The 126,407-nt window shown below is 59.3% G+C and overlaps 2 protein-coding genes across 19 annotated transcripts; one reads left to right on the top strand and one right to left on the bottom strand.

Moving 5' to 3' along the window:
* Window positions 1–11,091: 11,091 nt before the first annotated feature.
* KIF1A (kinesin family member 1A) lies at window positions 11,092–80,352 on the top strand (the record flags this gene model as incomplete). 18 transcript variants are annotated; one of them, XM_079709726.1, is made up of 48 exons in its annotated part: window positions 11,092–11,197; window positions 18,537–18,613; window positions 19,683–19,862; window positions 20,543–20,608; window positions 21,007–21,185; window positions 22,260–22,371; window positions 23,648–23,725; window positions 24,022–24,087; window positions 24,541–24,558; window positions 29,484–29,559; window positions 30,843–30,921; window positions 31,573–31,715; window positions 32,088–32,114; window positions 33,271–33,482; window positions 34,375–34,454; window positions 34,698–34,773; window positions 37,089–37,168; window positions 37,448–37,554; window positions 38,455–38,538; window positions 40,249–40,429; window positions 40,511–40,583; window positions 40,762–40,855; window positions 41,602–41,750; window positions 42,100–42,278; window positions 43,673–43,810; window positions 44,509–44,748; window positions 51,279–51,397; window positions 53,625–53,710; window positions 54,421–54,559; window positions 54,749–54,917; window positions 55,052–55,142; window positions 56,505–56,623; window positions 57,601–57,656; window positions 59,097–59,205; window positions 59,456–59,522; window positions 59,624–59,708; window positions 62,791–62,896; window positions 72,151–72,265; window positions 73,221–73,354; window positions 74,363–74,424; window positions 74,746–74,891; window positions 75,445–75,639; window positions 76,132–76,209; window positions 77,072–77,196; window positions 78,073–78,225; window positions 78,684–78,876; window positions 79,817–79,935; window positions 80,310–80,352. In XM_079709726.1, 48 exons carry the CDS (start codon window positions 11,092–11,094, stop codon window positions 80,350–80,352), a joined length of 5,409 nt encoding a protein of 1,802 aa, XP_079565852.1. The 18 variants fall into 18 exon arrangements, with proteins under 18 accessions (XP_079565852.1, XP_079565867.1, XP_079565868.1 ...); XM_079709741.1 differs by lacking the exon at window positions 44,509–44,748 and adding an exon at window positions 65,321–65,347; XM_079709742.1 differs by lacking the exon at window positions 44,509–44,748 and adding an exon at window positions 70,771–70,794.
* A 20,159-nt stretch (window positions 80,353–100,511) lies between these two features.
* Window positions 100,512–101,772, bottom strand: GPR35 (G protein-coupled receptor 35; the record flags this gene model as incomplete). The annotated part of the gene is made up of 1 exon (XM_079709792.1): window positions 100,512–101,772. The coding sequence occupies one exon, from the start codon at window positions 101,770–101,772 to the stop codon at window positions 100,807–100,809; it is 966 nt and encodes a 321-aa protein (XP_079565918.1). The 3' UTR covers window positions 100,512–100,806.
* Between the last annotated feature and the right edge of the window lie 24,635 nt (window positions 101,773–126,407).

The raw sequence follows: 126,407 nt of genomic DNA on the forward strand, positions 1-126,407 counted from the left end.
GTTGAGGATATAATCTTTCTCCCTCTGTTTCCCTCTCTTTTTCCTGTTCTCTTAAATCGTTTGTATAAGATTGGAAATATCTGGTTTTTTTGTATGTATGGTAGAACTCATAAAAAGTATCTGAGTCTTCTACTTTTTTGGTGGTTAATATTTTAAACTATTGAATCAATTTATTTAATGATTGTAGGAAAATTCAAGTTCCTACTGACAAATTTTTCTCCTGGTTATAGGTCATCTTTTCTGGCTTCTTGGCATGTGTAGTAATTTTTTAAATTGAATTCTAGGCATTTCTACATTGTGGAGCATCTGAATTATGCTTTCTTCCTGTAAAGAATGTTGGGCTTTGTTTTGGCAGGCAGTTAAATTACTTGAGGACTTATTTGATCCTTCAAGGCCTGATTTTAAGCTTTTTTAGAGTTGCTCTAGGGTAGATTTCACTTTGGGAATAGTTAAGCCCACACTAAAGTATGATTTCTTTGGGGTCTCTACTGAATGTCTGGGGGCCTGGGGTGGAGGGATCAAGAGAACTGTATTCTGTCTGGTGGAAGCACAGATGTCTTCTGACTTTGTGTGAGCTTTGGGAATTCTTCAGTCTTCAGTCTTCTTTGTCCAGTCCATGGGCATGGACTAGTAGTCTACAAAGATGCAAGGGTATCCCTATGCAGATTTCTGGAGCTCTATTACTGAGCAACTGTTCCCTTTCCAGAACTCTGACCCACAGATTCCAGCAGCTGCAACCTACCCAAACTCTGACTTCCATCTCCCCAACTCATCAGAGTTGCTGAGCTGTTTGGGTCCCACCTCCCAGTGCCTGAGGTCTGTAAATTGCCTCTGGGAAGATTTGGAGTGATTGGAGGGAAGGGAGACTCATATGTTTCCCTTCTCTCAGTGCCTTTTGTGCCATGTCTGAAAACAGTCATTTTCATCTATTTTGTCCAATTTGCTAGTTGTTGTTTACAGTGGGAGGTTAAGTATGGTCCTTGTAACTCCTTCATGGCTGGATGTGGAAGTGCTGTAAATTTTGCTGGTAGTATTTGCATGTTCATTTACTACTAAGTTTATTTATAGCTCTGTAGTGAGTTTTTGTTTTTTGTGTTGGTTATTTAGAAGTTTATCTTTTTAAATTTCTAAACATATGGGTTTTAATGATATTTTATTGATTTTTAATTTAATTGTGTTCAAATTACATGATCATTTGATACAGAGTCTTTGAAATTTATTAGGAGTTGCTTTATGGCCTACCACAAGGTAAAATATTGAAAATGTTCCCTATGTATTAGAAAAGTATGTCTAATTTTTGAGGGCAAGGGAGCACATATGTTCATTAGTTCATGATTATTACGTTGTTCAAATCTTCTACATCCTTATTAATTATATGTCTGCTTGATCTGTCAGTTAGTGAGAGGTGTGTTAAAACTGCCATGGTAAATTAAGGAATTATTCCATGTTGCATGACTCCTAACCTTTGTTTTATGGTTTCATCGTTTTGTCTCTCTGGGGCCATTCTGGGTAATTTTTTCTGACATATTTTTCAGTTCATTAATTCTCTGTTCAGCTCCATTTAATTTGCTGATTAACGTGTCTGCTAAGTTTTAAAATTTAAAGGATTACATTTTTATATCTAAAAGTTCTGCATGGTTTTTCCCTCATATTTTACTGCATTATTTCCCATTCCTGCTTATTTCTGTAAACATTTTAAGTGCACTTATTTTATAATCTGTATCTGACAATTGTAACATCTGAGGTCCTTGAGGATCTAATTCTGATTTTCTTTTCCTTTTTTTTTTCCTGATTCTCATGGTGAATTTCATCTCTTGTGTTGGGTAATATTTCACCATCAGCTCCTATTTGACTGATCTTCATCTCTGGGAATAATGGGACCCCAAGGGTAGGAAGCTATTTCCAAGGAGGATTTGTATCTGCCTTTGTGAGGTGCTTTGGGTGCAAACACCTGAGACCTACTCTGAGCTAATTTCTCAACCTTGGGCTTCCCTGATCCTTCAGGTGAATTTTAGACCCAAACCTGCATGAGGTCAGGTCTGTGGCCTCAAATTCTCAGAAGCGCTGGCTTGTTCACCACAGGGAGCTGAGAGTCATTCAGAACAATGCCCACATCCCTTTGACGGCAGATGGCTTTCCCCAGCCTTCCACTCCACGGGGGCTGTAACTTTGCAGGATCCAACTTTTTGTGACATTTGATTCCAGTCCCGACTGCCTGTGTTTGAAGCTATGTCTCCCATCCCCCCACTCAGCAGGTGAAACCCAATTCTCTGCATTTCTGGCATCAGCAAACGCCTGCAGCTTCCTTCTGGATGGGCTTGTGGGATGGGCTCCCCACGTTCATTTCAGCTCCTTCTTCCTCTTTCCCCCCCTTTTCCAGAATTCTTTTATTCTGATGCTTGTTATTTATCCCAAATTTCTAGGTGATTTCTAATGGGAGGGTATCTCATCCATCATATTTCCAGAAATAGGAGTGTCTCAATCACCTTTCTCCCCCCATCAGTTTTGAAATATTAATTTTAATGAGCAAAACTGATTTTTGTTTTCATGCACACCAGCGCTTGTCAACCGAAAGTGAGCTAGCTTTCTCTCTCCCTCTTTCCCTGAACCGTTTGGTAATTATTTTTAAAATAATTCTTTTTAGGTAAAATATGAACATTATTTAGAAGAGTCGAATGTATCTCCCTCTTTCCCTGAACCGTTTGGTAATTATTTTAAAAATAATTCTTTTTAGGTAAAATATGAACATTATTTAGAAGAGTCGAATGTATCTACAAAACTCATTTAGAAAATCAGCAGTTTTTGCTCTCTATCTGCAACCTCTTTCAACTCCCTTTAGCTGTTTGTTGTTACTTTTTCGTTGTTGTTACTGTTGTTATTTAGCTCTAGATTGCTAAATAATGTGCTATTCTGCTCATTTTTGGCCAGTTTAAGAAGTTACATAGATAGAATTATATAGAATTTAGTGTTTGGTTCATCATTTCTAATTTATCTTCTCTCCCTCCTTAAATACCTTTGAATTAACAGTAGAGGTAAACTAAAGAAAGACCTAAATGCTTCCATAAGGATAAAAAAACAGAAGATAAGGCTCAGCAACCACATTTTGGAAAATGAAAAGCAGAACCCATGTGGTAACTGACAGCAGGTCCAGGAAAGCCAAAGGCACGGTGGGAAATTGGGAAGCAGCCCGCGGACGTCCTCACAAGGCTCAGGAACTGGGCCCCCAGCTGCCCTGGGCAGACAGGTCCAAAGTCTGCTGGAGAAGCAGCTAGACTCCTGAGAATTCTCCCCACCTGCTCCTCCCCCATTTCTTTCTTCCTTTCTGACTCTTCTCCCTCCTTGATCTCATCCATCTCCATGACTTAGAGAGTCAGTGCTCACAAGCAATTGATGCATTTTTCCTGCCCTGCCCCCTCCTCAAATGCTCACATCCAGCCTCCTCCCTGACATCTCCAGGCATCTCCTGCTGGCGCCAGGGTTAAGGGGTGAACAAGATGACAATCCTCCTCTGGCAGAGCCTCAGCTGCTGGTTCACGTGCACCGGGTCCTTCTCGAGGCAAACCTTCAAGTCCCGAAGGTCTGCCTGGCAAACCCACAGCTCCCTTGGGGACGGTGGGTTCTGGATTGACCTGGGACTGCTGTGAAGGACTCCTCACCTCGACCCCCATGACTTAAAGCTATACATTTCCTCGTGAGTTCTGTGTGAACTGCACTCCACAGCTTTGATATGTTGTATCCTCATTATTCAGTTCAAAATATTTTCTAATAGTCAATGAGTTTTTTTTCCTTTGACCCATAGGTTATTTAGAATTGTATTGCTTTATGTCCAAACAGTCGAGAGGTTGTAGGGTTTTTTGGGTTTTTAAAATTAATTTATTTATTTTTGGCTGTGTTGGGTCTTTGTTGCTGTGCGAGGGCTTTCTCTAGTTGTGGTGAGCAGGGGTACTCTTTGTTGCGGTGAGCGGGCTTCTCTTCTCTAGTTGCGGTGGCTTCTCTTGTTGCGGAGCATGTGCTCTAGGGTGTGCAGGCTTTGGTAGTTGTGGCACGCGGGCTCAGTAGTTGTGGCGCACAGGCTTAGTTGCTCCGTGGCATGTGGGATATTCCCAGACCAGGGCTCGAACCTGTGTCCCCTGTGTTGGCAGGTGGATTCTTAACCACTGCGCCACCAGGGAAGTCCTGGTTGTAGGTTTTTTATTGCTTTTTTGTTTGGTATTGATGTATAGCCTAATTCTACTGTGGTCAGAGAACATATGAATTTAATTTTATGAATTTAATGAATTTAATTATAAATTGAAATTCGTTAGCATTTACTTTATGACCAGCATATGGCTAATTTTAGTAAATGTTCCATGGACGCTTTAAAAGAATGTGCATGATAGATATTTTTCCTTTTCAGTAGCTGATAGAATAGGCAAAGCAGGGACTTCCCTAACAGTCCAGTAGTTAAGACTTCGCCTTCCAATGCAAGGGGTGAAGGTTTGATCCCTGGTCGGGGAGCTAAGATCCCACATGCCTCGCCAAAAAAGACAATAAAACAAAAAACATAAAACAGAAGCAATATTGTAACAAATTCAATAAAGACTTTGAAAATGGTCCACTTCAAAAAAAAAAAAAAAAAAGGATAGGAAAACGAAAAATTTTTATCTTTTTATTTTCAGCCTCTCTGTGTCTTTTTATTTAAAGATGTCTCTTGTCAACAGACTCTAACTTAAAAAAAAAAATCTGTTCTGACAGCTGTAACATTTGACTTGGAGTAATAGTCCATACTAATTGACTTGAGCTTTTATCTAGAGTCTTAAATCTTCATTTTCCATTTGACATTTTTTTGTTCTGTTTTTCCTCCTGTATTGCCTTCTATTGGATTAATAAAAATATTAAAATTTTTTCCTATTTATCTTTCTATTAACCTGTTAGTTGTACATTCTTTCTCTGCTCTTTCGATGGTTACCCTAGCAATTGAAACAAGTATCCTTGACAGTCTAATATAAATGATTACTTTTCTACTTAATGTTGAAACCTTAGAACCTGTCTTTTGGCTTCCATCATTTCTGTTGAGAAGTCAATTGTCAATCTTTTTTTAAAATATAAATTTATGGGCCTCCCTGGTGGCGCAGTGGTTGAGAGTCCGCCTGCCGATGCAGGGGATACGGGTTCGTGCCCCGGTCTGGGAGGATCCCATATGCCGCGGAGCGGCCGGGCCCGTGAGCCATGGCTGCTGAGCCTGCGCATCCGGAGCCTGTGCTCCGCAACGGGAGAGGCCACAACAGTGAGAGGCCCGCATACCACAAAAAAAAAAAAAATATATATATATATATATATATAAATTTATTTATTTTATTTTTGGCTGCATTGGGTCTTCAGTTGCTCCATGTGGGCTTTCTCTAGTTGTGGTGAGCAGGGGCTGCTCTTCCTTGTGGTGTGCAGGCTTCTCATTGCAGTGGCTTCTCTTCTTGTGGAGCACAGGCTCTAGGCACGCAGGCTTCAGTAGTTGTGGTGCGTGGGCTCGGTAGTTGTGGCTTGAGGGCTCTAGAGCACAGGCTCAGTAGTTGCGGTGCATGGGCTTAATTGCTCTGTGGCATGTGGGATCTTCCCAGACCAGGGCTCGAACCCTTGTCCCCTGCATTTGCAGGGGGATTCTTAACCACTGTGCCACCAGGGAAGTCCTCAATTGTCAATCTTATTCTCGTTCCTTTAAAGGTCTTTTTTTTCCTGCCAGCTTTTAATATTTTTCTTTTCATCTTTGGTACTCAACAGTCTTATTATGATGTGCGTTGGTGTAGTTTTCTTGGTGTTTGCAGAGCTTCTTGAATCTGGATGGATATACTTCAGTAGTTTTAGACAATAAATGGTCATTATCTTTTAAAGTATTGCTTCTCTCCTATTCCATTATTCTCCTTTTAGATTTCAGTTGCATGCATGTTCGACCATTTCACTGTGTCCTGTATTTCTCTGACTCTCACTTTTATATTTTCCATTCTTTGTTTTCTCTGTTCTTTAACTTTCTGTTGACCTGTTCTCCACTTCCTGAACACTGTCTTCAGATGTGTCTAATCTCTTCAGTTCTTAATTTCAGTTATTGTATTTTCAGTTCTAAAATTTCCATTTGATTCTTTTTTATAGTTTCAAATCCTCTTGCAAAATTCTCCATTTTCCATTTATTTTCTCCATCCTTTTCTCTCTTATTTTGAACATATAAGTCATGATTATTTTAAAGTCCTCACTTGATAAGTCCTAGATCTGGATCATATGTAGGTTTGTTTCTTTTTTTCTTTTTACCTTTCTTTCCCAATTTGTTTTGAGTCATATAGCCCTGTCTCTTTTCATGACGTGTGAGTTTTGATTAGTCTCAGATGTTGCCTGTGAATGCATATTCGAGGCTCCAGATGGCTCAGATTTTCTCTTCCAGGCAGGTGGAGTGAGGGTCATCCCTCATTCAGTCAGAGACCAAGCTGAGTCAGCGCTGGCTGCAGTTTGATAAGGTGTGGCCTGCCTGTGGTTCTGCCCTGCTTTTAGATTCTGTGCCTTTCAGGGCTTTCAAATCAGGCCCTGGCGTGATTGCTGTGGCCCCTCCTCCCAGTGGACCCAGAACTCTAACCTCTGACTCCTTGGCACCTGAGACCGTGGAAGACTTCTCTTTGATTTCCAGACGCTTTCTACTTGAGTTTTAAACTTCTGCCCCTCATGCCTTCGGAGTTTGGCAGATGTCTTAAGGGGAGAACTGACCATTTGTTCGGCTTAAGTCTCTGCTTCTTTCTCCGGGGATCTTGACCTCTCAGGTTTTGTTTTTCTCCACCAAAAAGTTCTGCAGGTTCTCCATCCCTCAGCAATGGCTTTCTGCCTGGAAAAACTCTAGATTCCCAGCCTCAAGTCCGTGACCAGAATGCAAAACTCTCAGGGAGAAAGTGCTGGGGAAAGTCCTCCCCTGCCCCGGTAGCCCCATCTCTGGAATCTTGGCCTGCCTGTCTGCATGGCTTCTGTAACTCTTAGACCTTCAAACAGATTTAAAAATTGTATGCAGCTCCTCTAGTTGTGCACGGAGGGGAGGGAGCAACCCTCTGCCGCCAGCCGCTCTGCCACCTGGACGCACAAGTCCTCCTTTGTTTTTCATGCTTGGTGTCAATGCATAGTTTCTATCCAGAGCCATAAGCAGAGTCTCCTATATGTTCTTGTAACCCTTTCCAAGATAAAGTTCTAGCTCTATTTTTCAACATGGGATAGCCAATTGTCCAATACCAATCTTACCCAATCCCTGCAATGCTGCTTTATCATATGTTGGATTTGTCTGTGTGTGTGTGTCTGTCTGTGGCCAAGCTTCATCTTTTCCATTGATCTCTCTGTTCTTGTGTCACTACTAGACTTCGTAAATTATTGTAGCTTTATAGTAAATATGATAGCTGGTAGGGGATGCTCCCCCTCTTTGTTCTTATTTTTCAAAACTCTCTTCCAAATACTTGCCAAATTCCACTGAAAATCCTGTTGGAATATTTTGCTTATTGGAATTGCGCTGAATTAATATAGCTAAATCTGAGGAGAACTGAAAATTTTGCAACGTCAAATTGAACATCTTTCATAAATATTTTCTTCATTTCTAATTATTACCTATTTTGGCACTTGGGAATCACTTATTCAAAGGATATGGCCTTTATTTTTAAGGCATAAGGCCTGTTACTAAAGGCTTGCTAGAAATCTCACCCCAGTTTGCATTCCCACCAAGAATTCATGACCTTGTTCCTACTCTTCCCACTCCAGCCAGAATGTCCTAAGGCTTTTCTCAATTTCGAAAGGGTAAAGATTTTCCAGCATAAGGAAACATGGATTCTCAGAGAGGTACGTCCTCCAGTCCACCCTGGATGGTCATATATGGATGTAAGAAGGTGAAACAGTGTTGGAAAAAACATTCATGGTGTGTAGATGAGGGCGCACTTGGGCTGTGAGGGGCTGTGGGGCGGAGCTGGGCATGATTCCAGCCCCTGAATTCTTCCCCCCACCCACCTGGGCTTTTGCTCGTGTCCTGAACTGGTTGGCCCTCAGTTGTTGGCTGGTCTGGCACTTCCCTCTCTCCCTGTAGCCTCTGGAAGAGCTGTGTGCCTGAGGGGACGGTCCTGCTCTGTGCCCAGCCTACTCTGGGGAGCCTAGGAGCTGGCCCTGGGCTTTACAGCATTGACTTCAGCCCTGGCCATGCCCTCCCCCAACTGTAGAGAGAGGGTCCCCAGGGTCTCTGCAGACCCCTCCTGCTCTTGGTCCTGGGGTCCATGCACAGAGGTCCCTGCCCCATTCTAGAAGGGGGTCTTTTGGCCAGACTCTCCTGAGGGTGTCAATTACAGGCAGGGAGACTGAGGCAGAAGATTCCCTTTTCAGAAGGGGAGATGGCATGGAACCTCAGTGTTCCATGGAATCACCCTCCCGGCTCACCCGAGTCTCATGGGCACTGCTCTGTCCACTCATCTTGGGTCCGTGGGCTTCCAGCCCAGGGCGGGACAGCCCTCTCGAGCCGGCACAGACCTGGCATGGAGCCTGCCCGGGGCCTGCATCCTCGGGAGGTGGGAGGGGTGCCTCCTCCATGTGAGTGTGACCTTCAAGTGGACGTGAGGGTCAGCTTCACATTCACACCTGGGTGGTGGCCAAGCAGGCCCAGGGAGTGGCAGCTGCGTGCAGAGGCTCACTCCGTGGTGGCCAACAGTGGCCACGCCCTTGCCCTCCTTCCTCAGGCATTTGCCCCGAGCCTGGCCACACCGTGGGTTCCCTCTTGGCTTTCCCCTTTTGTTTGTTCTTAAAATTTTTCCAAAGTAACATATGGAGACGTGGCATCCAGGTCCGTCAGGGCTGCGAGTCTCCACGGGAGAAGCAGCCCCGCCCGGGTCCTCACCCTCCACATTCCGTTTTTGGTTTTGTCTGATCCGTTTAGATCCCACTGGGACAGAGTCAGCTTTTCTGCCCCGTCGCACTGCCAACGACCCCGCCACATGCAACACCTCTCCCCGTCTTCCTGCTGTGTTTCCTGTGTGTTGGTTAGTATCTTGTGTTTACACCAGCAGAACTAGTGAACATTCTTTCCTGCTGCTCTCAGGAGTGGACTCTGCTTATATTTTCTTTCTTGGAGAACATTGTATCAGGAATGAGTGATAACATAACGCCTGGGGTCATCACTGATCTCTCATCAAACCCTCTGACGGATGCTTCTCCACGTGGGGAGACCACCTCCCGCCTCGCAGCCCCGTCTTCTCCCCGGCTGGGTCCCCTCCATTGTCCTCCGATGAGGGATGTCCCCGCCTCGAGGCAGCCCCAAGGTCCTGCTGGGACCCCTTCACCATCCTCCGGGCTGGGCCCGCACCCACGTCTGCCCCACCAGCCACCTGCTGGAGCACAGGTTCTAGCCTCCTGCTGAGTCTTCCTGGGTCTTCCTCTCACCCTCCCTCCCGGTTGTGGTGTGGCTGAGCTCAGAGTTCTAGGCTGAAAGTTGCCATTCCTCAGCAATTTGAAAGTGTTTCTTCATCTGGTATCTATGAGATGCTGATGCCATTCTGAATCTCCATCCTTTCTCTCTGGAAGCTTCTGGAATCTTCCCTTTAGCCCTGAGGTTCTGAAATTTCACAGTTTGCTGTGGTTTCTGACTTTTTATAGCAGGTGGGGTAGGTAGACCCTTTGAATTTGGAAACTCATGGCTGGCTGTACTGGGAAGTTTTCTTGAATTATTTCTTTAGTAGTTTCTTTTCATTGATCCCCAAATTTTATTTCTCTCCTCACACAGAAAATTACTTAATTGTATTCCCAACCTTTTAATTTACTTTTGAAGGTTCTGTTTTCATAGTCTTAATTTCCAAGGACTCTTTCTTATTCATTAAATGGTCATTTTAAAAAAAGCATACTTCACTTGCTCATGGGTGAGTAAATTTTCTTTCTGAGGATATTAATTACAAGGTATTTAAACATTTTTTTCCTTCTCTTCCTGCTTTGTCTCTTTCTGTTGTGTTCCTTTTCTATTTGTTTTAGTCTCTGTATTGCTTGCTAGAGGCTGTGGTCCTGCTCAGTTTCCCCAGCAGAGAACCCTGCCCTCTTCCCTGGCAGCCAGCAGGTGGGGGCCCTGCAGCAGGAGGAGGAGGCTGGGGTCCCCCACTACTGGGCATCTTCACTGGGCTTTTCACACCCACCTTCAGCTGGTCCTCAGAACTCCAGGCTGGACCAAGCCTCACTCTCCCAGAGGGTAGCCTCTGGCCTCCTGCCTGATGGTGGCATGGAGGGGGCAGGTCCTGGATGTTCACCGGGTGGGGATGGTGGTCTCGGAATCTTCATTACTCTGCTGGGGCTGCCGTAACAAAGTACCATAGACTGAGGGCTTAGACAACAGAAATGTATTGTTTCACAGTCTGGAGGCTGGAAGTCCCGGATCTGCAGGGTGGTTCCCTCCAAGGCCGTGGGGGAGAACCATTGCCTGCCTCTCTCCTGCCTTTTGGCGGTTTACCCCCAGTCCTTGGCTTGTAGACCTCTGTCTTTGTCTTCACGTGGTACTCTCCCTGTGTGCATCTCCTTTTATAAGGACACTGGTCACCCTGGGCAGGGCCCACCTCACTCCAGTGGGACCTCATCTTAACCAGTTACAGTGCCAGGACCCTGTCCCCAAATAAGGTCACGTTCTGAGGTCCCGGGGTTTAGGACTCAGCATGTGAATTTTCAAGGGATACGATTTAACCCATGACATGGCCTGATGATCCCTCTGCTACCTTTCCACAAACACCTGTTTTCGGTCCCACACAGCCTCTGACCTTCAGAGGCACCTGGAGTCTTTCCGGGTCCCAGAGAGCGAATCGGCTGTTTCTTGTTAGGTTCCAGCTTTCCTAGGCTCCTCTCATCCCGTTGGCTTTCTTCCCTAAAACTCGTGGCATTTCTCACCTGCAGCTACCCTGCTCCGTTCCTCTTCCTTGTGGACTGGTTATCCGAGCAGGTGTCATTTAGCCCCTGTCATTGCCAGCCAGAAACATCTGTTCTGCCTTTTTGGATATTGTTTCTAACTCACGTCTCCCTTTTTCCCAAGGTGTCCCCCGTGCCTGCTGGGGCTCCCGCCGCCACTAGGAGTGACCCACGAAGGCCGCAGAGATGGCTGGGGCCTCGGTGAAGGTGGCGGTGCGCGTCCGCCCCTTCAATTCCCGAGAAATGAGCCGCGACTCCAAGTGCATCATCCAGATGTCCGGAAGCACCACCAGTGAGTATTGCGATGGGATTGCCGTTGCTGCTGGTCCCTCGGGGCCATGGCTCCTGGGCCTCCCGGCCCTGGCTCCCTCCTTGTCCACCCCGGGTGTTGGTTTCCTGGGACTGCAGTAACAAATGACCACAAACTGGGTGGCTTAAAACAACAGAAATTTATCCTCTCACAGTTGTGGAGGCGAGAGTTCAAAACCAAGGTGTTGACAGGGCCACACTCCTCTAGAGGAAGATCCTTCCTGCCTCTTGTGGCTTCCAGTTGTGGCTGCCAGGTTGGCCTGCGGCTGCATCACCCCAATCTCTGCTCTGTCATCACGTGGCTTCTTCCCTGCATGTCTGTGTCTTTGTGTGACCTGATAAGGACACTGACCACTGGACATACCCTAATCCAGCATGACCTCATTTCAACAACTGATTACAGCTTCAAAGACCCTGTTTCTTACATTCTGAGGTTCGGGGTAGACAGGGGCCACTTTTCAACCCAGGGCACAAGGTTCCTGGTTTCTTGTCTTGTTTCAGCTGCTTTTTACTTTGTCTGCTCTTTTGTTTTGTTTCTAATTGTAAGTCACCTCAAGCCTTTCTGAGAAGTAGGAGGCCCGGGGTCAACAGGATGAACAGGGAGTATTAAGAGACAGAATGGCAATTTCGAGAAGGTCAGGAGGACAGGCATGGCCTCCAGGGTCCCTCTACTGCACAGGACCTGGCTGCCGGAGCAGCAGAGAGGGCTTAGCCCCGAGCCTCCCCTTGCTCTTTCTGGCGCCACAGACTTTGTCCTGAGTTGCGGCACGTTTGCAGCAGACTGGACAGAGCCCAGTGTGCAGCTCGAGGAGTTCTCGGCAGCACCCCGCTGCTGAGATCAGAGCGATGCCGGCACCCGGAAGCCCCCCTCCCTGGCCCCACCCACCCTTACCCACAGAGGGAGCCGGCATCCTTGCTTCTAACACTGTAGGTTAGAGGGCTTGTTTGGGGTCTCCTGGAAGTCAAACCAGTGTTTGGGTCATCCCCTGCTGGTCAAGAACCCACCTCCACGCTTGGTGACTTAGAGCAAGAATTTGCCGTCCTCTCTCCCAGCTGTGGGGTTGGCGGGGCTCAGCTGGGACGTTTGCACTTGGAGCGGCTGCCGTCACCGCAGGCTCCGGTGGTGTGAGCCGCACCGAGCGGACCTCGGGGTGTAGGAGGAGGATAGGCCTGGCCCGCACCTGAGTAACCCCACCCCTTCTGTCATCTACCAGGTTGGAGGGAGGGGCTGCCCCAGGGGAGGGCGCTCAGGGCTGATGGCGGCTGCATCCCTAGGCCTGTTGAGGGGCTGAGGCTTTGGGCGTGGCTGGGGGTCTGTGCAGGAGGCCCTGGAGCAGGCTGTGGAGGCCCCGCTCAGAGCCTATGGGGGGTGGTCTGTGGGGCATATCTGGGGGCTCCTAGTGACTCTTGTGAGTAGTGTTGCCTCTGCTTGGTCCCTGGAAGCAGAACTGAGATGAGGATTTGGGTGCCAAGAGCTTATGTGGGAGGTGGTCCCTGGATGCACTGCGGGGGTGCAGAAGCCGCGAAGCAGCAGGTGGCCGCCACGGGCAGCGGGGGTTCAGCTCGCTGGGACCCTCTGAATACAGAGTGCACCTCTGGGGTGTCCTCCCCAGGAAGCGGCTGCCCAGCGCGGGTGGAGGGTCCGTCCAGGTCCTGGCTTTCTTGTGTCTCCAGCCTGGCCCCCTCGAGGCTGGAGAAAGTGCTCAGGAGGTGTGACTCAAGCCTTAAGGTGGGAAGCCAGGGACTGTGACCCCGGGTGGGAGCGTGACCCTGGGTGGGCAGGGGGCATCTGCACGAGGAGCTGATTGGGTTGCGGCCACGTCACTGTTGGGTGACCCAGGACATCAGGAGTGGCTGTGAATCCCCGTCCATGCTGGGTCAGGCCCCAGCGGCATAGTCGCCACCTTAGACAGTAGCTGGGGGTCTCGGCTTGAGGGGCTCACAGGTGACCAAACCCTACGGGAGCCTGTAGAATGGACAGAAAGAACAAAGGGATCAGAGGCAGACCCCGTGTCTCCCCTGGAACTTGGGGGCGGCCCCGGACAGGGTGGGGCAGGTGTCACGGAAGCAAACAGCTGGAGGTGATGGTGGGCGTCACTCAGGGGAACTTCTGATCCTGGGGCCTGAGAGACAGAGAGAGAGAGAGACAGAGAGAGACAGAGACAGACAGACAGAGACAGAGAGAGAGATAGAGACAGACAGACAGAGACAGAGACAGAGAGACAGAGAGAGAGACAGAGAGAGAGATAGAGAGAGAGACAGAGACAGAGAGAGACAGAGAGAGAGAGATAGAGGGAGACAGAGAGACAGAGAGAGAGACAGAGAGAGAGATAGAGACAGACAGACAGAGACAGAGAGAGACATAGAGAGATAGACAGAGAGAGACAGAGAGACAGAGAGAGAGACAGAGAGAGACAGAGAGAGAGACAGAGACAGAGAGAGACAGAGACAGAGAGAGACAGAGAGATAGAGACAGACAGAGACAGAGACAGAGAGAGAGATAGAGACAGAAAGAGAGACAGAGAGAGATAGAGAGATAGAGACAGAGAGAGAGAGAGTTAGAGGGAGACAGAGATAGAGACAGAGACAGAGAGAAAGACAGAGGGAGAGATAGAGACAGACAGAGAGAGACATAGAGACAGAGACAGAGAGAGAGATAGAGACAGAGACAGAGAGAGAGAGAGAGAGAGAGACAGAGAGAGAGAGATAGAGACAGAGATAGAGACAGAGAAACAGAGATAGAGAGAGAGAGAGAGAAAGAAATAGAGAGACAGAAAGACAGAGAGAGAGACAGAGAAAGAGAGACAGACAGACACAGAGAGAGAGGCCGCCCTCAGCACAGGGAAGCCTGCCTGAGGAGTGGCGTCGGAGGGCAGGGTGACCTTTATTCCTGGAGGTCCTCGACAGGGGCTAGAGCAGGGCAGGCGGCTCCAGAGCTGACCTGAGGCAGATGCTCATAGGAGCTGGATTTGGGCAGCAGCTCATGACCGTTTTGTCAGGGTAGGAGCTGATCTGGCCAGCCCTGCCAGCGGGGGTGGTGACATACTCCTTGAATCTCAAAACGAGGGGCACAGCAGGAGACCCCAGTTCTCTGAACGTGCCACCTGGAATCTCCACTGTGACACAGAAATTAGAAACACTTAAAAGTCAGTTTAAATTCTTACCCTGTAATCATGGCCTCGATAACAGCACTCTTCATCTGAAACACAGCGAATCTAGCAATTCTGTGAGCTGACCAGATTGTACGTGACGTGTGCTCCTGTCCCACCGTGGGGACCCTACTTCCAAATAAGGTCACAGTCTGAGGTTCCGGGAGGACACTGTTCAACCCAGGACAGTGCCTGGAGGGGAGGGACCCGCCCCAAACCACAGGGCGATGCCTTCAGGGCCAGGCCCCCAGCCTTCCTCCTGGACCCTGGCAAGCTGGGCCCAGTGTGTGTTTTCAGGGAATGGACCACCGTTCTGGAAGGTCCACTGGGACCCTCCTGACCAGCAGCCCCCGTGTGGTCTCAAAACCTAACCCATCTGAGAAGTCGGCCCCATTTGCCATCACTATTCTAGAATGTTCTGGGCTCCAAATACAGTGAGACTGGGCCTGGGAGTCCACAGAAGGGAGCTCGGTTTTGCCAGGAGGTGGTGACGCCGTGCAGGCCTCTCTATTAGAGGAATGGCTCCACACACGTGGTGTCAAAGGAGGGGCCCTGGGGGCCAGCGGAGTCCTGGTCAGCAGCCTCGGCCGAGGGTGCTGGGGGCCTGCCGTCACTGGCTGGCCCCAGGCCAAGGTGCCCCTGGTGCTCCCTGCCTTGAGCTGCCTCTCCCCGGGGGTCACCCGTGAGAGTCGCAACGGGCTCTCCACTTGCAGGGTTAGGGTTAGGGCTGCCTGAGCCCCTCAGGGCTGAGGATGCTCCCACGGCCCAGGTGGGGAAACGAGGCTTGGTGGGATCAGGTCAGCACACGTCACCACACGGGAGGGGAAGGTGGGGGTCCCTCCACGTCCACGTCTCGAACATCACTGAGCTCCAGCCTGCGCCAGGCTCCACTCCTGGCATCGGGCCCCGGGGAGCAGAACAGAGGCTCTCACCGCCCTGGGGGTGACGTTCCAGTGGGGCCACGGAGATGGAACTAGACGGGCCGGTGACAAGGGCCACAGATCGCAGTCAGGCAGGCAGTGATGGGCGTGAGGGGCCTTGCCGGGGGTGTGGAGCGTGGGGGCCAATCAGGTCAGTGGGAGGAGCCGTCCCACCGTCCGGAGAGCCCTCACTGAGGGTTCATGAGGACCGGCACAGGCCCCATGTTGAGAGAACGTCCCTGAGGCTCCTGACACTGACGTCTCGGTCTCAGTTTTAGCGAGGCCCCTCGCTCGCGCGCGCGCTCTCTCTCTCTCTCTCTCTCTCTCTCACACACACACACACACACACACACACACACACCGCTGTTTGCCGATTTCCGTGGTGTCAGTGCTCTCCCCACGGACAGTTGTAAGCTACCCAGGGTTTAACCACAGACCTGTGGAATTCCTCAGAGTTGGGCCACGGCTCCCGGAAGGGCGGGTGCAGCACACAGCTGTGGGGCTTCAGGCTCCGAGAACACGGCTTCCCTTGCTTAGCTCCTTCCCTGCTGCTCCCGCCCCCCATTCAAGCTGGGCCCTCACAGCTGTCGCCTTTGTCCCTCTGCGCTCCTGCAGCAGGGGCGGAGGGCACGGAGCCCCCCGCTCAACAGCCCGCGGTCCCGTCCCCCTCCTCAAACCCATGGAGGAAGTGACCCGAGAGCTGCCTGGGGAGCCCCTCCCCACCAGATCGCCTCAGTGCTGACAGGGGGCTGCCCGTCCAGCCCTAGTCCAGGCAGGTCGCCCTGGTGAAGGCTCAGAGGTGCCGGTGGAGAGCAGGCCTGGGGTGGACCCTGGGGAGCGCCATCCCCTCTGGAGCTCAGAACCCCATCTGTGATGACGGAGACACCACAGGACCCCCGCAGGACAGCTGGGGGTCAGGACCAGGGCGGGGGTCAGAGCCGCACCAGGGGACCCCACCCGAGGGGGAGGGGGCAGGTGACAGCAGTTCCCACGGGCCAGAGCAGCTCTGCCGGGTGGTCCCCACGGTGGGCTCTCCTCGTGGCCCACTCCGCATTCACTGACCCTCGCAGCCGGCTGTCCCCTGCCCACCCAGCGTTCCTTGAGCACATCCATGCCCCGTCCCTGGTGGGGGGGTCCTCAGGGAGCTCCCGGTCCACACAGGGTATACAGCAGACGCCCCGGCACAGTCAGAGCAAGGTCAGCGCTGGGGGCAGGTGTCGCAGCCCGCAAGCAGCAGCGGCTGGGTGGGGTGGGCGGAGGAGGTGCACGGAGGTGGGGCACGGGTGGACGCCGTCGGGTGCCCTGCCCAGGCTGCCTGCGCTCGGAGACGCCGTGATTGTCGTTTCCATGGCGCCGGCATTACCGCGCTCAGGCTCTGGCGGCTGCATCCCCAGGTCCAGCGGGAGTTGAAACCGGGACGGCGAGGTCTCCTCTCAGCCTCACTCCTGGAGCCAGCATGGACGTGACCCCCTCTCGGCTCCAAAGAAAGGGCTGTGATGGTCAGTCACCTACTCCCTCCTGCCGGCCTCGCAAGGGTGCCGGGTCATCTCCCAGAGCCCATCAAGCCTGGGGTCTGGGACCCAGAGCCGGTCAGCTCCTGCCCGCCAAGCCGTGGCCCAGGGCAGCTGCCGAGTGGGGCGAGGCCGGTGGGAGTCCCCGCGTCCCAGGGCTCCGGAGCAGAGTGCCATGGACGGGACGGCTTAGACGGCAGCTCCCGAGGCTGTTAAGTCCCCGATCAGGGTGTCACCGGGTTGGTGCCTTCTGAGGTCCAGAAGGAGAATCCGTTCCCTGCCTCTCTCCAGCCCCTAGTGGTTTTCTGGCCGTGCCGGCATCCCCTGGCTTGTAGAAGCACCATCCCAGCCTCCCCCTCCCCCTCCCCATGGCCTTCACCCTACGTGTGTGTCTGCGTCAAATCTCCCCTTTTATGAGACACCAGTCATGTTGGATTAGGGCCCACCTGACCCCAGTATAACCTCATCCTTACCAGTTACTCTGCAAGTATGTAAATAAGGTCACATTCTGAGGTCCTGGGGGTTAGGACTCAACATGTGAATTTTGAGGGGATATAATTCAACCTGCAACAGGGCCAGGGCTTGTTCTCTTGGTGTGAGTTACAGGTCACCCTGGACACGCGCTGGTGGGGAAGGGTGGGGGGGGGTCCTGGATTCCAGAGAGGCGAGGCCCCCAGCCCGCTGCGGCTGAGGAAAGCCAGTCCAAGGGGTTGGCAGACATGTCTTTCATCTCCAAGTAGGCGGGGGGAACGTGGTCCTCAGATGGGATGAGGTAGGGCGGTGGCCTGGAGCCCTCTTCCACCAGGATGGCCCAAGTCCCTGGTGGAGGTGAAAACCCCCGGCCAGGTGGGCCCTCGGGGGTCCTCGGGGTCCTCTATCAACACAGACATCGGGGGTTCAGACAGTGTCCCAGAGGGCAGCCTGGCGGGCGCGGGGGCCGCAGCCCCTTCTGCCCAGCCACCAAAGACCCACTGCCTGCTGGGTCCGGGCCTCGGGGAGCCGAGACCAGTCCAGGGCCTGGGGAACATGGGATGCCTCAGCCCTGCCTGGGGGGCTCCCGGGGCGCTCGGCAGGCCCGGCGGTGTGTGCCGGCGGCATTGCTCCCCCTTTGATGAACCGACGTTTCGTGAGCACTGCCTCCCGCCAGCCCAGGTGCAGCTGCTGGAGGAGGGGGACGGGGTGGGGGAGGACCTGAGCAGAGGACAGTCCCACAGCCCCTGAGAGCACCTGGATGGGACCTGCAGGTGCCCCGGCAGGAGGAGGAACACGTGTGGTGTCCCTGCGGGGGGACAGCCAGCACGCCCCGGACACGGAGGAGCACACGGGCGTGATGGGGCCCCAAAGCAGCAGGGACGTGGCTGTGACTGTGCTGTGCCTCCCAGCACTTGTATGCACAGCAGACAAGATAGACCTGGGCTGGGGGGGGCGAGCGGAGTGTGGACCCGAGAGGTGGGATGGGCCAGGGGCTCGAGGTCTGACCCAATGCCTGCACCAAGGGACCGCTCTGCGCTGCCTTGGCGGGGGGCGGGGGGAGGTCAGACAGAGTAGGGGGCAGAGGTGGCTCATCTGCCTGGAAACAGGGCCCTTGTCCCTGCCCATTGGTAGGGGGGCTGGCTTTGTTGGGGCCAAGGCCTCTGAGGACCCCACCTCCCTGCCCTGGGGTCCCTCTCGGGCGGGCACATCCAGGGTCAGCCTGTCCCTGCAGCACAGCACTGAGCACCATGCCTGTCCCCTCCCTGCAGCCATCGTTAACCCCAAACAGCCCAAGGAGATGCCCAAGAGCTTCAGCTTCGACTATTCCTACTGGTCACACACCTCGGTAAGCCCAGGGCTGGGGGTCCAGATGGGTGGGCTGCTGCCGTGTGGGTGCCAGCTCAGCCCTGCTCACTGTGCGGCCCTCAGCCAATCCCTTGACCTCTCTGCGCCAATGGGGCGAGGGACCACCCTGCTCCTCTGCAGGGCCGATTGGGAGGTGGGGGCACAGGTGTGAGACCTGTGGGGAGGGGCCTGCTTTCCTAAGTCGCCTTGTGTGTGGAAGGTCACCTTGAGCTGTGACACACACTGTGCCCAGCGGCAGCAGGGACCAAGGGGCCATCAGCCCACTGTGGGCAGTTTCCCAGGGTCCTAGCCGTACAACCATTTGCCTGCCAGCCTCTCCTGTTCCCCAGACACCCCAAGCTCGGTCTCCGAAGCCCACCTGGCACCAGCCCCTGCGTGCCCTCCCCCACCCCCTGGAGCCTGGGAGACCCCCAGACTTTGCGCCTCCACATCCCCCATCTGGTCTACACCAGTCCTCCCATCCCCCAGCCTCCTGAATCCTAGAAGGTGTCCAGGCCCCCTGCCCCAGGGCCAGGGCCCACCTTGGGTCACGCCTCTGATTGCCTGGTCCCGGCATGGCCCCAGGGCTCCCCATTTCACTGTCCCCATCCAGCCCCTCCTCTCACGTCGTCAGGGTAACCCTGGGCCTGCCTAAAGTGACCGCTGTCTTCAGGACAGCGTCCAGGGGTGATAGCCTGGACCATGGACTCCTTGGGCCCCTGCCCTGCTGCCTCTCCAGCCCCAGCTCGTCACCCCCACGGCTGCTACATTGAGCACCATGTCATGTACTCCCACCTCTGAGCCTTTGCACATGCTCTTCCCGCTACTAAAATGCCCTTCCACTCCGTCTGGCCCTAGACTGGCTGGCTCCTCCCATCCTTCCCTCTGGAAGCTGCCGCCCAGGCAGGATTATTTCCCCTCTCCGGGTCTCCTGTGAGTGGGTGGGCCAGGGAGTGTCCCTCCCCGCGGTGTTGGCCCTGGTGCCCGGAGGCCCTCCATGAACATCGTGGGCCGAGAGCCCAGCACGGCAGGCCCAGCCTCCTGCAGCTGCTGCCCTCCTTGTCCTGCAGCCCGAAGACATGAACTACGCCTCGCAGAAGCAGGTGTACCGCGACATTGGCGAGGAAATGCTACAGCACGCCTTCGAGGGCTACAATGTCTGCATCTTTGCCTACGGGCAGACCGGGGCCGGCAAGTCCTACACCATGATGGGCAAGCAGGAGAAGGACCAGCAGGGCATCATCCCTCAGGCATGCGGGGTGGGGGCGGGGTGGGGGACCCGGTGAGGGCAGGACAGGCAGGGGAGCGCAAGCTGAGAACCGGGAGAGCAGAGGGCCGGGAGGGAAGGTAAAGCGTGGGGGTGGCGGGGGAGGTCAGGGCAGGAGGGGCAGCGTGGGACAGATGGGCCGTGAAGAGGCTGGAGACCCAGATCCGCGGATGGGGAGCTGCGGGAGGGCCCCCGCCCTGGGCAGTGCCCACCATGGTCACACACATAAGACAGGGAGGCTGGGACAGCCGCTGGTAGGGGCAGACCTTCCCTGGGAGGGCTGTGAGGGCTAGTGGTCCCGGCAGGGAGAGGCCGGGGACAAGGGGACGCCCACGGGGTGGGTCTCTGAACCTGAGTTGGTCAGCACTTGACCTGGTCAGGGCAGGGGAGAATGCTGGGTGGTCTGTAGCATGGCAGACCCTCCACCTCATGCAGGCAAGGATGGGGTGAGGAGCGGGAGAGGGTCAGACGTCGGCTGGGGGCCCCCGAGTTAGCAGAAGACAGTGGCTCCTTGGCTACAGGCCGTCTCGGTGCCTTTAAGGTGGATTGGGGGGGTGCAGGAAAGCAGAGTCCGGCCTGGGTTGCAGGAGCCACAGCACCTCGAGGGCTGAGGCTCTGGGCGCAACCCAGCCTCACGTCTGGTGGTGTGCTGTGTCCCTGCAGCTCTGTGAGGACCTCTTCTCCCGAATCAACGACACCACCAACGACAACATGTCCTACTCTGTGGAGGTAGGGCTCTCTGTCATCTGTCCCTCGGAACGTGGCTTTACTGATTTAAAGCCAGTGCCCACCACTGGTCTGTGCCCTTGGCTTGTCATTCATGGGTGCATGTTGCAGACATGCCAGCCCACGCCGGGCACAGGAACGAGGGGCAGTGTCCGCCCTGCGGTGTCTATTGAGCAGCTGCTCCGAGCTGCGTGGCCCGGGCTGAGCCATGGCCCGGGTGACCCCAGTGGGACCGCGTTGGGTGAGCCCCCGGCATGGCTGTGCGTGGGGAGGGCCAGGCAGGGGGTGGGCTGACCCCCCCACTGACGTTCGTGGGGGGGGCCTGGCCGCACCAGGTGGCTTGGAGCGCACCGTGTGCTCCCCCCACCTCAGAGGTCCCTGATGTCATTGCTGCCCCGCAGGTCAGCTACATGGAGATTTACTGCGAGCGTGTCCGTGACCTCCTGAACCCCAAGAACAAGGGCAACCTGCGCGTGAGGGAGCACCCGCTGCTGGGGCCCTACGTGGAGGACCTGTCCAAGCTGGCTGTCACCTCCTACAATGACATCCAGGACCTCATGGACTCAGGGAACAAGGCCCGGTGTGTGCGGGGTGACGCGCCCACCCTCCCTGCCCTCCCCCTACCACCCGCGCAACTCCGAGTCTCTCCGAGGGACACCTGTCCTTGGGGCACCTGTTGGTATCCCCATGGGGTCTGTCCAGCGGCCCCCATGGAGGTGTGGGCCTCGTGGGCCTAAGGACATCCAGGGCACATGCCAGCCCATGGTGGCCTCCAGCTCCCCCGGGAAGGGGACGCTGTCGCCTACACAGGGTCTGCTCCTCGTGGGGGGTCAGGCTGTGCGCCCTGGGGGGCGGTGGCTGCCCTGGGTGGGGCCAGGCTGTGAGGACCAGCCCTGCCTGCTTGGAGGGCAGATGCCCCTCTGGACAGGGGCATGTGGGGAGGGTCGGCCACAAGGTGCCACCGGCCACGAGCTATTGGTCTGTGTGACCACGCTGCCCCGGGCCTCCCAGCCTAGGAGGGTCTGCCCTGGTTGTCATGGCAACAGCCCCCCTGCCTTCTGCCACACAGGGACTCTCGGGAGGGTGAGGATCCCTGGCCAGTGGCCTACCCTGCACTCACTAGAGGTCCCCGGGGGCTCTTCCACCTCTGTGGAGGCAACTGTCGGGCAGCGAGCCCAGCCTGGGGGCGTCCCTGGGGGCTCTGCACGGCAGCGACATCGGGACCAACCACTGGCCTCCGCTCGGCAGCCTCGGGCCTTCTCCCCAAAGGCCGTGCTGGCCCTCCCCGGATCGGCCGGTGTGGGTGGACAGTAGAGCTCCCTTTCCCTTCTGGGGGCCTTTCCATGTCACAGCCTGCAGGCCACCGCCCAGGGAGCTCTGCTCAGCCCCTGGAAGCAGGGCACCCCCAGTCATGGGGCCCCGAGTGCCAGGCTCGAGTTGGGGGCCGAAGGAGCCACACTGAACACAGTGGGCAGGCAGTGTGGGCCCCACCCAAGCTCTACAGGAGGCACGGTCGCCACCAGGCCGGGCAGGGTGGCCCCGGGAGCCCAGGGACCTGACGTCTAGTGACCTGGTTAAGCGGGCTGGCAGCATCAGCGGCCCTCACGCCCGACCACGGGACACTGGGTGACCGCGTGTGGCTTCTGTTCCCCAGGACCGTGGCGGCCACGAACATGAACGAGACCAGCAGCCGCTCCCACGCTGTCTTCAACATCATCTTCACGCAGAAGCGCCACGATGCAGAGACCAACATCACCACAGAGAAAGTGAGTTCAGCCTCGGTGGGCGGGGCCCCGGGTCGGGGACTGGGTTGGGCCGGTCAGGCGGGCGAGGAGGCCAAGCCGGATGCTGGCCCATGAGGCATGGGTGCGGACCATTTCCTGCCCAGCCCGGGCCTCGGTGAGGGGCTGGCCAGGCCTGCGAGGCCACCCCTTCTCGGTTTTTGGCGCCATGTGGGTGGGGAAGGGACTGAGTGGAGGGGCCGTGGACCCTGGAACAGCCTCCTGCCGGGCAGTTATGGTGGAGACTGTAGGCCCAAGGAGGGACGTCTCCAGGGCAGCCCCCCTGGCTGGAGACGCCTCGGGGGCCCTTGGAGGGCGGTGTCGAAGGCCGCAGGTTGTGATGCCCGTCACAGGCTGACCGTGGGCCCTGGTGCAGGCTGCGGGTGCCCCTCACCCCGTGGGCGCCGGCATCTGTGAGCACAAAGGAGAGGTTGTGCTGAGCGGCCCCGCCCACTGCCCCCGCCCCAGATGCCTTTCCCATGAGCCTTGGCCTTGTCAGTGGACCCAGGCAGGGGCCTCGTCTCCTGGGGCCTTTATCCAGACACGCTGACTGTGGGCGCTGCAGGGGCAGTAGGGCGGGCGCCCTCCGTGGCTCTGAGCCTAAGCATCTCGATTTCTCTGACTGGGCACCCCCCATCGCCACCCTGCCAGCCAGGCCCTGCTCCCGGGGGCAGCACCCTGGGGTCCGCAGAGTGGCTGGGGGGAGGTCGGGGTGCTCAGTCCCTGATGATGCCGGGTCACCCCGGCCTGGCGCCGTCCTCCCGGGGGCCTGGCTGCCCTCGGGCTCAGGGCAGCTGGCGGGCCCACCAGGCGACTCCTGCCCGCAGCCCTGGGCTTCCCCGGGTGCATGGGGCTGCCCAGCCTGGGCGGGGCGAGTGCTGGGGAGGGGGCCCCTGCCCGGTGCCCGGGCGGCTCCGGGGTCAGTGGGCAATGGGGGAAGGGGCTTCCGGAGCCAGGTTCACATCCCACCACACGACGAGCCTGGTCTGTGGGACGGGTGGTAGTGACAGTGACGTGCGGGTGAAGAGCGGCCAGCAGGCAGGGAGCAGCTGGTGCCAGGTGCTGGGGCAGGCCGTGCAGCCTCCCAGGGAAGGTGGCCTCCTCCTCAGAGGAGAACAGGAAGAGCTGGGAGCAGAGTTGCTGTGCTCCACAGGGCGGGGCACTCCGGCCCCGGGGAGGGGGGCCCTGCAGGCTGCACCCAGGGGAGGCGGGGGCCCACGCAGCGTCACAGCTCCTGCACGTGACACACGTGTCCCCGCAGGTGAGCAAAATCAGCCTGGTGGACCTGGCCGGGAGCGAGCGGGCCGACTCCACAGGGGCCAAGGGCACGCGCCTCAAGGTAGGGACACCCCCCACCAGGGTCCCCACCGACTTGCCGGCGGGGCCTGACGCCCAGCGGCTCCAGGACCAGGGGGCGGCGGGGAGCAAGGACCGAGACCCTGGTGGCGGGGGAGGCGGGCCGGCCTCGGGTGGGCACCCCCTTTGCTCCTGCTCTCGTGGGACGGGGAAGCGGGGAGGGTCAACGGTGGAGGGCTGGGCGCTGGGTCTCCATCAGGGCCGAGTGGCTCAGGCCCGGTCCTGCCGGAGCGAGGGGCCTGAGGCCTCCTGACGCCCGGCCTCATCTTCCCTACGCAGGAGGGAGCCAACATCAACAAGTCCCTGACCACCCTGGGCAAGGTCATCTCCGCGCTGGCCGAGATGGTGAGCGGGCTCCATGTGCTGCAATCAGGTGGACTCGGGGGTGGGGGGACAGCGGGCACCTCCATCCTGCCCTGCTGGGGGGATGCCGGGAGCGGCCACCTGTCCCTGCTGTGGGGCCAGGTTCACAGAAAAGCCTGGAGGCTTGGAGGTGAGGGGTGTCCCTGGGTTGGAGATGGAGCCACGACCGTGTCACTCTACTGAGCCTCAGTTGTCCCACCTGTGAAATGGGGATGTGCCACCTCCCCACAGGGCCCTGGGGGTGGCCTTGGGCTGTGGGCGGGGCAGTGACCTTGGGTGGCCCCCCGGGCTGTCAGGAGGAGCAGGGACCCTCGGGGTGAGGGGCTGGGCCTGGTGGGCGGTGAAGGGGGGCTCGGGCTGTGCTTGGGCTCCTCCCACCCCTTTGCCCCTGGGCCCAGCGTGCTCTGTCCTCAGACTCTGTCTTTGCCTCTGCAGGACTCTGGGCCCAACAAGGTAAGCGTCTTCTTTCCTCGCTTCTCAGGGAGTGGGGGGGGGGTCTCAGCCCTCTTGGTCGGGTGCGGGGGGAGCCTGAGAAGCAGAGCCGCCCGTGGGCCACACCAGCCCCGATCAGAGCTGGGCCGGCGCCGGCGCCGGTGCGGGGAGAGCAGCGCCGCGGGGGTGGTGAGAGATGGCGGGAAATGAGATCGTGGTGAACGAACGGGATGAGCCTCGTAAAGGACGGTGACCCTGAGCAGGAGGGCGGCCTCTCGTCAGCCTGCCTGGGGGGCGGGGGCGTCGTGGGCGTCGTGGGCGAGGCCGCTCCGGGGCTGGGGCCTGGGGGCTGAGGAGCACCCGGTGGGCGCGCACCCTGCAGCTGGGGAGCCCGCCGAGCGGTGTGAGGCACTGAGGTGGGAAGAGCTTGGTTTGCGTGAGGAGCGGGGAGGGGAGTCGGGCGCTGGGAGCTGTGAGAAGGCGCGAGCGGAGCCGCGTGCAGGTCTGAGAGGAGCTAACCGCGTGGACGTGTGTGCGGAGCTGTGAGAGGAAGCCGTGCAGGGGCGGGGCGGGGCGGGGCGGGGCTCCCGGGAGGGCTGGGCGGGGCTCTGTGAGGAGCGGAGAGGGCGCGGGGCACCGCGGCCCCGGGGGAGCTGTGAGAGAAACCGTGAGCAGCTTCGGGGGCGAATACGCAGGACCTGCGTGACGGGCAGTGTGGCGAATGGCAGGCAAGCGTGGCCGTGTTGGGGGAAGTGAGCGGGTGGCTCTGAGGAGGCGGAGGGACTCTGGGCGCTGCGAGCAGCTATGCGAAGCCTGAAGGGCCACGGGCGACGGGCGCGGGCCGTGTGTGCGGGGGCCGAGGGACCGGAGGAGGCGTGTGCGGGGCTGGGCTGCAGGCGGGTTGCTCTGCGCAGGGACCCTGTGTGAGGGAGCGAGTGAAGCTGCGGCCCAGCGGGAGCTGTGGGGGGTCTGTGGGGAGCCGCGGGAGGAGCTAGGCGTGGACCCGCCGTGTGAGGAGGCGTGGGGTCTTGCGTGTGGCGGTGGGAGAGCCGTGCGGAGCCTGGGCTGTGAGGAACAGCGTGGGGAGGGACCAGGACCAGTGCGAGGACCTGGGAGGGGCCTGTGCAGGAAGGTGTGAGGCGCGTGTGGGAGCACGTGCAACTGCACGCAGATCGTTAGGAAGCGTGCGATTCTGGGGAACGGTGGAAACGTGAGAGGAAGTGTGTGAGATGGTGCGAGGACCTGTGAGGGACATGCGGGTGGAATTGTGTGGGGACGTGTGAGAAGGCGTGTGGAAGTATGTGAGGCACCTGGGGAGCTCTGAGAAGCTCTGAGCGGAACTGGGAGGAGCTGGTGTGACTGTGAGAGACTGTGGAGGTGTGAGAGGAAGTGTGAGGAACTGGGTAAGAAATTTTGTGAGGAACCGTGTGGGGAGCCGTGTGGGGAGCCGTGTTGTGAGCCGTGTGAGGAACCGTGTGGGGAGCCGTGTGGGGAGCCGTGTGGGGAACCGTGTGGGGAGCCGTGAGGAACCGTGTGGGGAGCCGTGTGGGGAACCGTGTGGGGAGCCGTGTGAGGAGCCGTGTGGGGAACCGTGAGGAACCGTGTGGGGAGCCGTGTGGGGAGCCGTGTGAGGAGCCGTGTGGGGAACCGTGAGGAACCGTGTGGGGAACCGTGTGGGGAGCCGTGTGAGGAGCCGTGTGGGGAGCCGTGTGGGGAGCCGTGAGGGGAGCCGTGTGGGGAACCGTGTGGGGAGCCGTGTGGGGAGCCGTGTGGGGAGCCGTGTGAGGAGCCGTGTGGGGAACCGTGTGAGGAGCCGTGTGGGGAGCCGTGTGGGGAGCCGTGTGGGGAACCGTGAGGAACCGTGTGGGGAGCCGTGAGGAACCGTGTGGGGAGCCGTGTGGGGAACCGTGTGAGGAGCCGTGTGGGGAACCGTGAGGAACCGTGTGGGGAACCGTGTGGGGAGCCGTGTGAGGAGCCGTGTGGGGAGCCGTGAGGAACCGTGTGGGGAACCGTGTGGGGAGCCGTGTGAGGAGCCGTGTGGGGAACCGTGAGGAACCGTGTGGGGAGCCGTGTGGGGAACCGTGAGGAACCGTGTGAGGAGCCGTGTGAGGAGCCGTGTGGGGAACCGTGAGGAACCGTGTGGGGAACCGTGTGGGGAGCCGTGTGAGGAGCCGTGTGGGGAGCCGTGAGGAACCGTGTGGGGAACCGTGTGGGGAGCCGTGTGAGGAGCCGTGTGGGGAACCGTGAGGAACCGTGTGGGGAGCCGTGTGGGGAACCGTGAGGAACCGTGTGAGGAGCCGTGTGAGGAACCGTGTGGGGAGCCGTGAGGAACCGTGTGGGGAACCGTGTGGGGAGCCGTGTGGGGAACCGTGAGGAACCGTGTGGGGAACCGTGTGGGGAGCCGTGTGAGGAGCCGTGTGGGGAACCGTGAGGAACCGTGTGGGGAACCGTGTGGGGAGCCGTGTGGGGAGCCGTGTGAGGAGCCGTGTGGGGAGCCGTGTGGGGAGCCGTGTGGGGAGCCGTGTGGGGAGCCTTGAGGAACCGTGTGGGGAACCGTGTGGGGAACCGTGTGGGGAGCCGTGTGGGGAGCCGTGTGGGGAACCGTGAGGAACCGTGTGGGGAGCCGTGTGGGGAACCGTGAGGAACCGTGTGAGGAGCCGTGTGAGGAACCGTGTGGGGAGCCGTGAGGAACCGTGTGGGGAACCGTGTGGGGAGCCGTGTGAGGAGCCGTGTGGGGAACCGTGAGGAACCATGTGGGGAGCCGTGTGAGGAGCCGTGTGGGGAACCGTGAGGAACCGTGTGGGGAACCGTGTGGGGAGCCGTGTGGGGAACCGTGAGGAACCGTGTGGGGAACCGTGTGGGGAACCGTGGGGAACCGTGTGGGGAGCCGTGTGGGGAACCGTGTGGGGAGCCGTGTGAGGAGCCGTGTGGGGAGCCGTGTGGGGAACCGTGTGGGGAACCGTGAGGAACTGTGTGGGGAGCCGTGTGGGGAGCCGTGTGGGGAGCCGTGTGGGGAACCGTGTGGGCAGCCGTGTGGGGAACCGTGTGGGGAACCGTGTGGGGAGCCGTGTGAGGAGCCGTGTGAGGAACCGTGTGGGGAGCCTTGAGGAACCGTGTGGGGAACCGTGTGGGGAACCGTGTGGGGAGCCGTGTGGGGAGCCGTGTGGGGAACCGTGTGGGGAACCGTGTGGGGAACCGTGAGGAACCGTGTGGGGAGCCGTGTGGGGAGCCGTGTGGGGAACCGTGTGGGGAGCCGTGTGGGGAGCCGTGTGGGGAACCGTGTGGGGAACCGTGAGGAACCGTGTGGGGAGCCGTGTGGGGAACCGTGTGGGGAGCCGTGAGGAACCGTGTGGGGAGCCTTGAGGAACCGTGTGGGGAGCCGTGTGGGGAGCCGTGAGGAACCGTGTGGGGAGCCGTGTGGGGAGCCGTGAGGAACCGTGTGGGGAGCCATGTGGGGAGCCGTGTGGGGAACCGTGTGGGGAACCGTGTGGGGAGCCGTGAGGAACCGTGTGGGGAGCCGTGAGGAACCGTGTGGGGAGCCGTGTGGGGAGCCGTGAGGAACCGTGTGGGGAGCCGTGTGGGGAGCCGTGAGGAGCCGTGTGGGGAGCCGTGTGGGGAGCCGTGAGGAACCGTGTGGGGAACAGGGAAGGGACTGCGAGGAGCCGCGATGGAGACTTGCAGGAGCAGAGCGAGACCAGCGTTGGGGCTCAGCACCTGGAGCCAGGAGCGTGGGGGCCCGTGGGCGACAAGGCCAGAGGGCCGGGCCTGAGCCGCTCCGCAGTGTCATCGGGAAGCAGCTGGCTGTGATTCAGTGGAAGCGGCCACGGGTTGGCCGCAGGCTCAGGAAGACTGACTGCAGCTGGATGCGCCCTCGGGCGGGCTGCCGTGTGAGGAGCCGCTGGCAGGAGGGGCGGCCGGGGGTCAGGGTGGCGAAGGTCCTGGAGCCGAGGCGCTCGCGGCCGGGCGGGCGGAGTGGAGGGAGGGACGTTGAGGGAGCCACCGAGTCAGGGGCGCCGCTTGGGCTCCTCATGGGGTGACCGGGGGACCGGGGGGCATTTACTACGGGAACGAGGAGTATGACAAACGTGGCAGAGAATTCACCCTCAGGGGTCAAATGACCAAAACACAAGGTGGAAGTGGAGTCTCTTCACCCACCAAGTTGGCAGTGGGAAAGAAGCTGCGCTTTGGTGGCCAGACGCCGCCACACCTGCTCTCTCGCGGTGGGGGGCTGCACGGCATTTCCTACCCCCCAGCGGCGGCCCCTGTAGGCTCCCCTCGGGGGTGATGCGTCTGCGCCCCGCGGAACGCCCCACGGGACCCTGGGGGCCGCTGCGGCTGCTGAGCAGCCGCTCCTGAAGCAAAAATGTGCACAAACGAGGGACGTGGGCAAGTCCCTGTGCCACGCTTAGTGGCGCCTGAGGGAGCCTCGTCCTGACGGGGGAGGGGGTGGGGAGGGGGACCAGGTTGTGGGGGCTTCGGAGCCACTTAGGCGGGACGGCCCGGGCCTGGCGCAGGCGGAGGCGGCTTCACGTGCACAGGGAGGGGCCCCGCAGGGCTTCCTGCAGGCGAGGGGCCTCTCGACCTCGGTCAGCAGAGCCGCTGGCGGCGTCTGTGGGGCGACGGGCTCGCGCTGGTCCTTCTGACGGCGCGGAGTGAGGACGCACTGGCCCTGGCCACTGGCATCAGCCCGCCTGGGCTCGGCCGGCCGTGTGGCCCAGACACACTGTGGCGACAGAGGAGGGGGGAGGCCAGGGAACGTGCTAGCAAGTCCCTGATGGCAACCCGAGCGGAGGCACTGGGACGTGGGGAGGCGTGGAGAGGCCCTGGGAGCAAGCCCGCCCTGAGCCCCAGGCAGCCTGGACTTGGGGGACCCACCTGTGCTTGACCCCCTCTTCCCTCCCCCTGCGGTGGGCTCGGGGCTGACCTTCGACGCTCCTCTCCTGCAGAACAAGAAAAAGAAGAAGACAGACTTCATTCCCTACAGAGATTCGGTGCTGACCTGGCTTCTCCGGGAAAACCTGGGTGAGGACTCGCCCGACCCGGATCGGACACCCGGCCCGGCCGCTGCCCTGTCCTCCCCGGCCTGGGAGGGTGCCCATCCTTCCCGGGCTGAGCGGCGAGCCCGGGGGGTCCTCCCAGGGGCCCGGGCCAATGGTCAGCAGTAGGTCAGCGATGCAAGGCCCGGGGACCCGGACAGCCCTCGGGGCTGCAGCTGAGCGGCCAGTGTCGGCGCTCCTGGCGCAGGGCTGTGACGCCCAGACCAAGGACCCACCCTCTGGGCCTCGGTGATTCTGGGGAGCCCTCTGGCTGGCTACTGGGGAGCTGCTTGGTTCCCCCTCCTCCCCTCCACCTGAGCTCTGAGCCAGTGAGACGGATGGGGAGACGGAGCCCAAAACGCCCTAACTCCGATGTGTTCCCACCCAAAATGGCCTTGGGGTCCTTCCCACCTACACTTTCGGCGGGGACCTGACACCCAGGAATGTAAACTGAGCCCCGGGCTGACCCGTTGGACCTGGACAGCTGGGGGTCTCCAGCCTTCCTCGGCTGCATGGCTGGGCCGTGGGAGCCCCGGCTGGCTGACCCTGCACCCCAGAACCAGCCTAGCTGGTCCCCGGCTCGGGCCAGCGTCGGGTGCAGTGTCAGGCCTCCCGGTGGAGGAGAGGGCAGATGGGAGACCCTGGGGGCAGGTGGGCCCCCCGAGAGAGGACACGAGAGTCACAGGAATGTCACAGTCCCTTCACCTGAGACGCGGCTGGGACAGAGGCCTCTCCCCCAGGGCCACACTCAGGTCCCGCCCCAGGGTGGGTGGGGAGGCCCTTCACAGCACGGCACCCCGAGCCCTTCGCAGCGTCACCTCGCAGTCTGTGTGGAGGCCACACCCTGGGGATGTGGTCCCCGCGACACAGGTCCCTGAGGTCTGTGGGTCCGTGCGTTTCCTGATGCCGGGATCCATGTGACCCGAGCTGGGAATCTGACATGAAACATTAAGAAACGTATTCCAAATAATAAGGATAAAAGTGAAATTTTTATGGAACAGAAACAGTCCTTGTAGTAAACGCCATAAAACTCTCCACAACTTTTCTCTTTATTATGGGGAGGGGGAGGCCTGTTGGTTGTAATGTGACCCCAAATGTCAGAAAAGCATGGTTTTACGTAGACGAAAAGTGAGCAAGTGCCCGGCGCGGTGAGGGAGGCCGGCCGCCTGCTGTCTGCTCACCTCCCAGCTACACCTGTGTGGGGGGAGGGCAGGGGGGCGCAGCAGCGGGGCTGACCCTCCGCTGGGACCACCTGCTCTCCTCCCACAGGCGGGAACTCGCGGACAGCGATGGTGGCGGCGCTGAGCCCCGCGGACATCAACTACGATGAGACACTGAGCACCCTGAGGTGGGTCCCGAGGGGCGTGGACCCTCCCTCTCTCCCACCAGCCGGCTTGGGTGGGAGTGGGTCCTCTAGGTGCCTCCTTGCAGGGCCGGCTCACCTGGACTTCTTGAGGTTCCAAATGGCTGGCAGGGCACCTGGCGCTTCTCGGCCCCATTCCGTTTCCCACCGCGTGTGGCCTCGAGTGGCCCAGGGCCCTGCCATCTGACCAGGAGAGCTGGGCTCGTGGGCTGAGCGGTTTGCCCCCACCCATGGTCCCCGGAGCCACCGGGGTCTTTAACAAGCCACGGAGGGGGGGCAGGCATGTCTGAAGGTCCCTCTGGCCAGGGGCCGTCCCGGGCTGCGGGAAGCAGCTTGGCGGCCTGGCTCGGTGCTCTGGCCTCTTGGCTGCCACCGCAAAGGGCTGGAGCGCAGGTTAGATTCGCACCGTCCACCTGGGACCACAAGTCCAGATGCGGAGGCCTCGCCATGTGGAGAAATTTCCACCCTGTCCCTTCCCCTCCCGGGGCCTCAGTTTCCCCAAGTGGCAAGCCCCCCTGTAGGTCAGTGGCCCTGGTGACTCCCTGTCGGAGATGTCCCTGCAGGTGGGCGCAGGCGGGGCTCCGGGTGCCCTTGGCCGCTGGGCAGCACAGCCCCCAGCCCCCCTCTGCCGCCCAGGTATGCGGACCGGGCCAAGCAGATCCGCTGTAACGCCGTCATCAACGAGGACCCCAACAACAAGCTGATCCGCGAGCTGAAGGATGAGGTGACGCGGCTGCGGGACCTGCTGTATGCCCAGGGTCTCGGTGACATCGCCGACAGTGAGTGTCTGTGCCCGCCCATCCCGGGCAGGGCAGCGGGGCTGTGGGGCTGGGGCAGGTCCCGCTGCCCTCACGGCCCCTCTGGCCCGAGGCCCAGGCTCTGCTCCGGGCTCCAGGCGGAGCCACCTCTGGGTGGGGGGCCGGGGTTCTGGACTGGGCCTGGGGAGCTGCATGGTTTGGGTTTGCCGCTGGCCCAGGCAGGCCGGTGACGGTTTCCCCGGAAGCCACAGTGGCCGGCCGCGGTGCCGGGGTTGTCCCTCCGTCCCACCGAAGACCACCGCCCCCCTACCTGATGCCCGGCCTGCGACGGCGCCCTCTGGAGACAAACCTGTTCTTCTGTTTCTGTCTCTCCCCCTCGCCTCCCCCCCTTAGCCAACACTGTGCCCGGAGGACCCAAATGTGTGTATCCCCTCCGCTGCTCTCTGCGCATCCCTGCTTCGGCCCGGCCCCGCGGGGCGTAGGGCAGCACGGTGGGGGGGCGGGGCGCACCCACCCCTCCCTGGCCTTCCCCCTCTGGGGGCTGGGGGACCTGAGCCCTCCTCTGTCACGGCACCCTGCGAGCCGTGATCCGGGTTCACCCCCGCGTCTGCTGGGAAATTGAGGCAACAGGGAGGTGCGGGGCAGCCAAGGCCTCCTCAGGCCAAGCGTGGCTGAGGTCAGGCTCTCTGCCCCCCGTGCTCCTAGAGGCCTGAATGTCAGCACAGAGGCTGGGACAGCTCACAGGGCCGGGTCCATCCCCGACTCCTGGCTCCGGCCCCCCTCTGACCCCACCCACCCCAGGCTCCTTCCCCTGGGAACGCCGGGAGTGTGAATTCGGCCAGGTCTTCCCAGCTTGCGTCTCCCGCTGGCTGTGGGCCCGGCTCCCCGGGCAGGGGCACGTGCTGGGGCCTCCCCACCCCAGGGGCCACAGGGCGCCCTCAGTTTCCCCAGTGCCCGTGCTGTCCTACGTCTGCTGCTGCTCTGCTATGTGTCTGCTTCTGCCAGGAGGGGCCTGGGCACCTCCCACCCCAGTGGGTGTGGCAACCCCAACTCCCGGGCCTTGGGGGGCAGGGAGGCCAGGGTGGCAGGGGGCCCAGAGCAGCTTCTTGCGGTGGAGGAGTGGGGGCTCCCTCGGAGGTCCCACAGTCCACGGCTTGGCCAGGGCGCTCAGCGGGGCGGACAGCGCCGCCCGCACCCGCAGCTCGGGGCGCGTGGCAGGCTGGTGGGTGGCGGGTGCGAGGTGGGGCGGAGAGGATGAGGATGAGCGTCAGGGCCTGGGTGCAGGGGGGCCGCTGGGCAGTGACAGCAAAGGGCGGTGGGCAGGAGGGCAGGAGGGCAGGGACGCCGGTGGCCCGCAGGCTTGGCATGTGTGCAGGGGGAGTGCAGGCCCTGGGCGGGGATGCCGAGGGACCTGGTGGCGCAGCCGCTCCGTGGCGGGGGCAGCGTTGCATGTGCTCGTCCGGGCGCCCAGCTCGTGGTCCCTGCTTGCTACCTTCTCTTCACCTTTGTCTTGCTTTTTCCCAACTTGGTCTTTCTTTTCTCTCCTCCCATCTGTCTGCCCCCCTTCCTCCCGTAGACGTGTCCGACCTTGACAACAATAATCGTAACCGTGGCGGGGCGGAGCTGAGTCCAGCCCCTGACAATCTCTCCACAGTGACCAACGCCCTGGTGGGTGTGAGCCCCTCGTCCTCGCTCTCGGCCCTGTCCAGCCGTGCCGCCTCTGTGTCCAGCCTGCACGAGCGCATCTTGTTTGCCCCGGGCAGTGAAGAGGCCATAGAAAGGCTGAAGGTGAGGCAGGACCGGGCTCGGACCTGGTGGACACTAGGCCAAGACTCCTCTTGGATGGTCGCAGGCAGAGGGGCTTGGTCAGAGGCGAAGTGAGCCGTGCAGGGGGGCGCGGGGTGCGTCCTGGCCCCCGACCCCAAGCACCCCGTCCAGGGGGTCGGTGTGCCCTGTCCAGGACCATGGGGCCCACCTGCTGATTAGGGCAGGGGTCTTAGGGCCTCTGTGCCCTCCCTCCCGGGTTTCCGTGCTTATACCTGCTCCTGCATGGCCTTCACTCTCCTGGCCTGGCCACGGGCGGGCTGCTTTTAGCGTTTGAGTTACTGGCTTCCTTCAGCGAGTGGGTACAAGGTGCTGGGTGTGAGCGGTGGACGGCGAGCCCAGACGGAGGGGACAACGGCACAGGCGCCAGACCCGGGCTGATGAGGGGGTGGGCTGTGCGGCCACCCTGGGGCGTAGGGCCCACCTGAGGTGTGGGAGGCGTCCACCCGGGATGGACCTGGGGTGCAGAGGCCCACTGGAATGTGGGGGCTGGGAAGGAAATGGGGAGGCAGTGCTGATGTGGGAAGTGTTGTCCGTCTCACCCGTGGTCCAGGGGCATTCGAACCTCAGAACTGGTGTCAGCGTCTCCCTGCGTGTTTGTTTCTCCCTCTGGGTTTATTCTGCCTTTCCCTCTGTTCTCTGTGTGTGTCCACAGCAAAGACACGCGTCCTCTGCACGTATTAGCCCTCAGCCCTTCACCTTGACCTTTCAGACTTCGAGCAGCCTGGATGGACCTGGGAATTGGGGTGTTGGGCCCTGCAGGCCCGGCTACTCGTCTCCCCTTTGCCTGGCACCAAGGGCTCTGTCCACCGCCTGCCCCCTGCGCTGACCTCGTTCTGCTCTGTCTGCTCCCCAGGAGACGGAGAAGATCATCGCTGAGCTCAATGAGACCTGGGAGGAGAAGCTGCGGCGGACGGAAGCCATCCGGATGGAGAGGTGGGCGGTGCGGGCTGGGGGCTGGCAGCAGCCCTGTGCTCAGCCCTCGGCTCCTATACCCAGGGGTGGCCGTGTCCAGTGCAGGACGTACCCATCCCCTCTCATCCAGTGACCGCCCACCCCCGTCACCAATGGCCCCATTGACCCGATCCCCAGTCAGGGGACCAGTCCCTCAAGTGGACACCTGAACTCATGGACCAGATGAAACATTGTGTGGGTGCTGACCCCCGCTCTGTCCCCCAGGGAAGCGCTGCTGGCCGAGATGGGCGTGGCCATGAGGGAGGACGGCGGCACCCTGGGGGTGTTCTCTCCCAAAAAGGTAGGAGCCGGCCATTCTCTGGGCTGCCCCGATGTGGACAGGGCTGGGGGACCTGCGGCCCTTGGCAGGGTGTCAGCTCCTGGAAGGTCAGCAGGGTCCTCCTGGGAGCAGGGAGAGCGGCTCCAGGCACCTGGCCAGGCTCACCCGCAGCCATCCTTTCCCTGTGCGGAGCCTAGACCCTGCCTCCTCATGGTGGGATGTCCCTATGGCCTTAGGACGTCAGAGAGGTCACTTAGCTGCCTGAGGGGTGGACTGGGCCCCTCAGGTTGGGGTGAGACCAGGGTCCTGAAACAGGTGGGGCCTGGACCCCCCAGGAGCCTGCACCGCTCATGGGCAGGGCCTGGCTGGACACGAGCTGGGAGCCAGCTGCCCTCTTGGAGATCAGCTAAAGCAGGGTCTGGCCGTCCCAGCACCCCTCTCCTCCCACCCAGGCCCAGCTTGCCCGTGGCCCCGGCCCTCACGTGGAGCAGAGCGCCACCCCCTGTTCAGTCGCTCAGATGGGGCGAAGCACGAGCGTCAGGGAAAAAGTCTCTGCGTGGTTCCAGGACCCAGACCCACACACCCATGCACCCACCCCAAAGATTGCCAGACCCTTAGGGCCCTTAGGAGCTGAGCCTCAAGCCCAGAAGCCTGCCTGGAAGGCAGTGGCAGTCTGTTCTGACCCCAGCACGGGACTCTGCAGGCCCTGCCCCTGCTGCCTTGTTGGTGAGGAAGTGCCTGGCTGACGTTTCACCCCAGCAAAGGGTTTCTTTGTTTGCCAGTCTCCGAAGCTGGCGGCACGTGGAGCCCTCACGGAGCCACTGGGGCACCAAGGGAAAAGGAGCACGGGGCGCTGGTAGGATGGGCACATCTGCTAGGGTGGCTGCTCCCTGGGGACAGGGCCAGGCTCCTCAGGCTTCTTCTGCACCCATGCACTCCGGCCCAGGGAGCAGCTGAGGCCCAGAAACAGGAAGGAGGGGTGCCTGGGAGAACCTCGGCAGGCCGGGGAGCAGGTGGCACCCTGGTGGGGTCCTGCTTCACTCCCTGTTAGATAGGCCTTTGGTCTTCATTTGGAATGCATTGCTCTTGAGCTGTTGCATTGTCCCTGGGCGCAGTGCCCCGGGGTGGGCAGGCGAAGCTGGGGTACAAGTGCCCTCGGGACACTGGCTGTGCAGTCCTTTGGCTTCATTGGTGGCAGAGGGATTTGCTGGTGCCCCCGGGTCTGGACACTGTCCAGGAGTGGGAGGGCGGCCCTCGGGACCACCAGGGACACTTCCTCTGGAGGACAGTGGGGTCCCCAGGACTCTGGAGAAGCACATGGGCCAGCTGGGTCCCCCGCTCGGCCCCGTGGAGGGAGCGCAGGCCCTTCCTGGCTGGACGCCTTCTGTGCTCAGGGGAAGGGGCCGCTGTGGATGGTCTGTCCTATGTCTGATAACCAGGTGTCCACAACCCTGTGCAGGGGTGTTAGAGGCATTTTCAGCTCAGGGTGGGGGCAGCTTGCCCCAAGGTGCCAGGTGGGAAACGGGAAGCTGTTCCAGCGTCTGCCATGTTGCAGGATCCTTGCCCAGGACCGGGTGTGAGGTCAGGAAGTGTCAGGGCCCAGAGACCCCGGGTGAGAGCAGTGGAGAAAGTGAAGATAGGGGGTGCTGGTCCAAGGCCCAGTGGACAGAGCCTGCAGTGGCTGCCCTGGGCACGGGATGGGGTGGGGAGCCGAGGGCAGTGCTTAGACGGGGCAGCTGGCGGGAAGTGGTCACCTTGGCCTTGGGTCGTGTTTTGGTAGACCCGTGGTTATGACAGGTATGGGCGTCTGACCTGGGTGGCTCAGGGGGACTTTTTTCACAGCCTCTCTGCTCCCTGGCATCCAGGGCCCGACCCCTCCCTGCCCAGCGTCCTAATCCCGGGCCCCTCAGCTCCTGGCTGCCCCGGTTGGAATGGGGACCTGCAGCCCCGTTTTAGAATGGAGGACCAGGCCTAGGTCCCATGGGACCCAGCCTTGCCCTGCACATCCAAGGGCCTACCACAGCCTCCAAGCACTCCCTGGGCACTCAAGTGCTCAGAGCTGGGGTCCCAGCCCCTCCCGAAGCCCAGCCCCCCAAGTGCCGCCTGGCATCTGTCCTCCCAAGACTCTGGGGTCCCCATCAAAATCTCCTCCTCAGGAGCCTTTTCCTTCACATCTCCTGTCCTCTCTGCCAGGCTGGGAGGATACTGTGTCCCCTGAGAGGCCAGGCCTAGGGCGGGTGGCGGTCTGGTCCCTGGGGGGAGAGAGGGCAGCAGGCAGCCCGGGCTGGGCTCCCGCCCCCACACCCCGAAGAGAGGTGACCCTTCTATCTCCACAGACGCCGCATCTCGTCAACCTGAATGAGGACCCGCTCATGTCCGAGTGCCTTCTCTACTACATCAAGGATGGGATCACCAGGTGGGGGTCGGCGGGGCGCGGGGAGGGCTGGGCTCCCCCACTGAGGGGTCGCTGAGCCCGGGCATCTGCTGGCAGGGGCGCTGTGGGCCCCTCTGGGCAGTGTGGCTCCCCCAGGCCAGGCCGCTTTGGGGGCTGTCCCCTGGACCCCCGCTTGTGCTCTCCAGGCGTTTCCTGTAAGAGCTGGGCATCCTGGGGGCTGCAGGGGGACCAGGCGGGCCAGTGGGTGGTGTCGTGGTGCCCTGGGTCCAGCTGGCGCTGACGACCGCACCACACACGCAGAGTGGGCCGGGAAGGCGCAGAGAAGCGGCAAGACATAGTCCTGAGCGGGCACTTCATCAAGGAGAAGCACTGCGTCTTCCGGAGCGACTCCCGAGGGGGCAGTGAAGGTATGGCCTCCCCCGGCCCCGCCCCTACCCGGCGCTGCTGGTGTCAGCCCTCCTGGCTCCCCGTTCAGTCCCGGGAGCCCCCCTGCCCCCACCCCGAAAGGTGTTCTGAAGGCTGGGCTGGGGACATGCAGCTCCGTCCCTGCACAGGGGGCTGGTTGGGGTGCTCACGGGTGGGAGGGCACTGAGCCTGGATCGAAGGGACGGCTATTCTTAGGCCACGCCTTCCCGTGGGCTGGGAGCGGCCATCTGTCCATCTCCCTGGCCGGCCTGCCCTCGGGCCTCCGTCCCCACTGCCGGTTCTGGGCATGACCCTTCCTTCTCGAGAAGGCACCTGCTGGGCTGTCCCAGTGCCCACGGCCCCCGAGATCAGGGCAGGTGTCTGGACAGCCTCTAGGATGCAGACCAGTGACCAAAGCCCCCTCTGTGACCTGGCCACTTCAGGGTGGTGGCCTTAAACGGTGTTGTGGACGTTGGTTCTCCCAGAATTCTGTCCCCGAAGCTCTCTCTCCCCTCGGTGGGTGGGCACAAAGCCAGGAGGGGCTCTGGGACTCCTGGGGACATGCAAGCCACTGTTTCCCATCCCACCTGGAGACGCTGCGGGGCGGGGCGGTCACCCAGCACGGCCTTCCCACCTCTGACTTGGGCCCGTGAGCCTCCCAACTGGGCATCACTTTCCTCATCTGTGAGGGGCTGAGAGGCCCCTCCAGCTTCTCGAGGCCCAAGCCAGGTGCCACAGGGAGGAGAGGGGCCTGGCGGGGGCTGCGCCTGGGTGGCAGGTGGCCAGGTGGGTCGAGCCCCCTGCCCCCGACCCTGAGTGGGGCTTGCTGGGCTCAGATGGGGACGCGGCCAGGAGGACGGCCCCTCACGGTCCTCCTCTCTGTGCCCCCATCTGTCCTATAGCCGTGGTGACCCTGGAGCCCTGTGAGGGGGCAGACACCTACGTCAATGGCAAGAAAGTCACGGAGCCCAGTGTCCTGCGGTCAGGTACAGTGGAGGCAGGGGTGGCCCCTGCGCCGCCTGCCCTGCACACGCGCCCCTCCTGCTTGTGCGGCACCCCAGTCTGCCCCCCACCAGCCGGGCAGCGCACGGGCCCGGGGCGGTTGGGGGGGAAGGCTGCTCCAGCGGCGCTGAGTCGATGCTGCAGGCCAGCCGAGGCGGGATTCCGGGCGGTGGGGTGCCTGTCCCAGAGCCCCGGTGGGACTGGCGCGTCGTGGAACAGAGGAACAGCCAGCGGGGTGTGCGCTGCACCGGCCTCCGGACGCCGGCCCCCTGGCTTTGTGTCCTCGTCTTCTAAAACACACCTGGAGATATGTCTGTCTGTCTGTCTGTCCATCTATCAAGAGATTTATTTAACGGAATTGGCTCAGGTGAGGGCTGGACAGGCATGTCTGAAATCCACGGGCGGGACTTTCTCCTCAGGGAAGCCTCAGTTTAGCTCCTGAGGCCTTTCACCCGACGGGGGGAGGCCCACCTGCCTCATGGTGGGTGGTCTCCTGTCTGGAGGTCACGTGACTGTAGGTGCACCATTGGGCTCCCCAGCCCGGCCACACTGACACACAACACTGACCATCGTGTCAGCTTTGGCCGGGGTGACTCTTTGCTAAGAATTAGGGGGACCCTCCCCTTCCCCACCTGGTGGTGCAGAGGGGATGGGAGGCCTAGGAGGTGACGCCTGGCAGCCTGACGTCCAGACCTCTCCGGCCACCCTGAAGGGCCTTGTTTTTAGCTTCCAGGACCCAGGGTCCTGCCTTTGGGGTCCCGAGGCATGCTTTGAGGGAGGGAGGGACACACCGCGTGTCCTGGATTCATGGGCCTCGCCTGGCCGCCAGTGTGGGGAGATGGGGCAGTTGAGCTGGCCAAGGGCAGGTCCAGGGCTCCCTTCTCCCCCGCTGTTGTTTCAGGATGGGGCCTGGTGCCTGTGGGCTCGGGGCAGGGCCCGGTCTGGGAGGGCCGGCCGAACTCGGGAGCTGGAGGAGGGATGAGGGAGGCCTGGGGAGGACCAGCCTGCAGGCCCGGGTTCTCCTGTGGGGAGAGGGGCTGAGCCAGCTCTGTAGGCCACAAGGCAGAGCCGTGGTTCCTGGAGGAAGCTGGAAAGGAACTAGGCCGTCCACAGAGACCCCCACTGGCAGGACAGTCCAGAGACAGCAGGCCCTGCCCTCGTGGGACAGGTGTGCCCTGGACGGTCCTGCAGACAGGGTGGACCCTGGCCCTGGGAACACGCAGACCCCTGCCCTGCTTCCACCGGTGGGACAGATGGAAAGGGAAGCTCCCTGCAGGAGGGGGCCCTGCAAGAGGGGGCCAAGCCCAGCCCTCGGGTAGGGGAGTGCCAAGGCCCAGGGCACGGGAGCAGGAGGCCAGGCTGGCCTGGGGGTGGCACCCGTGGGGCCGTGGAGGGGACAGGGCAGTGGAGAAGCCCCAGGACTGTGTTTTGCCACCATCGCTGCTGCAGAAAGGGGAGGGGCCGAGGGGAGGAACCGGGGAGAGTGGGGAGGCCCGCTCAAGTCCTGGTGGAGGACCCCGGGCACAGGCCCCAGAGGGCCGGCTCCTGGCAGCTGGAGGCCCTCCCAGGGGTGGGCAGTGCTAGGATACAGCCCCGGCTGCATTCCTCCTCTTTCCCTCCTCCTCCCCTCTCTCACCCCCGAGACCAGCCGAGGCCAAAGGTCCACCAACTCTGGCCTCGCCTCCATCCCCCAGGAAACCGCATCATCATGGGAAAGAGCCACGTGTTCCGGTTCAACCACCCTGAGCAGGCAAGGCAGGAGCGTGAGCGCACGCCCTGCGCGGAGACGCCCAACGAGCCCGTGGACTGGGCCTTCGCCCAGCGCGAGCTGCTGGAGAAGCAGGGCATCGACATGAAGCAGGAGATGGAGCAGAGGTGAGGCCCCGGGGGCTGCCGCCTGGGCGCCCCCGGAACCCGCCGCCGCCCGCGCGCCCTCACGCCTGCACGCTCTTGCAGGCTCCAGGAGCTGGAGGACCAGTACCGCCGAGAGCGCGAGGAGGCCACCTACCTCCTGGAGCAGCAGAGGCTGGTGAGGGCGGCCCGGGCGCTCGCTGCTGGAAGGGGAAGGGCCGAGGGGTGGAACCGGGCAGAGTGGGGAGGCCCGCTGTGCTGGGGCTACGTCCGGGCACCCTGGGCCCGGGCCCGGGTGGGAGGGCTGGACACGGGCTGGTCTCCACGTGGAGCCACAGGCCTCGCTTCTGCGCCAGGACTACGAGAGCAAGCTGGAGGCCTTGCAGAAGCAGATGGACTCCCGGTACTACCCGGAGGTGAACGAAGAGGAGGAGGGGCCGGAGGACGAAGGTGAGGAGCCCTGCCCCGCGTGGAGGCGGGCTGCGGAGGGGTCTCAGCAAAGAGGCGGCCCGGGCCGCTCCCTGCAGGTCAGCTGCTTGGCACCTTTGCCCTGGGGTCCGTGGTCTGCAGGCAGGATTCGGGAGGCTGTGCTGCAGCAGCACAGCACCTGTGCATACGCACACACCCACACACCTGCTGGTTCTGGCGGGGGCGGCCTGGAGCGTGAGGAGGATGGGGCAGGGTGGGCGCTCCCAGGCGGGCACCCTGCGTCCACTCACCCCTGTCCTGCCCAAGGGAGGCTGGTGCTCCTCCCCAGACAAGGTCTCTGCTCCACACCTCAGGACCCGCTTTGGGAGCATTTGCTTGGGCGGCCCACTGGCTGACCTCTTGCTGCTGGGGGCCCGAGGGTGGCCCAAGGGCAGGGTGTTCACGTCCAGCTCGGCCTCCGGTCAGCTGGTCGGGACCTTTGTGCTGAAGTGACCAGGCCTCCCCCGGCTGGACTCGTCCACCCGAGAGGGTGTGTGGGACAAGCCCCGGTCTGCTCTCCTGCCCCCGCCCCACTGCTGCCCCCCAGGTCCTTGCTGAGCTCCAGCCCGACTCTCAGGACCCTGGAGCTCACACTGGGGGAGCCGGCCGCCTCTTTGGGGCACGAGGGTTGTCCCCTGTGGCAGAGCTTCCTGCCAGTCAGTGTGCAACTGGGGACCCGCACACCAAGCGCCCAGCCCCGGGATGACCCCGTGTGCCTCTCCCCGCAGTCCAGTGGACGGAGAGGGAGTGTGAGCTGGCACTGTGGGCCTTCCGGAAGTGGAAGTGGTACCAGTTCACGTCGCTGCGAGACCTGCTGTGGGGCAACGCCATCTTCCTCAAGGAGGCCAACGCCATCAGCGTCGAGCTCAAGAAGAAGGTGGGCCCCTGCCGCTGCGCCTGCCCCTGCTGTCTGCACCTTGGAGGGCGGGCGTCACCCGTCCTGCTTCCCGCCGAGCCTCGGTGCCAGGCTGCTCCGCCTCCCGGGGGGGCGGGGCGGACCCCCTGACCTGCAGTCCCTGGGAGGAGAGTGGGCGGTTGGAGGGGGGGCCCGGGACTGACGGAGGGGGACGCGTAGGCAGGCCGGTGGGCAGGTGGAGCCTCCTCTCCAGGTGGAGCCGGTGGGAAGTTTCCGAGGATGGCTGAGGGACAGGCAGCGGGAAGGAGGCCCTTCCAGGGCCAGGCTCCACCCTCTCTGGGCTGACGGGCGTCCTCCTCACTGGTCACAGGTCCAGTTCCAGTTTGTCCTCCTTACGGACACACTGTACTCCCCACTGCCGCCTGACCTGCTGCCCCCAGAGGCCGCCAAAGACCGAGAGACTCGCCCCTTCCCCCGAACCATCGTGGCCGTGGAGGTCCAGGACCAGAAGAATGGGGCCACCCACTACTGGACGCTGGAGAAACTCAGGTGCAGTGGGTGGGCCGTGCGGTGGGCAGTGGGGTGGGGCTGCTCCCTGGGCCTGGGCCGAGACCACTGAAATGGAGGTGGACATGGAATGCACGGGGCGCACATGTCCCGGCAGCTATTTGTCCTGTTTCGATTTCTTTTAAAATCAGAAGAAAAAAAGTAAGGAGGACCCAGCCTCATTATAGAATCCATATTCTCCTCGACCAGAGCAGTGGCAAAGTTTGGAGGAAGGGGCGGATGAGGCGCTGCAGGAAGCTGGGGGCCCCTCCACCTGGGGGGGTGGAGGAGGGCCCGGTGGGGGCCCCAGGGAGGACGGCCAGGTGTCCTGGGAGGTGTCTGCCCTACGGCTCTACCTCAGGTCCCACACACTCACCCTGACGTGCGCCTGGCTCTTCCTGGGTGAAGGTGACAGGACGGCTCTTTGCCACTGAAGACAATTTTAATGTTGCTCAAGTGTCCCTAGAAACGTGAGGCACGTGGGCACAGGGCCGTCCGGGGGCCAAGGAGGGAGGGGACGGCCTCGCCACGGCCTCTGCGAGGTTTTCATGGGCAAAGCAGGGCAGGGTGAACAGCGAGGACTGGCTGGTCAGCATAAAGCCTGTGGGCTTCGGGCCCGGGCTGTGCCCGGGTGATTTAGGGCTGGGGAACCGGCTGGCGTGCAAGTCGGCTAAGGGGCGGGTGGTGGCTCGTGTGGAGGTGGGTTCACCCACAGGCTGTTCACTGTCGGGGCAGGCCCCAGAGATGTCGAAACGTCATGAGATGCAGAGAACGGAAAACGTGGTCATGACGTGCTCACGCACGCAGACACATTTATACGCACTCCGTCCCGCTCACACACCCTCACACGCAGACGCCTTCCCTTCTTATGAGGTCCCCGCCCCCGGCACACGCACTGACCCACGCGCATTCACGGACACGCGCCTGCCCCTGCCCCGTCCTCCTGGGCTGCCGTCTGCTCTTGGAGGGCGGATGTCGCCCCCCACGTCCCTCCTGTTGCGCCTGAGCCTCCGAGGGAGACGTCTACGTCTCTCCCACCACCTGCCGGTTTTCCGGGGGATAGCCTCTAAAATGCCTTGTTTCCTGTGTCTTCTCACAACTCGCCCTTTGCTCCCCGAGCTTCCGGGGCTCCGTGCCCCGACGCCCCGTCCTGAGCGGGGCTGGTCCCCGACCCTACGCGGCTGACGTGCCGCGGCCATCACTGGGGCTGAGAGGAACGTGTGGCGAACTGCAAGCCCCTTGGCCATGGTTGGCCGACTCCGAGGACCCCGGAGGGTCCGCCTGGCAAACCAGCTTGAGCCGTGGGTGACCCTGAGCAGGATGCTGTGGCCTGAGCCGGGCTGGGCCTGAGACCCGAGGATGCTCTGCCCGGGCCCACGCTGACCTCTGCCCCGCAGGCAGCGGCTGGACCTGATGCGGGAGATGTACGACCGGGCGGCCGAGGTGCCCTCCAGCATCATCGAGGACTGTGACAACGTGGTCACTGGTGGAGACCCCTTCTACGACCGCTTCCCCTGGTTCCGGCTCGTGGGCAGGTAGGCGCCTCCCTCCCCCCGGGCTGAGAGATTGAGAGAAGGTGGGGGGCAGCGAGGGGTTGGGCCCTGGCCCTGACAAGAGGGGGGGCCGGCCAGATGCCTTTCTCCATCCCGAGTCCCCGGCCCTGGTCCTTCCTGGTCTGAGCCCCCTGGCCAGTCCTCTCCACACACCAGTGGGCCCTGACCAGGGAGGGGGTCTCAGCATCGCCACCCACCCCCACTTCGGGACCATGGCCGTCAGGCGACACCTGTCCGTGTGTGTGAATGTGAGGCTTGGTCAGGCTTTCAGGTGGGGTGTGAGCAGGAGGCAGAGCCGTGTCCTCCCAGAGCTCAGAGTCCGTGCCTGCTGTCCCCAGTCTCCTGGTCCGGGGGCTGCACCCGGCCCCTGCCCCCCCAGGGGGCATGGTTCCTGAGGCCTCAACACGGCCAGGCTCCCGAGGCCCTCACCGACCTCAGCCACACCTGGCCAGGACCATACCTGCCGGTGCCCTCCGGAACCTTCCGGAGCTTTACACTGACCCCCATGCGGTGTCTTCCCACGCCTGGGGACCGGGCACTTTGGCTCTCTTGTCTGTCGAGGCAGCATTCTTGATGGTCTGTGTGTTTGGTTTGGGTTTTCCTCGGAAGCCCCCGCCCCGCCCCGTCCGCCCCCGAGGAGCTGGCGTTAACTTCTCTCTGTCTTGTCGTACTAACCCCAGTTCAGTCATCTCTGGCTGCAACAGCTACCCACTTCTCAACACATGCATGAGCGAGCGCATGGCTGCTCTCACCCCCTCCCCCGCCTCCTCGAGCCCTGACTCCGACGCCGCCGAGCCTGCTGAGGAGCAGAGCGTGGGGGAGGAGGAGGACCTGGAGGACGACGTCTTTCCGGAGCACATGCCGTGCGACGGCCGCGACCCGTTTTACGACCGGCCCCCCCTGTTCAGTGTAGTAGGAAGGTTGGTGAGGTCGAGGACAGCATGCTGGGAAGGAACCAGCTCTTTTGCACAGGAGCACTGCTGCGAGCACAATTTGACCGCCGTCAGGGCGCGACCCCCGGCGCGCGGGGCCTCCCCAGGACAGGGCGTGAGGGGGCACGAGGGCTCCTGGCCTTCCTGGAGGGGCCCCAGTGATGGAGGAGGGCAGGGTGCCCCGGGGCACGGTCTCCTCACAGGTGGAGGCCTCCGGGACTCGGGAAGAGCAACGCCCCTGCCCGTTCAGGGCCCGCGGGGGCATTCGGAAAGGTGGAGCCATGCATCTCTGCATGGGCACCCCCCCCCACCAGCCAGTGTGGCTTTCCCTCCCTCCACTGTTTTCCAGAAGAGATGGAGGGTCCTGGTCTGCTCCCAGTGTCCTTACCCTCTCTGTGGGAAGAGGAACAGAAGCCGGAGCCGGCCGCCCCGGGGGGCAGGGAAGGAAGGGCCTCCTTCTGAAGCCCTGGGTCCCAGGCAGCCCGGCCTCTCTCTGAGCCAGTCTCTGTCTAAAGGTGAGGGCGTCCTGTCCCTCCTGACCCCCAGGCCGTCAGTGCCGGAGACGGTGCCGGTGGCCGCTTGCCCTCATGGGAAAGCGCCCTTTGCAGAGGAGCCCATGATTCAGTTTCCTGGACAGAGGAGAGAGGCCAAGTTCGGGGGGAGCGGGGACCCCCACCCTGCAGGCAGGTTGGGCCTATACAGTCCATCCCTTATGTCTATTACCATGGAATGGAACGCAAGCAAGAGGGGAAGGAAAGGCCTAGAAACCTAGCTGTAGTAGAAAATTCAGCTCATGAAAACTGAATTTACGTATACGCAAAGGTGTAAGATAGCTTTAATAGCAAACCCTTTAGGAGTTTGAGATTGCTTCCTTGGGCTAGACTGATGGAAGTTTTTGGAAGTCTTGACCTCGGAGCACCAGTACTGAAAGCTGAAGACCGAGGCTGGTCCCCAGATAGTGGAGTTTGCACTGGGAGCCCTTGGGTGCGGGTGATGGAGTGAAGGCCCCACTGGTTCCTCCTGGAAGGAAGCAGGTTCTCAGCTGGCGCGTCATGGATTTATTCTGATTAGTCTTCCCTGAGTGTGAGATGCTGGCCCACTGGACAAGACCTCGTGGCTCTCTCCGAGACGCCCCGGCTGGGTTCCTGCTCTGCTGAGCCCGAGGGGGAGGAGTGGCCCCAGGGCCAGCTCCACGCAGGCCTCTCAGAAAGCCCGGCCGCTAGGGCCAGGGTTGCCGGGTGCCAGGCAGGCGTGGGGTCAGGGCACACGGGGGCAAGGACACTGGGAGAAACGGGGGTGGGCTCTCGCAGTCTCAGCCGGAAAGAGCTGGGTCCTTCCGACATTCCCCCCTCTGTGGATCTGGGATGTGACAAAACCAGCAAGCCAAACCGAAGCCACGAGTGAGAGGCCAGCTCCCCACGGCGGCCGTCTGCGAGGGGCTTCACCTGGAAACGTCCTGATCTTTTTGGTTTGGCAAGAATTGGCTTTTTCCGCGCAGCAGCTGTGCAGGCCCAGGCCCTGAGAAGGACCCCGTCTTTGGTTTCCTTTTCTCCCTCTGGTAGCTGCTGGCTCTCTCTCCAAAGCTTAAGCAAAATGGGGGTGCCCACTCTTGTCTCCCTTCGGACAGGCTTTCCGGCCCCAGCATGCGTCTGTACCTCACCAATCTCGTGGTTAGCGCTGCCCCACACTCAGCCCCGGCTCTGCCACCTCCTCTCTCTCCGGCGGGTCTCAGCCTGCTTCAAGGTGCCCTCTCCTCTGTGAACAGGGCCCCCGGCAGGGGCCTCCCCCGTCCTGACCCGGGGCTCCTCACCCAAGTACAGGGTCAGCCCCCCGGGGGGGCTCTTCCTCTGGCGGTCTGGGTGCCAGTGAACTGGGAGGTGAGATGGGCCAACCCAGGGGGAGGAAGTGGGCCTGGGGGCTCAGTTTTCCCCGATGATCCTCCCTGCTCGGACCGTGGCTTTCAGAAGGCAGGTGGGCTGCAGAGAGAGGAAGGCGAGGAGGTGACTGTCTGGGATGGAGGGTCCCGGGGAAGAGGGACTGGCGACCGCCCAAGGGACGTGTTCAAGACTCTGGGTGGAAAAGCACTGACCCGCCGTGTCCGCTCTGTGCCATCTGGGCTGGCGAGGCTGAGCCCTCAGCTCCCAGCTGGCTGCGCTCTGCGTGCCGAGCCGCTCAGCCCGAGTCGTCACCTGCGAGGCTCCGAGCCACCCCGTGTGCGGGTGGGTGCGCCGTGGCCGGCAGGGTCCTCTGGACAGGGCTGGGCTGTTCTGGCCCAGGGTGGCGGGTGCTGACGTCAGGTTGTTTCCGGCACCTGGTGGGCAGTGAGGGGGAGGCCCAGCCTCTGCACCATGGGCCCCATCCCCTCAAGTTCTGGGGCTGCCGGGTGGGGTGGGCCTGGGGTCTTCCAGACCCCACCCCCTGCCCTCGAGGCTGGTGCTGCCAGCAGGGGCCGTGGCTGCTGGGCCCCAGGGGTCCCTTCTGGATGAGTGCACCCGTCACTGTCACCAGTCAGACGGGGACCAGGGGCAGCAGGAAGGAGAGAGTATCCAGTGTGGCTTCCTCTGCCTCTGGGAGCACCGGCCCCAGAGCCGCAGCTGGCTTTGCATGCGAACCCACCTGGGCGCCCCAGTGAGCGTGAGAGCAGAGGCCGTCCCACAGCCAGGTGATGAAGTTCAGAGAGAGTGAGTGTGGCCGCGGATTCCAGGCGGCTTTTTCATTGTCAAACCCTAACCTCCAACCAAGGGGTCCCTCGAGGCCCCCGGCCCTGCCGTTTTTCAGTGCCAGAAGTATCTGGGCTTTCTTTGCCCTCTGACATCAGGAAATCCTGAAAGATCAAGAAAGGCTTGATTTACTTAATTATTGAGCTGTATTAATGAAGCCGGTGGGGGATGGAGCGTGGTGTCCGCACGGTCGGGAGCTGCACAGGAGGCAGCCTGTGGGGTCTCATCCCAGCTGGGGCTCTGCTGCCAGCAACTTCCTTAATGTCCTTGAGCCTCCGTCTCTTCACCTGTGAAATGGGGCAGGGATGGCGTATTTCACCAGCTCTAGCACGGCGTCTTAGCTCTCCAGCACCGTATTTGTGCCCCTAAGAAAGAAAGACGCAGCCAATCCAACTAAGATGTGCCATTGGTGAGGGGGTCCTGGTCTCCATGTTGTGATGTGAGGAGACGCGGGCGCACCTGCCACCCGGGGTGCTGGGGGCTCCAGTGCCGCCCCCGTGAGCTCGGAGGGGCAGGCGCAGACGGTTTCTTCACCGGAGTTTTCAGTCTCGCGGGCTGCCAATGGGATTGTTTGAGCCTTAGGACACGAGGGGCGCAGCCCCCTCTGATGTGTGGGACCCTGGCGTCTGTGCCCACGGGTGGGCCACGTGGCAGAAAGCGCCCCCCGGAGACCACAGTAGGTTTGCGGAGCGGTGAGGCCCTGGGGGGGAGCCAGGAGGGGACCCGCCTGCCATGGCCTTGCCTATGGCCTGGGCTGCGTCCGGCACCTGCCTCAGTTCACTTCTCTGTGCAGTGCCTCAGACTCCCTCTGGCCTGGCCTTTGCGGACTCAGAAAGGGGGAGGGGTAGCCTCCTGCCCCTCCATTACTGCCCCTCAGGGGCAGTCCCGGGTCGCCTCCAGGGTACTGTGAGTGACCTTCTGGGAGCTTGAAGCCCCTGTGGAATTGCCGCCTGACCCTTTCAGGAAGGTAGCCCTGGGCGGGCCGGGGGCTTTGAGACGGCCCTGAGCCTGCCTTCCCCTCCTGGCCAGGTGGCCCTGGACAGCCCTTAAACTCTCCCTCAGGCAAGCTGTGCTGATTAAGCACCCCCGTGCCTGGCACCATGCCCTCACCTAGCCCACAACCAGAGGTGTCCCGCCTTCCCTGAGGGTCCTCCTGTGGGTTCCCTGCAGGCTGCAGGTGGAGTGGGCAGGCCGCGGCCCCTCCCTCTGGCTGTTCCCGACACCCGGCTTTCTGCAGCGGGCAGTGCTCCGGGGAAGGGGTCCTGCCCTGGGGAAGAGGCCCTCCACCTGCTCGGCTGTTCTCTGCTCACCCTCCACCTGCTGGAGGGTGGGTGCTGACTTGGCCCTGCAGCTTGGGGCTGTCCTACCCAGTTCCCTAAGCTCTCTCAGGCAGGGTGGGGTGGCTGGGCGGTGCCCCAACCCAGGGGACAGGCCTCCGGGCGCAGGGGCAGAGCAGGGTCTGCACCTCCTCCCACAGCCTGAGTCCTAGGCCCCCTCTGTTTCCCCTTCTGGACCTCATGGCTTTGCTCGTTTCATGGTAGCCCCCTTCCCACTCCCAATGTCAATCAAAGGCCCTTGACCAGGAGCCCGGGTGCCCGGTGAGGGAAGGCCACCGCCGTCCCGTCCTGAGGCGGGTGCTGGGCGAGGCCAGCAGCCCACCCCGGCCGACCCCTGCCCGCTGGCAACCTCTGCTGCCGTGGCGAGGGCTTCCGCTCTCTGGGCCTCAGTGTCCTCTTGGGACCAGGGCCGGGGCTCGCCTTAGTGGGTGGTCGGGGCAGTGGAGCCCCAGGCCCCCACCAACCCCGCGATGGGCAGAGGTGCCCCCACCATCCATCTACACGCTGCCCCCGAAGAGTTCGTGGAAGGAAGGGGCACTGTGCTGGGGAAGAGGGGCTTCTTCTAGCCCCAGGAGGGCGGCCCCGGAGGCAGCACACCCTCCCCTGACCGGGGCCTGCCTTGGCCTGTGGGTACCCAGAAAGCGAAAAGCAGTCAACAGAGATGGGCCTACTAGTGAATTCAGACAAACAGGGAGAGCCGTGCAGAAGGCGGCCTGGACGCGGAGATGGGAGCGGCTGGGGGCAGTGGCAGGAGCAGGGAAATGGGCGCCGGGGGCCAGAGCGGGGCTGAGCGGGGCGGGCGGGGCTGCCGCAGGGGCTCAGGTGCCTCTTGGATGCAAAGAGCTCGGGGGCCACGGCGGGTACGGGTCTGGTCGCGCCTCAAGTCCCCTCTGGCGGCTGTGGAGGAGACCATGAAGGAAGCGGGAGGGAGGCCAGGGGTGATGGGCTGGGTGGAGGATTTCAGAGAGAGTTTTGAGGTAGAACTGATAGATCTGAGATAAAAGCCAGGACGGTGCTCAGATTTCCGACCTCCTGCGGCGGGAGGGTGGCGGGGAGACACGGCAAGATCAGGAGCCCACCTGAGAGGGGACACCAGGGCCTGGAATTAGGGCCCCCGGGGAAGAGCCCCTCCCCGTGCCTCTCACCACGGGGTCCAGAGTGGGGACCCCGGAGCTCTCAGTGTGGGGCGACACCAGCGGCTCAGCCTGGGCGCGGGGCAGGGTGCCTGGGATGACACGCCTCTCCTCCTGTCCTCCCAGCTCCGCCCACCACCACCCCCCGCCGGCCATGCACCAGGTGCCAGCGCCCACCTGGCCAGCAGACTCCCACCTCCCCTCCACTGTCCTCCCTGCTGCTCTCACCTCTGTTCCCACCTTCCCCCATCCCTGGCCGAGGCCCGGGGCCTCCCTCACCCCGCCTTCTGCACTTCCTCCCCAGCCCCTCCCACCCTCTCCTGTCCAAATCCTGCCCAAACCGGGCCCCTCCCCCAGGACCACTGCCCCGGACCCCCAGCCCAGCGAGCTCAGGGCTGCCGAGGTCTGCTCCTCTGGGCTGGAGGGGAGGGCAGAGCAGGGTGGGAGGCAAGGGTGCCCCCCGAAAGGAGGGTGCCCCGAATGGGGAGGAGCTGTGCTCGCCCACCCAGCGGGACAGCACAGGCTCTTCCAGGGACCCCCCTGTCCTCCCGGCTGCCCATGTGACTCCACACGTTGGCCGGCTCAGGGAGTGGGGCACCGCTGGGGTGACGTGGCCTCTGTCCTGCCTGTGCTGGCACTAGCTGGGTGCACAGCTGAGCTGCACAGGAGTGGGGGGGCTCTGGGCACCCTGGGAGCTGGTGGGGCCGTGCCAGGCAGTGCCGCGGTTTCTGGGGTGTCCTCAGGGCTTCGTTCAGCCAGACCCCTGGGCCCCGGTGAGGGGTGGGGTGCCCTGGCTTTGCTGACATCATGGAGCTCCCACCCGCCGTGTTCCTGGAGGGGCTCAGAGGGAATCACGAGGCGTATTCCGTCGTGGGGTCTGTGAGCAAGCGTCAGGGGCCACTGGGGAATGGGCGGGGAGACAGGGGCGGGGGGGGGACATCAGCACCAGCGTGAGGGTCGTAGGTCAGCGAGGCGGGTCCCAGGTCCTCCTCCTTGAAGCAGGCTGAAAACCTCCTTCCTCGGCTGTTCTCTGCTCAGGCCGCAGGCTTCGCCCTGGCCCAGCCCCTCACCACAGCCTCTGCTCCCGCCGGCGCCCGCGCCCCCCGTCCCTGCGCCTTCTCCTGTCTCCTCTGCGGCCGAGGACCCCTCCCTCCCCACCCCGCCCAGTGCAGTGCCCTGCCTGCCCACCCACCCTGCTGCTTGCCGCCCTGGCTGCCCGCTTCGCTCTGCTTTGCAGTGTTGTGTCGTGAGCCCGGGCCGTGCAGCCGCTGCCGCCTGTCACAGCACACAGCGGGGTGGCCCTGACCGTGGCCTCTGCCTCCCCCCAGGGCCTTCGTGTACCTGAGCAACCTGCTGTACCCCGTGCCCCTGGTGCACCGTGTGGCCATCGTCAGCGAGAAGGGCGAGGTGAAGGGCTTTCTCCGCGTGGCCGTGCAGGCCATCTCAGGTGTGTGCGGGGCAGCCCGGGCTGGCTGTCCCTTCACCGATGGGGCCCCTGGGTGGGGAGACCTCTCCGGGCCTCACATGGTGGTCCGCGTGCATCCAGCCCCACCCAGGCCCCTGGCCTCCTCTGTTTCTCCCTGTGGGAGAAGCCCCTGCTGCCCGGCTCCTGGCTCTGGCCTCCTGGGCTCTGTCTGGTCGGCTGGGGCCTCCGGGGCTGTGCAGGCCGAGCCCAGGGCTGTCTGAGCCCACTCTGGCTCGGGCCTGCCACCAGGCAGCCCCAGGTGGACCCATGGAGCCAGCCTGGCGCAGAGGTGCCCCCTGCCACTCCCCCTCCACCGCCATCTCAGCCCCAGGGCAGGCGCACAGACTTGCAGCCCTTAGCTCCGGCCCTGCCCACTGCAGCCCCCAAGCCTTTCCTGACTCCCCAGCATTGCCCCCTTTGGACCCCTTGACCTCTCATGTGCTGGCCTGTGTCCCCAGAGGCCATGAACTCCCCCTCCACTGTGGGCCTGGTGATACAGCCCCCCTCACTGCAGAGGTACACACCCTCTCACTGCCTAGTCACCTTCCCAGCACCCTCTCCTGGCCGTGGGCAGCCTGGGTTTGCTCCCTTGAAAATGGCATCCACTTTGAAGCTTCCTAGCGGCAGGAACATGGAGAGATCATTGAAGAACACAGATGTGGGAGCGCTCGGCCAGAGGGCCTGGTGCTCGCACTGTAACGGCCGTTCCTCCCTTCTCTGCCCTCGGGCCCCCGGCGCCTCCACAGGACTCTCTTTCCTCTACACGTCTCAGCAGCCCAGGCACCTTGGGGCCAGAACGGGGCAGGACAGACAGAGTGTGTGGCAGCAGAGTGTCTCCAGGCTGAGACAGGGAGGCTCGGAGTGTGAGCAACCTGGGTGGCCTGTACTCCCACTGGACAGCTCACGCGACCCCACTCTGGATGTCTGGTCCCCCCTCACCGAATTCCCACTACCCCATCATTCCAGGTGCTCTTTCCAGCACCTCCCAGTCATGTCACCATGGTGCTGAGGCCCCTGGGGACCCAGCTGAGAAGGGGGAGCCTGGAGTGGGGGGGAAGGGTGGCTCTAGGGAAGAGCCAGGTGACAGGGATGCTGGGAACATCTAGTGCCACCCTCATCCCCTGGGGGACACTGCCCCTGCAATCTCCAGGGGCTCTGTCCTCCCTGGGCTCTTCCTTGGCCCTTCCTGCCCCGCTCAGCCCTGTTGAGTGGAACCCACTGAGCCGGCTGCTTTATAGGTAGACGCTGTCTGTGCTTGGGCCACACGTGGCATCCCCTGTCTAGTGGCTGTGGTGGAGGAGAGGGAACTTTACAAAGCCACAGGGTGTTGTTTCAGCGGTCTCAGAAGTCACACCTGCTCCTGCCCTTGACCGTGGCAGGGGTCGGCTGATCCAGTCTCCCAACATGGAGCCCTGCTCTGCACAGGCCCTGGGCCGGCCCTGGGTGATGGTGGGACAAAGCCATGGCCCCTCGGGCAGCCAGGGTGGAGGGCATGGTGGTGTTAGCACCCCGACAAGGCCGCGGAACAGAGGGTTGGAGCCCCCTGGGGTCTGTGAAGTCTGCTGGGGTGGCATCTAGCCAGAGTGGCTGGACTTGGGGGCCAGGGAGGCTGTGGGAAGTCAGATCTGGGGTCCTTTAGACAGCAGGAGGAGGGTTAGGGTTTTGTCCCAGGCACAGCGGGGAACCCCAGACGCCGTGAAGGAGGGGGTGTGAGAGCGTGTGGGGCACTGAGCGTCCAGAGGGGTGACAGTGGCGGCAGAGGGACAGGTGCGATTCCCAGAGGGAGCCAGGAGGACCTGGTGGGGCAGGCCCTGCTGAGGGGGAGGTGGGGCCCTGAGGACCCCTGGGTTCTGCTGGAGCATCTGAGTCTGGGCCAGGGCAAGTGGGGGCGGGCGGGCGGGGCTGGGGGCAGGGGGGCAGAGGGGCAGGGGTTGAAGGTTTTTTTTTGAAAATGTGGAGTTTGCGGGCCCGTCAGAGCAGGCCGTGCTGAGGACGTGGCTGCCTCTGGGCCCTGGGCTAGCACAGGCTGGGGGTCGGTGGGCCCAGGACGGCGCCCTCATTCTTCCAGAGCCAGTTGACGGTGTCGGGGTTCCCCCCAAAGTGGGTCAGAGCCCGTCCTGGCTCCCATGCCCTCCCCACACTGGGCAGCTCTGCCACTCCCACCGGGGGGCAAGCTGGGCCCTGACCACCTGCTCCATTCCCGTTTCAGCCGACGAAGAGGCCCCTGATTACGGCTCCGGCGTCCGCCAGTCGGGAACCGCCAAAATCTCCTTTGACGACCAGCATTTTGAGAAGGTAGCGGGCAAGAGTGGTGCAGCCATGGACGCCACTAGACAGGCCTCCAGCCCGACCTCAGCACTCGGGGCCCCACTCGGAGGAACAGTAGACAGTGTCTTCCTCCCAGGGCTCCCCTTTCTGCTCTCAGGCGAGAGGGCAGAGGAGGGGGCTCCCGCTTGGTGCCCCCTGGAGCGGGCAGCTCCTCCTCTCTCCTCTAGGCCCTTTCCTAACCTGACACCACCCGGCCACCCACTGCCCCACCCTGAACCTCAGTGCGTCTGAGGCCTTGGGCCCAGAGCCCCCCAGCGGTCCCTCTCGGAGGGGTCGTCAATGCTGGGGGTGCACAGGAGGGGCAGAGGGCATCAGGCAGAGAGTGCGGGGGCACGGACGGGGCAGCAGAGGCTATGGGGGCACCTGGTGGCGGGGTACCTGGCCAGGGCCCTGAAAGCCAGTGGGAGAGTCTCACTGCGTCCTGCCCACGGCGGGGAGGAGCTGAGGGAGGGGTATGGCTGGGGAGAGGGGACAGAACTTAAGGCCAGAGACCGTTTCCCACCTTCCTTTCCCACTTGATAGACTAATATAGGCCGTGACAGCATGGGAGACAGGCCTGGGGAGGTGGGTGCCCACCCACGGCAGGGCAGGCCTGGAACGAGGCTCCCGGTCCTCGACATGGCTCTAGTGGCCGCACCCAGGCCGGCTCTGTCTGACTCTGTCCCCTGCCCACACAGTTCCAGTCCGAGTCCTGCCCCGTGGTGGGGATGTCCCGCTCGGGGACCTCCCAGGAGGAGCTGCGGATCGTGGAGGGCCAGGGCCAGGGTTCTGACGCAGGGCCCTCGGCCGATGAGGTCAACAACAACACCTGCTCAGGTGGGTCCCTGCAGCTGCTGGGACAGGCTCTGGGACGCGGCCCAACCCCGCGAGGGCCTGGAGTTCCTCCTCACCCACCCCACCCCCTCCCCGCCTCTTAGCCGGCACAGGCGGTGAGGCCCAGCCCTTGAGTCTGGGCTCCAGCCTCTTCGGGTCCTGCCATGCCCCTCTGCCCTTGGCTCCCAGCAGCGGTGACCCCGGAGGGCCTCCTGGACAGCCCCGAGAAAGCCGCCCTGGACGGGCCCCTGGACGCTGCCCTGGACCACCTCGGCCTGGGCAGTATCTTCACCTTCCGCGTGACCGTCCTGCAGGCGTCCAGCATCTCCGCCGAGTACGCCGACATCTTCTGCCAGTTCAAGTGAGTCTCGTACCCAGGCCGGGCTGTGTGGGTGGGTCTCGGCAAGGTGCGGGGGGCGCCTGGTGACCCCCGGGAGGCTGTGGGTCCCCGTGTCCAGGCCCCACACCCGCCAAACGTCTCCTCCCCATTCACAGCTTCATCCATCGCCATGACGAGGCCTTCTCTACGGAGCCCCTGAAGAACACGGGGAGGGGGCCCCCACTCGGCTTCTACCACGTCCAAAACGTACGTCCTTAGAGCCCCCTTCTCCCCCCGCCGTGATCGGCCCCTTCTGGGGGCCAGGGCTTTGTGCAGCCTCCCTGAGCTTCATTCATTCTCTCTGTCACTGCTTCTCTCCCTCTTCTGAGCACCAGCCCTGTCCTGGGCACTGGGGGCCTTGGTGGGTTTAAGACTGGGGGTGAGGGCAGATCAGAGCCCCCGAGGGCTCCCTGCAGCGAGCCTTGGGCACATGTGGACGTGCAGTTTCTGGGGTGCCCAGCGAGGCCACCCTGGCCTGGTGCTGGGGCTGAGGCCGGGGCAGGGCATGCGGAGAGCTGCACGATGCCCGGGCAGATGCCCGAGAGGCCAGGAAAGCTCCAGGCCGGGGAGTGTCTCCAAGCCAGGCTGTCAGGAGAGCAGGGACTTTCTGGTGTGAGGCAGGAAAATGGGGCCATGACAGAAACGGTCAGGTGGCAAGGCCTCAGGGGCCAGGCCAGGGAGTGTGAGTTTGACCCTGGGCTGCCCAGCTGTGGGTGTGTGGCCTAAGCAGGCACAGGGGCCTTGCTCAGAAGGGCCTTGCGAACTATAGCCTGTCCTGACCCTCAGGGAAGAGGGGCTCCCGTGGTTTCTAAGGCAGGGAAATGAGGCCAGGTGTGAAGGCGTGCTTGGTGGATTCCTTACCTGGCTGCTCCAGCAGAGCCCCACACCCTGGGGGCTTCCACAACAAAGACTTAGCACCTCTCAGCCCTGGAGGCTGGAAGCCCAAGATCCAGGTGGGCAGGGCTGTTCCCTCTGAGGCTGTGATGGAGGGTCTGTCCTTGGCTCTCTCCTTGGCTCATAGACGGCCGTCTTCTCCCTGTGTCCTCACGTCATCTCTCCGTCCGTGCCTATGCCCAAATGTCCCCTTCTTACAAGGACACCAGTCATGTTGGATTGGGCCCCATTCTAACTTGATCACCTCTGTGAAGACCCTGTCTCTAAACATACGTGCGGGGGGCGGTTAGGACTTCAGCATATGAATCAGGGGGGACACAATTCAACCCATAACTCTTGGTGAGTGGACGAGGGCCCGAGAAGGGTCAGGCCAGATCACAGAGGCCCCCCCTCCAGCTCTGTGCTCTGAAAGACCAGCTGAGTCTAGTGGCCCCCAGCCCCATCTGTCCTGGGGAGCGAGCCCTAGGGCCGCTGCCCGGTGGCCTGTCCACTGGGAGTGTGACGGTAGGAGAGGTGGGCTGGACAGACCTAGGCAAGGAGCACTGCCCCCTTCGTGGGCAGAGGTCAGCCCGGCTGGGGGTCTCCAATTTGGGCCTGGAGTGCCGGATCCTTTGTGGAGGCTGAGCACTTACCTCTGTGCCTCTCCTTCCCCCACTTGACCACACCTCCCTCCAGATCGCAGTGGAGGTGACCAAGTCCTTCATCGAGTACATCAAGAGCCAGCCCATCGTGTTCGAGGTCTTCGGTCACTACCAGCAGCACCCATTCCCGCCCCTCTGCAAGGACGTGCTCAGGTCAGCGGCCCCGGGTCGGGGGGGTCAGGGGGTCGGGGGGTTCAGAGCCTCTCCACCTCCTGGCCAGCAGGTTCGGCCCGTGCCCTGGACAGGCCTGGTGTGGCGGCTACAGAGCCGTGCACCTCCCACCACCTATCTCCCCGCCTACGGCAGCCAGTTTCCCGGGTCGGCAGGACCCAGAGCGGGTCAGAGATGACCCCTGAGGACTGAGGAGGGGTTTCTTAAAGACCGTCGCTGTCAGAACCTCAGCCTAGGCTGGGCATGGACCGCGTCCTGGGGACGAGGGGAGCCGGGTGCTGGGCTGGAGGAGGCCAGGGTGGCCCACGGGGAGACGGCGTGGCCCCCCGAGAACTCCGCTGGAGGGTCCCGGAGTCCTCAGCTCCCCAGACTGAACGAGGGCCCTTCGTCTGCTCCCTCGTTGCTGCAACCTGCCGGGGGCTCACTCAATGGGTCGGGCGAGTCCCCTCTGAGGCCACCCCACCCAGAGCGTGGGAGGAACAGCCGACGGGCATCAGGGGCAGTGGGACCCCCTGTTGCCACCTGCATCTCCCCTCTCAGCTGACATGAGGGACCCAGAGCAAAGCATCTGGGGTGTCGGGGAAAGAGAGGGCCCAGGGAGGAGCTGGTTTCGGGGCATTTGGCCCCAGGAGCCTTGTGTGTCCTTGGGAGTGCCAAGGGGGCCCTGTCCCGGGAGCCCCGGCCCTTGCCCCGTTCTCGGGGCCTCGTGGGGCCTCCCAGGTGGGCTCTAGGGTCCTGAGGGGCCCCCCTTCTCGCTCCGAGCTGGTGGAGGGCCCGAGACCGGGCCTTCCCCAGGCCCTGTGGGAGGGAGGGAGGGAGGGAAGGAGGGAGACCCGGGACTGGCGTCCACAGCCTGCTAGCCTCCCCAGCCAGCCCCTGCCCTCGGCTGCCCGCTCCAGCTTGGGGTCCTGCAGGCACCAGTCTCTGGTCACCTCACACTGGTGCTTCTGTCCCCACAGCCCCCTGAGGCCCTCGCGCCGCCATTTCCCGCGGGTCATGCCACTGTCCAAGCCAGGTAGGCGGGGCCCTCGTGGGTGCAAGTGGGTGCCCATGTAGGCGGCCCCTCCAAGGCCGAGCGCAGTCCTGGTGAGGGCTCGGTGTTCTCCCGGCCTCCTGGGGCCACTCTGCCCCTGCTGGGCCTCATGGGGTCCCCATGGAGTAAGGGGCTCACACTGGAGTGGGGGGCACAGGGCGAAGGTACAGGGACGTCCTTTACCCCTTGGCACGCACGGGGCAGCAGGGCAATGGTCAGGTGGTGCCTGCCCAGAGTCCCGTGAGGCTGCCCGGAGCCGACAGTGGGGGGCAGGGGCTTCAGCGGGGCAAGGACACCTGAGCTGAACCTCGCAGGATGGACGAGGTTTGGGGTGGAAGGCAGACCAGGAAGCTGGTCCACGGGAGGCTGAGGCCAGTGGTGGCCAAGCCAGTGGGGCCCCTGGACAAAGAACACTGGATGGTCAGCACCCTTGCCTGGCACCCAGAGCCCCTGCCCCGGGAGCAGGTGGGCGGAGGAAAAGCTCTTGAGATCGGTTGGATTTTAGTTAAAAGGGGTTATAGGGTTTTTTCCTGCCCTCACGACAAAAGCTGAAGCCCAGGGACACAGTCACTAGAAGGCTGGAGCATCAGCACTGGGGCTGGCGGTGCAGCCGAGGCCCTCACAGCCCAGGAACCCGCCTTGAGGTCGGGGGGCATTGTCCCCGGCATGGGTGCCCGAGGGGGGCCGTGCAGGAAGTGCGTCTGCTGCTTCACGGGCCACGTCCGCGGTGACCCTTGCGTACCCGCCCCCGAGTCCCCGTAAGATGGTGGTCTGCGGACTGAGGGCGCCGCAGGGGGATGCACACCAGCCCCTCCAGGCCTGCTGACCACTTGTGGACATTATTCTTGGCCTCTCTGTGGGTCTTAGGTTGGCCCCTTGTGTTTCCTGGGCTGTTCAGCCTTCCCTGCAGCCTCCAGGGAGACACCCAGATGCACATTTGTAGTGGAGCCGCGGGGCTCAGGTGGGACTTGGAGGAGGGGCTGTGGAGGGCAGTGGGAGCCGAGGGCCGGGGCCCCTTGAGCTGGAGGCAGGTGCTCGGGCTGGTGGGGCGGCTGAGGGTGAGGGTGGTGTAGCAGAGGGTCCTGGGTGGGTCGTGTGGCCTCCGAGCAGGGCTCCTCTGTCCTGCTGCTTCTGTGGGGCTCAAGTACTGCCCTCTTCAGAGCCTGTGCCAGGTGCGCGTGGCTGAGCGCTCCTCCCGCTGGGCACAGAGAGGCCCACGGTCACGTCTGTTCCCAGGACCATCGGTACCCAGAGCGGGGCGTACCCTGGGGCCTGGGGAGGGGTCCGCTGGTGTTTTACCTTGGAGGGCAACCACCTCACTGCTTCTGAGGCGTCCCCTCCCTGGCCTCCCCTCTGCGCGTGCCCTCGGCACGTGGCTTCTCAGTTTCCCACCAGTGTGTGCTTCTCCCCTGTCGCCCCCAGTGCCCGCCACCAAGCTCAGCACACTGACGCGGCCCTGCCCCAGGCCCTGCCACTGCAAGTACGACCTGCTGGTCTACTTCGAGATCTGCGAGCTGGAGGCCAATGGCGAGTAAGTCCCAAGGCTGGTGCTGCCCATGCTGGGGATGGGCTGGGGTCCTCTGGGGTCATGGAGCAGGGAGGGGTCCGGGGGCTGGGCCAGGTGGCACGTGGTGGCACTCTGGTCTCCCCGGACCGGGCCACCCCACCTTTGATCTGTTTTCCTGTTTTCACCCCTTCTGCTCCTGGGGCCGGGTGTGTGTGCTGTGGGTGGGGGGCTGGGAGGAGGGGCGCGGCCCTCAGCTCTCACATCTCTCTCCCAGTTACATCCCTGCAGTGGTGGACCACCGTGGCGGAATGCCGTGCATGGGGACCTTCCTGCTTCACCAGGTGCGAAGCGCTTGCTGCTCCCACCAGCCTCGAGCGCCCCCCACCCCCACCCCAGGGACCCCAGGCCATCTGACCGTGTCTTCTCTCCTGGTGCCTCGCAGGGCATCCAGAGACGGATAACCGTGACACTGCTGCATGAGACAGGAAGCCACATCCACTGGAAGGAAGTGCGAGAGCTGGTCGTGGGTGAGTGGGGGCAGGGCCTCGGGGGAAGAGCACAGACCACACCACTCAGCCCCAGCCCCTGGCCAGGCGCCTGGGTTCTACCCACGGCTCTGCCACTGTTGCTGTGTGCCTTTGGCTCTGTGTGTCAGCCCCTCACCTGAAAAGAAGGGCTTGGCCTCAGGTGATGATTCCAGATTTTTTTTTTTTTTTTTTTTTCTGCTGTACGCGGACCTCTCCCTGCTGTGGTCTCTCGCGTTGCGGAGCACGGGCTCCGGATGCGCAGGCTCAGCGGCCGTGGCTCACGGGCCCAGCCGCTCCGCGGCATGCGGGATCCTCCCGGGCCGGGGCACGAACCCGTGTCCCCTGCATCGGCAGGCAGACTCTCAACCACTGCGCCACCAGGGAAGCCCCCAGATTTCTACTTAATCACTGTACTAGCTTGCTAGGGCTGCTGTAACAAAGTACCACAAACTGGTGGCTTAAAACCACAGAAATGTATCATGTCACAGTTCTGGAGGCACAAGTCCTGTGATAAAGATGTCAACAGGGGCCACGCTCCCCCTGAAACCTTAGGGGAGAATCCTTTCTTGCCTCTTCCAGCTTCTGGTGGTTTGTAGGGAATCCTCGGCTTGTAGACACATCACCCCTGTCCTCCGTCTTCACAGGGCCTAGATACTTAAATGACGGCCCACCTGACTCCAGTGTGATAGCCTCTCGACTGATCACATCTGCCAAGGTCCTATTTCCAAATAAGGTTCTGGGGATCAGGGCTGCGACACGTCTTTTTGGGGGGACACAGTGCAACTTACAGAGACCACCCAGGAGCTTAGACGCTTTCCTTCTGTAACTTCATGTCATGAACCCTTTCATCTACTGGAAACATTTCCTTTGCTGATTCTTTGTAAAGAATTTGTCTTCCCAGTTTCTATTCAAGGATAGGGACCACTGTCCATTCCAGCGTGTCATCAGCATGAAGCTGCCCACGCCACCCTGGCCTGGAGCTGAGGGCCCCGTGGAGGGCCCACCCTGGCGCATTGCTGTGGCTGGTGGGCAACAGCTCCATGGCAGTGTCCCTGGGGCTTGTAGGGGGGGTTCTGAGGGTGTAGTAACAGGACTGTGACAAGGGACCCATCGTCCTGCACCCGAAGTGCAGGACTGTGGGCAGGGAGGTTCTGGGGGCCCCAGGACAAACGCTTTTCTTTTAGACGTTTCGTATCTATTTTCACACAAATCAGAAAAACGGTAGAACAAGCACACACACCCCCATTTCAGACGTTGTTTAGGGTGAATCTAAAAACTCTGCATCAAGGGCTTCCCTGGTGGCGCAGTGGTTGAGAGTCCGCCTGCCGATGCAGGGGACACGGGTTCGTGCCCCGGTCCGGGGAGATCCCACATGCCGCGGAGCGGCTGGGCCCGTGAGCCATGGCCGCTGAGCCTGCGCGTCCGGAGCCTGTGCTCCGCAACGGGAGAGGCCACAGCAGTGAGAGGCCCGCGTACCGCAAAAAAAAAACAAAAAAAAACAAATAAAAACTCTGCATCAATTTAAAGAGAAAGATGAAGCAGACACCCAGCTCGCTCATAGACGTACTGCACGTGGGTGGGAGATGATGCCACCTTCACCCTGAGCCTGTTCTGCCCAGAGGGAAGGGTCTACACCATCTACTGACCCGGCTCTGGTCCTGGTGGAGCCTCTCCCTGATGCCCCACACCATCACCCTCATCCCTAGGATAGCGACCAGCACCCCTGTGTCTGCACAGAGGCTGCACCCTCACTGGCCTTGGGGAGCCAGGCCCTGGTCCCGGGATCCCACCTTTCTCTCTGCTCTCCCGGCCACATCCCATTTGAAAATGCAAACAGGGGTGTTCGCCCATGTGTGTGGTGAGGGGATAAGGGTGCTATTGAAGGGGGTTCGGGGAGATGCTGGCGGGAACACCAAGGCCCCCACTCCTGGGTTAAGGGGTTTGGGCTTGCCGCTCTGGGCTGCATCAACCTCACAGACCTGTGAGTGGACGTCTCGGCCTGACCGGGGCTCCGAGGGCATCAGTTTTGCAGGTGGAGTTCCTGGGCAGACTCTGAGCCCACAGAGTCCCTTGAAGAGCCTCCGCTGAAGCCCACGCCCGGGGGTGAGGAGGGGTGAGGCTGGCACACGGGCCAGGTCTCTTCCTGCAGCTGAGCTGCCCCAGCAGGGGCCGTGTGGCCCTCTGCCGCCTTAGCCTCCAGCCATGGGGGACACACCCTGCGGGGACACGCAGCTGGAGGCCCACACCTGCCTCCTCCCAGAGCTCAAATGTTGCAAGAGGCTTCCAGGAAGTGGAACCCCAGCGTGTGGGCTCAGAATTCTGGCCTGGTGTTGGGTCTTATTTCATCTCCGTGCATGGGGGGCGGGGAGGAGGGGAGAGGCCAGGGATTCCTTTCTGGCTTAACAAAGAAAAGTCAGTATTTGTTTATTCCTCGAGGAAGCAGAGCAGTGAACTTAAGGACAAGAGCACGAAATTATCACTGAAACCACCTGAAACCACCGGGAGGGAGTTCTGACTCATAGCGGTTGTGGTGCTGTTTACAGGTCACTCCCGCCCCCCACCCAAGTGCGGGCCCTTAGAGGGCTCTGTCGGGGATGCTGCTTACAGGGAGAGATTGTTGACACAGACAGTGTTTCTTTTCTTTCTTTTTTCCTTTTTTTAAGTGTAAAGAGGAAAGGGAACATTTTCTCCTTCTTGTCTTGCTAAGATTTCCTTTTCTAGCAGGTAGGAGAGCCTGTGAGTTCTAGGCTGAGGGATTGGCATCTATCAGTTGGGGTGGGGGAGATACTGCGAGAGTTATCGACGGCTGAGAAACTAAGAAACTCAGAACTTAGGCTGCAGGAGGAAGATGGCAGGACGCCCACTGACAGGTGGCACCACGTGCAGTTGCAGACCCTGTGTGGGCCTCCCTGTCCCCCCCCGCCGTGTTGCCTTTTGTCAGGTGCTCTTGTGGCCACGTGGGGAGCCACATGACGTGGCCTCACAGGTGGAAGCTCCGGCCCAGGCAGAGGCAGAGAGCAGGGACCCAGCCCCCCACCTGCCCTCCTGGGAAGTGACACACAGCCCGTCCCCTTTCCTGTAGGTCGCATCCGAAACACCCCGGAAACGGACGAGTCCTTGATTGACCCCAACATCTTGTCCCTCAACATCCTCTCGTCTGGATACATCTACCCGGCCCAGGACGACCGGTGAGTCCCCTGGGGGCGGCGGCAGGGCTGCTCCCAACTCCCTGGAGGAGGATCCGAGTCAGGACCCAGGGTGCATTCTCAGCTCGCCCACTTGGCCCACTGGCCGCAAAGGGCCCAAAGCTTTCCAAGCCCTCCTTTCTGAGCCCTCCAGGAAGGGGTGCAGGGAGGGGTGCCTGTGGCCGCGACTTCCCCCGGCAGGATTGTCTGCGCACCATCCTATCTCTGGCTCACTCGGTCACCCGAAGGAGGGGTTGCGTGGGAGTTGCCGGCAGATGAGCTGGGGTCCTGTCCTCGGGAGCTTCGTGGGTGGGGGGGCAGGATGGGGCAGTGGGCAGCATGGGGCAGACAAACAGGTTGGATTTCCCAACCACACCGCTGCGGGCAAGTCTGTACCCTCTGGCAGGGGTGCTGGGGCCAAGGGTACTGGAGGAGTTAAGGGTCGAGCTGGGTCGGCAGCCTGGCGTCCCGGGGTGGAGGTCTGCCCAGCGGCACAGCTTAGCCCATGCTTCTTGTCACTGGGCTGTGCCTTTCCAAGCTCCCAGGTGATGGCCAAGATCTCTGCAACCTGGGCAGTCTGAGCTTGACCGCATCAGGGTGGGTGGATGTGGTCCCCTGGCAGCCCCTGACAAAGCAGGCCTGTCGGGGTTTGCCAGGCTGGGCGGGGATGTGAGGGGGAGGCCCCTGGGGGCCAAGCCGGGGCAGGCAGCTCATGACTGCTGAGAGCCGCCCTCCTGGGAGGAAGGTCGGAGGGCTTGGCTCTGTCTGAGATGCTGCTTTCTGGGGCTTCGGGGACACGGGGAGGGTGCTCCTGAGCCCCGAGGGCTCGACCTGGCCCAGGAGGAAGAAGCCGAGAGCTGACCCTGAGCTCGAGCCATGGGCGTCTCCACAGGCTGCTGCGGCTGTGTTTGCAGGAAAGATGTCTTGAGGGCTGGGTGTGCTCAGAGCGGAGTGCGGGCACCCCACACGTGCAGGGAGAACTGGATCCATAAGGATAAAGGGTCCTGGGTCCAGACAGAGCTCGGTTTCTTTATAGACTCCCTGGAGAGTGGGCTGTAGGGAACCATCCCTTGGTGTGGGCAGCTTGGGGGGTGGGGGCAGAGACCCCGACAGGGGCAGGTGTGGCTCTGGTTCCAGCCCTGCCCCAGAACCTTCCAGAAGAAACCCTGCACTCATGTCCAGAGGGGGTAGGGGTTGGGTGAAGAATGCTGGGGGGTGTTCTCACGGGGCCGGGGGACACCATGACAGGCAGGCTGGGCTTACCTCAGGGCAGGGGGCAGTGAGGCACAGCGGGGCCTATCGCCATGAGAACACACCCTGGGGACATGGCAGAGAGGGCCTGGCGCCCACCCGCACGGGCTGCCTGCAGGGACATGGGCCGCTGTGCCCGGGGAGTCCCGTGGGGACCCCGGGGGAGGTGGGGCCCGGGAGGGCTCTGTCTGCCATGCTGAGTGCCGCTTTGGACCTGGAGAATGACCTCAGCATTCCCCTGACCTCTGACCCTTCCTTTGCCCCGGCAACTCCTAGATTCTTGGGGCAAGAAAGGGTGGGGGAGGGGGAGAGAAAGGGGCGGGGGTGCCTCTGGGCCTCCCGCCCTGCACGGTCTCCCTGCTCTGAGGAGGGAGACTGCGTTTCTGGGTTCCCGTCCTCCGGCCATCACGGCTGCTGCAGGGCACAGGGGGACCTCGTTCTGGGCTCAGTCCCCAGGCAGCGGAGGGGGCAGCCGCTCTTGGCTGGACCTCAGGTCAGTGGGGCTCTGGCTGACGAGGTTCGCCCTGTTCCTGGAGGCCAGAGGACCCATCGCTGACGGGCTCTGTCCTGTCCCCTGGGGGCTGTGGGAAGTGAGGCCGGCCAGCTCTGGGCCGGTAAGGGCCCTCAAGGCTCAAGGACGTCCTTGGACTGGGGCTGTAGTCCTTGCCCGTAGCTGCTTTGGCCCCTGCTTGGCTCCTGCCCATGCTGTATGGCCCCAGGACTGCCCCGACCCCAGCCTGGCCTGGCAGATCTCAGGGACGCTCCTCAGGGGGTGGCCCCAGGTAGGAGACATTCTGAGGCTTAGCTGGCCAGGCCGGCGGCTCCTCCCGAGGGCCCTCCTCTTTCCTGGACCGTGGCTGACGTCCTCAGAGCCGCGATGGGCCCAGCTGCTCTGTGGGTGACCCGGCAGGCCCTTCTGCCCCAGAGACGCTGAGGCTCAGAGACCCAGGTCTGGCTTGGGCCTCGGAGCCCCAGCTGCCCACCCGCTTTGCCGCGGCCTCAGCCTCCTCCCTGCTCAAAGGCTGGCCCCGCGCTTTGCAGCCTCCCCGGCTCAGAGTGGGCCTGTCACCACTGACGGCTTCTCTCCGCGCTGCCCCCGCCCTCGCTGCGGCCGCCCCTCTGCCCCACTGCCCGGCCCCCACCCCTCACTAACCTGTGATTGTTTGTGTTTTGCAGGCAGTTTCTTGATTCGGACATGCCTAGGTACCATTTGTGCCCCTTGGTTTCCTTTCAGCCTCACCTCCCACTCCCGCAGCCCTGAGAGTTCATTTCCGCTTTTTGGATTCCTTCCACACTTGCTCACCTCTACCTCCTGTCTCTCCCATCTTCTCCTTTCATTTTATTTCCTTTTGTATTTTTCTCTTCCTATTGCTTCCTTCCCCATCACCCTCCCTTGGCTGAGTCCCTTCTGCCCCCACTCTTGATTTTGGCTGCTTTGGTAGTTTCCTGCCCTCGGTAGACACTGGCTGACCTCCTGCTCCCCCCTCCCCCCACCGCCCCACTCCTGAGCCTTGCCCGTCCCCTGCACCCCAGCGGGAGCAGGCACCCGCATGCAGGCTGGCTGGCCAGTCCCACTCCCCGCAAAGTGAAAGAGAAAAGAGGGAGGGAGGGAGGGAGGGAGGGAGGGGCCGTAGCGGGCACAGGCCGAGGGGCAGACAGGAGCAGCCCGGCTGAGATCTCGCTCTGCGCTTCCCAGGCCTGGGTGCGAGCCCCTTGCCTGGCCAGGTGGGTGGCTCCAGCCGTGCTCCTGCCGTGGCCACCACACCCTTTTTGGAAGTAGGTGGGTGGGCCCAGGCTCTGGATGCGATCAGGTGGCCCCAGATCCAACCCCCTGAGGCACGGGCTCCTGGGCTGGGGACAGCAGATCCCTCCCGACTCGAGTGAGGCCCTGGCGCGTGGTGACCGGGTGCAGGGTCCTTGAGACCCTGGGGGTGGACAGCCTCACGGTTCCTAATTCAGACTTTGTCCGTGTGACTCTAGTCTGTTCTGAGCGGAGGGTCAAGGCCGTAACCATCTTGCCAGGCTGGGCGGGATGTGAGGGAGAGGCTTCTGGGGGCCAAGCCGGGGCGGGCAGCTCATGGGTCCCTGTGGATTGTGGCCAGAACTTGGTGGCCCTGGGGGGGGTCACTGTTTTGAAGGATAAGGAGCAGCAGGAAGGCTTCCAGTGCGGATGTTTGAGGCTTTAAACTGCAGGGAGGGGAACGGGGTGGTGCCTGCCCCTTTATGAGGGGGGAGCCCAAGGACCAGGTTGGGGGCACAACAGGACCTTCTGAGGCCGTGTCTTTGTCAGGTCATGGGTGTGGTGTGTCAGGACAGATGGTCACTGTGAATGTCCCCCGGGCAGTTGTAGCTGAGGCCCCCAGGGGCAGCGAGCAGACTGTGGTTCCTGTCGGTGTGTGCCCGAGGATGTATGCACCCACTCCAGAAACAGATCCTTGCCCTCCCTGGGGACACGCAGCTGGGTGTGGCCGAGACCTGGTCAAGGAAAACGGCAGTGGAGGCTGTACCAGAGGAGGGTCACAGCCCTGCAGGGCCCAGAGCAGGGACCTGCCTCTCGGGCAGTCCGGAGGGCTTGCTGGAGGTGGCAGCTTGCCAGCTGGTCCTGGAGGTGGAAGTCTCCCGGTTCTCAGAAGACTCTGGGGCGGGGTCCCATCGGCTCGGGTTCATCCCTGGAGGGGACCCGATGTAGGGGCTGTTTCCCTGATGAGTGGAAACTTCCAGGCCCGTCAGTATGATCGCATGGTGGGGGGTGGGCATTCTGTTCAAGTTTGCGTTTCCACAACCAGCCCAGCATGATAGAGGGGTGCTCAGGCAGGTCCTGGACACCCCCCTACAAATACCTCATGCCTCCAGGAAGGTTCTGGGTAAAATGGAAACATACCCTCAGGCCAGGAGGAGACATGGCACCAGGAAAGGAAGGGGGAGCCCTCCTTCCCAGCAGGGCCTCCTTCGCAGCCCCTAGACTTCAGGAGGACCTCACCCCTGCACCTGAGCAGGGGGCCCCAGCCCCCAGTTTCAGAGGTGAGTTCATCGGCCCCCAGTGGACTTGGTCCGCAAGAGGAGGCTTAGGGCGCTCAGAGGGGTGAGGGGTCAGAGCCCCAAGACTCGGGCTAGTGCCTCCTTCACGGGGCGGGAAACCACTGTGGTGGGTGGTACTGGGGACAAGCAGAGCGTCCCGTCCCCAACATCTGGAGTGGGGTAGGTACTTGGGGCTGTACCGACTGGGCTGGGGCAGCCTGGCTGTGAATGTGGACAAGTGGCAGAATCTTCTGGAACCTTGATTTCCTTCCGCCTCAGGATGGGGATTTTATTAGGGCCTGCCTAAGGTTGTGACATTAAATGAGATGAACGTGAAAAGCTCTTAGCAGGGGTCTTGCATGTGGAACTTTATTAATGTAAGTTGTGTGGTTATTTTCGCTACTACCTTGTTAGTGTTTAATTTAAAATACTCGTAATTAATTTAAAACACATACCTCCTGAGCAAAAGCCTGTTTGTTTGTTTTTTTTTTCTAACCACTCCAATTTTGCCAGAGGAGCCCCACTTAAATACCAGGGACTCACGCCCACCTTGCGGAGCCCCCGAGACACGCAAGAGGGGTTGTGACACAGCCTGTGATCCATGAAGAGTTGGGTCAGACCTTCCACCCTGTCCGCGCATCTTACCCCAGCTCACGCTCCTGCCCAGGGCTCGGGTTTCCACCTGCCCGGAGCAGAAAGGGTCCTCGGGACCCTTTAAAACACAAAGGTGTTGAGGCGAAGGCTGGGGAGCACTGGCAGTCCACGGTGACCCTCACCCATCCCACCAGGCACGGGATCTGATTTCTCCAAACAGGTGGCCCAGGTGCCCCAAAGGCTACTCCAGCCTCCCCGGGAAGGGCCCAGATGTGGGATCTTGTTGAGTTTCCCCTTCTGTCCTGCCATGCTGCACCATTTATGGGGCCATGACCCTCACTCACTCATTCGTTCATCTATCACATGTGAGCCACGTTCTTTGGGGTGTTAGAAAGGGGGGTTAAAGACTAAGACAGGAACAGTCTGTCCCCAGGAACCTCAGAGCCTGGCCAGGGAGTTCGCTTGTCCCCTTATCCCCTCGATCCTCCATCCCCTCTGTCCCTCTGGTCTAAGAGCTCGCTCTGCGTGGTGGGTGATGCCACTTGGCTGAGCACGCGTGGCATCCAGACACAGCAGAGTTCCTGAGGTTCGAGGCCGTTCCCGTGCTCTTAGCCGCATGAGCACGTCTTGGGATCACGGTCCCCACCGGCGAGGAGGGCTGCCCTGGTTGCAGTCCGGGGGCTCAGTCCTGGAAGCCTGCCCATCAGATCACCTCCCCCAAGAACCTGGGCCACTCCTGAAAGTGACACTTTTTCGAGAAACGTAGTTCCCAGAGCATAACGAGTTTCTGGTTGAAACCTCGAGCGTGGGGTTTAATTTTCAGATTCTCGACAGACCCATTTGCCTTAGGATGCCTGCCATGCTGGCCTGTTGGCGCATGACGGCTGTGACGCATGTCAGAAGTTGTCTAAACGAGCTCTGATGGGCCGTCGGCAGCAGGCGTGGTAGAGCCTCATACAGAATGACCAGGTGCCCGTGTTGAGAGCCCTGAGATTCCATCACCTCCCACCCAGGCAGCCCAGCTGAGGTGAGGACCAGCCACCTGGGCCTCTGGGCAGCCCAGGGTCTCCCGCGGACCCACACATGCTCACAGGCAGGGCCAATACGGGTTCCCGTTCCACCAACCCCAGGGCAAAAACGAAACAGCTGCAGCCTATTTGTGGCAGGACAGAAAAGATGTTTACAACATGTGACATTTTCTTTGTCAACAAAACTTTTCAAGTTTTCCCCATGTGGGTCCTCGCTTGTTTGAGCATCACGCTCATGTCCCAGAGCTAATTTGGGGTGGTTCTGTTTCCGGGGCCTGCTGCCTGACCCCTTTGGCTGGAGGAGAGCCACCAGACAGGCCTCCTCGTCCAGGAACCCCTCCCTGCCAGGCTTGGAAGGCTCGCTTGGAGTCAGGATGTCAGCCAGAGGCCCCTGGAAGTGGACCGGAGGTGTCTGAGCGGGGGGACTCCTCGATGCTGGGTCCCCACTCTGCTGCAGAGGGACTGTGCTGATGGGCATTTTCCGTCCGGCTGAGGGCCCTGCAGGAACCCCCCAGGGCTCTGCTGTGGGTGCAGGCTAGCCTGCCTGCAGCCCCTTTCTTTAAAACGGGGTCCCAGGGCACAGCACGCAGATGGAAGGGCAAAGGACCAGGATCCATGGTGGAGCCTGGCACGGTCTCGCTGGAGGGAGGGACTGGCCACTTTCCCCAGAATGGGCTGGATGCAGAGGGTCCACAGTATGACGGGGGTGCTGAGCCAATGGTGAAGCTCTGATGCTCTGCCCTTAAAGTGGCCCCACCCCAGTGTTTCTGCTTCCGTGGGTGCAGGGGCCCCGGAATCTGCATTTCTGACCAGTTCCTGGTGGTGCAGATGCTGCGGGTCCAGGGACCCCAAGTCTGGACCACACATTCCCCTTAAAAGTGTACCTGGGGGGTTGACTGAACTTTGCTCAGGTAGAGTGAGCAGCACCGCAGGGGAGGGGGCGCCCTTCCGGGTGACCTGACACCCAGAGGGGTCTGCTGGGCCTGCTCATGAGTCGGGGTCCTGGTGTGGTCTCCCTGCAGGCCAGTCACCTCCTGGATGCACCGTGGCTCCCTCTCAGCCCGCTGGGTCTTAGTTTCCTGCCATGTGACACCCTGCCCAGGGTGGCTGCTTGGGTCCCATATCGGTGGGCTGCCAGTCTCCCGCCCTGCTGGGCTGGGCTGGGTCCTCACGCCCCGCACTTGCCACGGGAAGGGAGCCGGCAGCGTCCTTTAGTGACATTTTAGGCAGGTGGGCAGAGGTGGCAGTGCTGAGCCAGGCCCTGGGCCAGCAGGAGGGTTTGGGGCTGGCCAGCCTACCAGGGCCGGGGCCTCAGGCTGGGCCTTGCCCAGGGTGCGGTTGGGCCTCCTGGGGTGAGGACTGGTAATAATAATGCCTCCCAGGCCCCGTCCTCAGCTCCGAAGCACCGGCTTACTTAACCCACAGGACGTCTCAGTGAGGCGGGGCAGTGACTGCCCGTCATTGGTCCAGGAAGCAGGGCACAGAGATGTCTGCTGTCAGCTCGAGGTCACATGCTGTGAAGTGGCATTTGGAGCTGGGCTGTTGGGGTCGGGGCGGGGGACATTTGTCCTGAGCTGCGCTGCAGCGGGCCTCTGGCTCTGTCCGTAGGCCTGACGCCTCAGAGCTGGGGCATTTGGGGACCCCTGGGACAGGGGGCATCCCTCTGGGTCTGGGTGGTGGCTCCAGGTGCGCCCAGCTGGTCCTGCTGGAGATGGAACCAAAGTTCTCCCTGCAGACACAGGGAAAGGGGTGTCTGCAGTGCCCGGGCTGGGGCTTAGAGTGGACCCCACCCACAGGGAGCCCCCCACCCCCGTGGGCCACGTCTGGGCCCCACGAGACGGCAGTCAGCAGCCCCGCGGCTGGTGTGGCACGGCCCCGCCTTCTCTGTGTCAGTTAGCTGGTACCTGGCCGGGTGACGGTGCTCGTTCTGACATGTGAATTTCTTCTGTGTGTGTACGTGTGTGTCCTGGCTGCCACCGCCTTTAGCGTTTCGTTCGGAAATGACACTAGGTACAGCTCACTTTTCTCTTCTGCGCTCGCTCGGTCTGTCCTCTTCTGACTTTCAATTTCCTTTCTCCCCCGGTGTCTCCCCGCTCTCTCTGCCCATTCTCTGGTTACCCCGCTGTCCTCACGTCCTGCCTCTGGATCTTTCTCCTCAGTGACGTGTCCGGCAGTGGCCCTGCTCTGTCCCGCTGCTTCTCCTGTGCCCCTGGACTGTGCCATGGAGAGGGGGTGGCCGTGGCGCTGTCCCTCTGCCCCTACGCGGCTTCTCTCCTCTTCCCTCTGCATTGCCGGGTGGGCCCGGCTCCTCCAAAGGGGCCGAGCCACGTCAGGGCGTGTGCTGTGGCCGGCTGCTTGTGTTGATGCGTTTCTCAACTGTGTCTTTGTGAGGATGCTTGGATGGAAACCGGGTGAGGCTGGGGGCTGCCAGGGCCCACAGAGCGGCCACATTGTGCCTTGAGGCAAAGCCCCAGCCCAGATACGAGGGTCCTCAAAACATGCACCCGGCCTGAGGCAAGAGTTTAGGAGCTCTGCCATCAGATGGTCGAAAACGGAAACTGTCGTATAACAGGAAACCCTGCCCTGGAGTGGAGGCCACTAAATTGTCTGGGCCCTGGGACTGTCCTGAGCTGCCCTCAGAGGGGTTTCCTGGCCACTGGCTCACGCTCTGGTCATTACTTTCCGGGTTAGAGACTGGGGACAGGAAGAAACCACCACTGCCTGCTCTGTGCTATGTGGGGCCCCGCCTTTCCACGGGGCCTGGCTGAGGTGGGCGGAGGCCATGCCGTCTGGGAGAGGGGCCACCCCGGTTTTCACCCCCAGCATCCTCCCCCAAGGGCGAGGCGGTTGGTGAGGAGATGGCCATGGGGAGTGTTGGCAAAGCCAGGCGGGCTCCCTTCGAGTCCAGGGAGAGGCCAGGGCGCCTCCTTACTCAGGCCGAGACTGGGTGGAGCCGGGCACCCCTTCCCACGGTCTCCCCCCACCACCGTCACCGCTGCCCCCTCCCCCCCACCCTCCCTCCCCTTTGTCACAGCCCCCTCCCCTTTCCTCTCCTCCCCTCTCCATCCTCTCACTCCTGCCTCAGCTCCAGGGGACCCCTCTCCCCCTCCCCCAGGGTGGAGCTGAGAGGGCTCTGCACTCACCCTGGGGGTCGCCTGAGCCCCCCACCTGGCACGGTCCTGAGTAAGGAGGGCTCCATCCTCCCTGGACACCAACACCTGGGCCTCTGACCTGTGGCCCCAGCGGCTCTCCCTGCGGGTGGCCCACACGTCTGTCTGTCTGTCTGTGTCTGTTCGTCTGCATGTCCCCACCCCCACCAAGAGCAAGCCACATCTGACCTTCTGCCTTGTCTCTGCTTCCGCCCAGGACCTTCTACCAGTTTGAGGCTGCGTGGGACAGCTCCATGCACAACTCCCTCCTGCTGAACCGGGTCACCCCTTACCGAGAGAAGATCTACATGACCCTCTCTGCTTACGTTGAGGCAAGAAACCTGCCCCCAGGGCACTCCTCCAAAATCACCCGTCCCCCAAGCCTGAGCTGCTCGCCAAGGGGCAGTGAGGGTGCTTGTTAGCCCTGGACAAACCCAGTCAAGCCTATTCTCTTCTCAGAAAGCTTCTTGAGTCCTTGAATTAAATCTATGTACTTTTAATGGCTATGCTCGCAATTAACTAACGCTGCTACCTTTAGTGTATGGGTTTGTCCTTGGGGTTGCAAGATGGCTGCAGCACCACCAGACACTGCATCTATCTTCCAGGCAGCCCAAAAGCAGAAGCCTCCCCTTCCCCATCCCCAGGGTCTCAGGCCGTGACCTCCCTTCGAAGCACAGGAGGAGGCTGGGGGCCGTGGGCGTTTCTTGCTGTACACAGTAGTGAGGAATGGGGGCGGGGGTTTGGGGTTGGCAGCCAGCGGGATGGTAGAGATGAAGGCATCCACCCCCCTAGAGCCTAACTACTCCAGCTGTAATATGGGGACCTACCTGTGTGACTGCCCCATGGGATGAGGTTTGCTCAGGCTGAGAAAACACTTGCAGGGCTTTTCCCAGACAAGACCCTAGCTTTGTCAGCAGTTATCCTGGAGCTTCGGGAAAACCAAAGAACCGGCTGTTTAAGACAGCACCTCGCTCGCTGTGCAGTAATTTCCTGTGGCGTTTGAGAGTTAAACTGTGGGTGCACAGATAGGGTCCGGTCAGATCCTCACAAACGTTTTGGGGAGTGTGTCACCCCGATTTAATGGTGAGGCAGCTGAGGCCCGTGTCCGGGACACTTGGGGCCCCTGCATGGACACCGGCCCCCGGCAGTGGGTGCCTGGCTCTCTCTCCCGCCTGGCTGTGGGTCGGTGCCGAGGCTCTCGTGCCCCGAGGGGGAGATGGCTAGGTGCGGCGGGAGCCGAGCCCCCTGGGGTGTCCTTGGGTCCGAGCCCCTCCCTGCCCTCCGCAGATGGAGAACTGCACGCAGCCGGCCGTCATCACCAAGGACTTCTGCATGGTCTTCTACTCCCGCGATGCCAAGCTGCCGGCCTCGCGCTCCATCCGTAACCTGTTCGGCAGCGGGAGCCTGCGGGCCTCCGAGAGGTGAGCCTGCGGTGGCACCCTGGGCGCAGCCGGTACCGGGCTGGGCTCTGCGCGGAGCAGTATGTCACGTGGTGCACTCCGGGCCGGCTGGCCCATAAGACGGGGTCCCGTCGGGCCTCCGGCTCTGGGGTCCATCTCACTCGGACCGTCAGTGGACGTCGCTGGGCGCTTGTGGGGAGACCGATGTCATGTTGCGGGGTGTGAGAGAGCCAGGCTCTCCCTGCAGGGCACAGTGAGAAGGCCTGAGGTGTCCACTCTGGGGCCTCCCTGGGAGGTGCCGGTGACCTTCCTCCCCACGGATCTGTGCTATTGGGACTGCTCCCCCCACTCGGTGGGAGAAACTGGGTACACACGGGGCGGGGCGGGAAGGGGGACTCTGGACAGCACTTCCTGAGGACTTGTGCTGAGCCAGTGCCTCTCGGAGGCTGCAGGCACGTGGGGGAGGGAGTCGGACACCAGGACCAGCGTCCCTTCTTGCGCTCTGACCACCGCCTGCATTCTTGGGGGTAGGGCAGGAATGGCTGAGAATGTCAAGGCAGTAAGAGGGGCCCCTGCGCCAGCCACAGGGACAACCAAGGGTGCCAGGTCGCCACTGGCCGCCTTCAGTGAGGCTCCCCACGCGCTGTCTCGTGGGCCCCCGTGTCCCTGCTGTTCTGGCACAGCCAGGAGGAAGGGAGGGTGGGGGTCCTGGGCTGGCCACGGTCCTGTCGTCCAGGAGGTCACCCTGTGAGCGTGAGCTCCTCTCCATGAGTGGGTTAGTGGGGTGCCCTTGGCAGAATCAGTGGTCCCAAGAGAAAGGGGGCCCAGCGGGAGTCTGGGTTGGGGACCATGTACAGGGACTGCATCACGGGGAACCGAGCACCTCAGCCACCCTGTGCAAGGCCGCTTGGCGTGGGCGGCTGCAGGACTCATGCCCAGTGTGCGTTTGATGGTGGCGAGAGTCGGTGCCTGGCCAACGTGGGGCCAGGTGGCGACGTTCCTCCTCCCACCCCCCACCACTCCTGGCAGCAATCGCGTGACGGGCGTGTACGAGCTCAGCCTGTGCCACATGGCCGACACGGGCAGCCCAGGTAAGCGTCTGCCCTGGGCTCTCTGATCGGGGGTGGGGTGGGGCACCGTTGGAGGTCAGGGAGCCCCGTCCCCTGGGATCACCTGGGTGACTTCAGCCACGCTGCCATTTGGGGGGCCCCTCACCTGGAGACTCGGATGCTCACCTTGTGCCCCCCGGAGTTGCTGCGGGGCTGGAGGACAGTGAGGGGAGAGAGGAAGGGAGAGGAGGGGCAGCCGGGACCCCGCGGGACACCTGGCTCTGGGGGCCTGGGGTGGGGGTCCCGCCTGCCTCGGTGGGTAAGCCTGCAGCTAGGGATGCGTCTGACGGGCGTCCGCTCCAGGGATGCAGCGGCGGCGCCGGCGGGTGCTGGACACGTCCGTGGCCTACGTCCGGGGTGAGGAGAACCTGGCGGGCTGGAGGCCGCGGAGCGACAGCCTCATCCTGGACCACCAGTGGGAGCTGGAGAAGCTGAGCCTCCTGCAGGAGGTGAGAGGGCCGAGCCCACCAGGTTCCCACCCCACCCAGGATGGAGCACGTGGCACTCGAGCTGCCCGTCACAGCACTTAGGGCCGCATGACAGCCACCGGCTTAGGACGGGAGGTTCATTCTTGACCCAAGGGCAGACCGTCGGGCACATAGATGAGACAAGAAAGAAACTGGGAGGGAAGCTAGTGGGCGGGGCGAGGCCCTTCTGTCGCTCAGGCCAGGACGGCCAGTGTCCAGCAGCGGCGCTGACTGCTGGCCCGAGGCGCGGGTGGGAAGCAGGCATCAGGGGCCACGTCCACCCTCTGGGCCCTTCCCAAGGCCGCGGCTGCAGCGCGCACGGCCCCCCCGGAAAGCGGCTGCAGGAACACAGTGTCCGTCCCGTCGGCTCACGGCGGGCACACGGGCAGGTCTGTTGGCGCCACGTCACACGCCACAGCTCGGCAGGGTGGCCGGCTCTCCCGGGCCTGAGCAGGCCTGGGGCTCAGAGCAGCCGCCCGCCCTCCCCGCCCTGGCGGGAGCAGAGGCAGAGCCGCACTCGTGCTCCTCTGTACAGGTGGAGAAGACCAGGCACTACCTGCTGCTGCGGGAGAAGCTGGAGACGGCCCAGCGGCCTGGTCCCGAGGCCCTGTCCCCCATCTCCAGCGAGGACTCCGAGACCCACAGCTCGTCCACCTCCCCGCTCGCGGCTGCGGGCCGGCCGTCGTCCCTGGAGGCTCCCAACGAGAGGCAGCGGGAGCTGGCGGTCAAGGTGGGCAGCAGGCGGGCAGCGGCCATGCTCCTGGCCCTTTCCTGGTGCCAGTGACTTGTCACGGCCACCAGGACCTGAGAGAATGAGTCCATAGGGTCACCTTGACCCCGCCCCCACCCCACCCTACCCACATTGGAATCCGGGGACCTCTTATAGCCTACTCTCCCAGGCAATGACCTGCTCTCTCTTGCATACCTATGCTGATGGGGAGCTCGCCACCTACACCAGAGCTGGCCCTTTCTGCTGCTGGGTGGGCCACGGGGAAGGCCTCCCGCACTTCAGGGGATGCTGGCCCCACCCCCACCCCCGCCCAGGCCCCAGACCTGCCCCAGGGGGCTTCCTCAGACGGCCGCATCACCTGGGAGGTGAAGGTGCTTCCCAACTTGACCTGGGGTGCCTGGCCCCTCGGCCAGTCTCCCGTGTCCTGGGCCTGTGTCCGTGGCAGAGCCGGGTCCCGGGAGGCCCCTGACCAGGCATTTGCTCTCCCGGCAGTGCTTACGGCTCCTCACCCACTCCTTCAACAGAGAGTACACCCACAGCCACGTCTGCGTCAGCGCCAGCGAGAGCAAGGTGGGCGTGGAGGGGCCGCCCACGGGGGGCTGCTGTGGCCGAGAGAAGGAGATAAGGGTTTTCTTAGGAACATTCCTCTCCCAACCTAAAGAGATGCCTCAGAGCTAAGGGGCTGGCTTCCCGGGGCCTGAGGCTGGGGTCTGTGGAGGGCAGAGAGCGAGGGGCCTGCCGGGTCCAGGGGTGTCCACTCGGTGTCCTCCCTGGCTCCCTGTCTCCCCGGTCCCTGGCCCTATCCAGCCTGGCCCTCACCCAGCTGCCTCTGTCCTGGGCTGGCCAAGCCCCCTCTCCTCGGCTTCCTTCCCTCACCTGGGGGTCCACCCTGGTCTTGCAGCCTTATACCCATGCCCAAGGCTGGGGCGGCTCTTGTGCTGCCCTCCATGGAGCCGCTGGAGGCTGGCCCTGCCCCGCGTCAGGCTCCAGGCTTCCCTTCCGGTGCTCTGGCCCATCACCATTCCCCCTCAGCCTGGTAGACAGCCCTGCCCGGCCTTTGTGCTCCGTAGTGACCTCTCCCTCTGCCCAAATCTCCTCTTGCCGTGGCTGCCAGGCTGCACGGCCTGAAGTCGGGGCTCAGAGGCTACTCCTTCCCCGACCCCCACCCAGTGGTCTTCACTCTGTCTTTGGGGCTCTACAGCCTCGAGGACCTCCTTGGGCAAAAGGCAGAGCCTGAAGCCCTGGGCGGGGTGGGCCGGGGGACGGTGGGGGCTGCGAGAGGGTGGGGAGGCTGGGAAGAGAGCCCAGCCCGCAGCTGGAGTGGGGTTGCCCTAAACACAAGGTAAAAAGTAGGCAACGGTGCCGTGGCAGGGATGTCCCTACCCACAGAGGGCCCTGAGTCTGTCCCCGAAGAGCCGTCTCTCCTCCGCAGCTCTCTGAGATGTCTGTCACCCTGCTGCGGGACCCGTCCATGTCCCCTCTGGGGACGGCCACGCTCACCCCCTCCTCCACCTGCCCGTCCCTGGTCGAGGGCCGGTACGGAGCTGCTGACCTGAGGTGAGTGAGCTCCAGGCTCCCGGCAAAGCTTCCACCTCCACAAGCTGCCTGACGACAACGGCTGTGACCGGGCGCAGAGCAAGAAGGCAGGGCTCGAGGGGCTGGGTGTCTGGGGACAGCCACACACTAGGGCAGGGCGGGGGGAGGGGGTCTGCCCTGCCCGGCTGACGCGGCCCTGTCCAAGGTCATTTTCTGCTAAAGCGTACATTTAGAATACAGTCGTGAACAAAACCAGGAATGGGTCACAACACTCAACAAAAAGCCCTGTTCAGTGACAGCACTCACAAAACACTCAGTGGAAAAGTGGTGACAAAGTGGAACCTAGAGGACACCTGAGCCCCCTGACACCAGCCGAGCAGTGTTGGGAGCAGGGTACACGTTGCTGACAGCGCTCGTGTCTGACCCGTCAGGTCTTAGAATACCTCAGGCTTTCCACATTTTCTTCTTGAAAGAAAAAGGCATCAAGCCCTCTGGGCGCCATCCTGATTCAGGCCTCCTTGGCCACCGGGTCCGCTGCTTGGGCCTGGTGGCTGCAGTGGATTAGCAGCTCCCTGCACGCACACGGTCCCTGAGCAAGTCGGGCCAGCTTCAGTTAACTTTGGAGACGAGATGCGGAAGCCACTTTCACAGGGGGTGGAGGTGGGGAGCCAGAACATGCCACGGGAGAAGGCGCCGCGCCGGGGTGGACCCTGCCCGCCACACAGTGCGGCACAGTGCGGCACAGCGGCGGGCCGGCCGGAGGTCTGAGGCGACGTGGGGGGCAGGCCCAGGCAGGCGCCCCCAGCGGCTCTAAGGGGGTAACGCTGGCTGTTGGGGAAGCCGGGCCGGAGAGGCACCTCCTGGCAGGAGTGCAGCGGCTTCACTCTGCTTTCCCAGGACCCCACAGCCCTGCTCCCGGCCGGCCAGCCCAGAGCCTGAGCCCCTGCCGGAGGCGGATTCCAAGAAGCCCCCTTCCCCTGCCCGGGCAACGGAGGCCGACAAGGAGCCCCGGCGCCTGCTGGTCCCCGACATCCAGGAGATCCGGGTCAGGTGGGTGAGGGCCCTTCTAAAGCACCGGCCAGCCCGTTCTGCTCCTGCAAGGACAGGTGGGCTGCCCCTGGCCTGGAACGGAGACGGCTCTGTGCCGGGGGGTCGGACAGGGCCCCTGACCTAGGACGGGGCAGCCCTGTGCCAGGGGATTGGGCAGGGCCCCCGACCTTGGACAGGGGACAGCTCTGTGCCGGGGGGTCGGGCAGGGCCCCCTGACCTAGGACAGTGGACAGCTCTGTGCCGGGGGGGTCGGGCAGGGCCGCCTGACCTAGGACAGTGGACAGCTCTGTGCCGGGGGTGTCGGGCAGGGCCCCCTGACCTAGGACAGGGGTGGAGAATGAGCAGACATAAAGGGCAGGAGGGTGGACCAGAGCCAGAGCCAGGGCCAGTGCCGGGCGGGGGCTGGGCACCTGGTGGGCAGCTGCAGAAAGATGGTTTTGGTGTGTCCCCATCCCCAGCCCGATCGTCTCCAAGAAGGGGTACCTGCACTTCCTGGAGCCGCACACGGCCGGCTGGGCCAAGCGCTTTGTGGTGGTGCGGCGGCCCTACGCCTACATGTACAACAGCGACAAGGATGCCGTGGAGAGGTTTGTGCTCAACCTGTCCACAGCCCAAGTTGAGTACAGCGAGGACCAGCAGGCGATGCTCAAGGTGCGACGGGGCCACGGGCTGGCCGGTATCAGGCGGGCTGGGCTGGGGGAGGGTGGGAGCCGGGCCCAGTCCTCCTCTGCGGGCCCCACGTCCGCTCACCGCCCGACTGAAGCCGGGCCCGTCTGTCACGGGCAGGGACGTTGGGGTCAGCCTCACTGTCTGTCTGCCTCTCGTGTCCTGGGCTCACTCTGCCCACCGTGGGGCTCGTAGTCCTGGTGACAGCAGCGGTGACGGGTGGGGCAGGCGCTAATCCTCTCCCATTTGATGGCTACCGACACAGTCCCCTCCTCCTGGGGACGCCCACAGTGGGTGTAATGAAGCCCTGTAGGGCCAGCAGGGCCGTGGGCCCAGGAGTCCAGCCCCCCGTGCCTGGCTTTGCCCCTGCTCCTCTCTGAGCAAGCAGTGGCCCTGGACGTGAGTAGCCCTGCCTCCTGGCTGGTGGCCACGGGGCCCACTGGGCACTGATTCCCTGTGGTGGGGGAGGGGGAGATGTGAGCTCAGCCTGCCACCCACACCCGCCACGTCGAGGGCTCGGGCCTGAGAGAAGATGCCAGGATTAACGGGCCCCAGAGGATACATCTGGGCCAGCAGCTGAGCCAAGGTCCCCGGGGGAGGGACCTTGGCCTGTGAGGGGTTGACTCATCCCACGGGGACACAGAGCAGTGACATGGTAGCCTCGATCGTGGCCACGGGGATGACGAGAAGATACCGGTGTCCTGACTACAGAGGCTTCCGGATGGGAGCCACTGCCTGCAGGGTCAGGACGGGCTGTGCAGCAGCGCTGCCCCTTCCTAGGGGTCGTCTTTTCTGCTTCTTCATCCTTGACGCTCCCCTGGGGGGGAGGGGCCTTTCCCCCAAAACCTGGGCCCCGGTGGAGTGGCGACCGCCCCTAGCTGACCGCGGGAGGCCTGGCGCCCCTCACGGCAGCCCCCCTCCACAGACCCCCAACACGTTCGCCGTGTGCACGGAGCACCGGGGCATCCTGCTGCAGGCCAACAGCGACAAGGACATGCACGACTGGCTGTACGCGTTCAACCCCCTCCTGGCAGGGACCATACGGTACGTCCTGCCTGCAGAGGGCGGGGGGGACGGTCGTGAGGACGTGAATTCTCGTTTTCGGGCCGTTGCTCCTCACCGAGTGTGTAAATCCCCAAGACTTTCAGCACCGACACTCAACCAGGGCGGGCCTCCGTGTCGGGGACATACTGCACCAGGCTTGGGGACAGCCAGGCCCCTGGTGGACGGAGCCCCGCCCCTAGTCAGTGACTCAGAAAGGAAGCTGGGGTGGGGGGGCGGGACAGGGAGGAGGGCTGCTCCCCCCGAGTCACAGGGACAGGAGACAGAGGTTACGGCTCTCGGGCGACCGGGGAACCAGAGACGCTAATGCCAGCAGCCTGGCGCCCTGACCGCCACTTCTCTCCCGTCCCCGGCAGGTCCAAGCTCTCCAGGAGGAGGTCTGCCCAGATGAGGGTCTGAGCCGAGCCCTCCTGGACAGCCAGCAGGCCCGGCCCCGCTCTCCCACCCTTGTCACCATCTGTTGTGTCATCCGCCGCCCAGCCCTGCTCCCAGCAGACAGCCAACGCGCCCCCTCCTCCTGGGGATGCCCGCGCTGGGCCCGAAAAGCCCACCTCTGGCCAGGGACCTGCCACACGACCTGTCGTGCTCCCAGCAGAGGCCGCGTTTGTTGTCCTTTCTTCATTCAGAACGCGCCCTGGGTGGGAAGAGCTGGGAGACGCCAGGAAGGCCAGAGGACAGGAGCCACGGGGGCATCGCTGCCGTTCTAATATTTTTTTAAGCATAAACGGACTATAACTAATATACATCAGTTAGTGACACTGAAACAGTCCACTCGGAAGTTAACTGTAAGACTGTGTTTTATTTATAAGTGTGCATCTCTAATGCCCTCACGTAGACCCGCAGGGCTCAGGTGGACCCACCCGCTTGCTCCCAAACGCACCTCCCAAGCTTCTTAGGGACACACAAGGCGGGGCAGCCGCCTGGGAAGACCACAGTGAGGTGGCGTCTGTACAGGCCGGGCACCTCCTGGTTGGCACCACGGGGGCACCTGCCCGGCCTGAGCTGAGGCCTCTGCCCAGAGGCATGTGGGGCAGGCCCTGGTCCCAGGGCGTGTGTGTGCATGCGTGTGTGTGCGTGTGCGTGTGTGTGTCTGGGGGGGTCTGATGCCTGAAGTCTGAGCAGCGCAGAAGGTGGGTATACTCCTCCTTGCAGGAGGGAGGACCCACGTCTCACCTGGACAGCAGCCACCTGAGGTGCAACTGTCCAGGTGACGCCGGCAGCCCGTCCCTGGCAGTATGTGGGAGGTGAAGCAGCAGGCACCTGGCTGGCGGCCGTCCTGGTGGGAACCAAATGGGAGAGTGGTCAGGGTCCCACCGGGTGTGTCGTGTGTCCAGGCCAGCTGCATGCGGGGAGCTGTGTTTAGAGGTGGTTCAGGCAGCGAGGGGCTTCTGGTGCAGCATTTCCAGCCACTGTGAGACCCGGGGTGAGCTCCAGGTCGCTCCAGGGAAGAAATCATGACTTCCCCTCTTTGCCCCAAGAGAGGAGTTTCTGTGAGTCCCCGTGAGAAAACTCCATGGGGTCAGGTGAGGGCAGCCCGTGCTGGGGTCATCCGTCATCAAGGGAGCGTCCTCCTGTATCCGAGGGTGTCACCCTTGTCTTGTTCTGCCCTCTCGTGACAATATCCATCTCGTCCCTTTTGCAGACCCCATGCCTGAGGGTTGCCCGGGACCGGGCAGGAGCCAGCCCTGGGCTGAGAGTCTGGCCGTGTGTCATGCCCAGGCCATAAACCCTTCAGAGAAACCACGGGCCTGGGGTCTTCAGTGACCTGTTCCTACACTCAGAGGCACATTCACCCTCTTTTTAGCTCGAGGGAAAATAGCAACCGCAGCACAAGACCCGTCCCTACCACGTCCCCCAAGAGGGGGTGACGGAGGGTTCACATTCCGGACTAAAGTCAAACACTATCCGGAAACCAGCAGGCCTGTGCTCCCCCCACAGGGCTTCCCTGGAGGCAGAGGCCAAGACGCAGAGAGCAGAGGGGACAGCACGCTCTGGAGCAAGCACTGATGCTGGCCATCATGATGGCCTTGAGGGCAGGGAGGAGAGACAGGTGGGGTGAGTTGTTCTAAGATGGGTCAGTTCCGAGAGCCCCTCCTTCCTACGGGGAGATTGGAGGTGCAGGGCCAGACCACGGCCACTCAGGTCAGCCAGCCTGAGGCCGTGGCCTCCGGAGAGTCCAAGGCCCTTTCACCCCGGGCACAGGTGTCTGGGGCCAGCCAACCTGCAGAGCACCCGCTGAGGGGGGCAGGGGGCCCCCGCGAGGGTTTCTGGGAATCGCCCCAAATCCAGGGGCCTCCACGGCCATGGAGGCCTCCAGGGCTGCTTCGTCTGGGCCTTGCGCCGTCTTGGCAGTGACTCGGAACCAGGTGTGGCCCACCTGGTGGCCCCTACCCGTCACTACTTTCTCCTTTCAGGCCGGCTCCCACGCGAGGGCCTGGGTCCGAGAATTCCATCTGTGAGTCAGGAAAGCTGCTCTCTCGTGCCCGGTGCCATGTAAGCCAGAGACAAGTGGTTTGGGACTCAGTTGCCACATCTGACATGGGAGGCTGGTCTGGAGGCCCGTGAGGGTCCTCAGGTTGTGGGGTGCAGACAGGAAAGTCAGGTCTGGCTGTGGCTGCTGTGTCCTGCGAGTGGGGAAGGAGAGAAAGATCCAGAAAGCCATCTCTCTTGGACGGTTTTTGTTTCAGTGCTTGCTGCCGCTCAGGCTGCAGCCGCATTGTGCTTGAGGTCATGCTCGCCTGGAGAGGGCTCTCTGTCCCCCAGGGAGGGGTGGGCCCCTTCTGCTGTGGCCCTAGGGAGGGAGATGCTGGGCTCCCGGCTGAGCGGCCCCGGCTCCAAAGCGATCCGGCTGGTGCCCAGGGCCAGCTATTGACACGCTCGTAAGTTTCAAGGCCTCTCTGTGTTCTGAGTAATCATTGTCTTGCTCACCAACAGTGCGCACACGCGCACACACACACACGCACACACCCACACACACACCAGGGCAGCTGCAGTGACGTGGTCTCCCGGCAATCCTCATGCCCCCTCGACACCTCTGGGGCGGATGTCGCAAGGCACTCGGGGAGGGTCCCCAAATGTCGCCGATGCTGTAGGCACGGGCAGGGTGGCCACACTGGTCCTCCGTCAGCTCTCCTCAGCGCGGGGACCCCGCAGGCACCCTCCTGTATCCCTGGGGCTGGGCCATGTGTTCCCCCGGGAGAGACAACAGGCTGTGGCTTCTTCCCGGGTCCATGCGTCCTGCGGCCAGCTGTCCCCTGAGTTCCCCTGTGGCTTGTACATATGTGGTTGTGTGGCACACCCCAGCCCCTGCACTGTAACTGCCATCCTGATGTAATGACTCTAGTTCCCTGATGTCCGAAACCCAAGTGTTAGGCTCTAGGCTCCTGTACCGTGTGTGTGCACTTAAGGCTCTGTCCAATTAAGAAATAAACATGGCTCTTTATGCAACACCAGACCCACGGGTCTCTGCTTGACTTTATTTGTGCGTTAGGTCTGTTTGCTGGGGCCTTAAATAGCCACAGGGCCAGGTGTCCAGCCCTGTCTGGAGACAGCACGCATCTCCCAGGGGCGAGGTGGGGAGGGGAGAGAGCCTCGAGGGGTGGGAGGTACAAGGCGGTGTTTGTCGTGGTCGCGTCCACCTGCTTCCCTCAGCACCTGGCTGCACCTGTCTGAACAGCTCCAGGTGCCCTTGGGTATGCCACCCCTGTACTGCCAGCCTCATGCCCAGTCACCCCCAAGTCATTTTATGTGGTCAGCGTTACCTCATACCAAAACCAGACAAAGACATTCCATGAAAATAAAACTACAGACCAATATCCTTCATCAACAGAGAAATATCCTCAATAACATTTTACTAAATTGAATCTAATAGTACGTAAAAAGGTTAATACCTCATGACCAAGTTGGGTTTATCCTGGGAATGTAAGTTTGGCTCAAGAACTAATCAATGTAATTCACTATATTAAACTAATAAAAGAAAAATCATGTTATCCTCTCTATAGATGCAGAAAAAGCATTTGATGAAAATCCAAAATCCATTGCTAATCAAAACTTTAAATAGAAGATAACTTAGTTAACCTGATAAAGTGTGTCTACAATAAATCTATAGCTAACACCGTACTTAATAGCAAAAATATTAATACTTAACCCTTAAGATTGGGAACGAGACATGGATGCCCTCTATCATCACCCCTGTTCAACATGGTAATAGAGATCCTAACCAGTGCAGTAAGGCCAAATGAAGAAGGAAAAGGCACACAGATCAGAATGGAAGAATGGCATAATAGGTAGAAAATTTAAAAAGACTCCCTGGCGGTCCAGTGGTTAAGACTCTGTGCTTCCATTGCAGGGGGCACGGTTCGACCCCTGGTTGGAGAACTGACATCCCACATGCCGCACAGCCAAAAAAAAAAAAACTTTTTTTTTAAAGAATATACCAAAAATCTGCTAGAATTAATACATGAGTTAAGCAAAGCTGCAGAATACAAGGTCAATATACAAACACTAATTTTATTTTATTTATTTTTTTATTTTATTTTATTTATTTATTTATTTATTTATTTTTGTGGTATGCGGGCCTCTCACTGCTGTGGCCTCTCCCATTGCGGAGCACAGGCTCCGGACGCGCAGGCTCAGCGGCCATGGCTCACGGGCCCAGCCGCTCCGCGGCATGTGGGATCCTCCCAGACCAGGGCACGAACCCGTGTCCCCTGCATCGGCAGGCGGACTCTCAACCACTGCGCCACCAGGGAAGCCCTTATTTTTTTATTGAAGTATAATTGATTTACAATGTTTCAGGTGTACACCAAAGTGATTCAGTTATATATATATGTACACACACACGTATATATATTCTTTTTCAGATTCTTTTCCATTATACATTATTATAAGGTATTGAATTACAAACAGTAATTTTATTTCTATTTACTAGCGATAAACAGTTGAAAATTTGAGTTAAAAAAAGTACCATTTAAAATAGCAAAAATGCGAACTATGTATGTATAAGTCTAAGAAAACATGAAAAATCAGTATGCTGAAAGCTACAAAACATTGATGAGAGAAATCAAAGACCTAAGTGAAATGAAGAGTTAACCATATTCATAATTAGAAGATTCAATATTTGTTAAGTGGTTATCTCTCCCCAAATTGATCTATAAATTCAACATGATCTCAATCAAAATTCCTGTAGATATCAACCACCTGATTCTAAAAGTTATGTGAAAAGTAAAGGAACTAGAAGAGGTAAAACAACTTTGACACAGAAGAATAAATTCAAAAGAGTCACACTAACCAATTTTGACTTACCGTAAAGCTACAGTAATCAGGAGAGTGTGGTGTTGGTAAAGGGACAGACACATAGATCCAGGCAACAAAAGAGAGAACCCAGAAATAGACACACACACATATGGCCAACTGATTTTTTTTTTTTTACAAAGGTGCAAAAGCAATCAATGGAGAAAGGATAGACTTTTCCACAAATAATGTTGGAACAATTGGACATTGATATGTTTTTTAAAATGAACATCAACCTAAACCTCATCCCTTATACAAAAAAGTAACTCAAAATGTTATGTAAAATCTAAATCTATAAAATTTTTGGAAGAAAACATACAAGGAAATCTCCAGGAGACAAAGCTAGGCAAAGTGTTGTTGGACATGACACCAAAAGCTCTATCCATGAAAGAAAAGAAATGCAAGATTGAACTTCATTACAATGAAAAAACTTCTGCTCTGTGAAAGAAAATGAAAAGACAAGCTATAGATAATGAGAAGATATTCACAAATCATACATCTGGCACAGGACTTGTCTCCAGAATACAGTAAGAATTCTCAAACCTCAATGATAAGAAATAACCCAATTTAAAAATGCTAAATGATGCCACTATGCACATATTAAAAAGGCTAAAATTAAAAACAAAAAACAAAACCTGACAATATCAAGGGTTGGTGAGGAAACAAAGCAACTGGAATTCTCCTCTATTGCTTGGAAAATGCAAAAGGTACAACCACTCTGGACATGAGTTTGGGAATTTCTTAGAAAGCTAAACATACACTTTCATATGACTCAGCAGTCCTATTGCTGGGTATCTACCCTAGAGAAATGAAAAACTATGCCCTAGAAAACTGATATTCATATGTTTAAAGCAACTCTACTCATCGTTGCCCCACATGGGGCAATGTAAAATAAAAATGAAAAGAAAAAGTCAGTGGCTTCCCTATATAACAGCAACAAACAGCTAGAATTTGAAATTTTAAAAACACCATTTACAGTAGCACCCAAAAAAGGAGAGAAATAAGTTAAAAAAAAAAAAAAAAAAAAAAAACAGAAGGTAGGTAAAAAATCAAACAAAATATGTTCAGAATCTGTCTGTAGAAAACAAAATTCTGATGAAAAGAATCAAAGATGTAAGTAGATAGACATTCTGTGTTCACTGGTTGCAGGACTGACTACTGTAAAGATGTGAGTTTTTCTGGCTGCACCTACAGACTCAATGTACCCCAATCACAGTGCCAGGACACCAGATATTGACAAACTGATTCCAAAGTTTGTATGTCAAGGCCAAAGACCCAGAAGGGCCAACACAGTACTGAAGAAGACCAAAGTTGTAGGACTCACACTACCCGGCTTCAAGACTTACTATCAGCTTTCAAAGATCAGGATGGTGTGGTGTTGGTGAAAGAGCAGATAAATAGATCAAGGGCGCAGGACAGAGAGCCCAGGAATAGACCCACCCAAGAAGAGTCAACTGATTTGGACAAGGGAGTGAAGGCAGTTCAAGGGCACGAGGACAGTCTTCACGACAAACGGTGCTGGGGCAATGGGATGCCCACAGGCAAAAAAAAATATTTTAAAGAATCTAGGGCCTCCCTGGTGGCGCAGTGGTTGGGAGTCTGCCTGCCGATGCAGGGGATACGGGTTCGTGCCCCGGTCTGGGAGGATCCCATATGCCGCGGAGCGGCTGGGCCCGTGAGCCATGGCTGCTGAGCCTGCGCATCCGGAGCCTGTGCTCCGCAGCGGGAGAGGCCACAACGGTGAGAGGCCCGCGTACCACAAAAAAAAAAAAAAAAAAAAAAAAAAGAATCTGGTCACAGATCTTACACTTCTCACAAACTTAAGAAGTTGAACCAAAATGGATCTTAGACCTAAATGTAAAATGCGAAACTGTAGAACTTCTAGAATTATGTATCCAAAGACAGGATTGAGAAAATGGACCAGGACCTGGGAGGAAATATTTGTAAAACAATTATAGGACAAAGGACTTGTATCCAGAATATAGGAAGAATGATTATAACTCAGTGATAAAAAAGATGCACAGCTCAGTAAAAACAGAACCAAAGGTATTTGAATGACCAACAAGTAGGCTCCCGACAATGTGTGTAAAATCACCTGTCATCAGGGAAATGCAACTTCCCACCACCGAGAGAACTAAACACCAGGGAGAACAGGAAATGTGGGAAAGTCTTCACAGCACCGACTTTTATAGATACCATGCATCTCATACATTGCTCCTGGGAGTGTAAAAACTATAACCACCCTGCAGAAAGCAGTGATGGTACCTTACAGAATTAAGCATTCACCTGCCCTGTGGTCTAGAAAAATTCTTTAGGTATTTACTCAAAAAAAAAATTTTGTCTACAAGGACTTATACGAAGTATTAGTGAAAAAAAAAGGAAGAAAACCTAAATGTTTGTTCATCATCAGGAAAAATGGATTAACAAGTTGTGGTTCATCCATGAAACAGAATTCCATCCGGCAATAAAAAGGAGCAAAACTCTGACACTGGAAACAAAATCAGTCTACCTCCCTGCTGGCCCCCAGGTGGAGATGCAGGAGTCTGGTTACATTTGATTGTCCCCAAGCCTGTGATGAAGTAAAGCAGGAAGCCAGATGCCTCTGATTAGGGGCAGGGTTGACTGGGAAGGGACGCGAGACTTTCTGGGAAAACGTTCCTATCTGGGTAAATGTGTGGGTTACCTGGGTTTGTGCATTTGTCACACAGGTGGAAGTTCACTATTAAGACTGGTGGGCTTCGCACCATTTAAGTTTTATCAATAAACAAAAAACTGGGCTTCCCTGGTGGCGCAGTGGTTAAGAATCCGCCTGCCGATGCAGGGGACATGGGCTCGAGCCCTGGTCCGGGAAGATCCCACATGCCGCGGAGCAACTAAGACCGTGCGCCACAACTACTGAGCCCGCGTGCCACAACTACTGAGCCCGCGTGCCACAACTGCTGAGCCCGCATGCCACAACTACTGAAGCCCATGCGCCTAGGGCCCGTGCTCCACAACAAGAGAAGCCACTGCAATGAGAAGCCTGCGCACCTCAGTGAAGAATAGCCCCCACTCGCCGCAACTAGAGAAAGCCCACGTGCAGCAACGAAGACCCAACGCAGACAAAAATAAATAATAAATAAATAAATTTTTTAAAGAAATAAAAACTCAATTAACATTGATTATTCAGTGTGAATAACCATCAAACTCCAGTCAGGAGGTCTGCGCGGTCATGTGGTTCTCTGTGCTCTGACCTGAGCAGATGTTGGACACCTGGAGAAAAGGCCCCACCTGGTGGGAGCGGGGTGACCATTAGGGAAGGAAGAAGACCAGCAGCTCCCGAGGCGGGGAGGACGTCTCTCCATGCACTCACGCACCGTGTGGGCCCTGAGGGGAACCCGGTGTCGAACAAAATAACCGGTAATCTGTAATAGGAGGAGGAAAGTATTACTGAAGCCAGACTGAAGACTCCAGATGACTGGGAAACTGCTCTGGAGAAGCAGAGTTTTCAGCAGTTTTATAACTTGTCAGAACAAAGAACATCAATCAAGTCAGGGTTACATTCCTTCAAGGTTTTAAAAAAACAGACCTGCAGGTACACAGCGAGTCAGCGTGGACTTGGTGCCTGGGAGGCAGTCTTATCCTCAAATGAGGACCAGCATCGGCATCCCAGGAAGGGAGGCATTTCATCATTATTTTTAACATGGACATTCTTTACTTCTGGTCAATGTGCCTTTTCTTTAATAATTAAAGCAGAGGTATCCATACAATGTATGTCTGATAAGCCACAAACAGGCTGTTCTAGTCAGCATCAAATTCAAGTTAACGCATGTGTTAAGCCAGAATGACTTCCCCAGACCTCAATATGTGAACATTTCTTTTACCACTGGCTTCTGTGCACCCAGCCGTCAGGTCTCAGGGTCTTCCAGATTGTTCCCAGCTCCTCTGAGAGGGCAGGGGCCTCGTACAAGGGAAGGACAGACACACACACACACACCCCACACCCCAGGCTGGAGTCTGGGGGCTTGTCTGCCTTCCAGGGCGAAGTCGGAGGCCAGGGGACAATGGGTGGATTTCTGGCAAGGCTGGCACTGGGGGACCTTCCTGCTGGGGCAAACCTCACCCCTCTCCCCGGAGGGCGGTGTGTGGGGGTGGGCAGTCGCCTTCCCCACCTGTGGGAAAGTCCTAAACCTCAAAATTGTCTACCGGGGCAACCGAAGAAATCAGCTCCTAGCCCTCCAGGCTGCAAGTCCCCACTCCCTGAGTCTGAGCTCCAGGAGGGACAGACGCTGGGTGGGAAAAAGAAAACAAGAGGGCCTGTAAGGGGGTGGAGACACGGCCCTCCGAGCAGCAAGACTGGTTCTGGTGGCAAGACTGGAAGCCTTGGCTGGTTTCAGGCCCCAGCATTGAAAGTGCTGTGACCTGCTCGGGGATGCGGATCCCCAAGCTGGGGCATCGCCAGGAGCAGGGCGTCCGGTGGGGAAACCAGTGATGCTGCAGGTGACAGGCTCCTGTTTGGGGCGTAGCCAGCCGACGAAGGTGGCCAGGCCCTGCCCTCACCCTCCATGCTCAGCACCCTCCGCAGCGCTCGGCCCAGCTGAACTCCTTGGAAGGCAATTCATACTGGTTTTGATGGCCTTTTTCTCTCTAATCTTTGGAATCGCTCGCTGGGGAGGAGGGAGGGAGGTCTTGCTGTCTACTGAGGGGCAGGTGGAGGACAGCAGCACAGGGATGGGGCGTGAGGGAGAGAACAGCAGCTGCTGCGGGGCCTGGGAGTCCTCCAGGTGGGCACGAGGTGGGGCGCTGTAGCGGTGTCACCTGTGCCCCTTTTCCGGGGGGGTCCCCTGGCGGTGTTTGGGTGCCAGGCCTTTGCCCTGCAGACACCCCGGCTCCTGGGCTCAAAGCCACCTCCCCCGCTCTGCCCACCCTTCTGCAGGGGTGGGCGAGGAGGCTTGGGGAGAGGGGACCCGTCTCCCACGGGCAACCCCGCCCTGCTGATGCCTCTGCCCCGCTGTGCCTCGGCCCCTGCACGGGCTGGCGGGTGACAGAGCCTCGTCCCTGAGACCTGGACCTGGGTCTTCAGCAGAAGGTGCCTCCAACCCCCAGCTCATTCCTCCTGCCCTGGGAGCGTCCTGCCCAGGACTCCCTACCGCCCCGGCCCGGTCCCCTCTTCCCGCTCCAGGAAAGGCCTGGGGAGGGGGCTCAGCCTACTCCCCAGCCCCAGCCCCTCCTCCTGCACGCCCTGGGCTCCCTGAGGGCATCCATGACCACGACCTTGGGCCTTGTGTCCTTGCAGCCCGGCCGGCGTCCAGCACCGAGTCACCAGCCAACTCCCGGTCCCTCCACCTTGAGGCCCAGTGACGTGTCTCCAGGTAGGGGGTGCATTGTGGGCGTGACTGGGGTGCGGGGAGGGGTTCACAGGGGGTCCCCACTTGCCCTGGAACAAGTTCATCACATGCTGGGAGCTGGAGGCAGCCCCTGAACTTCCCAGCCTCCTGTTTTGCTCAGGACTGACTCACTGCTCTCTTAGAAATGCACGTTACGTGCCCACCCTCCAGGGAGACAAATTAAGTATAAGGTGAGGTGGGCCCATTTCTTCAGGTTCAGCTTCCAAGGCATCCAGAGCAGCCATGTCATCAAAACCAGGTCATCAAAACAAACCCAGGTCAAAACCAGGTCATCAAAACAAACCCAGGTCATCAAAAACAAGGAAAGTCTAAGAAACTGTCACAGCCAAGGAGAGCCCAGGAGTTAGGACAGTTAGATGTAACGTGACATCCTGGATGGGATGCTGGGACATGAAAAGTTCATTAGGTAAAACTACACTATAGGAATGAACTATGGACAGTAGTCAATAACAACAATCGATATTTGTTCGTTGATTGTACCAAATGCACCACACAAATGTAAGATGCTAATAATGGGGACGTGAGTACAGGGCACATGGGAACTATTTGTATGATCTTCTCAACTTGTCTACAAATCTAAAACTATTCTAAAAGTAAATTCTACAGAAGAAAAACAAAAGCAGAAGGAACGAACAGTAAATAAAAAATAAAATGGCAGAACAAAGCCCTATCATGTCAATATCCACATGAAATGTAAATGGATCAAATATGCCCATTGAAAGAGTCTGGCAGAATGGACATAAAAACACTAATCCATGTCACCTTTCACAAGCTGACTGAAACCATCATCAGACAAGGAGGCTGAAAGTAAAAGGATGGAGAAAGATATGCCACGCAAACATGAACTAAAGTCAAGTCAGAGTGGCTATGTTCATATCAGATATAGACTGTGGAGCAAAGAGAACTACCAGGGGCAGAGAGAGACATTACATATTGATAAGAGGGGTTAAATGCACTAAGAAGACAAGGCAATCGTTAATGTATGTGCACCAAACCGCATAGTCGCACTAGAATCCTTCCCCGTTTCTACAAGTCTTCCTAGACTTGTATAGTTGGGCAAGCTCCTCCCTCACCCCCTTTCCCTGGACCCCCCAGAAAAACAGAGGAGGCTCTCTGGGAGGAGCTGCCTGTGGCCCCTTGTGTTGAGGCTGAGCACGCACCGGTCCTTTGCGCCACATCTCCCCACCGCTTAGACAGCCAGTGTTTCAATCGCCTGTTCCAATTCTCTGTCAGACCATTACTCTGAAGATGAAAGTGTCTTCTCTGGTCTGAAGAAATGGAACTTGACCATACAAACTGGTGCAAACCCTGCTGTTCCAGTTATTTGCTGGCACTCTGAGCGCTTGCATCTACCACTAGGCCCGCAAAGCCCAGGGCAGGGTGAGCATCTGCTCCTAGTGGGACCCGTTTGTGGCCACCTGGGGCCATGGGGCATCAATCTGACTTGTGGGAGCCACCGGGAATCTACCCCCGGCCGTCTGCAGTCTCAGTCTCTCTCGTTGATGGACACACAGCCTTTGCTGGAACTCTGTGCCTCAGCGGGTGCAGGAGGACCCTGTAGAGATTCAGCCCATCTCTGAATGGCTGCAGTGCCCACATGTCTACTCATTTCATGGGCCCCTGTGGCCACCTTAGGCAAAAGCACTGGGATAGCCATTTGCCAATTCTAATCACCTCTGATCCTAGAAGGGGGTTCTTCTGATGGGTACCGAAATGTCCTAGTTTAATGCACGCCTTAAATTTCCATAGTGATTTGCATGGGACCATCTCCTTAACAGATCAGTTTTCTGTTGACCATCTACCTGATCGTATGGCAAGGCCATTGGCCACCACCCATGAGTCAGTAAAAACTCAAACGCAGAGGCAAACAGCATGCAATTCAGCCCACTGACCTGATTCATTTTTACCTTCTTTGATCAGATGGTGACCATCCAAGCAGGATGCTGCCCATTCCCCTTGGAACTGCTGTCCGTAAACCAGGCAGCCCTCTGTTGGTCCGTTGAGAGCTGCTTATAGGGCACCGTCCATGCGGTAATGGCGTCTGGCGGCTCCTCAGGGGTTCCAAAGTCAGTGCAAGGGGGAAAGAGGCTCCCTGATCACAGATACTCCTCTGGGAGCATATGCACCTGTATAAATAAGTAAATAAAATTTCCATCTTATTCGGGAGTTCTTCCGGTCACTGACCTCCCCACTGGCGGTTTCTTTGGCATCACTTAGGACGTTTCAGAATTACTTTATGTCCCAGGGTAAGAGGAGTGATCTCAATCAAAGCCCAATAGCTGACCAATCATCTCAGACGGAAATGTTCCAGTGCAGCATCCCAGTGGTCCCCGCTGGGTGGCGCTCACTGACTTCTACCCTAAGGCCCAGTCTGTGCTCCACATGGGGCAATAGTTCTTTTGCCTTAGAGTTCAATTTGTCCTTTCTGTGCTCCAGCTTCTACCGGACATAAAGAAGATGGTAATCCCCTTCCGTCCATCAGGCGTCCTATACTATTTCATATTAATAACCTCTGTGGGCTGGACAATCTCATTGACCCCCATTTAGAACTCCCAATCAATGTTGGCTGAAGGGTGGGTTTACACGCCTCCCGTTTTACAGGATTAGGTAGCGGATGCTGTCCCCAGACACAGTACATATCCCCAGAATACGTTCTGCTACAGCAGATGCAAACACCTCCCCTGCAGTCTGTTCAAGCATTCCAATTTTCATCCAAAGTTTCACCTCAATCTCATCAACTCTCGCGTTCCTTTCTCCTCCTAAGATCTAACGTTCGCTTCTATTGGGACTTCACCCACAGGTTTTGGAAACACAGGGCATGGGCTCTAGGTCAAGGGGTCCCAGAAATGAGTCACCTCCGAGTTGCCCCCACCTTCCCACGAGCTTCTGAAGATCTAGAACCAAGAGAGGTGCTTTTCCCCACTAAAATCATTTTTATTTTCCCTTAGAAGGTGAGGGCTTCCAAGTTATTCCATTTGTGGGAAGTGTAATTACAGTATCTTGTTGTCACAAACAGGGTAATAAAATAATCCAGAACCACAGCAAGAATTTTGTTTTGTCTTCTAAAATAATTCTGATGTTTTTCTCTTTCAGTTTTAATGCTATCATCTAAGTGATCAAACAACATCTCAAATGGGGACCTGATAGAATTATAATTCTTAAGATAGAGTTTTATAAATGTACCTGCTATAAATGTGAATCTTAATAGTCCCCCGCTGCAGTGAGTAATAAAACAGATGCTGGTTGCTGGCAGAGACTTCCTGGTGATCTTTGGCTCTGGCCTTGATACAGGTGACCGTTTTATCAAAGGTATTGCCGCTAAATATCATGGGTGGCCATTTATCCTGACTCTCTAAAGGCTTCCCCATTTCCAGGCCTCAAAGCCAACACCCGAAACTCAAGCTTTGCCTGGGGTTCTCCAGGCCCACAACCTTCCCCGAGTCTGATGCAGAGCTGCCTCGGCATCTTGACAGGAAGATAGTGACCATTCATGGCAATATTACGTACAAATAGAGGGACCAAGGCCTGCAGTGCCTGGACCCACAGGGGCCTTGCAGCAAGTCCAGGGGATGAGATGGGAGGAGCACTGAAAACCGCTTCTCAGAGTTGCTCAGAGGGACAGTGCAGGCGGGACGTGCCCTTCCCTGTCTTCTGCTCAGGTGGTGGTTTGGGGGAGTCCTCGAGATCCCAAGTCTGAAAAGGGGTGCCTGAGGGAGGCCACCCTGACCCCATCATTCCCAGCCAGGGAATCACCCCCAGGAGCCCTGGCCAGACCCTGAAGATGGGGATAGGGCTCAGGTTCCCGGGGAGCCCTGCCAGGGATGGGGCAGCTCCTCAGCCCTGGACCCCCTGTGGTCTCCAGGGCTGGGGACCTGGGCTGGGAACTAAGGCCAGACTCCGAGGGTTCGGGGGTAAGTTCAATACTTGGACGTGCCTGGGTCTCACCTGTACTCATGTCCTTGGCCCTACAAATGTTAGAGGTGACCCTGGATCCAAGGATCCCAGGATACAGGCAAGAACACTGAGGCTGAGAGAACACTGAGGCTGGTAAGGAAGCCACCTGAATCTGCACTCAGGCAGCCAGGCTGCGGGACTACGCTCTGGACTGAGGGACCTCAGGCTATCCTAAGGGCAGGTCAGAGCCTGCTGGCCCTGGCACACTGGGCTCCCAGCTGAGGCCAACAGGGAAAAGGTGGGAGGGTTCCAGAGGCTATGGCAGGCTGAGGACAGGGCAGCTGGGGTGTAAAATTTGGAGGTGGTAGGAAAGGCAAGGGGACATGGGCGTTCTTGCGTGTGTGCTGGCCGGGATGCAGGGAGGGGAGAGGGCAGGGGCCCAGGTCTCAGTTTTGTTTCTCTTGGGTGGCACTTCTCACTAACAAAGTGGTTCTCATCTAGGGGGGCTTGGAAGTTCCTAATAGACACCAGCACTTTGTGATACTATGTGCCAGGCAAGCTCTAGGTGATTACCTAAGTCAAATCACTTGCCCCTTGCTATGGTCACAATGTCTGTGTGTCCCCACAATTCCTATGTTGGAATCCTAATGCCGGATGGGATGGTGCTGGGTGTTGGAAGCCATCCTGGAGCCATTGCACCATGACAAAGTCATGAAGCAACGGAAGGCGAAACTGCAAGGCAGCGCCATGCCAGGAAGGTGGACTACAGCTCTGTTGTTATGTTTTATGATAATAAATTTACATATAGGGGCAATTTTGGGGGGATGTTGCTCCACGTGAAAGAAAAATTCCTCTAGGACTCTCCCTCCTGAAACTACCACAGAATGGGAAGTACCCACTAAAGCCCCGGGGAAATAGGTAAAGAATTAAGAGCCTGGTACTAAGGGGATGTTTTTATGAAAAACACCCTCTAGTATGGAGTTATGGCCATGGGCCGGAGTTCCTGATGACATAGGAAATTTATGGTTCTATTATAAAGGAAGATTAATTATAAAAAAGCAAATGACTGGAGCAGAATTGGTTGCTAGGATAGGGAGAAAAACACTGTCTCAGTTGAAGGAAACAACGAGAAAGAGCATGCAGGGTATATTGTAAATAGTTTCGTGGAACCATTGTAAAAGGTTGCCCATGCAAGAAGAGAAATAGGAACAAGTAGCTCCAACTTTTACAATTAAAATAATCATATAACTGCTTGGCTTGGTTACTAAGAAATAACCTGTGATTAATGGGAACTTGGGGAAATATTTTAATAGGACATCTAGAAACTAGGGGATATTTTTTTTAAAAATCTTTGTAGAATATTTTGAGATTTGATTGTGCTAAGGTTGTTTGGCCACGTACCTGGTAATGTAATCAACTATAACATATAAACCTGTGATTGTAAACAATAAAGGAGAGGATGAGAGAGAGAAACATGAAATGCTGATACTTTAAGAAGTGTAATAGATTTATTTCCTTCGCCGACGCTATCCATCCCTCAGGTATCCCTGGACTCGCTGGAGCTGGACTCCGGCAGCTGGGTGGGACCTTCGGGGGTTGATTAGGTCACGACAGTGCAGCCCTCAGGGACGGGATTAACGCCCTTATGAAAGAGATGCCGGGGAGCTCCCGCACCCCTTCCACCATGTGAGGACCCAGCAGAAGACGGTGGTCTGGGAACCAGGAGCCGGCCCCACCAGAACCCGGCCACGCCGGCACCCGGACCAAGTGGGTACTGACGTCGGGGCTCTGTTTACAAACCACCCAGCCTGTGGTGTTCCGTTACAGTGCCCCACCGGCCTCGGCAGACTGGGACAGTCCTACAGGAAGGAGTTAGGGCCGAGGGACAGCGGCAGGCAGGACGGACCCATGACCCGAGCTGCCTGTGTGCCCCCCGCTGGGTCTCTGTTGAGCATGCTATCCTCACCCTGTTCATCTGGGTCGCAGTGCAGAATTCACATTCCCTTCGTAAATTAACTTAAAACCTTAAGCAGAGCTGGACACAGCTGCGTAGTGAGAGGCAGGCGAGGGGCAGGCAAAGCCCCGGCCCTCCTCCCCCTCCCCACCAGCGCCGGGAGCCGCACCCCCCCGCCCGGCTCTTCTCCTGGAGCCTGAACCGTCTTTGGGGAGGGAAGAGGGGTTGCCCCAGAGGCCCCCAGCCCCACGGGGCGCGGAACCTCCTAGGAAAGGAGGGGGGCGGTGGGGCGGGGCGCTAAGGGGCGGGGTCCTGGGCTTGGGCCGGGCCTGGCGCCGAGGGGCGGAACCTGGAGCGGCGGGGACGTGGGCGGCTCCGGGGACCTGGCCCCGCCCCCTCGCCGAAGCTCCGGCCCCGCCCGCCAGGGCTGTCCTGTCTAGCCTGTCCCTGACCTGTGCGGGGCGCCGGGCTGGGACCAGCAAGTTGAGCATCGCCAAGGACAGCGATTCCGGCCTCCAGTCCAGTGTGTGAGGCGCAAAGACTACAGAACCGGTACCTGCAGGGGTGGGGGTGGGGTCCGGCGTGTCCTTGAGAAGAGACAGAACCTAGCGTGACCCCTGGGCAATCCCGCCCCGCTGTTCTCCAGAGAGCGCCCTCCTGGTTACGGAAGGTCACTCCGCTGCCTCTGCCTGCTGCCTGCTTCCTCCGGCCCTCACATCACACCCCTCCGCATTGGAACCAGGACACCGCGACTCCTGGGGGCCCCCTTTCTTCCTCCTTAGCCACGCCCCTCTAGAGTGGCCCACTGAGTCCCGTGTTGCCCCTCATCACGGTCGGAGCCCTCATCCTGGCCAACGTCTGGCCTGGCCACCCTGGTCCTGGCCATCCCTCCCTTGGACCCCCCAGAGCAGCACGAGGAGAGGCCCGCATAAAGAGCGCCTCCGGCTCCTCTGACACGAACGCTCCCCCACCTTCAGAGCACCCATGGAGCCCCGATTCCCCTACAAGGCCCCATGATCCTATCTGGCCCACTTCCCAGCTTCTCTCCTCCCCGCTCCCTCATGCAAGGCCTCAGAACGCAGCCCTTGAGGCTCCGGGGTGCACGTTTTGGGGTCCAGTGCCTGTCACGGGGCTGGTTTTATCTCTCCTTGCTGATGAATAAGTCAACTCGGGTCTGGCCCTGCAGGGGTCACTCGCAGCTCAGGGTTGTCTTCCAAGGTGCTACCTCTTCATGATGACATGGCGGTGCCCCCTTCAGGCACTCCCTCCCCGCCCACTGGTGGTCAGGACTGGACCCCGTGGGGCAGACTTCATGCCCTGCAGTTTCCAGAGGGGGCGATGCCGGGCCAGGGCCACACCTCCTTCTGCCGGCCAGCTGCCACTCTGGCCAGCAGGCAGCCCCAAGAGGAGACGGGGGCAGGGGCTGTGGCCGTGCTCTTGGCACCACGAGAAGCTCTGCACTTGAGCCAGGGACAGGACAGCTGCTCTTGACCTCCTCGGCACTGGAGCAGCGGCCAAGGGCACTGATGCTGCCACCAGCCTGGGCCACATAAACAGCCTCTCTGAGGAGCCCGCTGACGGGCCATCTGAAGCATCCCTGTGCCTGGGCCCAGAGCAGTGTGCCCAGGGGCCAGAGGTACCCACCACCTCATCAGAGCAAGTGCGGGAGGGGGCAGGTGAACTGCTGCCGGTGGTCAGCGTGGCTGGGGCAGCCAGGTGAGCCTGGACCTCCTGGCAGCGGAAGACCCCGAGGCCAGGCCATGGGTGGGGCACCTGCATGGGCAGAGGGGGTTTTACCAGCAGGCCACGCTGACCACCCTGCAGGTCCAGGGCCCTGCTGCTTTGTTTCAGTGCCAAGAAGTCTGTCTCCCTCAGGTTGAGGCTGGTGGCCAGGCAGGAAAGCAGGTCTAGCCTGGGACACTGCCCTGCCTGCGGCCTGTCCGCCCTCATTCTGCATGAACAAATCTCCCTGTGTGGCGGCGGAGGCCAACGAGGGGCCTGGGCCTCCCGATCCTTCTTCTGGTCACCTGGCCACCTGAGGTTGTCAGGGGAACCCACCGCTACTGCCCCGGCCCCAGTTGGGGGGTTCCGGGCTCTAGCACGAGTCCTCAGGATGGTCGCCTTCCTGGGCTTCTTAGTGCAGGTGTTTGTGCTGATCCAGTCATTTGGTTCCAAGCCAGGCCCTCTGGCCCCAGTGGAGTGGACACATCCTGAGATCCATGACGATCTGGGCCTAGCAGGGTCCCCCGGAGCTTCCCCTCAGGCCGTGCTGAAATGACGCACCTGCTCCTGTAGGTGCTGACCTAGGAGACACTCTGCAGGACCTTGCACGGGGCGGCCTCCCGGCCCGACCTCCCGGCCCTGGGGGCAGGATCCGTCCAGCTCAGCAGCAGCGGGTGGTCACCACCACCTGGTTGACCAGGTGATGCAGGTCTCTGTCCACCTACTCCGGCAGTGGCAGAAACACAGCGCGCCGGGCCGTTGAGGGCAGACCCAGAGCCACGAGGAGGCAGACGGAGGCACTGGTCATCACCCGGACAGGACACTCCTGCCTGTACTGCAGCCACTGGAGTCGTTCCCGGGGGCAGTGGCCACAGACACCGAGGCCAGCGGCCTGGGAGGGGGCGGGAAGATGGTGGGAGCTTCAGCGGGCTCAGGGGCCAGGACTGCCCCGGCTGGGTTGAACTTCACCTGGGCCAGGGATGGAGGTGCCGCCGCCTTTCTCTTCCCCTCCCCCAGCTCCTCCATCTTTCTCTCCCTCTCTCCCCCCGACCTCCAGTGCCAGCCCCAGGGCTCCCAAACAACCTGGGTCAGGGTGCCCCTCCCCTAACCTCAGGGGGCTCCACCAAGGCCCCCTCCAGCCTGTGGACCCACCACCTCCCCTCCCCTGCCCCGTGGGACGAGGGGCCCCAGCCCTTGGCCTTGTGCCTGGGCATGGACCGTGGCATCCTTCCAGGCAGGGGGCTCTGTGGGGGGTCCTTTCTGGGCCTCTCCACCCAAGGCTTCCACTCAGCCCAGGACCTTTGCCGGTCCGCACCTCTGCCCAGTTACCCTGTCTGCCCAGGCCACGTGGCCCCTTGTAAGGTCCATCCTCCGGCGGCCCTAGGCGTGGGGTCCCCAGACTCCTGTGGCAGGCAGAGCTGGCCCCTGGTCCTCCCTCGAGGATCCAGGACCCCCACCCACTCTCGGGGACCCTCTGAGGGATCAGAAGGGCTCCCAGGCCAGCCGCTGGGGCTCCCGGCCTGCAGGAGAGCGCGAGGGCCTGGCGCCTCGGGGGGGACCAGGCTGACCTGTCGCCTCCCTGCCGGTTGTTCCCTCTCTCCCTCCTCTCCGGCTCCGCCCTCGTGCTCTCTCCTCGCCTTCCTCGATGCCCCTTCTCGCTCTGCTCAGTGTCTTCCTCACTCTCGTCTCTGGCCTGTCCCTCTCTCCTCCTGTCCCTGTCACTCTCCCCCTGTTGTCTTCTGTCCCCGCTCCCCCTTTCTTTCCTCCACACTTCCCACCCCCAGGCTCTCTCACCACCCCCATTCCCTCTTGCTTTCTCCTCATCTGACTCTCATTCTCTCCCATCTCTCACTTTTTCTCTATTCCTGAGACTGTCTCTGTCCACAGGGCCTCCTAACGCCCCAGGCTGAGGCACAAGATGGCTCATGGGGCCCCTCCCACCTCTGGCCCTTACAGACGCTCGCTCGTGTCACCTGCCAGACACAGAAGTCAACTGTCCCCTCCGCCCCTCCTTACACTTGGACTGGGAGCTCAGGACCAGTTGCCTACACTCGGCATGGCCCGGGCCCGGGACTGACAAGGCAGATGAGAACCAGCCCTCCATGGCGGCCAGCGTGGCCCCTCCAGGAACTGCCAACAGCCCTGCCAGAACTCCAGACGGATGGGGAGTGGTGGCAGGTGGCGGGGCCTGAGGAGAGCCCCCCAAGTGGAAAGCTCTAGAAAGTTACCTGGGAAGATGCCCCCAGGCCCCCCACCTCCCACCATATGAGTGTGGGTGGCACACACAGAGCCTTGGTGGAGAGCTTTATTCCGGCCCCTGTGGGGCAGCAGCAGAAAGCTGGCCATCAGAGCTTCACAGTACCCAGAAGGCCCCACCCCCCAGCACCCCAGATGTACCAGGCTCTGGGTGCAACAGATGTGCAGCCCCACCCAGGGCCCCTGGCGCTGGCCTCGCTCAGGCCTCATCCTCCTGCCCTCTTCCCTGCCCCTCTTTGGCCCCAGGGGTAGGGGTGTCTCCTCCCCAGGCTCCGTGCCTGGGCTGTTCTGCCCACCTGGGCCTCGTGAGAGTGCCCCCAGCCCGATCCCGGAACCCCTCATAGCTGCTCACAGGTCCCCGCCTCGGCATTGCCTCCCAGGAGCCCGTGGCCCGTCTCCTAGGCCAAGGTCACACACAGAGTCCTGGCTCTTGCGGGCCTTGGCTCTGGCGGGGAGGGCGGTCAGCGCAGATGCTTCCTGGAACTCCTTGGCCATGAAGTAGTAGCAGATGGCGTCGAGGCAGCAGTTGGCATCTGAGAGTCTGCTAGTGATCTGGAGGGCAAGACGGATGGCACAGGTGTGCAGGCCCATGGCCGTGCTCAGAGTCAGCACCACATGTAAGGGCAGGAAGCAGACCACGAACACGGCCAGGTTCGCCAAGACCATGCCGGAGGCCTTCCGGGTGGCTTCCGCCTGGCCTGCGTCGGCGGCTGGCCTCCGGGCCAGGGCGGTCACCACCTGCAGAGAGCAGAAGACCAGCACGGCCAGCGGCAGGTAGAAGCCCAGCAGCAAGAAGACCACGGTGTAGGAAGTCTGCCCGGAGTGGCTGGAGAAGCAGAAGCCGCCGTCCTGCATGTCCAGGGACCAGTGGAGCACCAGGGAGCCGAGTACCAGCACCCAGAGCGTGGCACACACGGCCACGGCCTGGCGTGGGGAGCGGAGCCCGCGGGCTCGGAGTGGGTGCCGCACGGCCACGTAGCGGTCCACGGCGATGGCCATGACCAGGCTGATGCTCATGTACCTGTTGGCCAGGTAGATGCCCTGGGAGAGCTGGCAGAGTGGCGTGTCTGTGGTGCTCTTCAGGAAGTGCAGAAAGAAGGGCAGGGCGCACAGCAGGCAGAGGTCAGCCACGGCCAGGTTGGCCATGTAGATGCGGGTCTCTGTCCAGCGCAGCAGGCGGCAGCACAGCACCCAGAGTGCCAGGCCGTTGAGCAGCAGACCCAGCGCCAGCAGCCCGCCCATGTAGGTGAAGAAGACGTACTTGGCCACCTGGGGCCCGGGGAGCTCCCTGGAGCTGCAGGTACTGTTGTTCATGGTCCTGGGGCTGCAGGAGGGAGCAGGCCGTGAGGCACGCAGGCAGGGAGGGGGGCCTGGGCCCGCCCACCTCCGGCCAGGGCTGCAGGCGGTGAGCACCCACCCCGCAGTCAGGAGCCCCCAGGCCACCTTCCCAAAGAAAAAACCAAAAGGAGCTCTGAGGCACCCTCCAGGCCACCCCCCACCCGCTTAATGGGTGGGGAACCAAGGCCTTCGGAGGCCCGCGGGCCCGGGGCGCACAGTGCGCCGGCCCCGGGCGGGACCCAGCCCCCCTTCCCCTCTCCCGAGCCCTCGCCTGCAGGGACCTGCCTGCCGCTGGGCAGAAAGGAAGGCGGGAGCCCACCGTCCACCTCCAGTCCCAGCCACCCCAACTCTGCCAGCCTCGGCCCAGACCCAGTACCATTCTCACAGGGTGGGGGGACGCTCAGAGGCAGCTCCAAGACAGGCCAAGGACAAAGCCCAGAGCCGCCTGCTGCCCCCTCCACCCGCTCGGCAAACCCAGCTGCAGGTGGTGCCCGAGTCTGATCCACACCTGCACCTCGGAGGGCCGGCACCTGCCCCACCTGGCCTTTCCTGGCTGCTGAGGTTCAGGACAGCGGGGTCCGTGGCTCAGTCAACCAGCTCTCCAGAAAACTCCAGAACTCCGTCTCCCTCCTCCCTCTCTCCCTCCTCCCTCCTCCCTCCTCCCTCCCTCCAGTGCTTTATCCTCTTCCTGATGGCACAGTGGCTGGGGCCACCCCACGCGCCAGCCTCCCTCCAAGACCCTCCCCAGCTCTCTGCCCTGAGGTCCCACTTAGATCGGCCTGAGGCTCCCCTGGGGTCAGGAGTCCCCTTGGGCTCCCTACAGCCAGGGCCGTGAGGGCAGCCCTGCTCCTCTGGGTGCAGACCCGTGGCTCAGAGCCGGCCTTAGGGTGGCACTGGGCGTCGTACACCCTGTCATGATCAGAAGCACCCACGTGGCCTCACCCTCCACGCCTCTTGCTCCCCTGGACATGCTCCATGACACAGCCTGGGACTGCTGGGATCAGCTCACCAGGGTGGAGGTGGGTGGGGTCAGTGGTAGGACATTCTGGGCCGTGGCAGATGGTGCAAAGTTCAGGCTCTGGCTTCACCCTGAGCCGGCAGCACCCAGGGGTGCTGGTGTCAAACATGCGGGACCACGGAGCACGCATGCGTGAGTGGCGCATGCCCACCAGACCCCCTCCCATCCCCCCACCTTTGTTTCTCTGGCTGGAAGGGCCTGGAGGGGTGGGGCGGGAGTGGCCTTTCTTCCCCCATGAGCACAGGCCCTCTTGGGGGCTCACTGACCTTCAGGTGAGGTAGGGAAGGGGCTTCAGTCCACTCAGGGAAGGGCCCACAGCCAGGTTGGTGGGTTCTGCTCCACCCGCCCCCTCCCCACACAGGAAGGGAAGAATCATCCAGAGCCCAGTGACTGCAGTGTCAGGTTCACTGGTGTCTGGCATGGGGTGCCCATTTCCTCAGCCACGGCCCCCTGGGAACCTCCAGGCCACAGTCCACTAGGGAGGCAGGAGCACAGACTGTAGCCAGAACAGAAGTCTTCCACCAATTATCCCATTCCATCTCTGCTGAATTAGAACCCACTGGAACAACTGCTGGGATCCTCGCTTCCTGTCCGCCTGCCCTGCTGGCCGCAGCCAGGCCAGCTCTGTGTGGCACCCGCAGCCTGGAACCCTCGGAGCCTCCTGGGAATATCCCCTGATTCTGCGGGCCCAGCTGCCACAGGGGGTCCTCCGTGCCATCTCCCCACCTGAGCTGGGTCCAGGGCCTACCCCTCTCTACTCTGGCCAGTGGTGCCTGCAGCAGTGGATGGTTGCTGTCGCTTCTGGATCACCCACAGCCCAGGGCACTGCCTGGGCGGGAGAAGAAGGAGGCAGGCCTGTCCCCTCCCTTGAGACCCTCCACTCAGACGGCTGCCTATGGTCTGGGCCCCAGTCCACACACCCGGGGGCGTATCACTTCCAATGTAGCCTCAGTGTGGCCCAATATTTTGTGCAGGAAAGTTAAAAAATCTAACTGCAGTCTTCCAATTTTCCCTTTTATAATAAAACACACTAACTGTCAGGGAGAAGGACACCAACTTTGCAAGAGTCTCAGGGTGCACACGAGACTTTGAGGAAATGCCTTGGTCATGGCACCTCATCTCTGTCCTTTAGGGTGAAAAAAGTTTGGGGAGTCAAGTCCCAAGGTCCAGCTCAAATAGCATGGGGTCCCCAGAAGGCACGGCAACCAGTTCAGGTCCCTGCTTGTGCCAGGTGAGGGCATGGGGCCCTCTGTGGAGAACAGGAACCCCAGCTGGCCTCCTGCTTGGATGTACAGACCTGTCACCTCCAACAGACACTGTGCAGCCATTGCCCTGTGGCGGCTGGGGCCCCTTGCAGCACGGCCGGGGCTCAGAGCGCTCGGCTGTTATGGGCCCTCTGTCAGTTCCTGCTGGGGGAGGCTGGCCCGAGGGGTAGGAGTACCTCAGGGGTGTCGCTTCCTGCTCCAGGGGTGACAGTGAGATCAGTCAGCTTCCCCTACAAGATGTAGGAAGCCACCCTCTGATTATGCGCTGAAATACCTTTGCTGTCACCTGGAGATAAGTCTGGTCATGTTTGGGAGGTCCGAGCACAACGCAGCCTCCCTCCAGCCCTCCCTGCTGGGCCCCCAAGGAACCCCGCGGACTCCCTGAATGGGATCTGGGGCAGAGAGTGGGCGCAGACCCCCGTTGCCTGGGCACCATAGAGACCTCTGGAGCTGGGACCCCACTTTAGAAATAGCCCAGAATCCAGGACCAGTTTCACAAAGCAGCGCTCACCGTGCTAGGAAAACCCCACTCAGATACCTCCTCTTCCAGCTTCAGATGCTTGTCTCAACCCACGGATACATTTCAGAGACTTGAATGAGGTGGGAGTCCAGGCCCTGGGAGACACCCTAAGTTCTTTTGCACTGCTGTCCGCGCTCATGCCCCCTTTCTAGACCATCACCTCCTGCAGATCTCCTCCATCAGGACACTCTGCTGAGGTTCAAAACCCCATCCCAGCCCCCACCTGCTGAGACCCCATCCCAGCCCCCACCTGCTGAGACCCCATCCCAGCCCTCACCTGCTGAGACCCCATCCCAGCCCTCACCTGCTGAGATCCCATCCCAGCCCTCATTCCGCTCTGAGACCCCTGGCCCCAGGGGCACTGACCTGCTGGCACTGACCTGCAGTCAGCCTTGGTTTTCCTCCTGAGCTGCCGAAGCCTACGCAGGTGCTGCCTGATGGGGGTGGTGGGGAAGCAGGGCTGAGGTGAGCCGGTCCCCCTGACTGTACCCCTCCTTAAAGCTGGCAGGCGGTGGGTGTGCTGATGACAGCAGAGTGGGGGTGACGTGGCTCCCCACCACCTGCACCAGCCCCACTCCAGGGCTGCCTGGGGAAGTTTCTGGGAGAGGAAGTGGGGTGCCAGAGGCCGCCTGTGTCAACACCTCCAGAGGAGCAGCGTGCTTGCTAAGACAGGGCACCTGCTCTGGAGGTGGCCCGAGCTGGCGAGTCCAGACCACCAGGCGGCGGGGAGGCATCCTCTCTCCCCGTCGTCTCTGGCTTCTCCGGACGGCGCTGAGCCTTTCCCAGGGCTGAGCCCCGGGGCTGCAGTCGGTGTCCACACCCCACCCCGGCATGCTGGCAGGAAGGCCCTGCACCTTCGCACGCACTACGCCCACGCTGACACTGACGGCGAGACCGCGGCCCTCCTGGGCTTCCTGCGCTCGGCTCCAGCCGCGACTCGTCCCTCTCCTCCACCAGCTGCACCTCGTCACACCCACCTCCGCAGGCGCCTTCTTTCCAGACGGTCCCTTCCCCTGGTCTAGAGTGTTCTCCCCCACTCCGCCAGGCCCTTCTGGGGCGTTCTCTTCTCCCCACTCTGAGCTCAGGGCTGGGAGACCCTGCTCAAAGGGCTACTCCCGCCCCTGCAGAGCCCACCTCCGGGCCACGCAGCCCTCCTCTTGGGTCCCGCAGCACCTGGCCTCAGCACCTCTCTCTGCACAGACTGCGAGGGGCTGGGAGAGCTCCGACCCCAGCCCTGCCCGTCTCCACAGATGGAAACTGAGGCCCCGAGAAGGGGAGTGGCTGGCCCAGGCCTCCTAAGCCTGGGACCAGGGACCCTGCCCAGAGGCCTCTGAGGAGGGCCCGGGCTCCACCCTCCAGACCCAGGCCTGAGGGTCCCGCCGTGGGCTCCTCCCCTGCCTTGCCTGCTCTCTGCCCATCCCCCAACCCCCAGTCTCCCCAGCCTCCTCCCCCGGCCCCTCCCTAGCTCCCCACCCTGCCTGGCATCCTCCACAGGGCTTCCCCTGAATGTCTCCTGTGTCCTTGTTCTGGCCGGTGGCTGGGACCTCACCCACTCTCGCGCATAGTAGGGCCTCAACAAATCCCGTTCACCGGTCAGCAGGGGCCCCAACCGGAGAATCCAACCGGGTGGCCAGCGCCAAGGAACAAGCAGATTCTTGGCCCATAGCAGGCGCTCTGTAAACAGGAGTGGCCGCAGGCTCAGAGCCCTGTCGGCCTGGAGTGGAATGGAGCATCTCTCCCCACCTCCCTGCCCCACGGCCCTTCCATCTACTGGCCCTTCGGCCAGCTCCCTCCCAGTGGAGGGAGCTGGGGCTGCTCGGCGGGGGGCCGGGTCCTTTCCTCAAGTCCCACTGGATCCCCGGGGCTCCGAGAGGCCTGGCCCATTCTCGCTGCCGGCTGGCCTCAAAACCATAAAGGACCCTCCTCAGAGAAAGACTGGGAAGGACCCCGCTGCTGGCACCCACCGTGGAGCCCCCGGAGCCTTGGTGCTCAGGCTCAGACAGAGCCCCCCACGTCTCATCCCAGCACCCTCCTCTCCTGCTTTGCACCTGCTAGGGAGCCCACGTGGCAGGCCCGTGGGTGGTGGTGGTCCAGGCGCAGGTCTGAAGGAGGGTCTCTCCTGCCCCTGCCTCCCAGCCCCCCGCCCCTCCGAACGTTTGGGGTTTGAGAGAAAAAGGCTGCTGGCAACACCTGCAGCTGGGAGATGCTCACAAGGGTGGAAATTGGCATCACTACCCTATCTAGGTGAGCCTCCCTTTGAGGGAAGTGCCCCCCAGGAGGCGGAATCACTCCAGCGGAGGCTGTGGGTGTGGCCCAGGGCCCCGACCGCACCGCCACCCGGAAACCTCACTGCTTCCGGGAGCCCCAGCTTCCTCACCTTGGGTGACAGCGAGGCCCCTGCCGTCAGGGTCCAGGAGGGGACAAAGCCCTGAGAGTGGGGGATTCAGGACCCTGGCCAAGAAAGAGGACGAAGGACCCTGAGGACACTCAGGTGGGGTGCCCTGAGCCGGGCAGTGTGGCCACTGGCCAAGGGTCTTGACCCACCCAGGCTGTCCTCCCCAGGCTGCATACACTCTGTGTCCACCCTGACCTCACTCTACACTACGGTCTGCCCCTCTTCTGTGCCCACCCTCGCCACCCCACACGTGGGCAAACGTGCTGGACTCGGCTGGCGGGGGGGCGGGGGCAGGGGAGATGGGCCAGGTGGGCATACCCAGCACGGGGGGAGCGTGCGCTCACATTGCGAGGCTTCACAGAGGGCAGGTCAGGACCTGGAGGTTTCTTGAAGGAGGAGGCCCTGGAGCTGGACCTGGAAGGTGGGAGGAGCGGAGAGGGGGAGGGGCTTCCTGGAAGATGGAAGGGCGCGAGCAACGCCTGTCTGGGCACTGGGAACAGAAGGCGGGAGATGGAGCCGACAACCTCTCTTGCACAAACCCCAGAACAGCTGGGCGGACAGGGGAGCTTGACTGCCCGAAGGGAGATGTGGCCATTGGTGCAGGCGGAGGGAGACCCTGTGCAGCAGGCACCTCCAGAGCCTGACGGGCCGGGTGGAGGCTGGTCTTCCATCGGGCCTCTCAGCCTGAGGCAAAGGAATGCCGGTCCCACCGCTCTGCTCTGCCTTTAATCTAGTATGCTGATTCTTTGTTCTTCGTGGATTCTGCATTATCTCTGATATATTAAAATATTGCACTGAAGGACAGTTTATCTTGATTACTGATTTCCGTGGGGCCCCTTAGATGTGCCGGGCCGAGGCCTCACTTGCCTCACCCTGGCCCAGGCGCCTGGCCTGGAGCGGGGGGACCCGAGGGCCCTAGGATCAGCCTTGGGCCTGGCATCCCTGCGAAGCTGAGAGAGAAGGCGTGGACTTCTGTCACTGCAGGCACTTTCTGTTCCCCTCTTCTCAGAAACCAGGCCTGGGAAACATCCCTCCCACCTCCCGCTGGTTTGGCCAAAAGCCAGCCTGGGGGCCCTGTCACCTGCCCCTGCTGTCACCACAGTGGGGCAAGGCGGGGGTGACTGCAGGATGCCACGCGGGGAGTGGAGGAGGATGGGGGCACAGCCCTCAGGAAACTGAGGGGCACGGGGACACGGCAGGGGGAGGGAGAGGAGGTGGCCGGTGCAGGTCGTCCGCCGTCCGCGGCGGCATCCCCCTTGCTCTCCTCCCGCTGGCCGGCAGCCCTGCCCCGGGCCGCTCGCCTGCTCTTCCTCGCAGTCCCTTCAGCTTTGTCCCGGGTCCTCGCGCCAGCCACTCCTGAACCGCTGCCGGCCCTGTTCGCACTGGGCGGGCTGCTTCTCCCCCGCAGGCCCTGGGCCCGGGGTTCCCCCTGAGCCCTCAGACCAGCCTCAGCTCCCCAGAGGAAGGCCGGGAGAGGCAGGGGACAGACCCTTCCTGTCTGGGCTGCCCCTCGTCCCCCCGTCACCCCACCCGGCAGCCGCTGGCCTCTAGGAGCCCTTCTCTGCTGGATCTGCCCCCACCGCGCCCCCCACCCCCCACGCCGGCCTGGTTCTTCCCAGCCTCGCTCCCTTTGTCTCCCTGCAGATTGGTCTCTCTCTCTCTCTCTCTCTCTCTCTCAGGGGCAGTAGATGAGCCCAGGCCCCCGGCTCTGCCCCCAGCCTCACAGCCCCTCAGGGGACCCGGCGGTGGGATCCACAGACCAGAGCCATGGCCAGATGCGGCCTCGTGGGCCCGACTGCCCGCCACCTGGGGAGAGCCACCTGGGGAAGGCATCCTTCTGTGACTGGACAATGGGAATCGGCCGGCAAGGGGACGAGGCCAGGAATCAGCCCTCTGTCCTCGGGCGCCTTCCTGGCACCTTGGCTGGCCTCTTGTCTGCTGGAAGTGCACTCAAGTGTCACTGGCTGGGTGACACAGTGGCTGGAATTGGACAGGAGCCGGGGAGTTGATCCTCATGGGGCAGGAGACCTGGGGTTCTCTGTACTAGACTCCCTACCTTGATATATAGTTGAGCTTTCCCATAATAAAAAGTTTATAAAAATAGAGACACAGGTGCGTGGCTGGGGAAGGGTCTGCGTTAGGTGGGCAGATGGGGTGGCCGGTCAGCCAGGGGGCATGGAACGGGAGGGGCTGCCTGCCTGAGTCCAGCTCTTCGGCCCGAGGTGCCCTCAACCCGAGACTTGCTCTGTGCCAAGCCCGGCACTCACCCAGCTGCCAGCGCAGGGCCTCGGGAATGACCCATGACTCATCTCCGTGCACTGCCCGCTGGCCAGGCGGAGAGGGGACGGCACCACAGAAGTGGTTTGAGGGGCAGGGAAAGCCAAGTCCTCGCCCGTGTGGGCGGAGGGCAGCGGGCGGGCACGCGGCAGTTGGCAGCTCTGCCACCCGCCTCCCTCCTAGACCCTACCTCCTGCCCGCCAGCCCCACCTGGCTCAGCTGCAGATGCCGCCACGGCCAGCAGGGGCCCTCCTGCGGAAGGCCTCCAGCCCCTGCCCCTGTGGCCACCACCTCTGTCCTTCCACAAAGCCACTGCGTGGCCTCTGAGACCCGCCCTGCTCACCCTGCCCCTCATTCGCTCATTCGTTCACCCACTCAGCAAATGTGGCTGAGCGCGGAAGGGTGCGGGCAGGAGGGCAGGGGGTGCCAGAGCCTCAGCAGACGCCCTCAGGGCCTGGCTGTGCCTGCAGACAGGGGGCAGGGAGGCCAGCTTCCATGGGCCACCTTTGGACGCCCACTGTGTCACCCGCACGGGCTCGTGTTTCCCCCTCAAACGGTGGAGTCAGTGGGACGCAGCCAGAGAGGGAGAGCGCCGGGCTTGGAAACACCAGGAAGGACGTGGCGGCCACGCCGCCTGCCTGCCCTCGGCCTCTGGCCTCCACTGCCACCCGGTCCCCACCCGGCCAGTGAGCCCACGGGGGGCACGCTCTGAGCGGCCCAAGGATGGCTGCCCTGTTTCCAGGAACGAGCAGGCACGTCCGGGGCGGGGAGCCTGTGGTCCTCTGGTCAGACAGCCAGCACTGCAGATGCTCTCCGGGCTCTGGACTGTCCCTCCATCTGTGACCACCGCACAGGCCAGGGGCCCGGCGGACAGAGGCCATGGGTCCAGAGCACGCACTCCGGTGCCCTGGGGCGGGCATCCCTGGCGTCCAGCCGTCCCGGTGCCCCTGCTCTCTCACTGCAAGCTCCCCCACCCAGTCCCCCTCGTAAACCCCTGGTGTCCCCAGACAGACCCCGCCTCTGCCCTCCTATGCTCTGCAGCCCCTTCCTTCCCCCCGTGCTCCCTTTGCCCTGGGACCCCATGGCGCCCAACAGAGACCAAGCCAGGGATGTCCAGTCCTCTCCCAGCTGGCTGAGAGCAGGGGCGCCCGACGGCCCATCGGGCCTCCTCTGGGACAGCTCCCAGGCTGCCCACTCTGCCTCCTGCCCTGAACCCTGGGACCCCTCCCGCAGGGGCAGTGGGTGGGCCATGGTGCTGCTCCAACCGCAGGTTCCTGCCTGCTCCAGGGCCTCCTTCCCCTTTCTCTGCCCGGGGTTTCTCTGCCTGGAAGGCAGCTGCTGGCCCCATGATAGCCCCCCACCCGGGACGCCACACCCCCGGGCGGCCCTCCAGCACCAGCGCCCCGCCTGGTCTCGGGCTTCGCAGCAGAGATGGCCATCCCGGCCCGCGCTGCCCTGCCCGCGCATCCCCTGCCCACTCTCCGCCCTCCTTCCTCACCAGGTGGCCAGTCCTCTGCAGGGGCCCCCACCGCCCAAGAGCAGCTCCCAGGCCCTGCTCCCGGCGGCGACCTCGGGCTGGGGAGTCCGATGGGCAGAGAGCAACCCAAGTGTGTGCCCAGCGCACACCATCCTTGCCTTACAGTCAGCAGCTGGATTCAGAGCAGGAGGGGGCGCGCCTCCCTTGAAAGGGTCCTGTGTGTCCGTGAGGCGTTTCCGCCTTGCCCCCTCCCCTAGGGGCAGCCGGCCTCTAGCTCAGGCTGGTTTCAGCCAGTCTGTCTGGGGCGAGCCCAACTTAACAAGCACCCCACCCATCTATGCACATGTATGTATATACACATGCACGTACAAACACATGCAGGTGCGCACACATGCACACATACATACGCGTGTGCACGTGTACATAGACACACAGACGCAATCACAGGCACAGATACATGTATACACACATATGTATACACGCGTGCATGTATATGTACATGCACACACACCACAGCAGTTCAGGGCGGTTTCACGGGCCCTACCCTCGCACCTGCTCACCCTCACCTGGGCCACCAACCTCTGCTCTTACCTCCCCCACCTGCCCGTCCTGGGCCCCTTGCTGCAGGCCTGCCACCCCACCCACCAGCTGTTTGTTTCCCCCCACTATCTGCTGAGCGCCCTCTGGCAGCCCCTGAACCAAGCAGCTGGTCAGAGTCAGTCTGCACAGCCCCATGTGGTGGGGTTGCACTTCCAGGAAGTCAGTACTGGGGCAGATTGATCAGACTGCAGGGCTGTGGAAAGCTGCTGGGGCTGCTCCGGTTTAGATAAGCGGCCAGGAGAGGGGTGGGGCCTGCGGAACCTGCCCTGGGGTGGGGGGGCGGCTGGCTGCAAGAGCAGCTTCCGGAGCAGGACAGAGCACGACTCGACTCGTGAGACCGGTCCCCAGGGAAGCGCTGCCGGCCGAGAGGATGGGCCCCTTGTCGGCCATGGTGCTGCGATGCCTCCTCGCTGCACTTCCCCCTCTGGAGAAGCCTGGCCTGAGTCTGGCTGACTGCTTGCCTCCCCTGGTGGCCCAGCCCTCTGCAGAGCCTGGCTAGAGGACAGTACAGTGCCTCAGGCCCACACGTTCTCCCAAAAGACGTCTGCACGCACAGTGTCTGCTTCTCCCAACCCCTCCTTGCTCCGCCACTGGGATTTGGGACCCATCATGGTCAGCACATAGAGGCATCCTCTCTGAGGGCCCTCTGGCTGCCATGTCGTAGACCCAGCAGGCCCTGGCAGACCACCTTGTTCCATCTCCCAGCAGCATTTGGCAGAGATGAACCATCCCTAGTTCTTTACTTTTAAAGTGTTTTAATGAAAGGTTAACTAGCTCTAAGTGCACACCAGGTACCTGTGCACAGGTAAGGAGGAGGCCCTCAGATGGCCTCTGAGGCCCCCTTGCATACTGTCTGCATCTGGCAGCAGGACCCAGGGCACAGGCTAACTGCTGGGCCACTGCCCTTCTGGCTCTGTGACGGTGGTGCACTCGCCTTATTTTGCTCTTTCCTCTCTGGCTTATCCTCTCACATCCCTGTTGTTCTCCGTGTGGGTCCCTAACTTGGGGTTTGCTGGGGTTTAGTCCTGGGCCCTTTCTCACCCCATCACACACTCTCCATACAGATTCACCCAGTCCTGTTGATTCAAGCATCACCCCTATGCCCTGACCCCTCTGCCAGCTCCAGCCCAGACCTCTGGACCACACATGGACTGTCCACAAGGCATCTTCTCTTGGACATATAACAAGCACTTTAAGCGCAACTTGACCAGAACTGACCACATCATCAAGCCCCTTCATCATACTCCCACGCTGTAATCTTCCTTCAAAGTTCCCCATCTCAGAGAATGATCCCTCTTGTTGCCCAGGCCAGATATTTGAGTGTCATTCTTAACACACAAATTTCCCCTCCCTCCTACATCTAATCAGTCATTGATAAGTTAAATATGCAGATTGTAGGTCCAATAGCAATCACTGAAAAGATAAAACAGGGAGGCATAATAAATAAACCAACAGAGGAGATAAATGGAATACAAAACAAAGTACTCAATTAATCCAAAAGTGGGAGGAAAAGAGACAAAGAATAGATGAGATAAATAGAAAACAATAGCAAGATGGTAGATCTAACCCAATCATATCAATAATTACATTAAATATAACTGGTCTAAACACTCCAATTAAAAGGCAAAGATTATCAAACTAATTAGAAAAGCAAGAAGTGACAATTCACTCTCTAAATGATATACACTTTAAACAGATAGATTAAAAGTAAAAAATGAAAAAAAGTGAAAGAATGGAAGAAGATGTAAAATGAAAACACTAATCATAAGAAATTTGGGGGCTTCCCTGGTGGCGCAGTGGTTGAGAGTCCGCCTGCCGATGCAGGGGACACGGGTTCGTGCCCCAGTCCGGGAAGATCCCACATGCCGCAGAGCAGCTGGGCCCGTGAGCCATGGCCGCTGAGCCTGCGCGTCCGGAGCCTGTGCTCCACAACGGGAGAGGCCACAAGAGTGAGAGGCCCGCGTACCGCAAAAAAAAAAAAAAAAAAAAAAAAAAAGAAATTTGGGATGGCTGTATTGATATCTAAGTAGACTTCAATACAGGGACTCTTACTGGAGATAAAAAGGTGACACTTCATATTGATAAAAGGATCAACTCAGAAGAATAAATAGACAAATCCACACTTACGATAGGTTATTTTGACACTCCTCTCTCAGTAACTGAGAAAAAATTATTAAGGATATAGTAGACTTGAACAACATCAAATGACTTGCCCACACCAATGTTCACAGAGCAGCATACCCAACAAGAGCAGAATACCCATTCTTTTCAAGTGCACATGAATAGTCTCCAAAATAGGCTACATACTGGGCCAGAAAGCAAGTCTCAAAACAATTAAGAGGATTTAAATCATATAGAATATGTTCTTCAAATACAACACAACTAAATGAGAAATCAGTAGCAAAAGATATAAGCTATCTAAAGAATGACCAAATATTTGGAAATTAAGCAACATAAGTATAATAAGCTCAAGGTTAAATAGGTAATCAAAGGGAAATCAGAAAATATTTTGAACTAATTAATATGAAAACACAACTTATCAATATTTGTGAGATAAAGCTAAATGCAGTGTGTAGAGAAAAACTTGTAGCTTTAAGTGCTGATACTGGGAAAGAGAAAAGGCCTAAAATCAGTCATCTAAGATTTCACTTTGGGAAGCTAAACAACAACAACAACAAACTAAACCCAAGTAAGTAGAAGAAAGGAAATAAAAGGTAAAAGTAATATAATAGAAAAATAACAACAGAGAAAAATCAATAAAATGGAAGTTAGTTCTTTGAAAAGATCAATGAAGCTGGTAAACCTCTGGCTAAACTGATCAAGAAAAAAAATCCAGATAAAAGATCATTCACTCCTTGATCAGCTGGAGGCAATGGAACTCAGACTGGATACAAACAGACTGACTTTAAATCCAAGTGCTTGCTACTTATGCTAGCTGTGGCCAGATGATCTCTGTGTTCCTCTTTATCCTCATTTTGTAAAATACACATAATACAAGATTATGTATTGGAGCCTGAATCAAGATGGCAGAGTAGAAGGACGTGCTCTTACTCTCTCTTGCGAAAACACCAGAATCACAACTAACTGCTGAACAGTCATTGACAGGAAGACACTGGAACTCACCAAAAAAGATACCCCACATCCAAAGACAAAGGAGAAGCCACAATGAGAAGGTAGGAGGGGCGCAATCACAATAAAATCAAATCCCATAACTGCTGGGTGGGTGACTCACAAACTGGAGAACACTTATACCACAGAAGTCCACCCACTGGAGTGAAGGTTCTGAGCCCCATGTCAGGCTTCCAAACCTAGGGCTAGGGCAATGGAAGGAGGAATTCCTAGAGAATCAGACTTTGAAGGCTAGCGGGATTTGATTGCAGGACTCTGACAGGACTGGGGGAAACAGAGACTCCACTCTTGGAGGGCACACACAAAGTAGTTTGCACATTGGGACCCAGGGGAAGGAGCAGTGACCCCACGGGAGACTGAACCAGATCTACCTGCTAGTATTGGAGGGTCTCCTGCAGAGGCGGTGGGTGGCTGTGGGTCACCATGAGGACAAGGACACTGGCAGCAGAAGTTCTGGGGAGTACTCTCTGGCGTGAGCCCTCCCAGAGTCCATGCCACTAGCCCCACCAAAGAGCCTGCAGGCTCCAGTGTTGGGTCGCCTCAGGCCAAACAAACAACAGGGAGGGAACCCAGCCCCACCCATCAGCAGTCAAGTGGATTAAAGTTTTACTGAGCTCTGCCCACCAGAGCAACAGCCAGCTCTACCCACCACCAGTCCCTCCCATCAGGAAACTGGCACAAGCCTCTTAGATAGCCTCATCCACCAGAGGGCAGACAGCAGACGCAAGAAGAACTACAATCCTGCAGCCTGTGGAACAAAAACCACATTCACAGAAAGACAGACAAGATGAAAAGGCAGAGGGCTATGTACCAGATGAAGGACCAAGATAAAACCCCAGAAAAACAACTAAATGAAGTGGAGATAGGCAACCTGCCAGAAAAAGAATTCAGAATAATGATAGTGAAGATGATCCAGGACCTCGGAAAAAGAATGGAGGCAAAGATCGAGAAGATGAAAGAAATGTTTAACAAAGACCTAGAAGAATTAAAGAACAAACAGAGATGAACAATACAATAACTGAAATGAAAACTACACTAGAAGGAATCAATAGCAGAATAACTGAGGCAGAAGAACAGATAAGTGACCTGGAAGACAGAATGGTGGAATTCACTGCTGCAGAACAGAATAAAGAAAAAAGAATGAAAAGAAATGAAGACAGCCTAAGAGACCTCTGGGACAACATTAAACATGACAACATTCACATTATAGGGGTCCCAGAAGGAGAAGAGAGAGAGAAAGGACCCAAGAAAATGTTTGAAGAGATTACAGTTGAAAACTTCCCTAACATTGGGAAAGGAAATAGCCACCCAAGTCCAGGAAGTACAGAGAGTCCCATACAGGATAAACCCAAGGAGAAACATGCCGAGACACATAATAATCAAATTGGCAAAAATTGAAGACAAAGAAAAATTATTGAAAGCAGTAAGGGAAAAACAACAAATAACATACAAGGGAACTCCCATAAGGTTAACAGCTGATTTCTCAGCAGAAAATCTACAAGCCAGAAGGGAGTGACATGATATACTTAAAGTGATGAAAGGGAAGAACCTAAAACCAAGATCACTCTACCTGGCAAGGATCTCATTCAGATTCGATGGAGAAATGAAAAGCTTTACAGACAAGCAAGAGCTAAGAGAATTCAGCATCACCAAACCAGCTCTACAACAAACGCTAAAGGAACTTCCTTAAGTAGGAAACACAAGAAAAGAAAAGGACCTACAAAAACAAACCCAAAACAATTAAGAAAATGGTCATAGGAACATACATATCGATAATTACCTTAAACGTGAATGGATTAAATGCTCCAACCAAAAGACACAGGTTTGCTGAATAGATACAAAACAAGACACATACATATGCTGTCTACAAGAGACCCACTTCAGACCTAAGGACACATACAGACTGAAAGTGAGGGGATGGAAAAAGATATTCCATGCAAATGGAAATCAAAAGAAAGCTGGAGTAGCAATACTCATATCAGACAAAATAGACTTTAAAATAAAGAATGTTACAAGAGACAAGGAAGGACACTATATAATGATCAAGGGATCAATCCAAGAAGAAGATATAACAATTATAAATATATATGCACCCAACATAGGAGCACCTCAATAAATAAGGCAACTGCTAACAGCTATAAAAGAGGAAACCAACAGTAACACAATAACAGTCGGGGACTTTAACACCTCACTTACACCAATGGACAGATCATCCAAAATGAAAATAAACAAGGAAACAAAAGCTTTAAATGACAAAATAGACCAGATAGATTTAATTGATATTTATAGGACATTCCATCCAAAAACAGCAGATTACACTTTCTTCTCAAGTGCACACGGAACATTCTCCAGGATAGATCACATCTTGGGTCACAAATCAAGCCTCAGTAAATTTAAGAAAATTGAAATCATATCAAGCATCTTTTCTGACCACAACACTATGAGATTAGAAATCAATTACAGGGAAGAAAACGTAAGGAACACAAACACATGGAGGCTAAACAATACGTTACTAAATAACCAAGAGATCACTGAAGAAATCAAAGAGGAAATCAAAAAATACCTAGAGACAAATGACAATGAAAACACGATGATCCAAAACCTATGGGACACAGCAAAGGCAGTTCTAAGAGGGAATTTTATAGCTATACAAGCCTACCTCATGAAACAAGAAAAATCTCAAATAAACAATCTAACCTTACACCTAAAGGAACTAGAGAAAGGAGAACAAACAAAACCCAAAGTTAGCAGAAGGAAAGAAGTCATAAAGATCAGAGCAGAAATAAATGAAATAGAAACAAAGAAAACAATAGCAAAGATCAATAAAACTAAAAGCTGATTATTTGAGAAGATAAACAAAATTGATAAAACATTAGTCAGACTCATCAAGAAAAAGAGGGAGAGGACTCAAATCAATAAAATTAAAAATGAAAAAGGAGAAGATACAACAGACACCACAGAAATACAAAGCATCCTAAGAGACTACTACAAGCAACTCTATGCCAATAAAATGGACAACCTGGAAGAAATGGGCAAATTCTTAGAAAGGTATAAACTTCCAAGACTGAACCAGGAAGAAAGAGAAAATATGAACAGACCAATCACAACTAATGAAATTGAAAGTGTGATTAAAAATCTTCCAACAATAAAGCAGAAACTAACACACCATTGTAAAGCAATTATACGCCAATAAAGATGTAAAAAAAAAAATCTTCCAACAAACAAAAGTCCAGGACCAGATGGCTTCACAGGTGAATTCTATCAAACATTTAGAGAAGAGCTAACACCCATCCTTCTCAAACTCTTCCATAAAATTGAGGAGGAAGGAACACTCCCAAACTCATTCTATGAGGCCACCATCACCCTGATACCAAAACCAAAGATACTACAAAAAAAGAAAACTATAGACCAATATCACTGATGAATATAGATGCAAAAATCCTCAACAAAATACTAGCAAACAGAATCCAAAAACACATTAAAAGGATCATATACCATGATCAAGTGGGATTTATCTCAGGGATGCAAGGATTCTTCAATATATGCAAATCAATCAATGTGATACACCATATTAACAAATTGAAGAATAAAAACCATATGTTCATCTCAATAGATGCAGAAAAAGCTTTTGACAAAATTCAACACCCATTTATGATAAAAACTCTCCAGAAAGTGGGCATAGAGGGAACTTACCTCAACATAATAAAGGCCATATATGACAAATCCACAGCAAACATTATTCTCAATGGTGAAAAACTGAAAGCATTTCCTCTAAGATCAGGAACAAGACAAGGATGTCCACTCCTGCCACTATTATTCAACATAGTTTTGGAAGTCCTAGCCACGGCAATCAGAGAAGAAAAAGAAATAAAAGGAATACAAATTGGAAATGAAGAAGTAAAACTGTCACTGTTTGCAGATGACATGATACTATATATAGAGAATCCTAAAGATGCCACCAGAAAACTACTAGAGCTACTCAATGAATTTTGTAAAGTTGCAGGATACAAAATTAATGCACAGAAATCTCTTGCTTTCCTATATACTAATGATGAAAAATGTGAAAGAGAAATTAAGGAAACACTCCCATTTACATTGCAGCAAAAAGAATAAAATACCTAGGAATAAACCTACCTAGGGAGACCAAAGACCTGTATGCAGAAAACTATAAGACACTGATGAAAGAAATTAAAGATGATACCAAGAGATGGAGAGATATACCATATTCTTGGATTGGAAGAATCAATATTATGAAAATGACTATACTACCCAAAGAAATCTACAGATTCAGTGCAATCCCTATCAAATTACCAGTGGCATTTTTTACAGAACTAGAACAAAAATCTTAAAATTTGTATGGAGACACAAAAGACCCTGAATAGCCAAAGCAGTCTTGAGGGAAAAAAGCGGAGCTGGAGGAATCAGACTCCCTGACTTCAGACTATACTACAAAGCTACAGTAATCAAGACAATATGGTACTGGCACAAAAACAGAAATATAGATCAATGGAACGAGATAGAAAGCCCAGAGATAAACCCACACACCTATGGTCAACTAATCTATGACAAAGGAGGCAAGGATATACAATGGAGAAAAGACAGTCTCTTCAATAAGTGGTGCTGGGAAAACTGGACAGCTACATGTAAAAGAATGAAATTAGAACACTCCCTAACACCATACACAAAAATAAACTCAAAATGGATTAGAGACCTAAATGTAAGACTGGACACTATAAAACTCTTAGAGGAAAACTCTTAGGAAGAACACTCTTTGACATAAATCACAGCAAGATCTTTTTTGATCCACCTCCTAGAGTAATGGAAATAAAAACAAAAATAAACAAATGGGACCTAATGAAACTTAAAAGCTTTTGCACAGCAAAGGAAACCATAAACAAGACGAAAAGACAACCCTCAGAGTGGGAGAAGGTATTTGCAAACGAATCAATGGACAAAGGATTAATCTCCAAAATATATAAACAGCTCATGCAGCTCAATATTAAAAAAACAAACAACCCAATCCAAAAATGGGCAGAAGACCTAAATAGACATTTCTCCAAAGAAGACATACAGATGGCCAAGAAGCACATGAAAAGCTGCTCAACATCACTAATAATTAGAGAAATGCAAATCAAAAGTACAATGAGGTATCACCTAACACCAGTTAGAATGGGCATCAGAAAATCTACAAGCAACAAATGCTGCAGAGGGTGTGGAGAAAAGGGAACCCTCTTGCACTCTTGGTGGGAATGTAAATTGATACAGCCACTATGGAGAACAGTATGGATTTCCTTAAAAAACTAAAAATAGAATTACCACATGATCCAGCACTCCCACTACTGGGCATATACCCAGAGAAAACCATAACTGAAAAAGACACATGCCCCCCAGTGTTCATTGCAACACTATTTACAATAGCCAGGTCATGGAAGCAACCTAAATGCCCATTGACAGACGAATGGATAAAGAAGATGTGGTACATATATAAATGGAATATTACTCAGCCATAAAAAGGAACGAAATTGGGTCATTTGTTGAGACGTGGATGGATCTTGACACTGTCATAGAGTGAAGTAAGTCAGAAAGAGAAAAGCAAATATCGTATATTAACGTATATATGTGGAACCTAGAAAAATGGTACAGATGAACTGGTTTGCAGGGCAGAAATTGAGACACAGATGTAGAGAACAAACGTATGGACACCAAGGGGGGAAAGTGGCAGGGGGGTGGTGGTGGGGTGAATTGGGAGATTGGGATTGACATGTATACACTGATAGGTATAAAATGGGTGACTAATAAGAACCTGCTGTATAAAAAAATAAATAAAATTAAATTAAAAAATTCAAAACAAAAAGAAAAAAACCCCATAAATTACTAATATCAAGAATGAAGGGGCTTCCCTGGTGGCGCAGTGGTTGAGAGTCCGCCTGCCGATGCAGGGGACACGGGTTCGTGCCCCGGTCTGGGAAGATCCCACATGCCACGGAGCGGCTGAGCCCATTAGCCATGGCCGCTGAGGCTGCGCGTCCGGAGCCTGTGCTCCGCAACGGGAGAGGCCACAACAGTGAGAGGCATGCATACCGCAAAAAAAAAAAAAAAAAAAAAAAAAAAAAAAAGAATGAAGGAGGACACATCACTTAGATCCTACAGACATTAGAAGAATAATAGGGAACATTATTAATAACTTTATGCAGAGACATTTGACAACTCAGTTGAAATTCACAAATTCCTTGAAAGTCACAACTTGCCAGAATTTGTACAAGAAATATGAAATTTGAATAGCCTGCATCTATTAAAGTTGTTGCATTTATAATTAAAAATCTTTCCACAAAGAAAACTCCTGACCCAGATGATGTCACTGGTGAATTCTATCAAACATTTAAGGATGAAATAATGCTAATCTTAAACACTTTCTGAAAATAAGGAGGAACACTTCCCAACACATTTTCAAAGACAAGATTTACCCTCATAGCAAAACTAGACAAAGATGTTATTACAAGAAAACTACAGATTAACATCATGTATGAACGTAGACACAAAAATCCTTAATAAAATATTTTTAGCTGATTGAAGCCAGCAATATAGAAAACAAATAATCCACCATGCACAAGTATCCCAGGATTGTAAGGTTTATTTATTTATTTATTTATTTTTTGAGGTATGTGGGCCTCTCACTGTTGTGGCCTCTCCCATTGCGGAGCACAGGCTCCGGACGCGCAGGCTCAACGGCCATGGCTCACGGGCCCAGCCGCTCCGCGGCATGTGGGATCTTCCCGGACCGGAGCACGAACCCGTGTCCCCTGCATCGGCAGGCGGACTCTCAACCACTGCGCCACCAGGGAAGCCCTGTAAGGTTTATTTTAACATTAGAATGTCTATCAATATAATTCGCTAGATTAATAAAATAAAGGAGAACATAATCCTCTTAATAGGTGCAAAAAAATCATTTTACAAAATTCAATACCCATTTATGATAGAAACTCTCAGCAAACTAGGAATGGAAAACAGGTATGCTCAAAACCACAAAATATTGCTGAGAGAAATTAAGCTGTCAAAAATGGATAGCTACACCATGCTCATGGATCGGAAGGTCCCAGTTCTCCTCACGTCCATCTGCATAACCAAACCTATTAAGTAAGCATCAAACATCGCGTCCTGCGGGCTTTGCTTTCCAAGCAGCCCACAGCACTGCCCTGTCTCCTCCGCGCCCCCCGCCTGCCGGGACACCCTCCTGTCTCGCTTGCAAGAAAGCAGCAGCCTTCTGGTTGGTCCCCTCCCCGCAGTCATTCCTGAGACTTCAGCCAGAGACAGATGTCAAGTAGGCACACATGGGGCTCACTGCCCAAGACGCGAGACCCCAGCTCCTGGAACGGCCTCGGAACCCTCACATGCTTCTCCAGCCTCAGCTCTTGCCTTGTTCCCCGAGCCCACTCCCCGCACTGCAGGCACAGAGAGCTTCTTTCCATTCTCTGAGGGTGCCCGGTTCTTCTGCCAGCCCCTGCCCTGCACCTGGCTGACCCCAGGCCAGTCAAAGACCACCCAGCCCCACTGCCACCCCCATGCGTCACCTATCACCTCATTGTCATGACTCTCTGGGTGACCTGTGTGCAGACGGTCCAACCTGAGTAGCCTCCATGCCTGGAGCTGCACATGCTCACAGAGGGGCTTCAGAATGAAGGGACTTGGGGAGAAAGGTGGTGGACAGGGATCGCAGATGCCGGCGGGTCCCATCCGTGGGGCTTGGGGGACGAGGGCTGAGCCCACAGGGACATGCACACGTATGCCCCGGCACCCCGGCATCCTATCTGACCAGGCCCCGGAACCTGCAGGGGACCTGGCCCGGCGCTCGACAGCGCAGCCCCAGCCCAGCCCAAGCCAGTGCTGGCTCCTCAGCCGGCAGCCTCACCTCCTGGGTGATTTGTGAAGGGACCAGGAGTCAGCTGAGGACAGGTCCTGGCCCTGTGTGTGTGTGTGGGGGGGGCGGGGTGGGGGACGGGGCAGTGGGGTGGGAGGCGGGAGGCTTAGGAAATCGTGCACACGAGTGCCCCTGACTAAACCTCCACGGCCACTGGTCCCAGGGACCCCAAGTGAGCAGGCTCCCAGGCCATACTCGGGGCTGTGCAGTCTGGGCAGATGCAGCCTGTACTTGCCAGAATCAGAGAGGAATGGCCTGAAGGTCGCTGCACAGACTGGACCACCTCCGGGCTGCAGCCAGAACCCTGGAGACAGATAGGGCCCCAGAGCTGCCGAGCTGAGTACCCCTGGGACTGGTGGGCCCAGGCTGCCCCCAAAGCTTGTCCTCTCAACTAGAAAAGACTCTTCCTCTGATGGAGCAGCCATGTCCTAGGCCACGTGTTGTGGTCATAAAAACTCAAAGTGTCCCCAGGAACAAAGTGACTTTTCCCTTCACTTCAAACGGCAGTAAAAGTTAGGTTAAATCTGTTAAACATCAGGGAAGAAAAAAAAAATCAGTAAAACTAAAAGAGGCACATGGGACACGGAGCAAGGCATACTTATGAATGGAGAGAGGGAGACAGAGAGGGAAAAGGGCCTGGAGCATCTGAGAGCCTTGGCCCTGGCCTGGCTGGGCCTGTCCAGCTCACTCTGGCCCCATCGTGCCTGCTGCTCAGGGAGCCCTGCCCCGCCGGGCCCCCTCCCTGACAATCTGCTTTCAGAGCACCAGGATCTCGATACTCACCCCAGAAGCTCTGCTGTCCCCAAGGCTGACCAGGCCTAGGGAGGGAGGGAGGATGGTGAGAGAGAAGATCCAGGATCAGGGCTGAGTAGGACTCGGTTCCCACCGAGGAGGCACTGCCTGCTATGCCTGGAGCAGGAAGTGATTACCACAAAACTCAAGCAGGTGGCTCAGGGCAAAGTCTGCTGGGAAAGCCTGGGAAAGGAGGCATCCTCACCTGCACACCCCCTGGCCTGCCCATCTGGGTCATCCAGGGCCGCGGCACATGGGAGGGAGGCGGTCTTTACCCAGTGGCATGTCCACAGAACAGGGACCCCAGGCAGGGCCTGGCTCTGGACACAGCCCTGGGCTCAGCACAGGGCACTCAGCTTGGTGTGGGTTCCATGGAGCCCAGGTGGGCCCAGAGTAGGGTCCCAGTCTGTGTCAGTCAATATAGTGGAGGGTTGAGGCAGCAGTGGGCGCCCCTGGGGCCCCAGGCCGTCCCAGAGCCTGCGGGGGCCCTGCCTTCTGCAGTACCCCCTCAACCCGGGGGATCCTGCACTGGGCCTGGGGGGGCCAGCATCAGACATAATATTAGACAAGGCCCGAGGTTTCTAACTCATCAGGAGTCCCACCATGGGCGGGAGGGGGCACGGCCACCGCAGCTGGACGGGCTCAGACCCTGGAAGACCCCAGGGAGCAGGTCCCCTGCCTTCACTCCCCTCGTCGGCAGACCTGGGCTGCGCCGGACCCAACCAAGAAGACACATCCAGACCCAGGACTCCAGGGCAAACCGTAAGGCCAGAGCACGGACACGGGACACCTGTCAGTGTGGCCAGAGCCTGGACAGCGAGGACACTGGAGCCCAGAGGACAGAAGCTGCTCTGGCGGTGGCTCAGCTAGGAGGTGACCGTGTGGAGTGGAACTGGGCCTGCCTGGCTCCTGAGGCGAAGGGCCCCCTTCAGCTCGGCCGGTGGGCGGCCACTGTTAAGGGAGGATGTAACAGCTGGCACAAGCCTGGGGCCGACGGCAGGAGGGCGCCTGGTGCTTGGGGCACGGAGGGCACCCCCGATGGCGCCCTTCCTCTCAGTGTCCAGACTCTGCTTCCTCTGGCTCGGTAAACAAGGCCAGCGCCCACCACGCCAGCTGTGGCCTAGAAGCCCAGGTGGTGGGCGCCTTCCCATCTGCAGCGGCCGTGGTCCTGGTCTTCAAACGACCCCGCCGTGGGACCCAAACGGGGCCCTTGCCCAGCGAGGGACCACGACGCTCCCCAGATGGGCACAGCGAGGGTGTCCGGCTGAGGGGAACCGTGAGTCACCCCACAGGCTCCTGGGGAGAAGCTGGCAGCGTCCCGCCCTCTGCCCCGGGAAAGGCCCACCCCTGCCTTCTGGGGTTCTGGGAGTCCTGGTGCCTTGCCCAGGGTGGGAGGCCGATGGTGTTGGGGCAATTGGCAGCATTTTACTTTTCAGGCCCCTTTGGAAGGGTGGAGCTCCGCAGGGCCCGTCTGAACCCTCACGGGGTGAGACAGTGCACTGGCTTTCCCTATTTTCACGTAAATGAAGTGCCTCGAAGCGAAGCAAGTGGGGAAGGGAAGGGGATCAGTGGATGACAAGAGTTCAGACGCGGTGGCCCAGCTCGAGTGCGCCCCCTGGAGGCCTCCCCAGACCGCCCCGGTGGAGCAGGGAGCCCCAGGCTGGCCAGAGGGAGAGGTGTCCGGCACACAGCAGGGCCATCAGGTGAGCTGGCCGACTGCAGAAGGGCTTTGAGGCTGGGCAGGGACGTGTGGGTCTGGAGGCACCCCTCCACACCCCAGCCGATCTCGGGACCGAGCTCTTCAAGGCAGTGGCGGCTGCAGAGAGCACACGCACCCTGTGAAGGCTTAGAGAGAAAGTCCACTCCAGGGAAGCCTGCGGCCGTGGCTCAAGAATCAGGAGCAGCCTGTCTCAGTCGCTGCCAGGACAAAACACCGCAGGCTCAGAGGCTGAACCACAGACATTGATTTCTCCCAATTCTGGAAGCTGGAAGTCCAAGGTCAAGGCACTGGCCAATTTGGTTCCTGGCGGAGGCCCCCGTCCTGCCTTACAGAAGGCCGCCTTCTGTGTCCTCACGTGAAGCTCTGCTACCTCTTCTAAGGACACCCAAGTGGTAACCTGCCGGGGAGACTGAGCCGGGCGGGGTGTAAACACCCTGCATTTAAGCCCCATGTGGGACTCTGGATGCACGTGTCAGACCTCCCCTCCTTCCCTTATAAACATCCTGCACCCAAACTTGTTTTCGTGTTGGCCTCCGAGGTCCAAGAAGAGTTGATACCGTGGGGTTTGGAGCTGGATCACCCACTGCGCCTGGCGACAGAGGCCTGCCTCTAGTGGCACAGGTGGTAGGCTCATACCATCCGGGGGTTTGAGATACACGGACAGCAGGGTGACAGGGCAGGTGGCTGGGGGCCAGGTGTGAGGCCGCCTCTGGTCACTTATGAAGAAGCTCCAGCTGCAGGGCAGAGAGAGCCAGGCCTGGGCCCACTGACTGCAGAGGTGGCTGGGCTCCAAGAGGAAGGACGCTCCCCCAACAGCAAGTGTGCACAACAGGCTCTCAGAGATGCCCCCACCCACCTGGCCCTTGGGCCGTCTACTCCTTGGCTGCGCTCAGGGAGAGGGAGGGGACGTCCAGACATCTGAGAACCACTAGGCATTCAGGTCCTGAGTTGACACTGACCTCTGGCGCATCCTCATGGGCCCTGCCAGGGTGGGACACAGGAGGCTGTTGACGGTGGAATCTTGCCAGGACCGGCTCCCAGCAGGCAATGGCATCACTTCCTGGTCTCCAAGCATGTAACTGGGATTCAAACGTGCAAATGACCAACACCCTCTCTGGGGTCAGAGACGCCAGTCAGGAAGGCCAAAGGCGAGACTGAAACCATCACCCACCCCAGACAACAAATCACAAATGGTACCTTGGGGGAGGGTGGAGACTGGGACCCCCCGTTTGAGTCTCCGAAGACCCCGGGGTGGTCCCGTCAGGAGTGGCGGCCCCATCCCAGCTCCACTTGACTCAGAACTCAGGGTTCCCAGGACAACTCCTGCTCCCTGAGGGCAGCATCAGGCCCAGCAGCGCTCCGTGATGGAGCAAGTCAGGAAAGATGAGGAACAGCCCACGTTTTTGAGGAATGGAATGGGCACTGGCAGTTTTTTCCAAGAAACTATGTTGTAATACAGGACAAAGAGACCCAACTGGCTAGACGCCCCAATCATGGTGACAA

This window comes from Hyperoodon ampullatus, assembly GCF_949752795.1.
Source record: "Hyperoodon ampullatus genome assembly, chromosome: 8".
In the NCBI taxonomy this organism is placed as follows: domain Eukaryota; kingdom Metazoa; phylum Chordata; class Mammalia; order Artiodactyla; family Ziphiidae; genus Hyperoodon; species Hyperoodon ampullatus.